This window comes from Anguilla rostrata, chromosome 2 (assembly GCF_018555375.3).
Source record: "Anguilla rostrata isolate EN2019 chromosome 2, ASM1855537v3, whole genome shotgun sequence".
Taxonomy (NCBI): Eukaryota; Metazoa; Chordata; class Actinopteri; order Anguilliformes; family Anguillidae; genus Anguilla; species Anguilla rostrata.
In genome coordinates this window covers 36,437,738-36,560,057 of record NC_057934.1, presented here as the reverse complement: position 1 = coordinate 36,560,057, position 122,320 = coordinate 36,437,738, and the positions used below count along the sequence as shown (strand labels likewise).

The window sequence follows — 122,320 nt, the reverse complement described above, 5'->3', positions numbered from 1 at the left end:
CCCCTGTGTATGTTGGTGTGTGGTGCGTTTCAGCTCAGACTGTGTTTTTTCTTAATATATGTGCATCTTCTTTGCTCTGTGTGTCATTACAACATGTTAACACATTGTGAATAGTAGAAACATTAGTATGCATATTGTCCTTGGGAATCAATGCAGTCTAGAACACATTATCATGGCTGTTTTTTTACCTGTTATAATTTAGCATAGTTGTAATATTGTTTTAGCCTTCCCCTCCATCTTGATTACCTCTCTCTTCGTTTTTCCTTTTTTACACTTATTTTTCTATCTAAGAGTCTATTAAAATATTAGGTTAACAAGCTGGACCTAGAGAGAAACCATAATCGAAAAGCACCGATTTTCTTGCTTCCCACTATGTCAAAGTAACAGATGTCTTCAATTGTCAAAACTGCTGTGACTGTAAATGGCATGTCTTCATCAGGGATATCTGATACACCGATGCACACATCTCCGCTTGAACCACTTTGCTACTGTCTTATATTACATTACATTCCATTTATTTGGCAGACACTTTTATCCAAAGCAACGTACAATAAGTGCATACCGAAGGTCATTGGAACAACTACAAGACACAGGTCCGATAAGACACAATGCTCATTTTAGGTGGAAGTAGCAATGGAGTACTTACTAACTCTCTGAACACACTGTCTGGTAGGCATTTGACACATAATATAGCAAATTCCACTCTCAACTGAGCAAAATAATGAGCTAAATCTCAGAACAGAAAGCACATTTTGGAATACTGAAGTACCTGAGTGATTGATGCGTTTACAGAGCGATCTGTTTGAATATCATATGTGTTTAATAATCTTGATTATTGTCTATGATAACTGAGTAATTTACATGCCTGTAAAAGCATGCCTGTATAACTGTGAGCGTAGCCTTTAAGGCATATCCTGTGTGTGTGTGTGTGTGTGTGCTCAGTGTACAGAGCGATCTGTTTGAATATCATATGTGTTTAATAATCTTGATTATTGTCTATGATAACTGAGTATTTATGCTGTTAAGCATGCTGTATAATGTGAGCGTAGCCTTTAAGGCATATCCTGTGTGTGTGTGTGTGTGTGTGTGTGTGTGTGTGTGTGTGTGTGTTTGTGTGTGCTCAGCTTACAGAGCGATCTGTTTGAATATCATACGTGTACAATAATCTTGATTATTGTCTATGATAACTGACTAATTTTCATGCCTGTAAAAGCATATCCTGTGTGTGTGTGTGTGTGTGTGTGTGTGCGTGTGTGCATGTGTGGGTGTGTGCGTGTGAGTGTGTGTATGCTTGTGTGCATGTGTGTGTGATTTATATGATTGTGAGTGCAGAGACAAGGCTGAGGTATGCGAGAGTAAAGGGTCACATTGTGATAGGTGTCTCTTCCCATTCTGTTAGCACGTCCATTTGTTTGATTCACTGTTGGCAGTGGCTGTGTTCAGTTGGCAGTGGCTTATTCGCCTTTGGTCATGTGATTTGTTGTGAATTATCTCTATTATTGTCATCACTGTCACTATTGTTATTGCCACAAATTGCTGTGAAATCGTGGTGCATGGATAAAATGTCATGGCTCCATAGAAAAATGGGCGACCGGGACGGAGAGAGAGTGAGAGAGAAAGACAGAGAGGCTCCTTCCATTGGCATCTGTTTCCTTCCCCCTCCCCCTGTCTGATGCCAATTTGAGAGCCCAGATGCTACATTGATGCCAACCTTGCAGAGGAGAGGGGGGGGAAAAACAATGTCAGCTTCTCTTGTGACATTAACAGTTCAACCCTTTCTATACCATTAAACAATAGATTCCCTGATCTTCCAATAAGATGAGTTAATACTAGGGTGTGCACTCATTTTTGGCCAATAGGAACAGAACACGGTTATGAGTTACAGCTACAACCGCACCAACGACCAGCTCTATGAGATTTGGGGAGGCTTGACACATCTCTGTCTCCCAGGAGTGCCACAGAGGTGCCAGCTGGAGCCTGGAGGGTAGCCAGGTCTTTGGCAGAGCAAGGGTTAAATTATTAACAGGGAGACAGGGGGACAAAGAGAGAGAGGGAGAGAGAGAAAGAGACAGCAGGACAACTAGTGAGAAAGAAAGACAGAAAAGCACCCATGCAGTACAGATGGGGAGCAGCTCAAAGAAATGGAGGGAGTGAATGATGGTGACAGTGAAAGAAGAGAAAAGAAAAAGTGGGAGAGAATGAGAGAGAAAAGTTGTGTAAAACAGAGTATGAATGAGAGAGAAGACGAGGAGAGACACAGAAAGGGTAAGAGATGAGAGAATGTGAGAGAGAGAGAGAGAGAGAGAGAGAGCTCGGGAAAGGAGAGACAGATTCTGTGGTCTTGGTTCGGCTCCAAACAGTTAATGTTGCGCACCGCTGATGGATAGGATGTCAGCGGTGAGCCTCCACACCCACGCAAGCTGAGCAGAGGAGCATCAGTCCCCCCCTTTCTCTCTCTCTCTCTCCTCTCTCTCTCACTCTCTCTCCTCTATCTCTCTCTCCCTCCCCCTCTCTCTCTCTCTCCAGCCTTGATCCCGAAATCCATCACTCGCCGGCATCGCACCCGCAAGCCCCATTACACTCTCCCACCTCCCTCAACCCTCTCCACTAACGCAAGGTACTCCGCGCTCAAAATCTGCCTCTTTCCCTCTGTCCTCCACCTCTACCTGTCTCTCCCTCTCTTTCCCTCTCTCCTCCACATCTCCCTGTCTCTCCCTCTCTTTCCCTCTCTCCTCCACATCTCCCTGTCTCTCCCTCCTTTCCCTCTGTCCTCCACATCTCCCTCTCTCCCTCTCTTTCCCTCTCTCCTCCACATCTCCCTGTCTCCCCCTCTCTTTCCCTCTCTCCTCCACATCTCCCTGTCTCTCCCTCTCTTTCTCTCTCTCCTCCACATCTCCCCGTCTCTCCCTCTCTTTCCCTCTCTCCTCCACATCTCCATGTCTCTCCCTCCCTTTCCCTCTCTCCTCCACATCTCCCTGTCTCTCCCTCTCTTTCCCTCTGTCCTCCACATCTCCCTCTCTCCCTCTCTTTCCCTCTCTCCTCCACATCTCCCTGTCTCCCCCTCTCTTTCTCCTCTCTCCTCCACATCTCCCGTCCTCCTCCCTTCCCTCTCCTCCTCTCCTCTCTCCCTCTCTTCTCTCCTCCACATCTCCATGTCTCCCCCTCTCTTTCCCTCTCTCCTCCACATCTCCCTGTCTCTCCCTCTCTCCCTCTCTCCTCCACATCTACCTGTCTCTGCCTCTCTTTCACGCTGCCTTCCCCGCATCTCTGTGTCTATAATTAATTCGGTTTATAAAGACGTGAGATGACAGGGTTCCTCCAGTGAAGGATGAGACTGCACGGCTCTCACATCCTTCCCTCTCTGCGAGTGTCGCATGCCCGAGAAGGAACAGGAAAATATGTGAAGCAAAAAACAAATTTAAATAAGTCTATAAACATTCAGCTTATGCATACATAACCTTTGACCGTTGTAACATGGTAGCATAACACAATGTGAGATAGCACGGCGTATGAATAGAACATAGTATCACATGAAAATGTTACATGTTGCTGTAATTACTGAATATGGATGAATGAAGACATCCATATTCAGTAATTCCCAGAGGCAACATATATATTATCCAAAAATTATTCAAACACTTGATAAAGATGAGCAAAGGTTAAAACTTGGTTAAAAAAAGTAATTAGCTATAGTATGTGCCCAAAAATGGGAAAATAATATTCTTTCATACAAATAAAATTGCTCATCGAAACATATTCTGTATAATTTTTTTTTTCAAAAAGAAATGTCACAATTATTCACACCCCAGTTTTCAGCACCCTCTCTTAACAAGGACATTCTTCTGTAATATTTTATGAGATAGATGGACACATCCTTGTCCATTCTTGCATACACAATCTTTCTAGATTTTCTACTGAAAATGTCCTCCTCAGTTCAAACCAGAAAATTTGGTTACATTCTGAAAACTTGAATATTGATCCAGAGACAAAAACAGCAAAACAGTAATTTTGTGGTAAATTAATCATTTATTGGTTGAGTTTGAAGAACGTGCGGGATCATTTTATTGTTGAAAGATACATTTGCGGTCAAGCTTTCCAGCATGAGGTCAAAATGGCTATACTGGAGTTCATGATCCCATTGACTTTTGCAAGAATCAGTCAATAAAAAATAAACCTATAACATCAAAGAGCAAATTTCACTATAGGTATGACGTTCCTATCAACACAAGAATCAATCTTCCTATGTCAAACGCACTGCTGGTGCGGATGGCCTAAAAGCTACATTTTTTATCTCATCTGAGCACAACACACAAAATTTCATCAGGAGGGCGGTCTACGAGGCCGGTTCACGGGATCTTGAATGATTCTTTATGAATGACTGATCAAGATCCCATCCCACCCAATAAGTTCACCAATTGTCATGTCCTTTACCTTATTATGTCTCCCAGCCGTCTTGTCCGTTTTTCTCAGAGCCGCGAGACTGATTTATTTCAACTGCACCACACCTGTGGTGACGGAACCAGGAGAAATTAAATGCGAAAGTAATACCAAGAACAGCGATTGCAAGGAATTTCCAGATATGTTCTAGGAGTTTTTTGTTTGTTTGTTTGTTTTCTTGCCTCTTTGTTGTGGCTGTGGAAAGTTGATTTTTGGTTTGTTATTTAGCTTATCGGAACAGGTAACGCAAAACGCCAGAGGCTCTGATTTGCCGTCTTCTTCGGAAGCTAATTGGATAGGTTAGCTTTCTAAATGAACATTAGAGGGAAGCATAAGCAAACTTGTTTTTGGATTTTTCTTACTTTATTTTCTCAGGTCTTCCTCCTGACACAGGTATGATTCTTTACCTCTTCGGCAAAAAAAGAAATTGCTTCTGGTAATTTGTCGAATCTGTAGTATTTACGCTGTACTGTGGCGTGTGCGATCTGTTATGTCAACCTGGTTATCCTAACACATGCTTCTTAAGTCGTGACACTAATCTAATAAATACATTTTTTTGAAAACCCGCTATATTATACATCTCCGTATAATTCTAAACCTTGAAAACAAAGATGTGAATATGTGTCGCTTCTGGGAAGTGTTTTTATAATTTGAAGATATTCTGGTCGCTTCCGTTGATTCTCAGTTAAATGTGTCTCTCATCTTATAATCACTCAGTAGTTGTATTTATCTTTATTGACCTTTATGAAGGGCGTAAATCATTTGAAGGTGCTGTGTATTTTTTGTGTGTAGCTAAATGCAATGCTGTATGTAAGTCATAAAGCCCAGAGGTCCACACACTCTGTCCCTGTGGACCCATGTGTATGATGGTTCTTGTGGTTTCCTTTGAATTGGCAGTCAGTCAAGGCCTTGGCGAGGTGTGTGGATTCTTTAGCCAATAAATGACTTCTCACCGCAATGCAGCCACTGAATTGTAATGCTCTCAATTCAGCATTTTGTCTTGATGTCTATTCTTCATTTTGCATGTCAGAAATGACTAATCCTGCTATTAATGAAGTCACATGTCCTTGGACTGACTGACTAATGCTTTATTTCCCTACAATGTGGCAAGTGATTCCTTTAAAGTACTCTTTAAAATGATGGACTAATTGGTAAAGTGACTCAGGCTGCTGAAAGTAACCCTGGAAGAACTTAAAACCTCTTTGAACTTCATTGATTCAGAAGCTATAACAGGAACCAATATATACAGGAGTGCCCCAGGAGTTTGAGAGCCCCTGATATAGCCTATACAAAATAGGTTGCATTGTCATTTTTGTACAGCCTGACATTTCCTAGATAGTAATTCAGGATAGGTACTTCACTCCAACAGACTAGCTGACATTGTCACTTACTTTTATACAGCCTCATATCTAATGTAATCTAGGTTAAGTACTTCACTCCAGGGTACAACAGCAGGGCTTTGTTTTTTTTATTCAAACCTGCAACCCTCTGATCGTTCCCTAAACTGCTCCTCATACTTAAGATGGCTGCTGCAGCGAATTAAATGTTTCAACGCTGTACTGAGAAATCGTCCGATGTGAAGGCCTCACATGAATCTGGAATCCCACATTTCTGCTCTGACAGGCATAAGAGAGGGAGATGAAACTGTGCAGGGCTCTCTGTGTGTGAGCTGCTGCAGATCTCAGCAGTGAGTGCTTAGCACTGATAGTCTGAGTGGAGGTTTGCAGCTTTCAGATGAAATCCAACAAAACGGCAGTTCTGTGGTCCTCCAGAGGAGGTGGGACAGATTTGGGTGGGGCTGGTGCAGATGCCTTTCCTGTCAGGGTAAAATAAATGAGCAATGCGGGACAATGCTGAAAACGGGTGTGAATAATTACAACACATTTTATTGAAAAAAATATATACAAATTGCTTGTTAAAATATTTTTTCTATGAGCAACTGTTTTGGTTTCAAAGTATATAATTTTGTGTAATTGTGTACAGTAAAACATTATATAACACAATTAAAATGTGTTAAGTTTTATATTTAAATGATAAGAATTAACATCTCTGAACATCTACAGTCAATTTAGGAGAATTTTGAAAATTTGATACAATCAGATTATCTGGATTTATTCACACACCCATACGCATGCATGGCAGCTGTGCGGTCCCCCTGGTGCAGGGGCCACTCTGCTTAGCCACTGGGCCACCATAGACGCAAGCTGCGGCTGCTTCCACGCATTTCAGAGAACAGGTGTGCTGACATGCAAAAAAACATAGATATAAAGAGGACTCAAATCTCAACAGGGATTTGCAGACGTTAAATGAACTACTGTGATGGCGGAGATATTTTTTGCGACACTTGCAGCACCAGCATCCACGATGGTCGCGGATTAATACAGTGTGGGCGTTAAATTCAAAGATCCATAGATACTAAGGTCCATGCCATTTAATTAACTGCATATTTTGAGATGTGCTACATATTGCATGTGGTGTGCAATTTTAGTAAATTTTGCCCTTTATTTTACATTCTTTTGTTATTAAATAAATGGCTTATATTTTAAGTAAAATTTCCATTTTTGGTGGAAGTTTTATTTAACTGTCAAATTCCACATGTTTTTTACAATGGCCTAGACCTGGGTCAAATGCATTAGTACATAACAAAATTGTCAGATGCATTGCCCCAAACAATTTGTGTTGGAAACCTTTAAAATAGCTTATATTAAAAAAATATTGAACATACATTTCAAATACAATTTTTTAATACATTTGAATTATCTTAACCAAACACAATGCTCAAGACTGTTGGTCAGTGAGTATGAAGAAAGGATTGCATACAAGTTTATCGATAAATTAATCATATTGTTAGATTACATATGTTTATGAATGAACATTTTACCTTTAAATAGTTTAATTCTGTAAACATATTGTAAGATATGAATTGGATAAATGTTTATGTATTTAGTATCAAATCTGAAGTGCAACATTCACATTCACTGCTTCTTGCCCTGTTGAATGATTCAAATGTAGATGAAGGTAAATTGTGTGCAGTGCTATGAAAAAGTATTTGCCCCCTTCCTGATTTTCTTATTATTATTTAATATTTGTCACATTGAGTGGTTTTAGATCTTGAAATGAAATATTAGACAAAGGGAAACTGAGTAAACACAAAACAATTATTTAAAAATTATTATTTCATTTATTTAATGAGAAAAGTTATCAAACACTCATAATACCAATGTGAAAAAGTAGTTGACTCTTAGTTACTCAATCAACCAATTAACCTAATTTAATTGATAATTACATTCAGCTTATTGAACACAGCCAGGTTTGATTGCAGCCAGCCCTGTTGAATATACACCTCACTCATACTACACCATATCATCAGAAAGAAGTAATCACCACAAAGTTTCTGCAAACACACTATATCACGATCGAAGGAGGACACTGAACAGTGGTAAATCGTCCCAGGAGTGAACAGCCTGCCAGACTTTCCTCAATGGTGTAGCACAGCTCATCCAGGAAGGATGAGCTGGGCTGCAAATGGCAAAAGTGTATGATGATCCCCAAGCCTTTTGGGATAATATTCTATGGTCAAATGAGTCAAAAGTGGAACTTTTTTGGATGACACAGGTCCCAATTATGCCTGGCGTAAACCAAATGCAGAATTTCACAGTAAGAACATCATACCAAGAGTCGAACATGGTGATGGTAGTGTGACGGCATGGGGATTCTTTGCTGCCTCAGGACCTGGGCGACTTGCCATCATTGAAGGAACCATGAATTCTGCTCTGTACCTGAAAATTCTTAAGGCAAATGTCTGGTCATCTGTCTGTCTGAAGAGCAATTTGGTTATACAGCAAGACAATGATCCAAAACACAGAAGCAAGTCCATATCTGAATGGCTGAAAAGAAACATAAAAGTTTTGGAGTGACCTACTCAAAGTCCTGACTTGAACCCAAAAGCGGGAGAACCTGAAACAAACAGTTCATGCTTGAAACCTACCAATGTATCTGAATTAAAGCAGTTCTACAAAGAAGAGCAGGCTAAAATTCCTCCACAGTGATGTCAAAGATTACAGGAAGCGTTTGGTTGCAGTTATTGTTGCTAAAGGTGGTGCATGAGTTATTAAGTTGAAAGGGGAAGTAACTTTTTTACATAGGTGCGGTGGGTGTTTAATAACTTTTTTCATTAAATACATCCATCCATCCATCCATTATCTATGCCCACTCATCCTCGTCCGGGTCGTGGGGGGCCCCGGCATCCCAATTAGCCTAACTGCATGTCTTTGCACTTTGGGAGGGAACCAGAGTACCTGGAGGAAACCCATGTGGACACGGGGAGATCATGCAAACTCCACACAGGCCCAGGCTGGGATCTGAACCCAGGACCTTCTTGCTGTGTGGTGACAGTGCTACCCTCTGCACCATCATGCCACCCCCATTAAATACATGAAATAATCATTTAAAAATGTGTTTTGTGTTTACTCATGTTCCCTGTGTGTAATATTACATTTTGTCTAAAGATCTGAAACCATTCAGTGTGACAAATATATAATAATAGAGAAAATCAGGAAATACTTTTTATCTGCATTGTATACTACCATGAGTGCATATGAATTTGAACATGAATTATGGCCAATGATATGTCATTGCCTGTATTTTTGCAAAAAGGTACTGAGTACATGAGTATTTTCAAACAAATCAAAGAAATTATACAGTTAACAGTTTATATTGATCAATGACTTAAGATATATTTAATTAAAAACAACTTTCAAATTTAAATTAATATTAAAATCATTTTTTATATTCAAAATGTTTCCAAATCATTTTGAATATTCAAATAAATTGTGTTTGCAAGTATTGTATTTTATGCTTTAATGCAAGAGTATTTTAAAGCAATCGAAGCACTTGAAACTAGCTTTTTTGCTTTTTTACTCAGGTCTGGTTTGGCTGCGGAATGAAAGGCCGAAGATGGATGGAAGCAGCTCCTCTGAAGCGGAGCGTGTTTGCTACAGAACGCTCGCTCCAGCCTCGCCCTCCGCGGGCAGGTGTGGGCTGTCTGGGGCTCCGTGACAGACAAACACAAATTGACTGCGTAAGAGGAAAACGGAATGAAAGCGCAGTGGGCGCTGGCTCCGAGGCGGATGGCGATATTGAAGTTGTGACGGGGGTGTCTGCCCGCAGAGCGAGGCAATTTAATCTGACCCCCGCTGCGGTGCCCCTTCCAGTCACACGCGCGCAAACGCGCGCGCGCGCGCGCACGAACGCACGCACGCACGCGCGCTGCACAGACACACACGCGCGCACACATATTTTGGGTTTGTGTGCGTGTGTGTGTGTGTGAGCCTGCACGCGTGTGCACGCGCGTGTGTGTCATTGAAAGAAAGAGAGGAAGAGAGGCCGACAGCTGCGGTACGCTGGTATTCCGACCTGCGCGCTGTTTTGCGAAGTGGCGGCTCTCTACTGCGCGTAGATTGAAGGTTAATGGTCAATTAAAATTACACCGCAGCTTACTGCGGCTCGGAGCTCCCGCCGCACGGCAACGCCGGTACGCCCGTTCAGTCGCGATCAGAAGCCGATTCGAACTGCCATGTTGCCAGGTGTAAACACTGAGATGAACACAGGCGCAGTGCGACTTTCCTGGTGTGAACGTGTATCTGAATGGATGTCCGCGCGATTCTCGCTATTGTGCGCGCGAGAGCCCGTATGTGACCGCATTGTGTGCTTATGTTTCCCTTTTTTACTCTCCCTCTATCCTGCCCTCCCTTCCTCTCACCCCTTCCCCCCCCCCCCCCCCCCCCACCCCTCCATGTCTGGCGGGGGTATCGGGGGTGAAGTGATCCGCGCGAAAGCCTCCTGTTTGGTGCGGCGCGGAGCTGAGGGAGAGGTGGCTTGTGGGTAGCTATCTGCGGAGAGGCGGCGGAGTCGGGGAGGGCGGCAGCAGATGGCGTGCCACACTGTGAGGGCTGTCGGCTGGCATTCGGGCGGAGGTTCGGGAGGGGGGGGGGGGATTGGGGGGTGCGTGGGGAACGGGGGGGGGGGGGGAACGGGGGGGCCCTGCTCCCAAAGTGCCAGCAGGCATCAGGAGAGAGTGGGGACAGAGAGAGAGAGAGAGAGAAAGAGAGAGAGAGGGAGAGAATGCACTAATGCCCCAGTCCCTCATTGTGGGAGAGGTGAAGCTTGACTGACCTCATAATGCCGTGCCCGTTTTCTGGATTCCACAGCTAACTGCTCCACTTGGAAGAGCGACCGTAGAGAGCGTTTTTTATTTTTTTTTTTAACATTTTTTTTTTTTTGTTGCTGTGGTCAGTATCAGAAAAGATAGACCAATTTGGACAGATGGCCAGAAGAGCAATGCTTTTACGGAAATTAACAGCGAATTAAGGAATTTGTCACCACCATATTCACATGTCACGAAAACACATTTTCTAAATATCCCAGATGTCCTCGCATTTGATTCGAGTCCCCCAACCCCCCCCCCCGGCTCCGCTTTCCCGCCGCCGAGTGCGACAAAGCCCTTTTAGAACCCCCCCCCCCCGTTATCGAATTTTCTACCGGAACGTTCTCTGATCGGGAGCGCCCGGCGCTGCAGGAGCGTCCAGCGGCGTCTGATCCCCTTCTCCCTCCGCCCGAAAGACGGGCGGGGTGACAGATGTCCCCCGTCCTGCGGAGCCCTTGGTCCCCGGCATGAAGGACGCGCGCCGATATTCGCGCGCGCACCTCATTTGCTCGGTGGGGCATCGCCCGTCTCCTCCCACACAGTCTGTGAGGATGCGGCGCCGGGGTGTTTGATCTCAGGCGAGCTTCAATCTCACATTCGCAAGGTGTGCGGACATTTTGTATTTTGTGGACTGTCTGCTCCTTTAAAATACTTACATTTAACCCAAGAAAGGTGTACCAATAGTAGTAAGGGCCATCAGCTTGGTGCATGGTGCGAATATCAAAATCAAATATTTTCTCTCGTGCTAAATTTCTCCCCAGAAAGATTAATGTAATTCAATGCTTCGGCCAGATGTATAAATGTTTTTATATATGGTCGCAAGAAACTGAGTAATTTTCTCAGAACTATACTGCATGCTCTTCAATGGTGTTCAGCAGGGAGTGTGCGTGTTAAAGTGAAATCGTTTGCAGGTTAGTTTGAGTCAAGAGTAAGACAATATTGGTCTTCCGTGGCCATAAGTGACACTAACACCTGACACTTGCAGCTCCGTGTGACTGACGAATGATGGCTAGCTTCTTCTCAGCTCAAAGTTAAGCTTAAGTGTTCTGAAGGCCAGTTGTGGTCTGGGAGGCCCAGGGTGGGAGGGGTTCGAGACAGCGCTCATCCTCAGTGCCCGTGTGCAAAGAACCGAAACCTGCCGCTCCTCGTCAGGCCACGCTCGATGCGAATCGCGCGGGGGGGCGCGCCGAGGCAGCGCGCCGTTCGGAAGCGCGCCGCCGGCGAGCCGAGGGTCCCGCCGACGCTGCGGAAGACAAAGGGAAAGAGACGTGCCGGGAACCTGGAAGAGCCACGCGCGGTCCCTGGCAGCTGCTTTGCGAGAGCAGAAGACCCCGGCGCATCTAAATATTTCATCGGCGGGTCCCTGCCAGCGGCTCGCGCGCACGCGCCCCTCCACACAGACGCGCTCCGCGTGACCGATCGACCGGCGAGCGCGCGCGCGCGAAAACCCGCGCCACACAGGGCGGTCAGAACCTTCCGGAAGACGCGGTAATTCGGAGGCAGATTCGGGCGATCTCTGGAGCCCATCCTGGCACGGGCGGGGGCTCAGGGGGGAGTCCACGTTCGAGGCGAAGGGCGTCCCAGCCGCACCTCTCTCGTCTAAAGGCCGTTTTTGGAGAGGGCTATCTCTGTGCACCGCGGTTTTAGAGAAGGGGCCATTGGAGTACCTGAGTTATTGTTGAAAATTAGTCTCAATCTCTCCCTAATTAAAGTGCCTGCAACAACCGGCTTCCACTGTGACGTGCTGCTGAACAGATGTTGTGGAATTTAAGATGCAAACTCGGCTCCTCTCCCCCTCCCCATCTTTCAAACCCCCCTCCAACCCAATACACACACACACACACACACACACACACACATATGCACGCACACACACGCACAGACACACGCATGCATGCACAAACACATGCACACACAGACTCTCGCATGCATGCACAAACACACATACTCTCGCTCTCACACACACACACATTCTCTCTCTCACACATGCACACACACGCTCTCTCTCACACACACATACACACACTCACGCACACACACTCTCTCTCACACACACTCTCTCTCTCTCTCACACACACACACACACACACACACTCTCTCTCTCTCTCACACACACTCACACACACACACACACATCTCTCTCTCTCAACACACACACACACACACATTCTCTCTCTCTCACACACATACACACACTCACACACACTCTCTCTCTCTCACACACACACACACACACATTCTCTCTCTCACACACACACACACACTCTCTCTCTCTCTCACACACACTCACACACACACACACACACACACACGCTCACCTCCCCCCGGCTGGCCCCGCGCAGGGGCACCATGTGGCACTCCAGTCCCCCTGGCACAGCGCTCCGACGGTGCCAGCTTCTCATTGTCTTCCTCTGCCGACTGGAAACCCAGACTTCTGAAGCTTCCCCCCTTCTCTCTTTCCAACCGCACATCGTCTCCGCTCCCCAATAAGCAAAACGCCATGGCAAAACCGAACCTAACTGCACGTAAAAAACGAGGCACAGTGTTGCGTTCGGTAAGTGGCTTTTTCATAGAAGGTGGAATTGTTTGTCGCTGTTTTTGTTGTTCAGGAATATGAAGAGCAACCACCACTTTTTTGCGAAGCGCAGAACATGATTCCATTAACACACTCAGAACCACTGTACAATGCTAATGATATCAATAGCAGTTCCTACAAAAGATTAAATGCTTTCTCGTTCCTTTAATGATTAGTATTTAGCGATAGCACAGTGAACTCTATATGGCAGTATGCCACATAACACATAACCATCTTGTGATATGAATGAGCAAAATGAAAGGCCTCACATATGTCAGTATTTCATTGATGTTTGATTTATGAAAGCCTCAACACACCAGGTAATGCACCTGTTAATGTGCTGTATATCTCACATACACAACTAAGCCCCTGCAATGCGGTATCTGTTCTGTCTTAGTGTTCAGCAAGCCCATACTAAACATTCCATAGACACATGTCTTGTATGTTTGTGTTTGATTCATCCAAAGAAATTTTTTTTCTTATTGTTTCCAGTATTCTTAGATGTTTACACTTTTACATTTACTCTAAATCTTTTCATTTTTCTTCAGTGCCTGAGGCAATATTTTTTTATGTAAAGTTGGCATTGCCAAGAGCCAATGCATCTTACATTTTTCATTTGTGCATTTGTCCAACCACTAGTGCAATACTGCACACTGGCAATACGTACCACTGCAGAATCTGGGAATCAAACCTGCAACCATCTGGTTACATACCCTGTTCCTTAATTATTCCTCAGCTCTGCTATTTTAAACTGATGCTAGACACAAACATATCAGTCTTGGTGTTAACAATACAAATATAAAATAAAAGAAAGTAAAGAAACAAACTTAAATGAGAAGGTTTAACTGTGTTCATTTGATGACAAATTGTAAAAATTGAATTTTGGCCAGTATGTTCATGTATTTATGTTATACTATGGCTGTGATTTATTTTGATTCACATTTCATTCTAATATTCATAATACAGTATATAATATACATAATACAGATTTAGCAAGAAACAGAGATTAAATTTGAATACAATAATGGAACACAGCACCCAAAATGAAGAAGAAGAAGAAGAAGGAGAAAAAAAAGATTTTCAAATAATCTAAATATGAACAGATTCAAATAACAAAATTAAAATTTCAAATCACTTTGAAATTAAAAACACCACTTGAAGTGGCACTTGATTAAAATAAACAACTCTGAATAGGCGAATCCCACAATATTTTCGGAGACTGTGACACACTTGAGTGTTGTGGTGAGAGACCACCTTATAGAGAATGCGGTGAGAGAATTAGCGCAGTGACTGGCTGCTACATTAGCCATAGTGTAAAGTCTTTGTGTTTTGGCTGCAGAATGCCCTGCAAGACAGCTCAATAGTGCCGGGAAAGGACGGCGGGCAGATAACAATCGACTGTATGTAAGAACTGCGTCCAGTGCCATCGAGTCTGATCTTATGATAGTCATTCATATTCTTAGCACCCAATCAGTGAACATCCTCTCTGAACAAACTCTGCCTGGGAAATGTTTTATAGCTGAAGTCAAAATGAAAAGGATGGAAATATTATATAATTAAGTATTCTACCACAGTGGAATGAAACAGCATTTTAGAGGGTACGTGCATTGGGTTCATCAAATTTAGTATTGGCTACTTGGAATCAGCTGTCATGATCTTGCTGGCCATTGGTCAGGCATCGTGTCTGTGTGTGTTTTTGTTTGTGCGTGCATCACTCACTGTGTGTGAGTGTGTGTCTGTGGTTGCTAAGACACTTGGGAAAAATGCAGAATCTGTGTTGCCATGGCAATGCCCAGAACACAGTTATATATATATATATATATATATATATATATATATATTTGAATTCCAACCAAAATCTAAACTTGACAGAGATTTATTCACACGATTCAGCTTATTAATTTATCGTGGTAGAATATGTATGCACTAATTTATTTATCTGCAGTGATGAGGACCAGCAAACTGAACATGGATAGCTAACGACCAACAAACATGACACTCTGAAGCAGACATTTTCTCTCTATCCTGGGTTTGTCTGGTTTGATTTTAACATACATTTTAAGCTAATATGTATATATACTGTATATACATTGACCTATTTTTCAATTGAGGGTTTTCCTTATATCTATCCATTCATATATTTTATTATTTTATGTCTCCTTCACATATTTTAAAGGTGATAACCGTGTAGAGTCCAGATGACTATACTTTTACCGGTCTATGCTGACAAACCGTTCACACCCGAATCAAAATGGCTGCCGTCTGAGACAGGTAGAGAGGCTCTTGGCTCTTCCCCCCCGAGCTGCGGGCTGCTGCCTGCCAGTGGTATGAAGTGAAGGGCCCTGCGCAGGCCTAATCTGGGCCAGAATTAACTGTATTTACCGCGCGCTCTCGGGTTGTAATCCCTTAAGCTTCGCGCGCGGGGCGAGCGAGGCCCGGGACTCCTGTGCAAACTCTCCCTCTCCTCCCGGCGAGGCGACCCCATGGCGGGATCCACTCAGCGGTGTTTGCTCTTCTCCTCGGCTTGTCTGAAAGAGCAGCGTCTGTGGGGCGCTCGGGTATTAGCGCGCATCTGAGAGCGCACCTGCCACAGGCAGAGACCCGCTGGAGGATACGGCCTCCGCTAGCACGCGCGCGCTAGGCCTCGGCCGCGGACGAGCGCGCGCGGACAACCGGGTCCTGCCTTCACCGCCGTCTCATTAATGCGGGGAGGGACAATGGGGGTCAGTGAGAGCTTGTTACATTAGGAAGAGCAGAGCTTACTACAGCCACCCTGTATTAGAAAAGACCTAAGAGTCCCACCGCGACGTTAGCGCCGCTCCCCTTTAGCGTAGCACTCCGCACGCACGTCTTCATTTGCCTAATTCCTTAATTACACATAAACAGCGATGCCCCTCAAGAACGCGCCATGTTGTCCTCGGGCGAAACGTGTTGCGTTTAAGGGCCTGCAGTAAATCATATTCCAAAATGATACGTTTGACAAATGGGACGCCGACACGCTCCAATAAATTATTGGAGCCAAAGAATTTTATGAAGACAAGCAGACCCGTGTTTCGCAGCTGCTCTTACAATATTAGAGATGTTTATATTGACTGAACGGAATTTATAGGAGCGTAACAAGAGCCCAGGATGCTGCTCTGACCAGCGGAGTTTTATAAGTGCAGCTGGCTCGGAGCGCACTAGTGTGTACCAGAGCAATGCAAAACAGGAACTCTGTAATAGAAACAGAATGGTAGAGATACTAAAATAAAGTGAACTGCAATTTATGCATCTTCAGCCATGCCTCTCGGTTTCTCATGAAAAAAGCCAGAATAATTTGGCAATCAAATCCAAAGCTTTCTAATTATCACTGATGAAATCAATTCAAACTATTAAATTCTGATCAAATTACTTAAATTAGTTTAACTGTATGGTAGTGGCATCCTTTTATGGATCTCCCTCATTCTCTCTCTCTCTCTCTGTCTCTCTCCCTATCTCTATCTCTCTCCTTATTTTTCTTTCTTTTCTCTCTCTCTCTCTCTCTCGGCCCTGTTAGGTCTGCAGTCAGACACAGTCGACATATTGAGCGCCTGCAGCGAGATTCTTCCCCATGAGTGACATTCCGGAGCAGGGAGTCCCAGGGGAGGGGGGACTGGAGAGCGGGGAGGGGTGGGGCACAATGGTGGGCGTGTGCGGAGTGCAGACCCTCAGAAAGCGTGGGCGGACGTAGGGACAGCAGGTTGTCTTTGTCGACCCCCGAGAACACTTCCTGCACGCTACACTCCGGCCAGACTCCAGCTTCCTGCGTGGGCACAGTTAAGAAGCCCAGATTTTTATACACTGAAGCGAAGGACTCTGATCTGCGGCGTCAGGACGTCGCTCCGTGATATTCCCGAAACCGGAACCGATTGCAGCCGCGTGTGTCCGGGGTTCTGATCGGGTTCCTGTCTTAACTGTTCAGCTGCCTAACAGCCGCACTGCGAAATGATCTGGAATTTACAGGAACGCGCTCAGAACTTTCTGGGAAGGCGGGCCACTCACTGAGAGTGCCCTGAGCGGGAGACCCACTTTGTTGTGTCACTCATGCCGACCCACGGGGGCCAGAGAGGGCGGAGGCTGCATCCATCACAGTGTTGGGTAATTGAATGCCATTGGCTGTCGATCAAAGGAAAAAAAACGCTGAGGTGGTTAAAACACCGGGCTCTTAACTCGATGAAATAGACATTTTTTTATATATGTGCGCTAAGCCTGCTTTTGCTGTGCCAGGATTTTTCTTTTCTTTTTTTTTTTAGCTGTGATTAAGCAGCCCTTCAAATGGTGATGTTCCTCACTTACTTAATCACTCAAGCACCCAGTCAGTTTGGCACTGTCATTCATTCATTCATTCATTCACTCACTCACTCACTCGCCCGCTCAAAGTTATGCCCATAATTTGGTCACCAGGTGGCAAAAGGTTCAAATAAAGAGATTCCCCAAGTATACCGAATAGCGAACAATACCTGATCTTGCAGGTATGCCTAACCAAAAATTTTTCTCATTTATATTCAATACCAATATTTTTTCTGCATTCTACTCAGTACGGATGCATGTGTGTATGCATTTATGTGCGGGTGTGCGTGTGTGTATGCATTTATGTGTGTGTTTGTGTGTGTGTGTGTGTGTTTGCAAATACAGTTCCCCGCAATTCCCAATCCAGATATCATTATCAAGCTTGCAAACATTTTTTTTCTGTTTGATTCATGCATTAGTTCATTTATTAATCCCTTCCGTTCTCCCCCACAATTTGTGCCTTTTTTCTCTTTCTTTCTCTTAATCCCCGTCTTTTGTTCTGTCTTTCTCCCGCTTTAAATATTTCATTTGATGTTGAGTGGAGAGAGGACTGGTACATTAACCAGTTGTGCCAGTTTGGCTCTCTGGTTGTGGCTGGCTGTATAAAAATAAACACACTCCAGTTGTAATGAACAGATGTCGCTGAATTTAAACGCACACTCACCCCCTCCCTCTCCATTCTCCATCCCCATACACACATGCACATGAGTACACTGCACACGCATATAACATATACCAACATATACAAACAGACAGATGCACTTGAACAATCGCACAAGCTTACAAACTTGAACACCACACCACCACATACTACCACACACACACATACAACACACACAACATGCATCACACTACAGCACACACACAGCACACACACACATGCATCACACACTACAACACATGCACACACAGCACACACACACACACACACATACACACACTGCACATCACACACACCTCACACACACACCCACTCCACACACACACAGCACACACCGCACATACACACACACACACACATGCACATACACACACACATGCACACTCACACACACACACATCCACACACACACACACACACACACCACACACACACACACACCACCACACATACACACACACCCACACACCCCCACACCCACACACACACACACACAGCACAGCCGCACATACACACGCGTACCCTCACGCCCACACGCGCCCGCTCCTCGGCGCCCCTCCGCCTGGCACAGGAGCGCTTCGGCCGCTGCCAGCTCTCTCCCCCCCGGTCCCTGGGCGGCCGTGCGTAACACGCCGCATTTAGACCCCTCGTTACTGCGGCCCCGCGCCCTTTCATTTATTTAGCGCTCTCCGCGGCGGGGCCAGCCCGGATCCCGCGCGGCGGGAGGGCGTCGCCGCGGCTCTCTCCCGGTGTTTTCCCGCTGAAGCCGTGCCAGCTCCCCCTGTTTCCTGGCCGAGAACTCTCACCGCTGCCGGGAAGATAGAGGGGAAAGAGAGAGAGAGGGGAAGAGAGAGAGAGGGAGAGGGAGAGAGAGTGAGAGAGAGAGAGGGAGAGAGAGAGAGAGACCTCCTCGCTCTTGACACCAAGACCGGGAGAGCAGTGTAACCAGGACTCTGCATGTAGACCTGTACGCCCAACACCCCCCCCCCCCTAAACATAAGCAAATAAAACACAAACTTCCCCCAGTCCTACCACATGACCCATCTATGTGCCGTACACAGGCAATCCATCTCCCCTCTTTGGCCTGTTGATAACGTACCCCGCGCCCGTGGATCATACATGTGCGTTTTTACACGCGTGTTCAAGGCTCTGCTGTGCGGCTGGTTTTTCGCCGCGCTGGAGTCGCCTTAGTTATAATTCCACATGTGTTATTAATTGGATAATATATGAGGGTGTTTTTGGATCTCAGATCAGATAAAGCGAGAACAGAGAGGCTTGTGTCTGGAGGCTTTATCATTAATTCAAGACCTTTCAGATGCCAGATTTGCAGGGGGGAGGGCTTGATGAGTGTTTTGTTATTCAGCGGTGTTTGTGTTTTTCCACAAACAAGCGCAGGGACTGAATGGCGATTTAAAGAGCCAATGGCGAGGGACGTCTCCCGGGGGTCGACCTTAGCCTGACCGCGTCTGGTAGCCCCATCCATTACCCTCACCTGCGCTCCTCCCTCTGGGCACCAGTAAGCCTGCACTAGGCTGTGCGCGGTGTCGTTATCGCATTGCTGTGATGTTGTAGCAGCACCATGATTTTTTTTTTTTGCCACAGTGGTGAACTGCTACTGATAATCAAATACAGGTATTAGTACATTTCAAGCTGTGTTAGGGTCTCGTCGTTTTTGGACACTTCAACGGAAAAGCTCAATCTGCCTTTTTTGTCACAGCGCCCCTAGTGGTTGAACCTCCCTGTACACGGGACCAGCTTCAGGAAACGCAACAACAGCCTGGGCCCTCTGAAGTACAGAGGTAGGTGTCTCGTAGGGAATTTTCTACACGTGTGTTCTTCGCTCCAAGCATTTCCATGGTTTCTTTAGGCACATTCGCACCGTAGATTTAGCCGCATATTCGGTCTCGCCAAGATTCACGCTGTCCTTGACCTTGAGCGATGTGTTTATGCAAGCCGAAACTTTTTGAAATCCTTACTACTTTTTCTGTTGCGTTTGGCAGCAACCTTGCAGTGCTGCGAAAGTAACGCTCGGTTAAACGCGTTACCCAGAGTTAGTGACGAAGCGCTTTGTGGATAAGAGGAACACAGGGCCAGTGTCTGCAAAAGTGTGCTAAAAAATTTAACGTGGCGTTTTGTCTGTTTTCTTCCTTGCGTTGTAGAACAGGACTTCCTGTCATCTGATCTCGATCTCCATTGACCGAGAAAAAAATGGACAATGAAGCATGTGCTTTGTTCCGGTAAGAAAGTAAATTTAGACAAAATAACGAACCGATGATGTGAAACAAAACAGACCGTGGATAGTGACAATTTGGTGCATGGTCAGTTTCAATGATTTCAGCATAAAAGAATTTGAACTTGCTCAAAAACAAATTCATAGGGCAATGTTGACTAGCTTGGAAGCCAGTTATCTAACCTGACTGACATTAGTTTACTGTGTATCCCATTCCTGGCTGCTGTTTAATTAATACGTAATTAAGCTAACATGCACTGTGCTACCTGAATTGACAAATAATAATATTTGTTATCCAATCATTTCAATTCCATCTCCTTAAACTTACACACAGTGATATGAGGCAATAGGCTAACTCCAGAGCGATAACTGTAATGTTGCTGCAGAGCCATATTCTGTTGATTTTAAAAATAGTTGTGTGCTACAAAATTCAAACAGTGCAGTAATAAATGTATATTTGAATCAAATTATTGCTTCCAGTCTGTTGCCATTTTATTTTATAACTCCCCATGAATACATGAGTTGAAACAAATCATTTTCTTGACCTAGTATGGTTGTGGTTTGAATTTACTGTTGACCACTTCCTGCTTTTATATTCCACATTAAGGTCTACAGAAATATGGAGAGTCAGAGAAAAGCAGAAGTTTTAAGGCGGTTCCCTTATTCTGTTCAGAGTGATTCGAGTGCCTTGCGCACATTTTTCAGGCCTGAACCGTCCCTGATCATTCGTAAGGCTATTGAAACCAAGCTAACTCTTGATACTATCAAAATCAATCTATAAATATGCTAGCAGGGCTATAATTACCATCAGTTTGCTGCAATATTTTGAGAGTCGTATGTGTGAAGCCAGCATTGGTACAGTGACCATGGGTGTCTTGAGAACTCTAGCCTTCCTTAAGAATGATAGACATTAGAGGGAGAGACCGGATTCACCACAACATTCTAAATGAAGAGTCAGAGATGGTCATTACAGGTCCCCGTTCACTTCCTCGTGCTGATAGTTAGTCAGCGATATGAACTGGTCAGAGTTGCCCCTTACGGGGATGACACCTTCACGGAGGACAACATGAGAGCACGGGATGAATAATAAGTAATGTTGTCGTTTATTTTATTCTTCGTCCCCTTTTCTGCATCCCCCATGCTCTGGGGTGATCCCACGTTACTGTCCCGGATTCCTAAGGGATGAAGTTCCCCCTGCATTATCATTGCTGAAGCCATCCAGTGGCTTCTTAAGCTTCAGGAACCTTGAAGGCTTCATACCATTTCCAGGAAGTTGGTGGGTTGGTTGTTTGGTCGGTTGGTTGATTCTTGATTGATAGATTGATGGATAGATTAGGTGGTTCATTGATTGATTGATTGACTGACTGATTAATTGATTCATTATATGGTTGATCAAGCTGCTTGCACAAAGTGTAAAAGAAAGAGAAGTGTGACAGTGTTAAATATGCATTCAGTCCAGATCAATGTCAGGCACATGGAGTGCGCCTTTCCTTGTTCCCTTTAAAAGAACATATAAGAGCAATGAGACAGAAGTACTGTAATAACATTACCAATGATGTGCCCTTTGCTGCATGTTGTGCCATATGTAATTGCGCTGGGACATCTGCTTTGTCCAGTACCAGTGGAATGGGAATGAAGTGGGAGATGTGCTAAGGCCATTTTCAGATATTCAGCGAAATGGACGGTGTGTCTGTTATGAATGTAATGAGTTTGCTCTTGGGGTGGGGGGGGGGGCAGGGGATGTCTGGTGACGGACAGCGGTCTTTTCTGCACGTGCTGGGTGATGCGGATTCTGGGAGGGTGTCTTTCCTGTCATGGGAGTCTAACGGGACATGGGAGTGGTTCTGCATTTACATTACATTACATTAATTTAGCAAATGCTTTTATCCAAAGCGACGTACAATAAGTGCATGCCAAAGGTCATTGGAACAACTACGAAACACAGGTCCGATAAGGTACAATACTCATTAAGTAACAGTCACTCATAGCCATGAACACATTAAGTCCAGTTCACACAGTCAACATTATTCTGACCTAACCCATGCAAGTCAAACTAGGAGGCATGACAAGCTACAACATCAAGATAATGATACCAAGTACAATAAGCGCTGGATGGAATGGCATTTGGGATCAATGTATTATAAGAATGGCCTGCGTTGCAACAGGTATCAGTATGGTTGTTCAGCACAGGGGACTTTCAGTCACTTTCAAAGTAACTGAAGAATGACTAAAATACATGAATGTATATACAGGGTATGTGGGAAGTCATAGGCTTGTATTTAAAAGGTTTCTATAGTCAAAATCGCTGTCCTCACAGAAGTAGTGTATATAAAGTACTCTCTATGCAGCATGCAGAACACATGAAGGGAGAGAGAGAGACATAGAGAAACAAAGGGAGAGAGAGAGTGACAGCGATTGAGAATGGAGAGAGATAGAATGGAGGGGTTGCAGACGTGGGAGAGGGAGAGAGGATGAAAGAGTTGAGGGTGGGCAGTGAGCTGGACACGATGCCATCTGACAGGTCCAGCTGGGAGTTGGCCTGCCCCGTAGCAGTGCAAACTGGTCAATATGGGGGCCAATTACTGCTGCCCATGTGACCACGGCATCATCTCAACCCCCACCCCCCCACCCCCACCCCCGATTCAAACGCACCATCTGTGCAGACCAGCAACAGCTTCCATTGCCTCCCCTGCACACGCACGCACACTCGCGCACACACACTCACACACACGTGCGCGCACTTAACCTCATAACAGGGTCCTGTCACAAGGCTGGAAGTGCGGTAGGCTACTAATAGCGAGCGAATACCCCTACTGTTTAGTCAGGAAAGTTTTGTGACGGAGAACTGTTATTCGCAAGCACTAAAATAACACCAGACACGAGCTCAGTTCCGTTCAGAATTAGTGTACCCTCAGACCAAATTTATGCTGATATATGAAGACTGTATATTTTGCACAAAAAACAATGTATTTCAGTGACAGAGGAGCATTGTATAACCGTTCCTCCCTCCACGGTACTCCTAGCAAGAGCCAACGAGAGATATTCTGACAAATGCTTCTGATGTTTTTTCCAGCCTTCCAAAAACAAAAATGTTGGGCATGACAGAAAATGGTTGTACCAGCCATTTCAATTCTGACCTGATCCTGTAGTGTGAAGGACAAACCAGTGGGGCAGTAAGTTTCCAACTGCAAAAATAATGAAATGCTTCATGAGTTCCGCGGCAGGTTTTTTGCAATATGTCCCTGAATAGAATCTTAGCATTGTGGTCTATAGTACAGGAAATACACTTATATAACCATTACCTACTACATATTATACACATACTACATATCAGTATGTAGAAAATTATATATGCACAGAAATTATATATTCATTGTACAATCTTGAAAGAGTGATTTGAAAGCCCAGTAACTTAGATGCACAAATATTGTTTACACAGGCAACACAACAGAAAATACATTGTAAAATCAACTATTATAGAATATTCAGAGCATATATTTTCCCGTTCTACTGGAAAAATTTTGAGGTGAATATTTGAAAAATAATTCTGATTATCTCTGATGTTAGGGATGTAATAAAGTACAAAGAATGTATTTATTTGATTATCTCTAATGTCAGGGTGTGTTTCAATAGAGTGTAAGTATTTATTCTGATTATCTGTTATGTGAGGGTGTGTTTCAGTACAGAGTGTATGTATTGATTCTGATTATCTGTAATGTGAGGGTGTGTTTCAGTACAGAGTGTAAGTATCGATTCTGATTATCCCTGATGTTAGTGGTGTTGCATTTGGGTTGAGAGCACAGATCTGTGTGATTATCTCTATTCTACATGCACAGTGTTAGTGAAGGTGATCAACCCTATAGTGAGGGCTCTGGTTCAGCAGTGAAGAATGTGCGTAGAGCAGTGGTCTCCAACCCTGGTCCTGGAGAGCTACAGGGTCTGCTGGTTTTTGTTTTCACCTTAAAATCAGCACCCAGTTGAGACCCAAGACAGCAGGTGAGTTGAGTTAACTGTGTAATCAACTGCTCTAATTGATTCATGAAGTGCAGAGTCACTATGGAAATCAGCAGACCCTGCAGCTCTCCAGGACCAGGGTTGGAGACCACTGGCATAGAGTCTACAGTGAGGAGCGAGGGTGCCCCAGCGAACCTGTCACACTACTTGCGACCATGCTGCGTTTAGATGGAGTAAGCCGAACCACGCCTGCCGGCGGCGTAGCCTAGCGGCGTCGGCCGCGGCCTCCATCTTAGCTGCCTCGTCTCCCGTCGCCACGCGGAGCCATTGTGCGATGGTGAACAGATGTTGCGGAATTTCGAGCGAACTGCCAGTCGGCGCCAGCTCTGCCCCTCGCTTGGCGTCGGGCGCGGCGTACAGTCTGGCACGGGGCCTGGGATGGGGCGGAGGGGGGGGTGGAGGATTCTGAAGGAGAAAGCCAGGGCCGGCTGTGGAAGGAGTCCGAAAACAGCCCCTCGTCTCCCTCTCTCCCTCTCCCTCCCGCCATTCGCGAGGGGAGGCCACGCGCCCGGCACGGACCGTCCCCCTGACCGTCGGCAGCACCAGCGCCCGTCGGAGGGCAGCGGTCAAGTCCCTGTTGCGGTTCCACAGCAAAACCGCCACCCCTGGATACTCACGAACACAGATCCTCCCTTCCCTTGTATGTCATTCCAACTGTCACTTATGCTATTGAAGGAAATTAAAATGCCTCTGTTATCCCCCGTTTTTAAATGTTTCAACTTGTGGTTAATAGATTTGTGGTTAAGGAAGGTGAACTAGGTCACTGGGGCAGTAACTAGTGCTGACCCAATACCTTCCTGCAGTCTAAATAGCAGTACCAGTCCCAGTGTTTCCCCTTAATTTTATGGCGTCAGAGTAGATACTCTCATAACACGGGAATGCAGTGCTTCGTTGCTATACTTTGATGCCTAGTAACCAGCAGAGGCGTTTGGTGTATGAATCGTATGAGCAATAACAGAAGCGTCGTGATGACCGGCAGGATTGCGATAAAAACCAGTCGTGAGACCTGAGGTGGGTCCAGCCCCCACGGGAGCTGTGATGCGGCCCGACCTACCACTTCACAGATGATCATTTTAAAAGATGTCTCTCATCTTTTAATATTTAAATTCGAATTTTAAAATATTTATCCAATCTTCAAACAGCCGTGACCTGGTGGGGCATTTAGTGTTTGGATTTTTTTCTGTTTGACTCTGTCGCGCGCGTGTATGTGTTTGTGGGATTATTTTCGTCTTGTGTATGCATTTATGTGAAGTACTACAAGACTGGTTCAGAACTGTTAGTGCTGATGCAGAAGCCGGGCCAATATAATTAATTGTCAGAGACGATTTAGTATTCTCTATCAGATTATAGTCCATGCTATTCTAGCACAGCGTTATAGGATTTCGTTATATATACACATATTGTAAAAACTAAATTAAATAATAAGTATGGCCGAAATTATGGAAATTAATCTGAGGAATTATCGGCATGACGCTTTTATTATCGGGTAAACTAAATCAATAACAGCTGTCGCAGACTCAGGCTTGTGACATGTGACTGTCGAATTAAAAAATGCATTTTATATATAGGCTATGCAGTACGTAGATCTTATTCTTTAGAGTAGCCATAAGCTTCACTACACGCGGTCTCGTTTATCGACCCCAATATTTTCTATCATAAATCAGTGTATTTAACCCCGATATCGGAATTTGAATTTACAGTGGATCAGTAAATCATAAGCAGAATCGAGAAACTTCATACATCGTATACGATCGATCAATAAAAATGACACGCATATCATTTCAACCGTGGCAAACTTTTATTCTATACCTAACAATTACAAGGTTAAATTGTATTATTTATTTATTGTTGTTGTTTTTTGTAGTAGAATTAGTGGTAACAGTCGTAGTCTGGTATTAACAGCGACTAGATTTGTAGCCTGGATATATCTACTAAATGAATCTATGTAATGGCAATATTTTTGTAGCTGAAGTAACTGAATACTTTTTGTATTTTAATGCGCGCACTTTGGTAAATAACTTCATAAACGGAAGTGAAACTCGTTAATTTGACATCACAATGAAATTATGAACCAAGAAATTAGTCACAAGTTCCAGCTTGTGCAAAGTCTGCCAAACCTTTATTCCACTGCTCTCTTCAATTCCAGAGTGTAGTCAATTAATCTTATACCTCGGCTAATTGCAAATTGTTTGATTTGCATTTAACACCAGCCAACTGGTAAAATACTTATTTGTGATAATGTTATCAATCACACATCCTAACTGTTACCTCATACAAATGTTTAACTTTGCTATTCTCTTTTGTTTTTTCAACTCCTTAAGTGAGAATGGTGTGGGCGCGGTACGCTAATTTAAACACTGAGATTCATTCACCAATTTGCGGTTATCACTTTTTTCCCTTCAAACACGAGAAAGGAGTGTGGTCTCTTGCAGGGAGAAGTGAAGTTGGCTTTCTATGGAAAGCGTTGTTGTTCATTTGGAACAGTTGTGGAGCATGAAGGCAAGGCAAGGGAATGAAAACTACTGCCAATGAATTAAGATACGGAAAAGTTATAGCCTATTAAAAACATGTAACTGTTATTTTAACTCTTCCGAAACAAATTAGACATATGTGCTGTAACTGTAATTCGCGTCGGCTAGAAAGAGCTTTAAATGTTTCGCATCACCTGTTGGCCTCAGAATAAACGATATCTCAACGAACTAAGAAGACGAAAAAGAATGTTTATCATCTTTTATATCTTAGTTCCGTAATTTCACTGATCAGCAGGCGGATAGAGAAAGAAGGATGTCAGGAAAGGAATGTAGAAATCAATGTCAAATGTAGACCTATATTAGCCTATTTTATTATGGAATGTATGCATAATGGACTGTTTTATGATGTTCTTCAGACATCTTAAAATAAAAAAGCAGTCTCCTTTCTACAGATCAGTCACGACGTCAGTGGAATTATTCGGAAATTCTGAAAGTAGGATGCGGCTCGGGTATTCTTATAATTTCCAGCTTTGCCCTTGCCAGTTTTTCTATTGGATACCTTGGATACTGATACCAGTAGGCCATAAAATTGGTTACTGCTACATTCAAGTTCAAATAACTGAAGCCTCTCTTCGAACTATTGTAGTTGCTGCATTCTGAGGTAGGCTAGCAAGGCTGAAACGCCGTAGCCTACTTTACGGTTTTAACCCAGTGATATATGTAACAACCTCTTTCGAGCGAATGTTGCACTTCCTTTATTTAATTCAGAAACGCAAACTGGAATATATAACTTCTGCCTCTCCTCTGTTCGCGAACACATCACAATCTTAAATCTAATTTTGACTACATATATAGGCTAGGCGTTACGAATTATGATATTGTGATATCTGTGATATTCACAAGATAATATAAATGGTTTTGCTAGCAAGAATGGTTAGTTTCCAATCAAATACTTTCTAGAATACTTGATGTTTCATTCAATTTATGGATAGACAATAGCCTGTATCTGACTTTTTCCACGAGGTGCCTGATCGTTTGTCATTCCAGTTCACAGAGAATGTGTGGAACATTTCAATTGCTTCTATGCCACATGCTGCGTGAAGTGCTGTGTAATTCCATTTGTTATGAATGAAAACGTGATTGATTGATATATTGATTAATTGAAATGCGAACGTTAATCGCCTTCACCAACTGTCAGTTTTGAGAATCATCTTTAAGGTTCAGATACCACCGACACATGAAGTTTAGACCCCTGTAAATCAGATATAGTTTTGCCTTGATTGTAGAACTGTCCACGGTGCTGAAACTCAAAACCCCGTGCCCCATAAAACAGACTATGTTAAAGATAGATTTAATTACAGTAAAGGTAATCTGTATCTAATGTAACCTGAAACTCCAGCCCTCTTTCCGATTCGTGTGCAGGCTGAGGTAATTTGGGGAACGAGATGCGTTCCCTTGCAGAAGGGTGTGACGTGAGTCTGGTAAACACAGTCGCTTTGAACAGCGCATAGAAAATAACATTACCTTCAATATTGCTGCACTTTCATACAGTTCTGTCGTAACTTAACAGGTTTGCCTAAACACTGATAAAACATCAATGGAATACTCCCTTGTAAAAGGATGTTCTGAACTGTATGGTTTGCCTGGTCACACTAGACAGTTCGCCCAAATACTATCATTCATTTATTGAACTTATGTGCGTTCCCCTGGCACGAGAGGCTTTTAGAGGGCGCACACGAGCTTTACTTTAAATCTGGAGGATAATGAACAGATGCCGCTGAATTAGGAAAGAAATACAGGCTCCTCCCAGCCGCGCCACTTTGGCTGGGCTAGCTGGCACGCGGTACAGCTGGCAGCGCTGTTGCTGCTCTAGAGCCCGTATTTACTGGTGCAGAGACATTAAGCAACTTGGCACCGTTCGCCACCCCGAGCTGCCAGCTTGAGCCTCTGGAAACCGCGCATCTCGATCCGGACGGGGGAATATTTTGATAGATGCGCCCTCCCCTTTTCTACTGGATTTGACTTGCCCCCCGACCGCCCTTCATATCGCTGCCGCTGTGTCAAACTTTTTTTCTGATACATGATATAGAAGTTGTTAGAAGACAGGACGCTGTAATGCAGTGTTTCACAAAGGCTATTGTCACGTGCCATTTATCCTCAATTCAGTGCCCTAAAAACCTAGAGTAATTGTTCTATGAGCTCCTGAAACAATTCGTTTGGTCTTCATTGCCAGCGACAGAAAGTCACTTTTTGGTCAGGCTAATGATGCTGCAAAAATGAGCTTCACAGAAAATTCAAATTCTGACCAGGTCACAATAAAGATCACTGCTAAAAGTTAAGGCCTTTTTGCGGGAGTCTTGAAGCATGCAAGCCCGAGAACCTCAGCACAGCCAGCTGTCTGGCGGTCTGTATTCACATCTTTTCTCTGCAGTGAACATATATTTCACTGAGGAATTTTAACATATTCAAATATCATGGGGTTAAAAATTACACATTTGACTAGTATAAGAACATTAAAACAAACAATAAGAACACGGCAAACTTATTGTCACATATTATTAAGGCTATACGTGCAGTTCAGTCCATTATAATGTAAACGTTCAGTCAAGATGACGGCGTTCTGGAGGCTTTCAATATGAAATTGGCTGTTATTGTCGTAGGCCATGGTCTCAAACATCGTTGTAAGAATGCATGAATATAAAGAAATATAGAATGTTTTCTAAAATGTACTAAAGCCTAAAGACGTATTTTATGAACTAAAACCGGTGCAATTGTGCATGGTCCATTATCGTATTCTGAATTTACTTTGGACATTTTGCAATTCAGTAAATGTTATAAATAAGATATAAAACTTTCTTTAGCCCAATTTACTACCATGAAAGCATATTTTATTATATTTATTTAAAAAATATAGTAAAATATGCTTTCATGGTAGTAAATTGGGCTAAAATATTTATAAAAATTTACTATGAGGCTATATTTTTAGCCTACTCTTCACTTAAAATGTTACATATTTATTTATTCATCAAAATTTGTTTTCTGATACAAAAACCTTTTTTAAAAATAAATAAGGTTTATTGACCATGTGCCAATTTTGATTCAATCGAGGAATTTGACCATATATATCAAACTTTCAGTTTGTAGGGCCTACTGAATGCAGTTAATTGGCTAATGGCTAGCTTATAAAATAAATATTTGTTACTTTTTTCTGTTTGAATGGTGCCGAACAATACAGACTCCTTGTGTGCTGTTGGACTCTCCGCTGTGCCTTGTGCTCTCTTGTGCGCGCACTGCCCGCCGCTAATAGCACCCTGGACAGTTTGCAGAACATATGGGTCCCGGGGCAGAGCTCCAAACCTAGCCGAGGTGGCAGTGGTTCATCCGAGCTCTGGGGACGCGCGCGAGGGCAACTGCTGCCCATCGTACTGTAAGGCTCCCTGGGCCTCTCTCTCTCTCTCTCTGGCTGGATAGCGTGTGTGTGTGTGTGTGTGTATGTGTGTGTATGTGTGTGTGTGGTCAAATTTTCCGTGTTGTATATTGTAGGCAAGTTTTTTTTTTTTTTTTTTTTTTTTTTTAATAAATCAACGCAACAGTAATAATTACTCTAAAATTATTTTAACATAGCCAAATAATTTAATTGCATGCTGTAGATAAAATGTTGGTCCCAACAAAATTTAAAATAATCTCTGAACAATTAAAAAGTTTTCAACATAATATTTTTTGCATATTTTATTTCAATGTAATGTCTCTTACATTACATTGGGGTACCCGTGGACTCGCTTTTTAGTCTGACCAGCCATGATCAGTTGCATATTATCAATGCAGCATCTAATTTAAATAACTGAGATTCGTGAAAGAATCACGCGTAAAATATTGTCCATTTTTTATTTCCTTTTTTGCACCGTCGGATACTGGTGCTAATCCACAGCTACTTCAAGGTCTTTTTTTCTGAAAAAAATTCAGAACGTGTTTTAAGTATTCCTCTTTTTCAGTTGCAGTATTTCGTTTTCCAAATGTAATATATAGAAATGGATATGGAGATATGGAAATGTTGACTGTTCATAAAATGAAATGTATTAATGTGGTAACTTACTGGCTAAAATTATTTTCATTTACTTAAATATGGCGTTTAATACCTAACTATCATATGGCGGGCAAATCGATAGCAACGCGGGTGTACTTGTTCCCCATGAATTATATTAATTGGCTAAACCAAGATATATGTGGACGTCTGATATGTGCGAATGTTTATAATGTTAAGATTCCATGTCAAAACATTTTTTATACCATATATACATTTAAACCAGGTTCAAGATATGATTTCCCGCCAACAAAACACGTTATATGAAGAGGATCACGCTTGTACCCAGACTTATATGTAACTTCAGGTGTTAAATCTGTTGTAGGCCTATAGCGAGAATAAGAAATTGCGTTTTCAAAAATTATTTTTTGTTTAAAAAGACAATATGCTGTTTGTTCGTTTGGCATTTAGAAGTTCAAGAAACTCATAAAATCCTGAAATGGTCCATGGAGCCAGTTTCCCAACCTGTACCACAGTCAAACAATTATTTAACTTCTAATGCCTTCTGGAGAATCGCCATGTTAAGTGACTAAGGTGTCTGGCAAATAATAAAATACGGTAAGATACAGTCATCTGTATAAATATCCAATCTCCACCCACAATTCATTAACAGAGACTCGGAATTTTCAAAATGGTAGGCCCTAACAGACCTACTGGATGAGGCTGGTTAGCATTACGAAATGTTCATGTTACTTTTCTCTCGCTCTCTCTCTCTCTCTCTCTATATATATATATATATATATATATATATATATATATGTATACACGCACACATACACACACGTGTAGGTTTTATATATATGAGCTATACACGTGTGTGTGCGTGTGTGTAGTATATGTATGTATGTGTGTGTGTGTGTGTGTGTGTGTGTATATATATATATATATATATAGAGAGAGAGAGAGAGAGGTGGGGGCGGGTGTCACATTATTGCATTGTCCGTATCTGTGTATTGGTAGCAGTAGTAATGACAAATGCACTAGTATTACATGAAATAAGTTTAATATATATTTTTAAAAACAATATTCAGAATTCAGAAGCACAGTGTTTCTGACCAACACGCAATAGATCATTTTAGTTGGGAGAGTAAATTAAAAGAATATCGGATCAATTAAAATGTGGAAAATTGCATTCATCACAGTCAAACAGAGCACAAACACTTAAAATCAAACGTTTACAATAATGATAAAGAAACATGAAACACAGCGTGAAAGTTCTGTCCACTTCTTAGTGTCGTAGTTAAACATTTTTCACAGGTAACAAAGATGCAGTGGAAACCAGTTTGCATTAGCTGTATTCGCGGGTCACGAAGAATGTGTTTGATTCTGTTTCAACGTTAAAATAACGTTAAAAAGAAACTTTTGCATGGATAAGGGTGAATGAAATAGAGTTGGCTATTATAGGCAATTCTGCCAGTAATTTGATTAAGTGTTGGGAATAGTTTTGTTTAAAGTCTTTAAAAACATCAAATATATTAAAATAAGTAAATAGAGCTACACTCCATTCCTGGTCTAGCTTCCTGTTTTACAATAATGAAAGTTATTGTACTTAGAACACTATACTGTGCGTGAAGTGTTCCATAAAAAGTGATGTTTTTAAGTATGTTTTGATATTAGATGCATTTTTACATTTTTTGTGGCCTGTTTTTTAGGGTTTTATTTGTGGAGTGAAAAAACATGAAATGTTAAATGTAAACTAGTACAAAAAGTACAAAATGTGTCATGTGCGCTGAACAATAATAATTAATAATAATAATAATAATAATAATAATAATAATTCAAAGTAATTGTAAGAAATGATCTGAACATTATTGTGAACTACATCGATGAGTAATTATTTAAGGTGAACAGTAGCTCGCACAGAAGACAGAGATCTGTTTTATGACTTGCGAGTAACTTGTAACATCCCTTCCTTCACAGCGTTAAAATGAAATTAATCCTGATAGTGCTTAAACGTTGTCATTCATCTGCCAGTTATCTCTGTTATTTTCAATTCTAACATCTAAGTTACTGTACTGTGAGTGATGATACCTCTGTCAAATTCGAGGATTTCTCTTTTCTTTGTGTCACTTTTGGGGAATATTCGGAATATCAGTCAAACAGTGGATGTTGGATCTTTTTGTTGCTCGTTTCAAATGCAACATGTTGCCTATTTACAACGCCCGTTTACACCCTTGTTCTGCATGAAGACCCTCACATTTCTTTGATACCAGTCCGCCTACGAAGACAAAATATGATTCACGTGCTCAAACCACACAGAAAGCGTGCTGCCCTCACAATGACAAATGACAACATATTCTGGCAGTGGTTAAAAAAAGTCTTCGCTCAATTTGTCACTGAATAAATACATCTAAAAAAAGAATATGTTTTTTTATGTAGCCTATTCCACGTAGCTGCTTGCATCGCTTTTTTCGAAGTATATTCATGAAGAGCGCACAGTTCTCAAATTGACTTGTTGATCCGAACTCTAACAATTCAACATAGCCCTTTTTACTGAACCACTGATCCTTCCCATGGACTCTGGTAAGTGCCCCTTTAGAATCATTCCCCAAAGTCCCTGCACATCCCTGCTTATAGTGGCGGGACAATTTCGTTATCCGATGTTTTATTGGTTGGCTTTTGCAACGACTCTATTGGATGTCCTCAGAAAGAAAACAGCGGGGAAATAACCCACGGTTCTTCAATCGAGTTGTCATTTATTATGGGGCCCCCTATCCTATGGATACCTTTCAGTCATCTCAGTTTGGTGCCTCGCCATATCAACACGGGTTGCCATATCAACCCGTGTTGATATGGCACAGAGAAGGTATATAGCTTATAGGCTATGGTTATACTTCTGTTTCTGCTTGCTCCCCAGTCTTCCAGTTATCTCCCTCTGCAAGTATTATCCGCCGATACTTTTAAAGACATTGCACCATCCTCCAAATGACATATTAGCAAGACATGATTGTCGATTAATAATAATAATAATAATAATAATAATAACATTACTAGTCAGAAAAAAGTCGCTTAATACCCATTATAAACTTTGTTTTCCCTTTGCCTTGCTAATACTTTACTGCATTTAATGATTGTTTTGAGCTCTGGAACATTATCCAAATGCTTTTATAAAGCCCTGATATTTGTCTTTGGGTGGGGGGCGGGGAAATTTTTAAAAATAAGCTTTATGTTTTATATTACTGTTGTGCCATTATAATTTACGCGTTGAACAACGTAGAATGTCTCTTCTTACTGGCTCGCTCCTCAGGGGTGAGGGTGTAGTCATACAATTTCACGTAGGGACCATAAGTGTCGACTGAATTTTATACCACGAGGCTATACCGTACAGCCATTTGGTGAAATTAATTTGAAATTGCCTACATAACTGCATGAGCTGAATGAATCATTTGTAAATATAAAGGCTACCGTAGGCTACTTTTCATTATAAACTGTACCGCATAACTGCGTGTTGTTGTAAAAATAATAATAATAATAATAATAATAATAATAATAATAATAATTCGAGTGCTATCACTCTGCACATGGGATAATGCCAGTTCAGTTTTTCCAAAAGATGTTTTTAAAATAGCCTTTTTTTCCTCTTTTTTAAAAATAAACCTTCTCAAAGTCCTTCTGCACAATTCTGTCCAGCATGTTTTATCATATGGTGTGAGTTTGTTCAACTGTATCTACGGTTCTGTAAGTGATCGTAGACAATTTAGTAACTTTATGAAGCAAAAGAAATGCTATAAAACTCGAATAACTTTAAAAACATGTTTCCTGATACTGGAACAAAAGCCACACTAAAGCCACACAATTAAACAGCGGTAAATTAAAATGAAATAGCATTGTATGTAGTTCAATATTTAGCGTGAAAAAAATGAACGGTAGTTGAAAAAAATGGCTGAATAGTTTCACATCTGCATTTTCCTCCTTGCGCCAAATGTACGAGAAAATTCACATGTAAAAATGGGGGGAAATAATAGCCTAAGTATAGCCTAATTTGAGAGATGCAACTAACTAAAACAAAATGAATCTGGCGCCTGCATGACACGACGGCAGTAATTACCATACAACTGGTCAGAATTATGTGTTTTGATTTGTGCAACTTAGTCGAGCTTTGCTGGCAAAGTGAGCGAGCGTGCGCACGCGTGTGTGACGTGGGAGTGTGTGTTGGAGGTGGGGTGGAAAGATTTAAAAACGTGGTCTTTATGTTGTTTTCTGAGTGTTTCCTCCTTACATACGCTCTTGCATAGATTTATCTAGTTTGTTTTTCCTTTATTGCTTTAATTGTTGTCAAGGCGATTTTACAATTCCCGGTGATGCTGTCATATCTCCCCATGCTGACATCATCTCACAATACGTGTCAGCTACTTTTTATATGATAACGGTTTCCAATTAACAACATTTTCAGATCAACAACATAGTATCAATACAATATCTGCTCTTCTATAGCCTATTACCGTGTTCTTGTGACAGTGATAATTGTATTGTATATATATATATATTATGACCATTACACTATCAATCTGTACACTGGGAAACATTTGAGCCACCAGAATAGTTTTAACACATGTATATGCTTTCCAACGTGACAACTCGGGATTGGCACTATTAAAAACAAAATAAAGGAAAAACCGTGAGTTATCTCTGTCTTCCATCCCTTATTCATTCCCCACCCTACAGTTCCAGTGTCCAGTGTATAAAGTTACAGTGGGCCGAACATTTCAGTACTCTTACTTCAGATAAATGTCAGGGGTTAGTTGTTGAGAAGAAGAGTGATACGGGACATGGGGTCAGCTACTCAGTTGTGGAAAAAAGCGTTAAGCTCCTCATACACGGGCGCCCTTTCATGATGCAAGTGCATGTCGTGGTAAGGCAGTACGTTTTCAGAGTGGACACCGCCGCGTACTCCTGACGAGCCGAACACAAGATTGTGGGCGCCGGCAGAACGGGAGCTGGGCAGGGCGGGGTAGTGCATAGAATAATGGTAGCTCTTTTCAGCGACTGGCGAGACGGATTCTTGTTGTTTGAGAGAAAAATTCCCATTGATACATACGGGCGGGCTGAGCGGTCCTTCATACTCTGGGCTGTTGTACTCCGGCGAGCCGCCTCCAGTGTAGACGGAGTCATAGGCTGAGCAGTACGCGTGGTTCCTTATGGAGTGTGAGTTTGAACCGGACTGGCATTGGGAACTAGATAAGCGGGAGCACTGGTATGGGTATGGGTGCATGGAGAAGGAGGGGTTGGGCCCGTTGAAACGACCTCCTTCCTGGCACTGCTCTGTTAAGAAGTTCCGAGAGTTAAGCTGCAGACAGCCGGCCACGAGGTTGGTAGTGGGCTGAGAAAGGCCTTTGCACAGAGTTTGCACGTAAGACACCACGTCCGGTCTTTTCCCGTTGCGGAGGATCTCGGACAAAGCCCAGATATAGTTCTTGGCAAGCCTCAAAGTTTCTATTTTTGAGAGTTTTTGCGTTTTTGAATAACAGGGCACCACTTTACGGAGATTATCAAGTGCAGAGTTTAGGTCGTGCATACGGGTTCTTTCCCGCGCATTTGCTTTCTGACGGCGCACCTTGGACCGCTCCATACGCGCTTGTGTCATCTTTCGTTTCTTGGGTCCACGCTTTTTGGGCCTATCCCCTTCGACCTCGTCGCCTCCGTCATCTTCATCTATCTCGTCTTCCTCCTCATCTTCGCCTGCTATTTCGGAGTGAGCCCGGCTGCTTCCCCCTCTTAGGTCCCCGTCCTCCATGTCGTCATCAGCCAGGCGACAGTGTTCCTGATCATCGTCCTTAGTCTTTGAGTCCTCGCTTTCACTGTCATCCATCCAACCCGAATACTTCTGTACCTCGGGCAGCAGAGATGGGTCACTGAATAATCTCGTCAACATGGTGGCACTGAAATAATAAAATATATTCAGTCTTTAAATATGTGTTTAAAACAGCAGCAACTGCAATACAGTTAATTCACATTTGAAGTTATGCCATATAGATATATATTAAATGATGGCACAAAAATAATTTTGAGTTAGAAAAGATTCGCATAACAGTTGATACTTCTGTGTTCAAAATATTTTTGAAGTGTCATAAATCCTTATACATACAGAAGGTGGAGTGGGGTTGATCACATTATTGCATTCTCCGGGTAGTGGTTGCAACAATAATGACAAAATGACGAATTCACATGTATGGCATGATACTATATATATTATATATATATATATATATATATATATATATATATATATATATATATATATATATATATGAAAAAAGAGAAATGTGACCAGAAAAATTTCAAGAAGAAATTGCGCTACACGACAACTATGGGGATGTCATTCTTTAAAAAATTACGTTAAAAAGAAACTTTTGAGAAGAACAATAACTGTACAGATACTGACATAGCAAAAATTGTCCCCCTCCTTAGCTCCATAGCTTCATAGCTCCTCCACGTGCCCACCAGTGCCCTCTCACAGCAGGTCTCTGCGGCTCGGGCCCCATAACAGATCCCGTGGGGCGCAATGTTAAGCGAATCCCCCCCCCCGCCCCCCACCCCCACCCCACCGCGACACACGCACACACACACACACACACACACACACACACACACACATGAACACTCTTTTTCAGCCTTCTCTTTTCCTGGCGGCGTTCCAGGAGAGCTCACTAAAAACGTTACCCTCGATCACTTTGTCTTTTGCTTCGTTTTTAAAAAAAAATTTTTTTCAAAAGCACATTTCGTCATGAACGTTTTCCATTAGACTGGAATTTTTAAAAATCCCACTCGTATTCCCAAAATAACGCAGAATGAGTAACACTGGGAAATTACGCGTGTAAAATAATTTGAGCCCCCTCAGCTGATAGAGCCTTGGGCCCCACAAGTTCACAGTTCTTTTCTTCTTGAAAGTTCGTAGCTGCTACAGCTTGCTTAGCGATTTACCGATGATAATGGTACACGTCCCTCATCTGAACAATATCAGTCAGGCTAAACAAAATTTATTTATTTATTTATTTATTTATTTATTTATTTATTTATTTATTTATTTATTTACTTACTTACTTACTTACTTACTTACTTACTTACTTGCTTATTTATTTATTTCAGGTCCACCTTGCAAAAGAGATTTCCCAATGGTGTATTCCTGGTTAAATAAAGGTTCAAGAAAAATGTAAAACATTTATTTATTTATTTATTTACTTATTTATTTACTTACTTACTTATTTATTGGAAGCGTTTTACTCAGCCATGCTTCCAGTGCGCACATGACAAGCCTGTTTTGAACCATTAAAATAGAATAAGGTGTGGGTAGTACAAGCAACTGGTTTATTATATATTATATATTCTTTCAGCTTGTTTAAAAAAATCCGAACGACAGCAACAGAATACCTGTCCTTCTACCAATTGTTATGAGAAAAAAACGAATAAATTAATATTAATAATCAATATTCAATATTTTGTCAGCTAGGCTATATTTTGTATGTGACTGTTGTTCACAATAACAAGCTCACTAAATGATGCATTTTACTATGTTAAATGTTTTATGTGATATTTATAAAACTGTCATCTTTTTAACGTTTGATATGTGTCCAGGCAGTGTACCCTAGGGAATTGCTCTTGGCGTCATTATATGCCATTATAAAACACAGAAGGCAACACGTTCCGTTTGATATGCGTCAAAATGAAAATTAATGATAATATAAATGTTAACTTAATGTAATTTACTTATTTTTGTGCCTAGAGTTTACAGCGTGTACTCACTGTACTGAAATGAATCAATAATTAATATATACCATATCAGAATATAATCACATGAAATAATACGGGGATAGAATAACATTTCAGAAGATTGGTGGCTTATAATGAATGTAAAAATCTCGTCTCGAAACACACCTTTATTGGTGCCTTCATCTGAATTTTCTTTCAAAAATAATTAGTCATAGCCTCACAAACGTCAATGCAACCCTTAGACTGGACTCAAATTAACAATCATACACAACATGACTAAAAAAATAAATAATCAAAGGCCTGTACACATAAGCACGGACTTAGGAAAAAGCAATATATGGTAACATAACATGACGTGATAATGAATAGTTCGAAAGTTATGGCTAAATATATGAAAATACGGTTTTGTTATTTTATAAATAAAACCATATTTAATTTTTTAAAATTATGTATTATGTATTTACTCATCTGCATACAGCCTACCTCTTGCAACACAAGGACAGCGGTGCGCGTTGTTTATTTTCTAAATCTGTGCTGAGTAAAGAACTAAACGCTACGTGACCAGGGGGTATGCCACGGGCAAAATCCAGATTTTATTTTAAGGCACAAGTGATTTGCAAAATTAAACAGGAACTGAGAGAAGAAGAAAAAAAAACAACAACTTTTATTTCGGAGCCATTTACTTGACATGAAATGGGTTTCAGAATCTGTTCTGCACGACTTGGTAATTGAAAAAAAAAGCTTTTAGTAATCGCGCAATGAAGTACTTAGACTGTATCGTCTTCCTTGGTAAGCGTATCTGTTCTGTGAAGTGATTAGAGTAGAGAATGAGAATGGAATATATTTTAGCATGTCATCTAAACACGAAAAACGTTAAAACCGTTCATAAAATAAATAAACATACCAGTCTGTAATCAGTAGCCGTTTTGAAATTGCACAACCCCTCTATGATTACTGTCCACTTCTTTCGAATTGGCCCCCTCCCCCACCTCCTTGTTTTCCGGGATGTACACCCAGATAAAATTGTCAATAAATCTTCCCTCTCAACGACAGACAAGGCGCGCTGGGGAAATGAGCGACGGTAAAAGTGAAAAACGCCTTTCTCTCTCTCCCCCTTCTTTCTTCCCCGCGCACCGAATGATTCCCTTGTCCTTTTAATCAAATAATCTCTGATGGTGTAATGCTAGTTATCTGTGCTGAGCAAAAGGGGGGAAAAAACGCAAAATAAAACGGTAAAACGTATACATCCATATTTCCGCTCATCCCTTGGCATCGGTCGGTTTGCCAGTGCAGGGAGCTCAGTTTCCAAAGCCAAGTAAGCATGAAATATTGGATTGTACGCCTGTTAAGAAGGGCTGTGCGGGGCATGCAGAACGAAGCTTTTCAGCGGCTAACTTGAAATGCAGATCGGAAATAACAGAACTACAGGAACAATCGAACGTGAAATAAATCCAAAGCAGAAAGGATTAATTGGATGCATAAATGCAGGATTCATAAAGTAATTCAGTGCACGCCTAGGCAAGAATGAGTAAGGACAATTAGTCCAAAACCACTTATGCATTATTTATGTATTTTAATTAATTTATTTAGTTGCCATTTGTTCGTTCATTCGTAGATTTGTTGAAATTGTTCTCCAACTTACCTCCGCGGGAGCTCTTTAGGGGTGAGAGCGCATGTGTTTACACCATCTTCGGGGACCACGAGCGAACGCTCCTATAGGTGCGGCTGTCTGCTTCGGAGTGCTATCCGCGCGCGCAGAGACAGTGTGGCATAGCTACCAGGCAGGGTTACATACCAGCTATGATGCCAGGCCATATGGTTGGCACGTCACTGGGAAGAGCCATCACATGAGAGCCGGTGATTGACATGCGCCTGCATTCGGAGAGATTGCCTTCCCGAGGGAAGAGGGCCTCGCCATCTGTCACTTCGCTCGCGCTCACACAGCCAGAAAGAGAGGCAGAGAAAGACTACTAGAGAGAAGGAAACAGAAACAGAGAAGATTTCTCGTATTCCACCAAAGCAAGAAAGAAGTAAACTTATACAGCCTTCTGATTACATATTAGCATGTATTATTCTGAAGCAGGGCCATGATAGCAGGGAGATAAAGACAGAGGAAATTGAGACAGTGGGATAGAAAATTGCTTCTATAGCTCTAAGGCTTAAGAACAGAAGGGAAGTTATTTATTTATTTATTTATTTATTTGTTCATTTATTTATTTAATTCAATAAAGCATACAGAGTAGCTGTGTCTCGTGTAGAAGAAAGACAAGAAAATACCGCACAGATGGGACGCTATGAAATCCGTTACACCTCTGAGATCTGACCGATGGCGAAATAAACATATAGAATGCTAGGTGATCAAAAACCAAAAAAGGCATGTGTACGTTTGTACTGATCAGTCAGATAAGATGGATGAGGCGCTCAGGCGCTGGTGTTCTGCGCGCGCGATGCTGGAGCGCCTGCGGGGGACATCGGGCTGCCGGCACAGCAAGCGCGAGGGACCCAGGTGTGTCGTGCTGCGGGTTCTGGCTGACATGCGAGGACACAGGGGGACGGCGTGAGCTGGCAGCGGTGCCAAGACTAGTAGCGTGAGTTAGTCAGGGGCGGTGGAGACGCAAACAAAACAGTGTCACGAGCGAATACTTAACAGTCCTCTTTATCTGCATATCTCTCAAGAGTGAACATGCTTTTCCTTTCATTGGTTTTTTAGGGAGTGAGGGGGTATGAAACAGCAAACAGTGGCAATATATCTGCCCAAAAGAACACAGAAAAACAAAATGGCTAATGACGGCGTAGGCCTACAGGCAGTGCACGCACTGACAAAAAATGCCCGGCTCGCGCTTTCATTTCTCCGATCCTCACCGTGACTCTACCTACAGCAGCAATCCCATGCCAGCTGGGGCAGCAGCACAGCCCCCACCGCCTGCCACCAGGTTTATTATGGCGGCTGGGCTTGAAGTACACGAGGTGCCACATCGCGGGGTACGGTAATTCCCGGTCCCCAGTGACGGGGGAAGCTCTTTTTCCCATCCCCCTGCATTAAGGACCTGCTAGGCTCAAATGTTCTGATTTGTTACCGGCCAAATCTGGTGTGTGCACCATGCATCGGCTGCGCTGTCGGGTGGGGGTGGTGGGTTTTCAACAAGTCGTGGTCATTGTGGTGTCGCCGCCAATGTAAAAACTCAAAAAGACAGTCGGGTAAACTGGGGACAGACCTGTGCGAAATGGCTCCTTCCTCGCTTGAATGGACCGTTCTACTGTACAGGGAAGAGAGTCAATCTGCTGTCTCACTGTGGTATGAATGACTGCCTAATGCCTCTATTGGATCTGTAGCTTTGGCTCTTTCTGAGTGAAATGCTGCTACAGCCATGACCGGCTGTCTGCGAATACACCTGACCGTTTGTGCTTGTCAGTATCTCTCTCTCCCCAGCTGTTAACAAGGGTGATACGCTCCTTTACGGCAACTTTAAGAAAAGCACCCTCTAGTGCGTCAATCGGTAGTGCATCCTGAGCGAACTTGCACGAAGTTGAAGAGATCAGAACTTCTTGGTTATCAAGGCTTGCATCATCCTTTTTCTTGAAGGTGCTAAAAATAAATAAATGTAACATTTGCTTTAAGAGGCCGCCGTGTGTATGAACGTCACATGAGGTATTATATAAACCAATCAGTGGCCAGCTCACAGAAAAAGTGCTGATTAATGTCACAGCTCTAGATAGCGCAGGACAGATGCGAGTTTGGGGAACCCTGTTACGGGCTAATGAGGTGAGCCTTCAGAAGACGACAGAAGGTGGAACAATAGGTACTTCCTGCCAGTAACACCCAAACATCCAGGGGACAGGACTGACCTCAACCAGAGCCCTCTGTCCACTGCGTCCCGTTCTACAAAGGGGACAAAAGCCCCCCCCAGCGTCTAATGGTATGCCTTCACCTTGACCGTCCACTCTGACCACCCCCCCTCTTCCGTCTGCACGCCATTTTTTGCCCTCCCTCCTCAGTCGCCCAGTACCCAGCTGCACCGACTACACTCGGTTGTCCTAATTGCACATGCACATATGCAAATTCCTATTAATTAATTACTTGACTAATTAGTGCAGTGGTATTTGTGAGCGATAAATCAAGTGAAGGTGGGTACGAGGAAGCGGGGAACCGGCGTGGCCGTGCGCAGCATGGGAAATGAATCCGGGCCGCGAGCGGCTCTGGTCCGACGCGCTTTGTCTGAGCGCGTGCCTGCGTTCACGCGAGCGCGCCCGGAAGCCTGTCTGGGGCGTGTGCGTTTGAGTGTGTGACGTGAATGCAGCCGCGTGTCACTGGTTCTTCCATAGCCCTGTTCCTGGAGATCTACCATCCGGGGTTTCGTTTCAACCCTTAATTCGACACACCTGGTTCTTCTAATTAGCAGTTCGATGAGATCTGTAGCTGTTGAATGAGGTGTGGCTTTGTTAGGGTTGGAATGAAAACCTCCTGGATGGTACACCACCAGGATCAGGATTGGGAACCACTGTCGTAAGTTATTTCGAATGCTACATGTCTACATGCTGCATGTCTTCAGATTGGCAAACGTGTCAGGGTGAAATAATGCGTCTGACATTTAAATACTGCCTCTGTAACTCCGTAATACTGAGCAGTAACTTCACTTGACTGTGAATTAATGACCTGGTCGTTTGTGTAGCGTGTAGCACGATTTTGCTCTTTCTCTATGACACACACACGGGGCGACACTGTGCAGCCGTGTTTCTGCATACTCCTGCATTACTATGCGTCTGCGATATTGAGGGGATACTGATGGATGTGGAACTACAGTACGTCCAGCAACGGAAGATGTACAAACCTCCATTTATTTATTTTAGTTAGTTAAAGATAGGTGTAATATGCTAATAATAATATTTGTAGCTGAGAGGCGTATTGGCGGCACTGTTGGAAGCTAGGCTGAGTGTGAGCTTGTAGGTGTGCCAGGCCCCTATCATAGGTGTCTGCGGAGATCTCCGGTCTGAAATATTCATCTCTTGTTTTCAGGGACATAGAGTCTTAATTGTAGCTTCAGGTGACTCCACCTCTCTGTGCTACTTCAGCAACTGATGGCATGAGAAGTGCCACTGGCTGAAATTTGTGTTTGGTGTATGTGTGTATGTGAGTGTGTGTGTGTGTGTGCGTGTGTGTTTGTTGCGTGTATGTGTGCGTGTGTACATATGTGTGTGTGTTTGTTGCGTATGCGTGCATGTGTGTGTGCACATGTGTTTGTTGCGTGTGTACTGTATGTGTGCACGTGTGTGGGCTACTGTATGAAAAACACACACACACGGACACACAGACACCATCCGGGATGTGGGGAGAGAGTGGCATTATTGTATGAGTGAAAATGTGCAAATCGTTTGTGTGCACTACACGTTTTGGGTTCTCCTGTGAAAATTTGTGTTTGTTGGGTCTATGTGCTGTTGTTGGATCGTAAAAATGTCTCACAGGCGACGGCCCAATCTGAACAGAAAAAGAAGGGTGTAGAAAATGAAATAACGGTTGAACGCAACCAGCTCTTTTGCGGTTGCTCACAGTTTCTCTAGCTTCCAGAGTCAGTGCTTTCCTGAATACAGTAACAATCCTCTTCTATAGTAATGCAACAGCAAGACAGCACCTACTATGAGAATCAGGCCACAGGAGGCCTTCACTTAAGTCTGTCTGTCTGTCCGTCCGTCCGTCCGGCTATCCACAACAGTGTCTGGCCATTGGATTTCATCAGTTCCTGTGCCAGCGATGCCCATCCAAGCTGAACTATCTTGTGGGATTTTGGGCTTTTAATTATGGTAACGGTGGATTAATTATGGGGGTAGAAACAAGGGGCCATGCATTATTGATGAACAAGGGTGAGTAAGGGGCTGGTAATTAAATCACAGCTCAATCTGTTCGACCCCCCTCCCGTATACTCAGTGGTGCCTTCCGTGGGGTGTAGGCGGAGTTAGGGGAGTGTGCCCGTGTGTGTGGTTGTTGTTTTTTTTTTCTGGGGGGGGGTGTAAGGCTTATTGTACTTAAAGGTTCCCTCGGTGTCTTTGTGTGTTGCTTGCTAGTACCGGATGCCCTCTGTCACACGTGTGCCTGGTACCCGGCCTCTCTGGAACACGCCTCTTGTATTTTATTCATGAGTCTGACATTGTGTCTGCCTCTGACTGATAGATGAAACGGAATGTGATTTCCTTCGACCCCATCCTTGCTTGTTTCATAGTGACCTAATGCACGTACACATGTGACTCTTGATGAGACAAACAACAAGCTCACTTACTGCCATTTAGCAGAATGACTTATGGATTTGTCCTTTTTTTTAAAAACATAGTATCCGGTTATACAGCTGGGTATATGCTGAAACAATTCGTGGTTAAGTGCCTTGCTGAGGGGTACAATGGCAGCGCCCTACCTGGGCATCAAGCCTGCAACCTTTGGATTACCGATTCAATTCCTTACCCATTATGTCACAAAGCCGCCCCAGAATTTGACCAGATCGTTCTGGCTGGATGTTCATTTGTCCATTTTACACCGTGTGACGTATTTACTGTGCGGCCTGTTTTCACATTTATTGTTGGTCACTTCACAGTGTTACCCATCTGGTCTCATGGCAGGCCACTGACCATATGCTGGGAGGATAAGTCTAAATCGTTCAATCATCACAATGTTAATAATGTCGATTAGTTGCATTTATATAGTGCCTTTCAAGTATCCCAGAGCAAGGTGACTCGTTTCAACCAGCACCAATGTGAAGCACTCCCCTGGGTGACTGTGTCAAGAGACCCTTTGGGTCATGCTGTCCAACACCCTTGAGATACTTAGAGCTGATTCTTGGATAACATATAAGTCAATAGTGACATCTGCTGGTGGAAAGTGACAATGCAGCTCTGACTCTGACACCTGGCCTTTTCAGTCCAGTTTCCATGACGACATGAAAAAAAGACAAAGAATATCTTGTGTAAAGTTACAAGTATATCATTATTTAAAGGTTGGTAACTGAATACTGTTGCGTGTGTTCAGTCTCAAAGTTTCAATGCCTACTCAAAAAATCCTTACACGTGACAGGGAGTCAGGTGGCAACTAACTTAGAGACTCTTTGTGAAGCATGACCTTTTCAACAATACTGTTTTGTGTGTAATGCTATATATGTTCATAATCTTTCCACCAGGCCTGGGATAGATATAGTTTTAAATATTCTTTGTGAGGTAACAATATTTCAAAATAATTTAATAAATATATAAAATGTAACTAACTTCAGCTGACCCATTCCAGAAAATGAGTAATGATTTAATACTACTTAAATATCAATATTTAACTATTCATATAGCAGTTACTGCACCACTATTGACTTAATTTTGCTTAATTTTAATAAAGAATTGAAAACAGGTTTAATTGTCAACATTGCTGCTCCTCAAGTGGAATGTTCCTCATCTCTCATGTAGTAATTGCACTGATTCACCATTGGGAAATCACTAATAGAATTTCAGCTTTTAAAATTATTTTTAAATTTTAATTTCTTTATTTAAGGTAATATTTATTTATTTATTTATTTATTTGTCTGATCGATGTTTAAATATGAAAACAAATATTTGCTTTAATTTAACTGAATTCACATATAAATTTTCATGACCATGAATGCCCCATACCTGCAATGCCCCGCATCCAAATTATTCTTCATCGCGCATAAAACCTGGCCAATCGAAAACAAACACTAAAACTGAAACTATAAATGAAAAAACCCAGAAAGTGAACCATCACAAAATGGACTGAAAACACCTGGATGAACACTAGGGGGCGACCAAGACAAAGATAAGCTGTTCTTGAAGTGTGAGTGAACAGAATTACAATGTCTTTCAGCAGCTGGCTCATGTTCAGGATCAAAAAGAGTAATTCCCTTGGGAGATATCCACTCACAATTTTACCAACCAGAAATTACTTGCAGTCTGGGAAAATATACCTGTCAAGCGTTGCAAGAGAATGAATGCACAATACAGGGACAGTGTCTGTGCACTACAGAACTTGACAAAAAAAAATGAAATGTTAATTACGACAAATATTGCCTTCAAATCTCCTTATAGTCTGCTTCCATTTGGGATTAAATTTCACTAATTTTAACCAATCAAAGCGATTTTGCGTGGTTGAACCACTCGGACGTTAATAAATAATCTACGCAAGGTTGATACTTCACTAAGCTCTGGTTTAACAGGCAACAGAGATGGCAGGGATGTGTGTGTATATGTGTGAACTCAATCAAGGTCGGGTGTCCTATAACCTGACTGATATAAAGAACGACAAGGAGACTTAGTGGTAACCTGGTGAGCAATTTATGCATTTAATCTTTTATCCTTTACTATTCATCCATCTATTTGTTTCCCCACAAAAAAAATCAGCTTTCTCTCTGACTTCCTGCAATGTGTCCTGCATGTCACTGCTTGCACAGACTTACCCTCCCCTCTTATTCCTCTTTACTGAATCCTGCTGTCCTTCCAACCTCCACTACCCCCCTCTCAGTTCAGTTCATTTCTGTTCAATTCAAAACAAATCAAGCTACTGGCGTAACAAATAACATTGTGTTGCCAAAGAATAAAAAAATAATAAATAAAAAAGTTGATAAAATATTATATATACCCATGTGTATACACATATACTGTGCATCTAAACATACATATGCAAACATTATGTATATTAGTTCATTTTTGTATTTTTTTTTCTTTTTCAAATGAAGATCTATTGTTTTAAATATATTTTCCAGTAGTTTTGATTTGTGATTTGGTTCAGAGTCTCATTGATTTCAATGTTGCTTTATTCAATGAGCTTCAGTTGGTCACCCCCCACCTCTCCCTCTCTCTCTCTCTCTGGCTCTCTCTTTGGCATATAGGATAATCCCCTCAGCTGTGCCTCCGCAGGTCTGACATATTTTAGGCCGAGGAGCATAATGATAATAGCCATAATGACTGTGATGATATCTGCTCCTGTTGGCAGTAATCCTTTGACCTGTGAAAGCCATCAGTATCCCTAGTGTGCCTGTGGTGACATTCCATTAACGAAACAGTCCAGTCACCCACCTAACCTCATGAGCACCGCCCCACCCCCAACCCAACCCCCATCACCCATTCCACCCCAGCCTGTCAAGGGCATGAGGACCCACCAGATGACATCGCACTTGCTGAGGGGCTCGCAGAAAGCAGTTTTGAGCATTTCGACTCCGTGCGAAAATCTCTAAGATCTACACTGACCTTGCGGTAGAACATGACAGCTGGCTGAATCCAGCAGAACATGACAGCACAAGGTCGCACGGATACGATGTTTATGCATAGCTAATGGCGGAACCGAAGCGCAACGCGCGCATTTCTAATGAGTGTAGAAAGTACGCGCTGAGGTCCCAAATCCCACCTGTTAGCATCTGTACTGCTGACTCTCACCTGTACTCCTTCGCAGTGCATCTCGGAAGCAGGAGGCCAACATTAACATACTTTAACATGCATTCGCTTTTGTTTTTGTTTTTTTACGTTCAGCCAGTTTATTTTTCTAAAGCTTTTATTGCCAGTGCGGCATTCTCTGGGATGCCGTCCCTGGACAGAACTGTGCGCATCTGCATCTTTCGCCGTGATTTATTTACCCTCGCACGCGGAAGCGTCCTGCTGATGTGGGCTGTTTTTTTCCCCTGCGGGAGCGCGCTGCAAATCCAGCGCAAAAGCTGTGTGTTAATCAGGGTGAACGTGTGCGCAGTTAGCAAAGCATGAAGAAAACTGTGGCGTCGAACCGTCAACATATGAACTTGCGGTAGTTCAGCAGACTAACGTGGCTTGCTGGGTTGCCCAGCCATCTTGAACCCCTCATATCCCTAAGATTGGATACCAGACCGTGGGCCAGTCCATGCATTCAAACAGTGCCCTAACGAGATGAGCCACCCAGCGGCGGAAAAATGTTTTATATAATAAATTAAGTTAACCATTTTGTAATAAGAAGCAATATGAATTGCTGCACACTCTTGAGCTTTCCAAAATACCAGCATAACTTAAAAAAAATGCAGGCATGGCTAAATATGGCATGGCTTCAGTAATAGCTGGGAAGTAATGACAGATTTGGCTGTAAAATGAAAACCTGCCATTTCCAATTATCCTAATTTGGTGTGCTGCGTTTATATTCAAACTGATTCAGGCCAAGGTTAAAAACTCTTCTGGAGTCTGTCAGTGTGCCGGCTATAAACAATCTGAAGAGCTCCTTTTGGGTCTGTCTCACGTGTCCCGTCCGTTAAGGAGAGCTTTCAGAGGCAGTAAAATATATTTTTATGAATGTCTTCAAAACTTTAGTTGCAGACCTGATTTGGCACGAATTTGGCGTCCAGTCCGGGGAAGGCGGGCGGGTGGGCGGGGGGTTGGGGGGGATGGGTTCATTCCAGCCGGCTCCTTGGTTACCCTCTTCTGTGCCTAAGTCTCTGGTGTGTCAACGCGGCCGCTGTCCTGTCCAAAGTGGCTGCGCACGCGAGACCTGGCGCCCCCTTTAGGCGGGGATCGGTGGTGATAAATGCGAGAGCAGCGAGCCGCGCCGGTGCATCGCCCCCAAGCCAAGATGAATTCAGCGCCTGGCAACACCGTTTCTGTGCCGTGCCATCACACTGCGCATACGTTACGAGATTCCAGCTCCCGACGTTCCTGCGGTTGTAAAAATTGGGGACTGCTTGAACAACTGCCAGCACCTCCCCCCGACACTGCTTTTTAAAAACAACCTTGCTCTTCGCACACGTGGCTCCGTGGGAAAGAAGTGGCGCCCCCCAGCTGGTATGGCACGGCAGGGCTCACCTCCCTTGCGCGGAGCGACGTGCGTCTCAAGTGGCTGCAATTCGCCGGTCAAGGAACCGGGACTGTCAGACTCAGTCTGGAGCGCTGCCGCCGTACCCTTGAATAATACTCCCCAAAATGTTTCGGTCGACATCCAGCCGTGTGAACGGATGAGACCAGAAAGCCGTCTCGCAAGCCGCACAACCCGGGATGGATAGCGGCCGCGAGCCGGGCATGTAAATAAAGGTAACGGAACGTACCGGCCCCGGGGGGGGGGGGTCCGTGTGTGACAGCTGTGCGATTGTGACATCACAAAGGCAGAGGCCGCAGACAGCTGTTTGTGTTTACGTGCCCGTTGGATTCCTGCTCTGGGCCGCGTGCTCTGCGCTGCCCCGACTCTGACCGAGAAACGGGAGATTTGTGTTGTTGTTGTCGCTCGCCCCCCCAGTGCCGAATGCATCCTTGGAGGAATGACAATGTTGATTCCTAAACAGTATATAGAACTCTAATGCGGCTGGCTGTCTATGCATTTGGTTTATGCAAGGTAGGTAGCTTTTTTTTTTAGGAGTAATATATGAATATACTATGGATTACTATAACCAGATATAATGAAACTTTTAAAATAAAGCTTTAATTTTTACTTTGGCTTTGCATACACGGTATCTGTTATCTACAGTTTACTGTATGTTTCAGTGAAAGAAGAACAAACTACATAAAACTGGGAAACCACTGCCCCTGGAGGTCACCAAAAACCCATGTTACGTTCAAAAAAGTCGAAGTTATACAGCACACAATGACATTAACCACAGTTTCAATGTCAAGCTCATATACAGTATTAGTCAAAGAGTTTCAGAATCAGAGCACTGGTAATATTCCATGATATTTGTTCACTGTTATCTCAGTCATGTTTGGCAAAAACAATTTCAGGCTCTAATTTCATGTGGGTCACTATACTGGATCAAATCCAACTTATCCCAGGTAAACACAGGAGTGATCACTGGCTTTAGTTTTGAATTTGCCATTGGTACAAATTTATTATAACGCATTTAATAAATATGTTGCTTCCATCTAAGCTTTTATTTCATCAAGTGCATTTAGGTCATTGAGGTTCGTCTGGAAAATTCTATGAAGCTGTGTGTTTGTTGTGAGTCCTTTGTGTCTCTCTCCCTCGTTGACCTCATCTGTCCCACTTATGTGCTCCCATGGCCAATTCACCTATTCTAATTCCGTTCTCTCGCCCTCTCTCCGGCGCTCTCGAACGCACACGAGCATGCTCGCGCACACGCATGCACACAGACCGCGTAAATCTCTCATTCACACAAAGAGGCCAAAAGAGGCTCAGCTGAAGGGACAAGATTATCTTTTTTTCCGATTGCAAATCAACTCCAGCTTAACATACTCTCCCTCTCACACACACACACACATGCACATACACATGCACACGTGTGCGCACACACAACCTCATTCTTTCCCTCCCTGTCTGAACACTCACTCCCTCTCCATCCCTCCCTCCCTTCCTCCCTCCTCTTGTTCTAAGGACATCCCTCTTCCCCTCCTGCTGCACAGGTTATGGGCAAACAAGCGAGGGGGGGGAGGGAAGAGTGAGAGAGAGAGAGGGGGGGAGAGAGAACAGCAGAGAGAGAGAGGAGAGAGAGCAACGGAGAGAGAGAGTGAGAGGGAGGAGAGATAAGCTCATACCACTCGTACAGAGGCAAACAGAGTAGACAGGCTTAGCACATACACAGACAGTGTGTGAGAGTCATCGGGAGAGAGAGAGAGAAAGAGCAATAAAAAGGAGAAGGGAGAAAGAATCCAGTCACCTGAAGAGCAAAAGAAAAGAGTTACAGGGGTAAAGAGGGGAAGGCAGGTTTTCAAACTCTGTGAACGAAGTCACAGCCCGGGGCACGGAGCAGTGGGGAAGTTGGAATCCGCGCGCTGTCTTGTGGGGGAATTTCAATCAGGGGAACGTAAAGCCTGCCGATTCCAGGCAGACAGACACAGGCATGGATCCACTGTCATCATCTGAAGTCGGGGACGAGACAAAGGAGAGGAAAAAGATCCATTTCTCAGTCCCGACCACCGTGCCCACTCAGCTGGACCCGCGGCAAGTAGAGATGGTGAGTAAGGACGTCCGGAAGTGTGTGTGTGTGTGTGTGTGTTTGTGAGTGTGTATGCATGTCTGTGTGTGTGTGTGTGTGTGTTTTTGTTTGTGAGTGTGTGTACACATGTCCATGTGTGTGTTTGTATTTGCATTTGCGCGTGTGAGTGGGTATGTGTGTGTGTGTGTGTGTATGCATGTTGTCTATGTGCTCTGTGTAAGGTGTCTTGCTGTACTTGATGTATTCCTGTAAATGCACATTGCAGATGGTGGATCCTGAGTGGGTCAATCTTGTATTGACTCTGTGTTCTGTAGGCACTATTTTGAGCTGACACACAAATCTATATGCATAGAGAGCGGAACTAATTAAGGTTAACACAAGTGCTAAATTTCAGCTCAGTGCCACTAAAATTCCACCATGACTGGTAGAACTATTAGAAAACCACTGCCAGATATAGTTAATGATTGTTAAGAATAACAATTTCACCCCCCTTTTGCCTTTCTCTCTCTCACACAAACATCTTTCCTTCTTGATTTAAGAGTTAGTCTTACTGTTCTCTTCATCAGTAATCTAATCGGCCAATCAGGTGGTCTGCTTCAAAAGACTGAAGGGACACCCTGATCCCTCTTATTTAGTTCATGCTGGAATGGTGAATCCAGGCCAGTCCCTGTGCTGAAGGGTTGAGGGAGAACGGAGGGATGAGGGAAAGGGCTGGTTGGTTGGTTTCTTATGATGTCAGGGCAGAGCAGTGGCGTAGCAGTTAGCGCAACAGGCTGCGCTCATCATATTCTGGGTTGTGGTTCCCGAGAGACGTACCTTCGCTCAAAGCTCCAACCCCGTAGATGCCTGCTCATGATATATTATGCGCATGATATATTATGCCATGCTTCCAATGTCTGAGATCAGTGCATGCTCAGCCAATCAAAAGGGAGATGTCTTCCTGCTCAGTGTTCTCAGTTCTGAGTCGACGTAGCACTGTTTGGGCAGTAGGATCACTGTCTGAGGGCTGCAGGTTCCGATGTCAGACAGACAGAGCGCTGTTATTGGAACCTTAGCCATGGCCCTGAAACCTGATTGGTCAGTGAGTAAGTTTTGCATGCTACTGTGGTAATCTCTGCCCTAATTTAAGGGTATAACACCCAAATCCCCCCCCCCCCCCCCACCTCCCTGGGATTAATAAAGTGTTATCTTATCTTATAAGAGAATATAGTACAAAATAATGTAAGGACTGGACGTATAATAACTTGCCACTGCTACTCAGCTGTTTCCTCTGGCTCTTCTCGCATTAGCAGGCTCCCAGCCTCCCCAATCCCAGTTCATTAGCCCGGCGGTTGTTCCCGGTTGTTGAGCTTGTTTATTAGGCGCCCTCCCGCTGGTTAGCCGCGACGCCGCGGAAGGCGAGAGCCGCGTTAGCGCATGAATGGAGCTCTGTGACGGCGTCGGAGGGGGGTCCCTGGCGGAGAAGCGGGCGGCGAGGCGACCGAACGGGCTGACAGTGGCGCGTTGTGTCCGCTGACCTCGGCGGGAGGGAGGGGCGGGGGTCACGTGGGTTTTAATTGGAGGGCCGGGTGCCGCCGCGGATGGGTCACGCGGGCGGCTGCGGTGCGTGCCGGGCTGACTTCCTGAAAGAGGAAAAGGTGAACCCGATGTACAGCAAGTTAACGTCATTACAGTTCACATGGACTGGGGAATGGAGGGGGCGAAGGGGGGGATGGGGGGATTGGGGATTGGGGGGGCGGAGGCACTGTGAGGAGAGTAGTGTAGGGTGGCACTGTAGTGTAATGGGAGAGAAGCTGGTCTTGTAACCAAAAGGTTGCAGGTTCGATTCCCGGGTAAGGCACTGCTGTTGTACCCTTCTTGAACAAGGTACTTAACCCGCATTGCTTCAGTACATATCCAGCTTTATGAATGGATGCAATGTAAATGCTGTGTAATTAGATCGTTCCCTAAATTCCTGTAATGTAATGAATGTAATTCATTATGTAATGAATGTCCAAGTGGGAAAGAAACATCTTAGCATTGGGAAAAAAGAGATAGCACAGATGGGGGGTGGGGGGAGTGAAGGAGGAAGAACGTTGGCGGGGAGGGCGAGGAGGGGAGCGTGCGGAGATGAGAGCTGAGGAGCGTTATTCATGAGGCCCGAGAGGTCAGGCCTCGGACGACCTCTTACCTCTACTGGGAATGCAAGCCGGATGACGTCAGTCAGCAGCGGGACAAAGTCCGCCATCCGACCCGCCTCCTGTCACCTTCGGACTGGCGCAGCGGCCTCGGTGACGTCACCGAGCCATCGATCGCGACCCATCGGAGCGCACCGAGTCGTTCACACGAAACCCCCCTGCTTTCGCCATTAAACGCAGTAGATTAAGGTTGGGAAGAGGAGTAACTGCCTAAAGTGTACATGCGGCAACAGTGCTGCCCCAGATAGCAGCACACCATTCTTAAAATAGCCAGGGAGCTTATGTGTTCCTACTTGAGAACATTGTTTGCAACAATAGCAATGTCAGACCATTAAAAGTTCCCTTGATTGTAGTTCTGTTATTGAACTGAACTACACTACCAATGAAGCACTGTTTCTTTCTTTGCTACTGTATTAACAGTGCACTGCTAGCATACTCTCAGGAAGGGTTAGCTTTCTGTCTGATTTGCGTCAATGCGATTACTGCGCGCATCGACTGTATAGGCTGGAACTGGGAGCCGTATTCATTCACATTCCTCCAACCGCCGCAGCTGTTGCCAGAGTTGAGTCGTATGAAAGCCACCCACTGGTCGCCATGTTTAATCCCCTCAGCCCACAGAAGCAAACAAACACAGGGGCAGCCCTACGGAATCACTTATTTAATCGCCGCAGACTTCTGTGCCCTTTCGGCCGCTCTGCTTCCTGTTTTCTTCATTGCGGGCGGGGCGTCCGCTAAGCTATGCAAATCCGTCCCATCGAAATGAGAAGCTAAGCGGGCGGTATTACTGCAGGTACCGGAGTTTGTACGTACCGCGCTTGTTTGTTCTGTGTCAGCACTAGCCGGACCGTGACTAAAAATTTTCATGCCCACAGCTGGTGCTGATAAACCGTGTTATCAAAACAAGTCGTCGTTTACTCCAAGCCAGGAAAGAGGAGCGCGGTTTTCTGCGCGGGGCGCTTCTCCTGCGTCTGGGCCCCGCCGCGCTTCGGAGTGCGACGGGACGCGACCTTTGGCGCGGTCTGTGTTTGTGGGTAAACACGGCAAGTCCGTAGGACTGCAAACACACGCCCCCGTCGGCTGGGAAATCTCAGGAGGGACGCCGGGCGTGCCGGGAAGGTGACGCTGAGCTCTCGATGAAAAGGCGAGTCTGCGCACCGAGGCGTTCGCTCAGCACCTTGGCGGTAATGAGCGTTTCGTCCGCCCCGGGGCTGTGCTCAATTCGGAATTCACGTCGCGGAAACAAAGTTGCTCTGACTCTGCTCCTTTACCTTGGAGAGCCCGCTCACACTCGATGAATCCCAGAACATCTCCTCCACCATCTTACAGCCAATTCTTGGTCTTCTGGCACACTTCTGGACTCATTTCTCATCAAGCCAACATAAGCTCAATGCTGTATTCCCTCTTTATAGCAGGGGATTGCTGTAAGCAGGGAATAAACTAGGATTGTGTCTTTAGAAAGAAATAGTCAGCAATTCCTAACAATATGAACTTCAATGATATGGTGTGCTATACTCATTACCATCCCCTCTGTAAGAGTTCGACCTGTCAGAGATGAGTGGCCAGAATGTTAACGCAGTTTACTGGGCTGTGTCTCCCTCCTTTCAGTACTTTGCCATACCAGTATGTTTTTCATGAGTGAGAGAGAGAGAGAGAGACAGAGAATCAGAGAGAGAGAGAGAGAGAGAGAGATGTAAAGATGTAGTTATTTATTCACTCTTTAATTGGTTTCTTTGATCTGTCTTGCTGTGCGTCTGTGAGGTCATGTTCATGGAGGATACTGCGCTGACTGGAGCCCCTCTCCTCCTCTCAGCTCCCAGCTGTTTCAGCTGAAAGCCCTCCTCTGCAGACTGTACACTGGTACAAGGCAGAAGGCACATAGACCCTCCATCTTGAAATGCACCACAGCCAGTATACAATGATTAAGTGCATGGTTTCAATTAGGCTCTGGCTCAGTAGGGGAAGGATACTGGACATCTGGACAGTGCTGTGTGTGTATGAGTGTGTGCAGTGAGTGTGTGTGCCTGATGACAGAGTGACACCAACTGTCACTCAATCAGGGACTGCACCCTTCAAGCACAGTTCCACCAAAAACAATTACCTTGTGACCTCTTGTTTTTTTGGAATACCTGAACCGATATTGAAATTTAAAAAGCCTTCCAGACTACAGCCTCTACGAAAGGCTCATTCTATACTTAACAAGCTGTGGACATAGAATCACATAACATTTACTTATGTTGACTTATATCATTTGCATTTCCATCAGTCGATATTATAACATTTTACACTCTACATTACGCAGGTGCTAATGTGCATGTTTCTGCTTGCACCTATATGTGAAAATATGTGTATCTGCAGGTTTACAGCATGCACAGTGTATAAAGCTCCCACAATGGACAGTGCTACTAATTAGACAGCTACAGTAGATGAGCTTGATCTCTTAGGTGAATCTCTTAGGTAGCTCTCTGACCTATTTTATAAACAGGAGGGAACAAGTGGAAAAGATCTTTCTGGTAAATGGACTGCAATTATATAGCGCTTTTATCCAAAGCGCTTTACAATTGATGCCTCTTATTCACCCATTCACACACACACTCACACACCAATGGTGAAAGGCTGCCATGCAAGGTACCAATCAGCTCGTCGGGAGCAATTAGGGGTTAGGTGTCTTGCTCAGGGCGGGGGATCGAACCGGCAACCCTCCGACTGCCAGTCAACCGCTCTTACCTCCTGAGCTATGTCGCCCCTCCTGTTGCTCTGTGGGGACCAGGTAGCAGGTTAACCTCGAGTGTAGCTGCCCTTAGCAGCGCCGAACTGCTGCGCGACCCAAAGGTTGTGCCCGTTCCCCCGTGACACCCAAACACTCTCCGGGAGGTTCCGCGTCCGCGCTCCGAGAGCCTTCACCGCCCGCTTGAGGCTCCGCTAACGCTAACGCTAACGAATGAACGGTCCATCCGTCCGGTTCCGGCGGAGCGGGGGGGTGACACTTGTTTACCGTTTCCCCAGCATTCCGGCAGGTCGACGGGCAGAGTGAACGCGTGTGCCGTGAAACGGCGCCAATCCAACCAGGGCCATATGCTCGCCCGGCCGCCACCCCCCTCCCGAACCTCTGCCTTTGATCTCTCGGGCAGGGTGAGAGATATGCGCTCCACCTAAAAATTCCCCCCATAAATCTGCCAGCTGTCCTTGCCAAACTCCAGTCTGGCTTTTTCTCGACCTCCTCGGCCCAGTGCTCTGACTGGCTGTTTACTGACTGCCCTGAAACCTTGAGGGGAAAGGAGGCAAAGTGGTACAAACGGACGGGCTTCACGTTCTCTGGTTAAGGGCTTGCGAAGCCTTGATTAAAAAGTGCCACAAAAATCCGTTTGAGTGGCAGCTCCTGCTGTCCGTCAGCAGTGAGATTAAATCTGTGTTTCAGTGAGGTTAGACTGGAAGACAGACAGTGTCCTGTCCTGGAGTGGGGGCAGCATTAGGTCCTCTTTACCCTGCCCCTAGGGGGGCCTGTCAGTCACGGACTACCATTATATAAGGCAATATAGCTTCGTGTCATAAACCATAAACTGTTATATCCAGGAGAAACCTGCTCAAGAGATCTCAGTGCTACCAATGAGCAAAGCAAGCGGCTCGATGGCACCCAGGGGGATGAGGAGGAGCCAGTCAATTTCTTGTTACTTTCACTCTACTGGGGTCACGGAAGTGAAAGGTCACTGTTAGGTCATTTTCAGAGTAAACGAAATCTCCAGACCGCAACTAAATATCCTGTTTTATTTCAGTCCACGAGGTTTAACTGGACCCGGCGATGAGTCAGACGTGAAAGCTGTCTAATCATTCAACATAATTTACAGTGGTCCAAATTAATATAACACCAGCCTACTCAGTAGATCACAACATTTCAGCAAAAACATGAAAAATAAAATGTATTCAGTAACGAGGACTGATTGGCGTTTACGCGCGTGCAGTTTACCTGGCAGCGTCAATGGATCTGCTCAGCTGCGAGGTTCCCTTCTCCTGACTAGGCCCAGAGCTGCACCGTGACTACACCCACACAGCCTCAGAATCTGGCAGCCATTTTAGGAAGAGGTCAGAGGTCACCCTGAAGCCCACTCGAATGCGGCGGTCATTCGTGCGCCTCTTTGTTCTGCGGTGGGCTGTGATGTAACAGAGAGAAAGAGAAGAACACATCAGGTTACTGCGCTTCCACTCATTCCATCCGCATCCATATTATTCATTCCATCATCATCATTTGCTACCTTAACTCTCTCTCTTGTTTCTGTCGCAGTGCGTGTCATTAAATCCCTCTTGACTGAGGTGTTTTCCGACAGTCACTTTTTCTGATCGTTTTAATCAGTTATCCATACTTTTCATTAATTCTTTTGTGTGCTCAAATTTAATCTCTTTTTTATCATTGTTTCCTTATCACAATGGGAACTCTCCATCTCAATGAGCTCATTTGCATTTGAATTTTAGCATAAAAGCGAGTTGGCGAAAGACACCATAGCTAAATATAAATCTCGTTGTACGGTGACCCGTCGTTTATTTTATCACAGCGGTGCATGGGCGACGCGTATGGTTGCCATGCCAGTGTTGCAGGACGTGAATTTTAATTTCGATCTGAGTGATGGACGGACTCCAGTACGGTTCAGATTGTTCAGGTAAATGAGATTCACATCCTGTAGAATAGAAGCGCCATTGTTCTGTACATTATTAGGGACATGCGTGTGTAGAGATGTATAATACCTGACTGTGCACAAGCACAAGATACCTTAGGGCTTTCACATATCTGATTGCACAGGTGTATCGTCTGACGCTTTGCTGGTCACATGATACCTGACTGCGGTCTGGTTGGTGATTATAGCTGACCTGCGTACTGGGTGACGACATGATATGTAACTGAATATGGTGTGGGAGATATGTTGTTGTGCACTGTCCGTATAATGAATGTGCTGATTGTGTACCTGTTTGACTGGGAGTACGTTGGTGTGTGATACGGGACCAGCACAAAAATGTGACTTCACTGTGTTTCTCAGAAAGGTAGTTCCACGCCCTGAAGATGCACATAGCAAATCATGCAGCTCATGCAATTTGCTCGTACACGTAGCGTTGTGCATGTCATGCAGTAATGGTGGAAACAGACAGCATGGGATTTTGCTGTGTTTATGGTTGCAGATGCGCACTCTAAAAAGAGATGAGCTGTCAGATAAACTGGGGTCCGAGAGAGAGGGCAGAGAGAAAATACAGATTACACACTAAAGAAATAGGGACAGGGAGGAACGGGGAGAAAGAGAGAGGAGGGGGAGTGTGTGTGTGTGCGCGCTTGTGTGCGTTTGTGTGTGTGTGTGTGTGTGTGTGTGTGTGTGAGCAAGAGAGAGATAGAGAGAGAGAAGGGACCCAGATTGGAAGAGGGATTGGAGACACCGTGTTGACCTGCTTCCGAGCGAGAGTGACAGAGACAGTGAGGGTAATTTAATAATGTTTTTTTTTCTGACAGCGAACAGACTGAAGAATGACAGGTGCGTGCGCTCGCAGGAGTGCGTGGGTCGACGTTCGATCTGCATCCTCGAATAAACCAAAGAGCGTATGCTTTTGGGTCTCTATTAAAATGTAGCGACGGCGCCCGACGTTCGCAGCGCTATTTTCAAACGAGAGCCGTGCCGCACAATGACGGCCGCGCTCAGAAAGTGCTGGAACGTTGCAGAGGAGGTGCGTCCCACGAATGCTGGGCATCTGCGCTCTCATTGTCTCCAGTGTGGGCGGAAGCTCTCTCCTCCGTGCGTCCCCTGGGCCCTCAGATCTAGTTTAAGCTGTCCTGGTGCTTCTTTTTATAGGCTGGGGGCGGTGGATCCGCGGGGGCCCGTCCCCTGTGTGGAGGCCCACATCGGTCTGTGCTCGTTCTGGTTCGGGCTCGCGCTCGTTCGCTCCAGACGCAGCCCGAGGTCTCTCTGTGCCCCCGTTCGGCGGCGCGGGTACCTGTGCGCGTGTGAGACCCTCCGCATCGTGAATTCTCACACGTCACTTTCCGAGTTAAACCTACACGAGGAATGATGCTGAAAGAGAGAGAGAGAGAGAGAAAGAGAGAGGGAGAAAGAGTGAGTGAGAGAGGGTGGGAGAGATGAGGGGAAGAAAGAGCAGTCAACAAGTGGTTGAGATTTTTTTTTTTAAATAAGTGTAGAAATTGCCTGAAAGAGGAGTTTGATTCTTAAATGTAACACATGTACTCATAATTTTCTGCCCTAAAGAATAGATTACTCAACCTCCTTTGAGAGGAGCAAGAATGCATTACTACATTGTAGCTGCCTGCCAGGCTGAGCTACTATTGATGATATTATTGGTATAGCTATGTAAGGATAGCTCATCTGTATAGTGTCACTTTATTTTGTAACAGTACAAATTGTTGTTTGTAAGGTTAGCATTACACCTTGTGATTATAAATGGGCCTCTTCTTGATGAAACTGCATTTTTGTATTCCTGGGAGAAACATGTATGTTCTCCACTACTGTACATCACTCTGGATAACAGCATCTGCTAAATGATTGTTTCATAATGTAAAGTAATACAATGTAAAAATGACACAAGATCACGTTCATACCTCAAACGCCTCAAACCTTGAAGACAATATTTCCTTTTAATCTTAAACATCTAATTTAATTTGTATTTTCTGAGCAATCGTTTAAGTAGTTATTTTATTTTCATTATCGCTTTAACACCTGGTAATGGAGTGAATTGAATAGGACTGACGTGAAAGAGCAAACGAAAGCAAGGGGCCAAGGAAGAAAGAGGAGGGGGGAAAAAAAGGGAAGAGAAGAAAGAAGGGCCAGGTACATTTCACACAGTAAATCAGGGGACTTTGTTGTGCTTTAAGGGCCACTCTCGGGCTCTGTCTCCATGCCAGCGATGTGAGCACAAAGGCTTCCTTCCAGCAAGAATGCTTCTCACTCCGGGCGAATGGACGCTGCGTTAGCATCTCCGTCCATTAATCGCTCATCTCGAGCACGACAAGACCGCGCAGCTCGCGAGCAGAAGCGCCAGGGGGAAGACATTTCTTGAGGGGACACCGGGGAGGCGGGGGGGGGGGTTTTATTAAAGCAGAATGCCGTCCTTAGGCCGTCCTTGACATTACCGAGACGCGCCGGGTTTTTAAGTCTCCTGTGCCAGTCTGCGTTTCGGGAGTCCTGAGGGGGGAGGGAGAGGGTCGCGGCGGTCACAGCGATTCAATTAGCGCCCCTCTCTCTCCGGCGAGCCCGCAGGGGCCGCTGAAACGCCGAAGGCTTGCTCTCAGCCCAGTTACGGCTGGCATCGAGAGGGACCTGCTGGCCCTTCCGTTCAGACGCACCGGGGGGGGTATACCCACTCGGAAAAGAGCTGCAGAGTTTCATAACCGGGGTCAGAGAGTACGGCTATACTTACATAATAACACACAGTTATGCTTACAGGTTAAAATCTAGGGGGAGAAAACACTGCCCAGCAAATGCAAATGCAGCTGTGGTAAAGAGTGAACCACACTGATAATTTAACTGAAAAATTGAATTTTTAAAGCAGGTTAATTAATAGCACATTTTCTGTCAGTTTTCTTTTTCGGTCGATATATTTTGACAGGTCAAGATTCGTCTTTCCCAAAACGAGTACCGAAATGCGAGCGGACCACCTAAATTGCTGTTGACCCGTGGCGATAGCGATACTGTATAAGCCTGGTAAATATCGTTCGTAAAGAGGATTTTAAAAGTGCCGAAAGTATGCCCGTGCAGACGAAAGCCGCGGGGATTAGACGCCAGCGCGACGTCACATGATTACGCGCAGATATGCCCGGAGAAAGGAAACAGGAAAAAACGTAATCTGGCTATCTGTGTTCCGGTGTTCCCGCGAATGAGAAATTTACCGGCTGGATTTACGCGACCGGCGGAGGAGCGATTCGGACGTGGAAAATTACCGGCGGCCGCTATGTCACCCGTTTCCTCTCTGCCGCCGACACGGGCCACCGTCGCCCTGACAGCGGTCACGTGTGTGGCTCTGCGTGTGGTGCGGGCGCGGTGCCACACGCGCTCTTAGCTCCTAAGCGGTAAACGGACTGCATTTATATAGTGCTTTTATCCAAAGCGCTTTACAATTGATGCCTCTCATTCGCCAGAGCAGTTAGGGGTTAGGGGTTAGGGGTTAGGTGTAACACATGTACCCGTTAGGTGTCGTGCTCAAGGACACTTCGACATGCCCAGGGCGGGGTTTGAACCGGCAACCCTCCGACTGCCAGACAATCGGTCTTACCTCCTGAGCTATGTTGCCCTGCTTCCAGGTAAAATTCCGTCCGTGTTCATATACGCATTTGATATATGAAATGACTGCTGGAAGGTAACATGGAGATCGTGGAAGCAATTAAAGCCGTTGACGCAGTCATCTACCTACTAAACCCCTTTCCCTGCCCATCACGCACTGGAGAGAAACAGGAGTTGTGATTCAGGGAGGGCTGTGTCATGGACGATTGTTGCGTGACAAAAGAAATACGACAGGCACATATGTGTGTGTGTGTGTGTGTGTGTGTGCATTCAGTGCACTCTGCATACTCTCTGCTGTATTGGAACATGTTTGAGGAACAGTCACCCGCCAGGAGGTCAAGCTCACGTCCCTGATGAGCCACCGCCAACACACAGGCCTGCCCGGGACGCCTCTGAGCTCCGGCGGGACGCCGTCCGACCGGACGGAATCTTCCCTGGATTCTTCCGAGCGCGCCACCCCGTGGTTTTTTTTATCCCCCACCCCCGGCGTTTTCCCCGGGAGCCGAGGTGTCACCGGGAGCGTCCCGTTAGAGGGGGGGGGGGGGTTAGGCGGAGACCTGCTGATGTCACCCGGGGCGAGCGGGGGGGGTATTGTCAGCTGTGCGCCGTGACGAGATCACGGCGGGGGAACTTCCCGCCGCAAAGGGGGGCGGGGACGGGGGGGGGGAAGACAGCGGGAAGAGGGCGGAGACTGTGAAAGACAGGGATGGAAAAGGGAGACCGAACGGAATAAAAACGGGGCTGGAGGAGAGAGAGAGAGAAAGAGAGAGAGAGAGAGGGGGGACAGAAGGGATTTCGGCAGACAGGGAGAGAGGCGGGCAGCAGCGGCGCGATTGCGATTCGCTGGGCGTCGCGTTTAATTGGCGTGCTGAAACGCCGCGATCGTCGCTGGCACGTCGCGCCGTGTTCTGCGACTGGGGGGGCGGTGGGGGGGTTGCCGTGCCAACGCCGCGCTCGCTGCCAGCGCGAGGAGTGCCCGCCTTGATTAGAAGAGCGAGCGGCGGCGGCGTCGGGTGCCAGCGGTCTCTGAGACGGCTCTTCGCCCGGCGGCCCGAGACGCTCGCGTCGGGGCGGCACGTGCGAGTCTGACGCAGTCTGGAGCCGCGGCTGGCTGCCGGGGCCTGACCCCGAGGAGCGTAGCTACCAGCGCCTTGTCTTTCTCTGACGTCAAACCCCGGTCACCAGACCTGGGTCAAATTGCATTTGTTTTGGATTCAAATACTTTTCCATGCTCTATTGATCTTGCCTGGTGTAATTGAGCCTGCTAATATGACCAGAAGGCGGGGTTTGCACTTTTTGAGAGTATTTCATTGGCTCCAATACGCCAGACAAGATCAGTAGAGCGTAGAAAAGTATTTAAATCAAAACCAAAAACGTATTTGACCCAGGTCTGCTGGTCACATCGGAGGACAAAGCTTGCACATTGTCTTTAGTTTAGTTGATCTGAGGGCCCTGCCGGACACACACACACACACACACACACATTGCTTTGCTAGATGATTGCTGCACTGAGAAGGTAAGGTGGAACAGGGCAGGTTCCTGCTGTTTCGGATGATGTGTCTTAATTTGGCCAGTTAGCGCAGAGATTTTTAGAGTAAGCGGGTAACAGATGGAACGCGAGTCTCTGGTGTTGGGACCGCAGAGCGCCGTCAATGCAGACGGCAGGATCCTGGCGGGTCTGTGAAAATAGCATTATCACTTCCTGCCCGCGAGAGCGCGGCTAGCGATGGAAGTGTGAAGTTCTACGAGCCGCGGGCTTGGGCCGATGGGCGGGGCTTCGCAGAGCTGTCCGTCACAGGTTTTCTTTAATTTTTAATCCAAAGATCGCCATTTTCTCTCCGCAGCAGTGACTGGTACACGTTTAGTGATAATGTGATGCAGTGACGTGTGAAGACTCATTCTCTCGTTCCCGGTGCTCAGTGAGAGATGGGACAGTGCGTCCCGGCTACCTGCTGTCCGTACTGGGGCATTGTGTTTGAGGGACAGGGAGCGAGAGGTAGGGGCTCGGCTGACCCAGATATGTCCAGAGGCTAGATTACTTCTATTTCTGCTCTCTTTGCGGGTGACCATAATTGTTGGGAGACACAGAAGCAGGAGACACATAAGCTTTGGTTCCTTGCAATGCATGCACATACAGAACATCTATACTCGATGTACACAAATTTCCATACCATACCAACAGTTATGGTAGTCATGCATCATTTTGAGAGACCCTCCAGATTTCCCAGAAATGAATGTCAGTTTTATATTTGTGTGGATCCTAAATATCGATGTGGGGGCAGCCGGGTGGCTGATCCTGTTACAGCACAGTGCCAGTGTATGGGCGGATTTTTATTAATCCCTAGACTGAACCATTACCCGTCCTAAAGAAATAAAACCATGCCTGAAACTGCATTTAAGTGAACTGTGACCCCCTTCCCCCAATGGCCATCATGGTACAGGCCTGTACACAATAGCTCCGCCTCCATAGTTTACAGAATATTTAACCAAGAAGTGCTTGACTAATTATAGCGGGGGGTGTGGGGATTGTGGCTGGCGAATGTGATTGGGCAATCTAAATTGGGGGAATATTTCATGCTTACTGACACTGGCTCCTTTGGTGTATCTCTAGATTCGTCGTCGGAGGCCCACTCCTGCCACACTCTTCAGAGTGTCAGAAAATCCATCCCCTGAGGAGGAGACTGCTACTCACCAGGTCAGACAGCGCCCTCGCAGGCTAGGAGGAGTAAATGCAGCTGAATCCTTAACTGTTTAACCCTTCAGAGGAGGGCAATGAGGGAAGAATCTGTTTCTCATTTTCATGCCAAATTCTGGCCTTAATTACATAATCAGCCCAAACATTTACGCCATCTGGCATTTTAGCTACATTTGATAAGTGCATGAGTGACAGCCAAAGACTGTTCTTGTGTCCCCATATGAAACATTTTGCTGTGATCTAATCTCAGAGTGAACCAGTGTCGGTGCATACGGCCAGTTGGCTCATTTAGCCGAGATAATTGGTGGGAACGAAAACCTGCATACACACTGGCCCTCCAGGACCGAAATTGCCCACCCCCGCTTTAAGGTGTAGGGTCACAAAAATGAGATTAGCTGAACATTCTCATGCTGATGTAGCAATCACTACAGTTCAATGAAAGCAATGGAGTTCTAGAACACTGATTTAGAATTTTTTTTTAAAACATTCCAAAATAACTGTTCTATAAAGTGTTAAAAAAAACAGTATGATATGTAGTAAAATGACCCTAAGGTATCGTGTTATCAAATGTAACTCAAAGCGAATTTAATTTATGCTAATGCTTTTGGTTTTTTTGTTGTTTTTGTAAAATCATGGTACACTAGCGTAATTAGATGCTTCATTTTATTGTTTTCTGGTCTTTTCTTGGTGGTTTCAGTGGGTTGTGGGGGAGAATGGAATCCTCAAGCCGAAGCGTGTCAACCCAAGCGTATACCAGCCTCCATCGCTGAAAGGTAGGTGTGCTTATGAGAGCTGCGCTGGCCGTGTGTGAGTCACTTGAAACTATGCGAAAGAGACTATACAGAAATTATGCAAGAATATTTCGATGCGAGGCTCAAATTAGAACTGGGAACATTTGGAGCCCCGCAAGCTTCAAAAATAGGCTTTGAGGGAATGTGAACGTTACGTTTGGCCAAAACCCGTTCGGTAGAGCACCGAAGCAAATCAATCATTTATGGTTAGGTTACATTACATTACATTTATTTAGCAGACGCTTTTATCCAAAGCGACGTACAAAAGTGTATATCATGGTCATTGGACAACTACAAAACACAGGTTCGGTAAGGTACAATACTCATTTTGTACAGCTATTTATAGCCAAGAACACAGTTCAGTTCACGCAGTGAACGTAATTCTGACCTAACTTATGCCAAGGTTGTTGTAAGGTTTAAGTATGAACGTGATCGAGCGTTGGTTTTAAAGTATGGGGATATTATGTAGCATAATGGTTAGGGGAGCAGGCTTGTAACACCAATGCAGTTGAAGGTAGCTGAACTGTTTCAGTAAAAAAATATCAAGCTGTACGGATGGTGTATTAAAAATGCGTGGGTTGTTCTGGATAAGACCAGATGTTGAAATGAAAGGTAATGATCTCGCATGCCAAAAAGATGGCACAAATTAATGAATATGTGTTTGTGTATGGGTGTGTGTCTTTCAAGTGCTTGTTTTTATCACATTGTGTTCCACCGTGCTTTTGGTGTTCTGTCTCTCTATTGGACTCAGTCTGTTTTATATTATGTTCAGTTTCGTTAAATTTAGTTCATTTTATTTGTGCTTTTTAGAGAGAGACTGTGACAAAGAGCCTCTATAGAAACAGGAAATGTGAAAAAAATTAGGCACGACCAAGCCTGAATCCCCAAATATCCAGCAATTCATGTGTACATGTTTGTAGCACCAGCCTGGACAGCCAAAAGGTGCTGTCACAAGTGTGGTGACCCTTCTCCATTTTACCAACAGAGGGAGCCATCTCCCCAGAGCAGCCAAAATTCTCTTTATTAAGAAAATTATTTGGGACCAGCCATCATGATGATGAGCTGCTGTGTAGACCAGCCGCTAGTTCGTAGGCTGTGGTTTTGTTCTTTAAATTCATTGGCTAGACTGTTTTGTTTATTTCGTTGTGGGAAAGTGTTTTGCCATTCCTTTATTATGGGCAGTAGTAACCAAACCTGTTCCTGGAGATCTACCATCCTGTAGGTCCCACCCTAACAAAGTACACCCCATTCAATGGCTACAGATTTTGTTCAGCTGCTAATTAGTAGAGTCAGGTGTTCCAAATTAGGGCTGAAATGAAAACTAAAAGGATGGTAGATCTCCAGGAACAGGGTTGATTACCACTGAATTAGAGATTGATTAGGAGGCCATTTTGTTAATGGAAGGAGAGAAACCCAGTGCAGAGAAGCTGCAGTACTCTTTTAATTCTCACAGTTAAGGAACTGGTTTGGGTTTTTTTTTTTTTAAACGCCTGTGTGGGAACTTTGAGGAAGTTTGGCATCGGTCTAGTTGGCTGGAACACTGCTCACCATGGCAATAATGTACCCTGTTCTTGCACCAAGATGTGGTCCATAGTGTCATTCATGCAGCCCACACCTAGAACCTGCTAGTAATTCACAGTATAAGAATCAGTGCCTGGATTCTGAAGTTAACAGCAAAGGTGTGAAATCTCACCTAATTTTGTTCAGGAGCACGGTTATGAAACAGACTTTTGATTCTAAAGCAGTCCATGGGTTTGGAAATGCATTGCTATCTTTATGCAAAAGTAAACACAACAAATTGCTAAATCTGATCCAGCCAAAAAATCTGATGTGGTGCCAGTTCCTTGTATGTTCTGGTAATGGTCACTGCTACACTAAATAATGTAATCATATCATACACAATCTGTGCATTGCTCTAAGCCCATGTCCTCATTATGATTAGGGCCACCAGTTTGTCTCCACCATGTGACCTGCAGCGATTTAAACTTGCACTTCAATGGTTAATTTTAAGGGGTCAAACCACCTGATGAACTGATCCTCGTAAGCCAAGGCGAAGACTTCAATACTTGCACTGCTAATGCAGGAAAGACGGAACAGGAAAATATCAAATTAAAAAGGCCATATATATAAAAATATATGTACATAATATACATTTCAAATGTGAAATATGATGTGCATCACATGTCTTAGTGGGAGAAAACATAATGTGTACAACTATATTATATAATATAAATTATATAAAGGTGTGTATGGAGCAGTTCAGTGTGCAGGCTTCCTTCCTTTCATTTACTCTTCTCAACCCAGCACCTTATTTACTGGATGTGTGTATGACACGCTGTCTCTGTCCTCAAAGTGTCCCCATATGCACTCCAACAGCACAGTTAAGTGATTATTTAAACAATTGAGTTTCTAATTGAGACATTTATAAACAATTAGTTGGTCTAATATGGGGAGAATCAGGAAGGAGAGTGAACGTGGATGAAAGTTTAGATCAGTGGTGTCAAACTCGTGCCATGGAGGGCCGTGTGTATGCAGGTTTTCATTCCAGACTCAGATCTTGATTATATAATTAGTTAAATTATTTGCTGAATTAGGGATGCAGGTTTGTGCACAATGGTGACCCGACGTCTATGGTGACCCGCATTGTCTAAATAAAAATTTTCTTATATTCTGTGCTTCAATGCAGTTAAACGCATATGGCTGAATGAGTAATTGGACTCAATTAAGGCAGCATTAATTGGTTGGAATGAAAACCTGCATACGCACGGCCCTCCATGGCAACGAGTTTGACACCACTGGTTTAGATGCTATGGAAAGCGTTTCTTTGGGCTAGTGGTCCTCACTCCTGGTCCTGGAGAGCTGCAGGGTCTGCTGGCTTCCGTTGTTACTCAGCATTTGAGCAGCACAGCAGTTTATCAGTTAAGGCAGTCGATGGTGCAATTAACAGTTGCTCGCTGATCTCAAGGACAAAACAAAAAACTGAATTCAGGACTCTTGGCTCTCCAGGACCAGGATTGAGTATTACTGTAGTAAAAAGAAAAATGCATCCATATAAAGTAGGAGTGTCCAATCTTATCCAAAACAGACCAGTGGGGTGCTGGTTTTTGTTTTGGCCCAGCACTAAGATACCTGTTTCCACTGAAGGTTTTGATTGAAGACTGTGATCAGTTAATTAGTTGAATCATGAATTCATTTTTTTATTGAACTTTTTTGCACAAGTTAAATGTATTATAACTCTCAGTTTTTATGTGGGCATTTCCCACAGAAATCATGTCCCTGTACAACATTAAAATACTGCAGCATGTCCACAGTAGTAATCAAACTGAATTTAGCACGCAATTGTTTCTTATAAACATCTCTGTCAATCATTATCTGTTCTTAATTAGTGGAAATTACTTAATCAACTCAAATTGTTGAGGTGGCGCAACTGGGGTGATTGTTTGAGAAGTGGCTTGACGAAGAGGCTATTGCGACCTCTAGCTGGCGGAGGACTGAAGTGCAATGCAAGAAAACAAGGGGAGACAAACTGGTGGCCCTATTTATGATGGAAAACTAAAGACTTGCTCAAGGAGTCTAATATTTCTGAACAGTGTACATAGTCAGGAATTCAAATGGAGGCCCCTTCTTATCAGTCAAAGCTGCTTTATGCATGTTGTGTTTACTGAACCATGGTTGGTGTTCACTTACCACAGAACTCAATAAAGTTCTCCCACTTCTATTCATATTTATGGTGCAACTCTTTATATGAAGACAGCTTCACTGTTTATAAGCCAGTGTGACTGTTTGTGGCTGTATATATTATTTCTAAAAACACTTTTGTGCATGCAGACTTATCAAGCATTATCACATAGTTTCAGTCACCTCTGTTCTTCACTCTCTCTTACTCTATTCCTCATGACTGTGTTTGTCCAAGTTTGTATGCTGAGTTTTATTAATGCACTGTAACATTTTTTGTGAACTAGACTTAAGATGTATTGTCCTGTGACTACCTGTACAATACTACACTTCTACTTTTCCCAAACATAAATTTGCTGTATGAGGCTGCCTCTGTGTCGGTCTGTTGCATTCCATGTTATCTTTTCAGCTTTGCTGGCATGACTCTGTGTGATTCATAGTGCAGGCGTATTACTTAGTCAGTGTATCAGCTCGGCCTGTTTGGGCTAGTGCGCACGCGCGTGCATGTGTGTACGTGATGGGATTAGGGATGGGGACAGCTGTGCAGCGAGTGTGAGTCTGAGCTACTCTGGATCATCCAGGATTACAGCACAGTGCACACAGCTGGATCCACACAAACACACAATCTCACACACACACATGAACACACACACACACATGAACACACACACACACATGCAAACACATGCATACACACACACACACACACAATCACACACACGGACACACACAAACACACGTGCACTCACTCACATACACACACACACGGACATACACACACACACACACAAACACATGTGCGCACACACTTGCATGCACAAGCACACACACACACACATACACACATGCACACACACACAATCACAAGCACACCCACAAACCCACATACTTTCTTTCTTTCTCTCTCACACACACACACAAACACACACTTTCTCTCTGTCTCTGTCTCTCTCAGACACACAAACGCCCACACTCACAATCAGACAGACAGTCACCATTCTCTCATAAATCACGCAAACACACAGACATGAATGAACACATCTCCATCTCTCACACAGTCACACCTCTCATGCACACAATCTCACGTGCAAATGAGCAGACACGGAGGCTGTATGAACAAATTTAGACAATGGTCCCACTGGACTGTGTCTGCTGGTTGGCCTGTCTGTCTGTCTGTCTGTGTCTGTGTCTGTCATTTGTTCCTTTAAAATGACTTTCCTTCTGTCTGATTGCACAAGTCGAGTAACGCAGAGTGATGCCCATGCCGAAGCTTGGAAATAGTACATTTGTTCTGAAACACAACCTATCCCTTTATCCCTCTGTGTGTCTGTGTGTCTGTGTGTCTGCGCGTCTGTGCGTCCGTCCCTCCGTCGGTCTGTGCGCGGGTCCAGCCGTGCAGCGGATGGCTCAGGCTCACATGCAGACCCTCGGCGCCTGCCCCACTGTGGAGGACCGCCCCGAGGGGGTGGAGAGCGAGGAGTGCCCCTCCTCTGGAGAGGACAGTGAGGAGAGTGAGGACAGTGAGGAGAGCGAGGAGAGCTCTTCCTCCAGTGCTGGTGAGAGGGGAACTCTGGGACCAGGGTACCCCCCTGGCTCACTGACTCTGGCTCTGTCTCGCTGACGCCAACGCTGACCAATGCTAACTCTGACTCTGTGCCACTGGCACTGACTGCCTGATGCTAATATTAATGTTGACTAACTGACAGTAGTACATAGGCTGTAAATCACAGGCACTAAAATCGACTTGCATGCACCGTTGCTGTTTGACATCGTCACTGATACCCGCATTAAACCGACCAATGCGACAATCCCATTTGCATGAGAATCTCACATGCAGACTGACTGAGGCGCTGACTCTTATGGAACAAAATAAGGTTCAAAAAGATTTGAATTAATTAATACATTTGACTTCAAAACTATGATATTCTACATAAATCAATTCAAATGTCTCGATTTCACGCTTATGAAATTCAAATTCGTTAATCTTAAATTAAAATATTTTTTAGCCTTATTTTCTTCCATAGACTCCGTAGGTATTGTGGCAGTGTGATCCACTCCTCTGATGTCACTTCCTGCTTCCCCAGATTCTCAGGCGGAGGTGGGCACCGTGGACAGCCAAACGGAGCGGCTGCCGAGGTCAGAGGCCGCCGGCCTCGGAAGACCCGCCTTCCAGCGCAATCAAAGAGACACGGAGAGGGATGAGGACGACGAAGACGATGACGAGGATGATGATGATGACGATGACGACGAAGGAGAGGGGAGGAGCAGATGGGAGTGATTGACAGAGGGAGCGTGATAGGAGCAGGAGAGGGGGAGATGTGTCTTATGTAGAAAATGGAGCTGAGAAAAAAAATGAAGTATGAGAGAATCGTAAGCTCAGTAGCACAGAGGGAACAGAACAGAGCATTTGTGTGTGAGCTTTGTGTCAGCGTGTGTGCGAATGTGTGTGTGTGTGTGTGTATGAGAGAGAGAGAGAGAGAGAGAGAGGAGACAGAGAAAAAGTGAGAGAGAATGAATGTCAGTGTGTGTTCAGCATACCCATATGAGCAGGTGTAGAAGGCTCTAGTAAGTAACAGTATACTTCACATAGAACGGTTTGCCTACTGTCAGTTTGGAGCTTATGAGCTTGAAGAATGTGCTCCTGAAGTCAGGTGGAGGGTCATATTTACTTTTCACTGAAACACGATTACTTTCTCTCATTCCATTATTGAATGCCTCTTCATTTATTCAGACAAGTGACCCTTTGTAACAGATAGTCCATTAGCAGATGGGACACTAACAATTAACATTTTTTACACATTACATATTATTTTTTTAAAAACAATTTTATGCACACAAACAAGCCCGCACAGACACATATCCGCACGCATACACACACACACACACACGCAAACACACACATGCAGACACACAAACACACACACACACATCCAATGTATAGCAATTAGTTGTTTTGCGTTTGTGGTTAAGATGTAGGCTTTAATGATGTCACACCCAAAACCATAACCCCACATTAAAATTTCATTTCAGAATGACCCCTCTTCTTCATCACATTTCACTTAAGGTTCAATTATTTCAAATATAGGTTGTGTGAGTATGATTAATTAAAGACACTATATTTGTTATTTGTCATATAAAAGAATATTTACTATGTCTTGTTATTTCAACATTCACTTTTCATACTATGGAATTTAAGGCTGACATTTGCTCCACTAAAACATTCTTATCTATTGCTTTCAGTGATTAGGTAGTCCACTGATCAGTCTATAGCTCTGTGTCAGCTGTAATGATACAATGACCTGGATTGTGTGAATGTCCCAGATTACTTGTTCTATGCTCTAGATTGTGTCATTGAGTGGTTGCTACCCAGAACTGTGCTGGAGACCTCAGGTGGATTAGATAATAGTAAGAATGACAGACATTTCACATTGCAATGCTGACCCAGCATCCGCATGAAAGATTTAGACGGAGTCGCTCTATGTATACGCCCTGCATGGTGGGACCCAGTGTTTGTGTGTGTGTGTGTGTGTGTGTGTGTGTGTGCGTGTGCATGTGTGTGTGTGTGTGTGTTTCCTGACAGTCAGATCACAGGAACAGGATGGTAGAGGCATCTGGAACAGCCGCAGGGGGGGCCAGCTCCTTCTCCCCCCCCCCTTTGGTGTCTCTAATGGGGTCCTCGCACTCATTATTCTGGCTTTAATTAGATGCGCTCCCTCTCGTCTTTGACCGAGTTGGAGTCGGTTCTAGTTTACCTTTACCAAATTCTGGCTGCAACAAAGGTATGGAGCAACTGGAAGTGATATAAGCCATCTTAGCTTTAGCTTCCTTCTTTCCTCTCCCCAATATTGAACTGTTCGACACACTAAAGACCCCTACCAGAGCTTTATAAATCCAGAGAATAAATACAAGCATGCTTTTTACCCCTCCAATCATCTCTTTTACAAGATCTTGATAAGATTAAAAAAAACAACTAAGCCAGTAATCCAATAGAGTGAAATACTTGGGGTTTTAGCAGTGACCACAGGACTGAGAGAGAGATAAGTACGCTCTCTGTACTCTCTTTGCCTGTATTCTGCTGATGGTACAGAATACAGGCAAAGCGGAGGTAGGGCATCAGCCCTGGAATGGTGGGGTGGGTCTATTTTTCTTATGGATGTTATTAAATAATAGATGAATATTAAATCGAGTCCTAAAGTTTTTACTGTTATTGGTAATACATCTAGCTTTGTTTCAGGGTTTCCTTCTGAGAAATGTGTTCAGGTTAGAGACTGTACATTTTAAGAAGGTCTGTTTTGTACCATTATCAGGATACCATACCAGACCTAAGGTCAGTTACTGAATGTTATAAATATAGGAATTGTTACAGTCAGAATTGCAGTTTGCTATAACCATGCTCAATATGCTGTAGTGATTACTGTCATTGATTACAGTTATATTGACATGTAATAAACTGAATATTAAAACTCCTATGAAGCTGTGGAATTGTATATGTAACACCCAGCAGTACATAAATAAACATCACCAATCAGTCAGTTACACACATTGACATTAATGAAACTGACTTCAGAAAGTCAATCACCAACAAACAGTGAGGTGGATTACTTGTTAAACTGTATATTGAAAAGTTACCATTAGCACTAGTACAAAGCAGCATGCATCACAAATAACACTGAAACACTATGCTGAAAGCCCTGGTGTGTGTTTGCACTGCACAGACGAGGGTGGGGCGTTGATGACTGTTTTCTCCATGCTGACACATCCCCTGGGGAAGTGAGGCCAACTCTGCCATTTTGTCACCAGATCCAGAGACTTTTAGAGCTCCAGATATGTTAGCAGCCATAGCTTGCAAGATTTGATTTTAAAACGATTAAAATACTGACATGCATTTTATTTTTTTTAGCATACCAGGGTGCCAAAAATGATGGGGAAAAAACAGCTATATTCCCTCTGGATTAACTATAACCCAAGACAAATTACTTTTGAAGAGCAACCGGGTGAATTATTTGATTGAAGAGCAGATAACACAGGCCCACTGCCCGTGGCACTCTCACACAGTCAATCTATCGCTCACTGGAGGTTCAGTAGGCCAACTCTGCCCCAGAAACTCGCAACTTTTAACTCATTTTCTTTTTTTTCCCTTTGCTTTTTTGGGTTTCTTTTCTTAAGGTGTCAAGGTGTAGTTCATTAAATCTGAGCAACTATAACACCTGGTTTACGCTCTTTATTTGTAATCCTGTTGGGCTGTAATCGTGTAATTGTGCGCGCCTGTGCGTGAGAGCGCGTGCATGTGCATGTGTATGTATTGGGGGCATGACGTGAGAGCTATCGTAACAAATGATAGCTCTTTCTTCAGGATTAAATTCAGCGTTTTTGTTGTTTGTCCGTCTTTAATTTAGCATGGTAAATACCATTCCCCTGGAACAGGAGGTACATTTTTAGAAACAGAAATTCTAAGTAGTGATGATAGATCTGGAGGTCTATTTTTATACTTGAGCCAAATGGTGCATGTGAGCAGGAATGAAAGTCATGCGCATCTGCCGAGAATTACGTTTTAGAGTATTCGGATTTCTGCCGCACGAGGGCGTACTGAAGCATAAAATAGAGCTACTGGGGGAGATTTCGCTTGGGATACTGGAAGGTGAAGTATTTCGTTTTGAAACCGATGTTTCAGAACAGTTCCGTTATCAATCAACATTAACTATCGTCTTCGTTTTGCTACAGAGACTATTTCTACTGGATGAACAAAAGAACAGTTTTTAAATTTTACATTTGTCATATATCTGTCTGTTTGGATATGTGTTCTATTTAGCTAGAAACTAACATTTGAGCCAGAAATGCCGATACACTGATTCGTCTGCCCACTGTCCGGCACCCCTAATTTTTTTATTGTATGCATGAATTGTTCCACCTCCCAGATCGCTCACTGTCTGACGGTATCTCATGTCCTCTGATTGATCAAGACACCACATCTGACACATTTAAGCGAACCATGTCTGCCTAAGTTGAATACATTGAGAAAAGCAACACATGTTTGTGATTAATAATGTCAACCAATCAGCGGTCTCGACGAAAGCGTCATTAGTTTCCTGTTTTGTTCCCGGAAGTAGCTGTGATTGTGATGCGGTGATCAGGTGAGTTTCGAAATATTTTGTAGAAATATAATGTCGAAATAACAACACACGACGCTCTTTTCCAGCTAATAACGCATGTTACGGCGGCTCGGTCGATTTTGTTTGAGAAATTAGCCAGCCAGCAGTCTCGAAAAGTTGTCAGATGTGTTTTTTGAGCTGAGTAAAACTTGACCGCTGGGAGTCACCGACTTGTCAACAGCTAGCTGGCCAAGGCACTCACACAACTACTACAGTGAGTGTAAACCTGGCTAATAATAGTAGAGCTGTGTAAATTAGGCAGTGAACAACGTTAGCTGCTGTCGTTAGCTATGCGCCGTTTTGTTAAAATAGCGTGGATCCCCGTTGCATTTAGTGTTGCAAGACTGATGGCTAACTTGCTAACTACTTAACTTACCCATGGCATTATACGTTTTTGCATTATACGGATATCTAATGTTTTAAACAAAATCTAAACCATCCCCGCTCACAAATCGTTGGCTAAGGTCCGCAGTTAATTAAGTTATAAGGTCGGTCGCTAGCTAACTAAAGTATAAGTAAGGAAGACTGGCGTTAGCAATACTAGACTACATTCGGGCAATTAGTCCCGCATTTGCCGATTGAACAAATTGTGTTGTTCGCTTGAATGTGTGGTCAATACCGTGGGCTCAGTTTGATGGTAAACTCGAGTGCTGGAATGCAGGCTGTTGTAGGTAAGCATTGGTTATTCGCTGGTGCGTGCTATCGCTTGATGGATCAGTGTCGGCGCTGGCTTTCCGTGTTAATTTGGATTGAATGTAAAGTAAATATCATTTTAAGAGATGAAGTGGACACAGGCCGCCGTAATTTGAGTTGGCACAGTACAATTTGTCCTAATACTGTAGCTTATTCTTCTGCCTAGTTGGCTTTGCAGAGGTTAGGTCAGAATAGTGTTCACTGTGTGAACTGTGTTCTTGGCTAGAAATAGCTGTACAAAATAAGTATTGTACCTTACTGAACCTGTGTTTAGCAGTTGTCTATGACCATGAAAGGCACTTTTTGTACGTCGCTTTGGATAAAAGCGTCTGCCAAATGAATGTAATGTAATGTAATGTAATCTTCCACGTAGTAATTTCCTCATACCTGCCATGTTTGCTTTACTTTTGTCCGAAATAGCGTTCTCAAGGTTGTTGAGTTGTGCTAATCCACGGAGTTGTTTACTGGAGACTCTACCCCCCACTGCTCTTTTATTATCTGATGAGCTTATATCTGAATGTTAATAATTTGAATATACAATGATAGGAATATCTGAGTGTGTTTATTTTAGATGAAGATTCACACTTCATTTCAAGATGATTGAATCTCTGTTGTGCCTGATCTAAGCTGATTATCATGATCCTCTTAATTGTAACTCCTGACCAGTAAAGGGGGGGTGGGGAGGTTGGGTGGCAGAATGCTTGGTGTGAAGTTCTGGAGTGCTTTGTAAACGAGATTGCAAATGTTTGAAGGAGACTGCTCATTCAGACTCTCTTCTTTGGGCTCACTACATGCGGTGATCACTGGCAGTTGCATTTCTGCTGTTTTTTAAATTCAACGTTTTAACGTTGGACTCTTCTCTGTCTCCCTGCCTGTCCCTCCGCTTCTCCTGGGCTGTCCCGGTCCAGGTGGAACCCCCCCCCCCATCTCTTTGTGTAGGAATGCCGAGCGGGGTGGAGTACGCCGAGTTCGGGGGGAGCCTCCCGGCCATCGCCTCCCTCAACGCCTCCTACTCGCAGGCCTCCCTGTCCCTCCCGTCGCCCTACTCTGTCTGCGCCCCCGGGGAGCGCAAGGCCATCTCCGACGTGCGCCGCACCTTCTGCCTCTTCGTCACCTTCGACCTGCTCTTCATCTCCCTGCTGTGGATCATCGAGCTCAACGTCAGTCCGCCATTTTTTTTTGGGTTTCCCCCGGTCCCTGTCTGTGGGGTTTCCATCGCTTCCCTCTCTCCGCTAGTCCGTTCCTCAGCCGTCCCTTTTCCCGCCCTTTCGCCCTTCATAAGCCGTGATTTCGGCAGTATAGCGCAATATAATAAATGATAAATTTTACAGGTTGGGAGTTTTTCAAAGAAAATCTCAGTGATAAATCTTTAAGCAGTTAGTCATCTTTGTTGTTTGAGCACAAGACTGCTTTTTTTGGGGGGGGTTTTTCTTCTTGTGCCCAAGGCGCGTAGACTGCCCGTTTCGTTATTATGGATGTGTCATGTGTTCTGCGGGTATTTCTGCGTTTCTGTCGCGTTTGAGAACCTCGCAGCGGAATGGGCAGGGCTGCAGCCAGCTTCTTTCTCGTTACGGTCTGTGCGTTTTGAGGAAGAACGCGGGCTTGAGAAGAGAAGTCCCCACTGGGAAGTGGGTTCGACCGCTGCTTCCCCCCCCCCCATTTCTCGCGCACGTCCTCTTCCCTCCTCCGCCGAGCCGGTCCGCTGCGGTCGCTCTCTTTTCGGCTTTTCGGCGGGTCACATCCTCCCTCGTTCCCTCTCTCTCTCCCTTGCAGATCTCCAGTTCCATCTGGCAGAACCTGCAGAAGGAGGTGGTCCAGTACAAATTCGAGTCGTCCTTCTTCGACATCTTCGTGAGTGGACGCGCCTTCGTGAGGTTTCTCTCGCTGCCCGAATGCCGAGAACCCGTGTCGGGAAAAGTTAAATGGGGAACAAAGAAACCAATTGTGGTCTCCTCTCAGAGAAGCATTATTTTTAATGTGGTGCTTGGAGACGTGAACTCGAGTTGCGTAAGTGCATATTCTGAGTAAGAATCAAGGTCAAGTAAGAATAAAGACACGAGTGGAAAAATTGTGCTGTTTCACCCAATAGTGTGGGAAGAAACATGACTAAACAGAATAGTTTTGTCCCATCTTTGCCAATTTGGACACAATTGATTATAACAGAAATAATCATGAAACAAGATTATTGCTATTATAATTGCTTCATGGATTAAGTTCAAAGCAAAATTAGAGAAACTGAAAAAAGCACTCAAAGGCCTAGATTGAGCACAAACGTGGAATTCAATAATAACTGAATATTTAATGACCTTTCGCTTAAGTGTGAGTTGAAAGTGTTTGGGTGTGTAATGAACTGAAAGTGGCGTTGTGTCTCAGCTCCTGGCGGCGTTCCGCTTCCTGTGCCTGCAGCTGGGCTACGCGGCTTTCCGCCTGAGGCACTGGTGGGTCATCGCGGTAAGGACACGCTCGCTCGCCCGCGCGCGGGATCACATGCTCCCGTTATCGCCTTTCCCGGAGGTTACTGGTGTTAACTGCTCCATCTTGCTCTCTCTCTCTCTGTTTTGCTTTCTCTCCGTTTTCTCTCCCTCCCAGATCACGACTCTGGTGACCAGTGCCTTCCTTGTCGCAAAAGTCATCATCTCCAACGTGAGTGAGCTGCTGCAGGATTCTTGCATTTGCTTTGTTTTCCACTGCCACACACAGTCATCTGTGCTTTGCACATGAGGTTACTCGGGCATGCAGTAACTCCCATACTCTCACATGCAGTTACTCACGTGTGCGGTTACTCAAATGTGCGGTTTCTCAAATGTGTGGTTACTCACATGTGCAGTTACTCACGCAATGCAGTAAGTCCCATACTCTCGCATGCAGTTACTCACGCGTGCAGTTCCTCAAATTTGTGGCTACTCACGCGTGCGGTTACTCAATTGTGCGGTTACTCACGCGTGCAGTTACTCAAATGTGCGGTTGCTCAGATATGCGGTTACTCTCAGATGCAGTTACTCACGCGTGCAGTTACTCAAATGTGCGGTTACTCACGTGTGCGGTTACTCACCCGTTTGGTTACTCTAATGTGTGGTTACTCACGCGTGTGTTAAATGTGCAGTACTACATTCATACGCTACATTCCCAAAGGTATGTGGACACCGAAACATCACACCCATATGTACTTGTTGAACATCTTGTTACAAAACCATAGGCATTAACATGGAGTTGGTCCCCCCTTTGCTGCTATAAGAAGGGGAGGCTTTCCACGGTAGATTTTGGAACATGGCTGTGGGGATTCGCTTCCATTCAGCCACAAGAGAAGTGGTGAGGTTGGGCACTGATGTTGGGCATAAGGCCTGGTCCACAGTCTGCTACCCAATTCATCTTAAATGTGTTTGATGGGGTAGAGGCCAGGGCTCTGTGCAGGCCTGTCAAGTTCTTCTCCACCAAACTCCGCGAACCCTTCCTTTATGGACATTGCTTTGTGCGTGAGGGCATTGTCATGCTGAAACAGGAAAGAGCCTTCCCCAAAACGGTTGTCACGAAACCACACTGTTCCCGAATACCATTTATGCTGTAGCATTAAGATTTCCCTTCACTGGAACAAAGGTACTATGCGTTTCACCAAACTCAGATTTGTCTGTCAGGGAGCCAGATAGTGAAAGCTGATTCATCACTCCAATCACGCTCTTGATAAACAGTTCTTGTGCTGATGCTGTTTCCAGAGGTAGTTTGGAACTCTGTAGTGAGTGTTGCAACCGAGGACAGATGATTTTTATCTTTATTTACACGCTTCAGCGCTCAGCGATCCCGTTCTGTGATCCTGTGTGGTCTACCGCTTTGCGGCTGAGCTGCTGCTGCTCCTGTACATTTCCACTTCACAATAACAGCGCTTACAGTTGCTCAGGGCGCTCTAGCAGGGTAGAAATTTGACAAACTGACTTGTTGAAAAGGTGGCATCCTGTGGCAGTGCCACGTTGAAAGTCGCTGAGCTCTTCAGTACGACCCGCTCTGCCAGTATTTGTCAATGGAGATTGCGTGGCTGTGTGCTTGATTTTGCTGAATAGCCAAAACCACTAAATAAAAGGGGTGTCCACGTACTTTTGGAAATGTAGTGTGCCATGCTTATACCCTCCTCCCAGTGATGAGGATTCTCTCACAGTCCATGAGCTGAAATGTTTTTCTCCAAATGGGGGAAGGGGAATAGTTTGTCATCGCCTCTAGACTTCCTTTTACTGCTCACACTTGCCCGTTTGCGCACACATCCCTCCCCCTCCCTCCTCCCTCTTTCCCTACCCTTTCTGACACGCTGCCGTCCTCCCACCGCAGCTCCTCTCCCAGAATGCCTTTGGCTACGTGCTGCCCATCACCTCCTTCGTGGTGGCCTGGCTGGAGACCTGGTTCCTGGACTTCAAAGTGCTCACCCAGGAGGCGGAGGATGAGAGGGGTGAGGGAGGAGGGGTCTGAACCCAGGGGGTGAAGGGGGGGGAGGAGGGGTTGAACCCAGGGGTGAAGGGGGTGGGGAAGAGGGGTTTGAACCCAGGTACAGTGGGGAGGAGCGGAGGGGCTGTGGGGAAGGGAGGGGGAAGGCAGGGGTGATAGATAAAGGAGAAGGGCAGGGGGATGGATAGATGGATGAAGGAGAAAAGCAGGGCAATGGATTGATGGATAAAGGGGAAAGGCAGAGGGATGGATAGATGGATAAAGCAGAAAGGCAGAGGGATGATAGATGGATAAAGAGAAGGGCAGAGGGATGGATAAAGCAGAAAGGCTGGGGGATGGATAAAGAGAAAGGTAGAGGGATGGATAGATGGATAAAGCAGAAAGGCAGAGGGATGGATAGATGGATAAAGCAGAAAGGCAGAGGGATGGATAGATGGATAAAGAGAAAGGCAGAGGGATGGATAGATGGATAAAGCAGAAATGCAGAGTGATGGATAGATGGAAAAAGCAGAAATGCAGAGTGATGGATGGATAGATAAAGAGAAGGGCAGAGGGACAGTAAGGAGGGGCGGGTGCTGAGCGGTGTGTTGTCTCCCCAGCGTACCTGGCAGCCCTGTGCGTGTCGAGTGGGCGAGGGCCCCTGCTGTACCCGCGCGCTGTGTCTGACGGACAGTTCTACTCCCCACCCGAGTCCCTGGCTGGTACTGCCACCTCTCAAACAGACACACGCACACACAAACACTCTCACCCAGACACGCACTGTCTCTCACTCACTCTCTCTTACTGTGCCTACACGCGCGCTCGTACATACACACACGCGCGCACTCACGCAGATACGCACACATTTGCATACAGGCACACACGCACACACACACGCGCACACACACACACATACACAAAAATACATACGCTCACTCACATACACACACATTCGCACACAGGCACTCACGCACACGCACGCACACACACACACATACACACAGACGCGCACTCACGCACATACACACACGCGCACACACACACACACAAAAATACATACGCTCACGCATACATATTCACACACACACACACACACACTCAGGCACACAGACACTCACACCAAACAAACAACCAACCAACCAACCAACCGCACTCACCACCGTCCAATACGCTAACTGACATGTTGCGGTTTGCATTTGCCAATGAATTTTACCGACAGTAGATGTTCTCGGGGCAACTATTGTTTGGCTGCCTATGTGAACTAGCATCTTCTAATGCGCCGCAGCTGCCCCTGTTTAATGCAGCTTTAGATGAAGCCCTTATGACCGCTCCCCTGTCCGCGCACCGGCTGGTCAGTTGTTGGCGGGTGATACGTGGGCTCTGTCGCCGACAGGTTCAGACGAGGAGCTGGACGAGGAAGGACTGGGCCGCAGAGCCGTCACCGCTCAGGTGAGTCGCAGCCTGCGCCGCGCGCCCATTGGAGCTCGCGCCTGGCCCGTTAACCTCGTCCAATCGGACGGCGAGACCGCTCCGCGGGCGAACGGGCGTTCGTACCGGCACTTCGTCGCGGCGAGCTGCGAGCGTGTGTAGCTGATAGTGCAGCGAGACGGTGGACACCGAGAGTGTGCGTTTGCCGCTCGGTGCGTTTGCATGTCAGCTGGCTCAAGCATCTCAGGCGCGCGTGAAAGAAATGTGCGCTGAAGAAGCGCTGGCATTATCACGCTTGTGATCTCCAGGGACGCTGCTGCGCCTGTTGCATCACAAGACCTCGTGATGTTATTGCTAGGTCATCGGCTTATTCAGCAGACCCTCGAATGCTGTTCTTCAGTTTTTTTTTTCGTTTTTTTTTTCCTTCGACGAAAGAAAATAAATTTCTCAGCCAGGCGTCGAAGGCGACACATTCCAGTAGTTTGTTTAGGTTCTGTGGACCTTTTGAAAGCCGAGTGCTTTCCTTTAGAGTGTAAATGTGTAGCTTGTGGTAACAGGGTGTTCAGTGAAGTCCTCCTCCCTCCCTTAACCCACTGCCCCCCCTCCCCCCCCCCAGGAAAAAGAGTATGTGCGTCAGGGCCGGGAGGCCATGGCTGTGGTGGAACAGATACTGGCTCAGGAGGAGAACTGGAAGTTTGAGAAGAACAATGTGAGTGTGCTGTTGGGCAGCGAGTGCCGTCACATGTTTAACGCCCTCAAAGCGAGGCTTACTACTTTGTGAAATAGAAGTGTGCTCAAATCTTTTTGCTCACGTACTTGTGAAATGTTCTTATTTCCATGGGAATGTGTATGACGGCTGTCGCATTCGTGGACAGGAGCTGGGTGATTCCGTGTACACCCTTGAGATCCCTTTCCATGGCAAGACCTTCATCCTGAAGGTACTATATCCTGTTGTATCACGGGACATGTAGTTCTCTTATTTCTGTCCACTCTCTGTATTTCTGCCTATGAGAGCACTTTTGAGCTGGATGTGTTTCCTGACTGACATGTGTATGTCTCCCAGGCCTTCATGCAGTGCCCAGCTGAGCTTGTGTACCAAGAGGTCATTCTGCAGCCTGAGAAGATGGTCCAATGGAACAGAACCATCTCGGGTTGCCAGGTGTGTTTGCGCTCTACATACTTCCATCCCCCTCTCCTTAGCAGTGTAGTTTAGAGCTGCGTCTTTATTTTTAATCATTGCGATATGAATTTCCACAATAAAGGGCTGCGATATCAGAATTTAGCATATTGGTACAAGCCATGTTAATCTCAATCCGCAATGCGCTCTTCTTTTTCTTGGCAATGCAATCCGTACAGCCTAATTTATACAAAACTGATGCATTGTCAACTGAAAACGTGTCGACCGAAACTTGTCGTGCACCTCTAGAAGTTTAAAAACGATCAGGATAAAAACGAAAGTACAGTATGTGCGATGCTGGGATGGATGCACTTATGCAAGTCACTCAACTGGTTGGCCGACATCGTAAAATATTTGAAATGTGTGAACGTCTTCATCCCATCCAGCTTTTCATGCGTCTGCTTAACCAGAACATATTTGCCCTGACTTCCGCTCGTTTGCTTTATGGGACAGACGCACAACCTTTTTTTAACAAAAGTAGAATTAAAACTTATTCCTCCTCTAAAATTTCAGTCATTTCACTGGGAGCCTGCATTTTTTCCACAAATGTAAACGAATGTCAGGAGTTTGGGGCCTCGTTACCATAGAGATAACCAAACCGACCCTGCAGGCATTTGCTGAAGTGTACACACTACGTGGCCGAGGGCGGCAGTGTAGTATAATGGACAAGAAACTGGTCTTGTAACCTAAAGGTTGTAGGTTTCGTTCCCGGATAGGACACTGCTATACCCTTGGGCAAGGTACTTAGCCTGCATTGCTTCAACATATATCCAACTGTATAAATGGATGCAGTGTAAATGATATGTGAAAATATTGAGTAAGTCGCTTTGGATAAGAGCGTCTGCTAAATGCCTATAATGTGATGTACTTGGCCAAGGATATGGTGCCAATTTATACTGTTGGCAAAGAAGGCTTTGTGAGCCTTTTATAGAAGTTACTGTACATAAAGTTGCACTCCCTGAAATGTATGATTAATCCCAGAGATTGCATAAAATTGAACCTGAATTGAATTCTTTTGCTTCTATGACGGATCTTTGTAGTAGTTTGTTTAAAGAGAGATTATTATTATTATTATTGCGATAAGAACCAAAAGAAGGTTGCACTCAAAGTGGCAGTCAAATACATATATATGTAATTCTATACTCCTGGGCCAATGCGATTTGTAGTTCAGCTCTACTCGATCACTGAACCAGTCTCCGCAGGTCCAAGCATAGCACGGACCATCATCAGGGTTCGTACGGTCATGAAAAACCTGGAAAAGTCATTGAAATTTAAAATGCAATTTCCAGGCCCTGGAAAAGTTATGGAAAATAATATTTTTTGAAAAGTAATGGAAACACAGGTAAAGTTGCATCAAATATAATTACTAATTAATCCAATCATAAAAATAGTATGTATAGTAATAAAACGTAAATTGGCACGTAACCTTCGCGGTATTTTGGTGGTGTGAGAAGTTAATTCGGTCTGGCTCAGTCTGTTTACAGGCACGCCCAACAGGCGCGCTTCTGCTAATGTAACAGTTAGTTAACGTAGGCCCTACTGTGCCGACAATATGCCAGGGAAGTGCAGCTTCAATAATATATCAGGGCTCGAAATTAACTTTTTTACTTCGTAGCACTGGTGCTCCCAACTTCAAAAAGTTAGGAGCACCCACCAAAATGTAAGGAGCACCAACAATATATGCAATAGATTTTTTTAACGACAATATAACAGTACGGTTTACAAGTAACAGCTAAACTGTCAGCCCTAGAATGTGTCGACTCTTCAAGGAATTGCGTGTTATGCATTCAAACGACAAAGCGCTTCTCGTCACATTAATACCGCTAATTAAATCAACCGCTACTAAACTGCATCGGAGAAATTACCTGTTTCAACCGGGTCGCTACACAAAACACTGCGTTAACGTTTCAAAAAAATGCCGTAATTCGCTTCAACTTTTCAGCTTTCGATAATGCTATTAAATGGAACATAAACTTTTGTCTTCAGGTAACATTCGTTAACGCGTTAAGCTCTCTGTGTCGCGTGACAGTGGAGTGCAGCGAAAGGAAGTGATTGAAGGCTAATATTAACCAATTTAAAATCAGCATTAAAGGTAAGAATGTCAAGCTCACGATTGGTTACAAGGGTCACCGTCAGCTCACAAGGGACATACTGAGTGTACTAACTAGCGAATGTACAGAGAAAGACGTTCGACTGGAAAAAGAAAAAAAAAAGGTCGCACCAGAACAATTATTTGCACTCGCACAAATGCTCCCAATTATATTTCGAGGTCGCACAGATTAAATTTCGGGAGCATATGCGACCAAAATGGTCGCAATTTCGAGCCCTGTTTGAGACATTGACAAAAATGTTAAACTATTCGAATTAAAATATGAGAGAATGTATCTAAGTGTGTCTGTCTGGTGTTTATTTGTTTTAGAGAGGCACCATATGTTTCAGACACAGACCTAATTTTACTTAGTGTTACAATAAATAATTTTAAATCTTCCTGCTGAGATAAAGTCATTTGTTTTGGTCATGGAAATTCAGTTAAAGGTTGTGGAGAAGTCATGGAAAAGTCATTAAAAATCATTGGTAAAAAAAAAGTGCATGAACCCTGATCATGCACCGAGTCCTTCGTACAGGATCGCTCTGCGGGTTTGCGTTTCTCCAGATTCGGCTGATTTCTCTGTGTAAAGCCCTTTCCCTCCGCCCCTCAGATCCTGCAGCGGGTGGATGACAACACGCTGGTGTCGTACGACGTCTCCTCGGGCGCTGCGGGCGGCGTGGTTTCGCCCAGGTAACCTCTCGTCCGGGCCGGGTCAGACGTCGAATTTCCGCTAGGTGCATTCCGGCGACGTCGAGAGTCAGTAGCTCCTCTCTCCCCTCATAAAGTGCACACTAGTGTCCTGACAGGGCTGTGCAAGCAAGTATAAACCATCACTCGCACGCTACTTGGTTAGTGAGGAAGATTGCTGAAAACTTCGATTGGTTTTAAGCACTGAATTGATTATCAGACCTGCGATTCTTCTTATCGGTGTGCGATAAAGGCCCGATTTGTGACCATCACAATCGCACCCTGAAGAAGGCCACCCAGTTGAAACTTGTTTGAGGGACCTGTTTAACCGGTTCCTTTATAAAAAACAAAAACAATGTGTAATTATGTGATGTGAAACTTGGCCTTTGTCTTGTTGATTAATGGGAGTGGCAACTATTCTCCACTTACCTTTCACTTTAAAATTCCTTTTGCATACAGTGCTATTGCGCGTATTGCCCTGTTATTATGCGTGTATAATTCATTGCAATGGATGGTACGTAATGTTTTAGGGAATCGAGGATGTATTATGCTGTACTTTGCTACATTTATACATTGATCTCAATGCTCCGCCATTGTGGAGTATTCCAGCTGGCTGTACGTCTTTACTTCAGCTGATCTGTCTGCACGATCCAGAGCGACGTTTGTTTTGAAAACCACTTAAATTGGCACTTCCGCATGTCAAAGTGTCACTGGTGACAAAGCTGAGAATTCCCTTGCAGCGAGGGAAATGTAATTCATTACTCTGGAGTAATGAAAAGCAGCAAATATGGAATCCTTTTTCCAGTACATTTGTCCTGCTTTCAAGTTTTTTGGGGCAGCACAGTACAAAAAAGATTTTTGCTGGAGTTAGCAGTTAGTTGGTAGTTAGTAGGTAGTTAGTTGATGGCTAATTCCCCAAACTCAAGCGAGCTTGCCTGCTTCCACACAACTCGTCTTGGTTACATGGGGGTAGCGGTACATTACATCACATTTATTTGGCGGGCGCTTTTATCCAAAGCGACGTACAGTAAGTGCAGACCGAAGGTCACTGCAAGAACTACGAAACACAGGTTCGATAAGGTATAATGCTCATTATGTAACAGTTATTCATTGCCATGTACGCAGTAAGTCCAGTTCTCACAGTTAGCACAGGCTAGGTCAGAGAGTAATGTTAGTCAAACTAGTAGACATGACAGGGAGTTACAACATTAAGATATGTTGGGCAGCAGTGTAGTATAATGGGTGAGGGAGCTGGTCTTGTAACCTAAAGTTCTCTGATTCCAATCCCATTGCATTGCTTCAGCATATATCCAGCTGTATAAATGGATGCAGTGTAAATGCTGTGTAAGAAGTTGTGTAAGTTGCTCTGGATAAGAGCGTCTGCTAAATGACTGTAATGTAATGTAAAGATATCATATCAGAAAGATCGCTGATAGGGCCAGGGCCTACCCCGGGCCGTCGTATGCCTGGCGGTAGTGTGCGCGTGACAGAGAATCTGGCTACGCCGCGGCGTACGGTCATTCAGGTGAACATTCACAGGAACACCGCAATGCTAACGGACGGCTAGCACAAACACCTCTCTCCTCCCCCCACCCCCACTCCCGTCGTTCAGGGACTTTGTGAACGTGAGGCGGGTGGAGCGCCGGAGGGACTGCTACGTTTCCGCGGGGATGGCCACCTGCCACGAAGCCAAGCCCCCGCACAGCCGCTGCGTCAGGTGAGCCTCGCGCCGCGCGCCTCCGCCGGCGGGAAAGTGAATGCGGTCGCGCGGCTTCGGATCGAGCCTTCGTAAGTCATCTTGACGCGGAGGTATTGCGCAAATTTGAAGTATGCTAGTAGTGTGCTACGCGCGCTATATTTAGCCGCTGCAATTCAGGTTCTGCGTCTGTTTGGCTCAGTGAAGTGTTTTGTGCCAAGTTAAACCACCTCCAGACGTTTCACCTCGAGGATTCATTTATCTCACAGTTTAAACTCGTACTCTTGATTCAAACAGAAACAGTTTGATTGGTACTGATTAAAGTCAAACTGGGTTGTAGAAAGTATTAGGGGACTTAAAACTAGCTTAAAATTGACTTTATATTAACAGTTAATTCATGTTGATGTCAGTGTCCCTCTGTGACTCCACCTCCTCAACACCACAGAATGCCTCCATTTCCTAGCTTATCCATGACTGAAAAATGTCTGTAGAAGTGACTTAGTCTGTATCAAAGTTTTTCAGTTGTCATAGTGCAGATTTTTTAAATTAATGTAGATTGGCACAATAATACATTTAAAGAGCTATTCCCCCCAAAAATCAAAATTGATTGATAATTTTCTACGTCAAGTCTTCTTGATCCATCCAGATGTGTGTTTTTTGCATTACAATGAGAGCTGTTGGCCATACGGAATTCAATGGTCAAAAACGCTGCACAATCAAACTATGCAAAACTCACCATATAGGCTTCAGTCCAACCCATTTTGCTACGTAATACCATAATGATCATTTAATATGAAATAATAATAATTTAAAAGATGTTTTCCAAATGCAACCTTTTTTGTGACATAGCTGCTTTGTACAGTTCTGCAGTGATTTACTCTCTTTCCCAGAATGCACTCTGAGACCTTTCACATGCAGCTTTAACGTGCCGTTCACGGGCAGCCGATCGACCAGTGGGAGAGCTATGAAATGCAGACCCCTAATGGACTAAACCCTCCCATACCCCGGGCGACCCAATCGGCAATTGCGCATCGCCCTATGGAGCTATCGGCCACGGTCTGCACTGGCACAGGCCAGATTTGAATCGAGACCGTTTGGGGCTCGTCCGTGCACTGCAGCGTGGTGCCTTAACCGAAACTGCCACCCAGCAGCCCCTGCCAGAGGCACTCCAGAGGAACCGAAGCTCCACCGTGCTCACTGGCCATCTAAGACTAAACTGCATGCGGTGATTCTGTTCAGCTGAGAAATCTAAAGAGGTCCTGGTAGATAGGCATCCATCGGGGAAGCGAATGGTTTGATATCACGATATCGAGTGCAAAATAATCCGCTCCTTTGTAAGCTCCTGATCACGAAAGGGACAGTCAGTTCACACGTTCCCATGGAAACGAGGACACTTGAGTACACGAGCAACAAAAAAAAATTTTGGGCGCACTCATATTTCACAGAATAATAGCTCTCGCAGTGACAGGAAAAGTGCTGTGTCGTGTTATACGCACTCACGCACCACACTTGCGTTGTCCCTCTCAACCATCCAGTTTTCCTCTTCAGCCAGTATCTGTTCCACCACAGACATTGCCACCGAGCCCGGCCCTGATTCTGAAGTTCATTACTCACTGCATTACCTTCAAATTTTGCTAACATTGTCATTGGCAGTTCTGTCAAACAAGAGTAACTTCCAAAGACATTGCGTAGTCTATGAAGATTATTTGCATTTAGTCATTGATTTAAACATAGTTTTGAACTGCATTTTTGTTGCCCATTGGATTCCATGTTTTTTTTCTGATCTCAGGGCACATGTTGAATCTGTAGGAATGAATAAATAACACTCAATATAAGTATTCAATTATGAAGTGTTGATTTTTGGCTGGAATGTCACCTCAAGGTCTTGTATAATGTTCTTGTGGTCCATTCCGATCCAGAGGAGAGAACGGTCCCGGAGGCTTCGTGGTGCTCAAGTCCAACAGTAACCCGTCTGTGTGCACCTTCGTCTGGATCCTCAACACAGATCTCAAGGTAGAACAGTCTGCTTTTCTGAACTTGGCTCGATCTCACTGCTGTCCACACCTCTCTGCACATACACACATGTAGTTCATTATGTTCCTACCATGGGTGTTTCAATAAGTTTTATGAACACTGAGGTCAGTATTCACAAAGCCTGTTGAAGTGGGGAGTCCTGTTCTGGAGTCAGCGGCGGTCTGTTAATTTGAATGAGGTGACGAAGACGAGTGTTCCTGGTTACTGACCCCAGATCAGGGCTCCTGCTCTGGGAGAGTTTAGCGAATGTGGGTCTGAATTTTTTATTACACATTTTTTTTGCCGCAGCACCTTGTTCTTGGTTTGTCCATTCGATGACTCAACCGTTTTGGTGAGAAAACGAGTTTAATCCCTTTCTGTCCTCCGCTCTCTCTCCTCCGCCAGGGCCGACTACCGCGGTACCTCATCCACCAGAGCCTGGCGGCCACCATGTTTGAGTTCGTCTCCCACCTGCGCCAGAGGATCAGCGACCTGCGCCCGTCTCTGCGGTAGAGAGCGCGCGGTCCGCTCTGCTCACGGGCGCACAGCGCCCCTCCCTGGACGGGAGGAGAAACTACGACGCCCGGAACTTTTGGTGCGGTTATATAGAAAAGTGCTAGGGACCTTGAAGAAGTGCTAGGGACCTTAAACTTGAACTCGAACTCAACCTCACCTGCCCCCCCCAAACAGATTAAGCTGGACTTTTATCTGTCAGTCTACACATGAATAATTGAAATCTCAAAAGAAGGATGAAACTGAGGAGCTTTCCAGGGGCTCGTGCTCGAGCACACACATGGTTTCCCCGCAGCCTGTGCCATATTTTTTTCCCCCTCGCTGTCGACCCTTAATGTGGTGAGAAGGGCGGTCTTCTCCCCTCCGATACGAGCCTTTCTGTGCGTATGAATGTTACACACGCGGACGCTCGCTAGCCCTGGACCTGGACTCAGTAATGTTAGGAATGATGGCCGATACCGGCTCAGACTAGACTGAATGCCCAGTCGATTTGTTTATATCGCCGTGCGGCGAAACGCAACTAATGAAGACTTCGCCGGCGCCCGGCTTGCTCTAACCCTGCATGTTACCGAGCGACCGGCGGCCATTTTCTCTCGTCTTAACGCGGCCCTGCCTGCTCGTCCGACTGCTCGCCTCCATCGCTGACCGACGCTATGCATGAACAGTAGAGTACACTAATCCTTGCACATACGCCCCCCCCCCCCCCGCCCCCCCTCGACAGCTCACTGTGATGGAGGAGGCGGTCGACGCAGGTGGGGGTGGAGCCTTAATCTGTGAACCAACATTGCCTGACGGTAGCTTTTTTATTTCCTAATATCATTTTGCTTCTGTTTCTTTTTTTTTTTGTTGTTGCCAAAATCATGTGTTGCATTCATTGCTTAATTGTTTGTACATTTGTTCTATTTTTACAGTGATTTGAGTCACTTTGAATAATGCACATAGCTCACGTGGGGGTAATGGAGTGTAAGGCACATTTTGGTTTTTTTTGTTCTTCTTAGTTTTTTTGCATTGTTGTATTTTATTTGAGCCCATGCCAGCCCCATAAGGTTTTAAAGGGCCTAAAATGAAATGAATAATAAAAGTCTGTCAGATTACTATTTCACGTGACTGTCGTTTCTGTTGGCTCGGTTATGTAATAGGGCGATGTTTACCTCTTGGGTGCTGTGTTCATAAGCAGTTCCTGAAACTCTTCGATCGCTCTGCTGTCCCTGTTTTACAAACCTCCTAGTAATTTCAGCATTGGAAGAGCTAGTCTTCATTTCAAATGTCATCTAAGGATTTGGACATCCATTGTGGAGATTTAATCTAGTATGCGTTATCAATTGATAGTTTTTTCCACATAAATTTGCTTGATATAAAAGGACAAATTGGCATCTTTTGCATATTCAAGACATTATGCATTCTTGCAGTGGGTCGAATATAGGACAATGGAAACAATCAATTGAATGTTATTGGATCACAAATTTACACTCCAACCAATGTTCTGATGTTCACTCACTTTATTAGGTACACCTTGCTTGTACAGGGTTGGTCTTCTGCTGCTGTAGCCCATCTGCTTCAAGGTTCGATATGTTGTGCATTCAGAGATGCTCTTCTGCATACCTCGGTTGTAACGAGTGGTTATTTGAGTTACTGTTGCCTTTCTATCAGCTCGAACCAGTCTGGCCATTCTCCTCTGACCTCTGCCATAAACAAGGCATTTTCGCCCAGAGAACTGGATATTTTCTCTTTTTCGGACCATTCTCTGTAAACCCTAGGGATGGTTGTGTGTGAAAATCCCAGTAGATCAGCAGTTTCTGAAATACTCAAACCAGCCCGTCTAGCACCAACAACCATGCCACATTCAAAGTCACTTAAATCACCTTTCTTCCCCATTCTGATGCTTGGTTTGAACTTCAGCAGACCATCTTGATCATGTCTACATGCAGTTGAACAGGTGTACCTAATAAAGTGGCCAGTGAGTGTATAATGAGAAATATAGGATGATTCTGAATTGTTTTGTAGTTTTGTACTACTCTAATACTTTAACAGTTCATATCCTTCAGTCAACTCAGTTTATCACCATGGGTTGTATCTCTTTTGTGAAGTCTATGCGTAATACATGTGAAGTTTCACACAGACTGCGACAGGGGTGTTGCCAGTCTCTTCAGCGATATGTAAAAATCTGTTCAGTCCTGTTTACATCTTACAGGAGCAAGAAGAGCTTTCAATTGCTGATATTATGCGAATGAATTTCGATGTAACCAACCGCCACCGGTTTTGTTCCTTCGAGCTGAGCTTTGGAATATGCAGGGAGCCCTGCCAGATATCTCTGCTTTCTTCATTGCAACACCCTCTAACGGTGATGAGTAATAAGTTATCTCCTTGGTTACGTTGTGTAGTCCACGCCTTCGGTTGTAGCCTAATTGCTATCAGTGACTTCTGACTCAAACACCCCTCCCCCCCCCAAAATAAAAAATATATATTAGGAGGCCAACCAGAGAACCCCCAATGACACCCTTGTTTTTTAAGCACACCCTCCCACCCTCACTCCTGATGATAGTGCTGCTGCTGTAAGTGTTAATGGGGCTTTGAGTGCTGAAGGCCTTGGGGTTAGGTTCCTCTCGTCTTGTGATTGCACAGGGTGGCCACACAATAAGAGCTACCCTTTCTGCAAGTCTCCCAGATAATTACTGTATTCTTCGCATTTTCTTTTTTTAGTCTCTCTCTCTCTCTGTCTGTCTCTCTTGCTCTCTCTCTCCCTCAAACTTGTGTGACAGACTGACTTCGTCCTCTTTCCCTGAGTCAGTCTGAAAATATGAACTCCGATGGTATTATAAAAAGGCTGTTAACCGGCTGTTTCATAATTTAAAGCTCTTTAAAAAAAAAAAAAACTTTTCTCCTTTGATATTTATATTTATCTTGGGAACACTCTTCCCCTCTCAGTGGTTGCTGTTTTCTGTTTGGGGAAGAGAAGGAGTAAGAGAAGGGACTCCATGGCTGCAGGGAGTTAGAGGACTGTGCTGTTCACATGACTGTACTGTGACCCACTCACCAGGCCTGGATGTGTGTGTGTGTGTGTGTGTGTGTGTGCATGCATGTGTGAGAGAGATCAAGTAGTAATACCTCCTTTATCTTCTGCACCAGAGTGAAGCACCAACTCCTATTCACTCTCTCGCTCTCCCTCGTCTGAATGTTCAGGAGAACGTCGCTCGGTTCTGGGATTGTCAGCTCGGTGAGAAAGACCCAACACCACCGCTGTCCTCAGGTCGGTCCAGTCCAAGGCTTTACAGATCATTTTTCATAAGAACCAGGACCAAGACTGTCAAGGGGCAGAACCAAAGACCAGAGAAAAATCTTTCATTGACTTCCCTTGGACTGCATCTTTAACCTGGAATCACTAGTACTGGATTAGAATAGTTCTTTTCCCCCACTTTCTTTTGACAAATCTGTGTCTCCAAAAGGTGCCCAACTGAACTTTGGTTCTGTCCTGCCAGGTTCTGAACCGCAGAGGAGGAGCCACAGGACATCTGCACCGTTGAGGACCGGTAAACCTGCACCGCTCCATTGTTTGGACTTCAGTACCACCGCCCCAGTTTATGGGGACTGTTTGGGACTGGGCATAACCGTAGGCTGTTCATGCGGGCCTTTGGAAACGCGTCACCGAAGACTAGAGGCTGACCAGGAGCATCTCCAAAAAGCCCTGTTCATAAAGTTAACTGGTGATCGGCAGGCCAGGTGACTAGGGCTCAGAGCGACAGTAGGTTCAGCGCAAGACCTTGAAATTCTGTATGCTGTACAGTTTCAGCATGTTTATACATATCTGTCTAATGCTGCCATTGTCCCAGCTCCTCGTGTACGGACAGAGACTGTTCTATAATGGTCCTTGGGTTCGAAAGGGTCCACTGAATCTCAATATAGTGCGCAAAGCAGGAAAATACTTTTATTTTCTTGCTAACTAATGTGCGCCTGGTAAAAACTGGCCTTTGTGCCAGTAGGTTTTTCAAACTGAGAACCTGGTTCTCTCAGGCTCATGGCAGAATTGGGTTTAGACGTAACAATATGGCCTGTCAGTTTCCTCCTGAAGCATCATATAGGCTGGATTAATACTGCTTCTTCAGAGCCTTTTGACTCTGGATTAAGAGATCTATGACTAAAGATGTGCATGTTTATTTTTGTAACTTGCAAATTCTAGAACAAAACTATTTTTAAATGTCAGTAAATATTTTCAATGTGTGTCATGAGCTGAAGGTTTGTGGCAATATAATCACAATAACTATCCCAGGGTCTCCACAGTGTAACGAATATGTGAATGCATGTGCATATACGCACATCAATGGAATGTTTAAACAATCGTAAATTGCTTGAAGGTAGTAGTCAGTAGGTAAAATTTTTTCAATATTCTGCCTATATTGACATATATGTAATACAAATATTTTTCAAGTATCCCATACCTTTTCATTTTTGAATTCTAAACTTAAACATAACTTTTTCACACAGGATTGTAATCTATTGTTTGCTCTGCTGTCTGTGTGGTTTCCTGTTATTTAAGCTCAAGCTCTCTGTCACTCACTCTTCCCCTCCCTCTGCCCTTTCTCAGCGATGGGGGCTGCATTCAGGCGTTTCTGTGCTTCGTTCTGCTGCTGCTGTTGCTGTGAGGAAGAGGAGCCAGAAGAGAAGGCACCCTTGCTGAAGTATACACTAATGCCTAAACGCTGCTGCCTGAACACTGACTCCACTGTTACCACCAATATGTGAACACTGACACTACTAGTAACCCTGATATCTGAACACTGACACCACTAGTAACTCTGATATCAGAACACTGACACCACTAGTAACTCTGATATCAGAACACTGACACCACTAGTAACTCTGATATCTGAACACTGACACCACTAGTAACTCTGATATCTGAACAATGACACCACTAGTAACTCTGATATCAGAACACTGACACCACTAGTAACTCTGATATCTGAACACTGACACCACTAGTAACTCTGATATCTGAACACTGACACCACTAGTAACTCTGATATCTGAACACTGACACCACTAGTAACTCTGATATCTGAACACTGACACCACTAGTAATGCTGATATCTGAAAAACTGACACCACTTGTAATTCTGATATCTGAAAAACTGACACCACTTGTAATTCTGATATCTGAGCAGTGACACCACTTGTAATTCTGATATCTGAACACTGACACCACTAGAAATGCTGATATCTGAACACTGCACACTGTAATGTGAATCTGAACACTGAGACCTTGTATTTGATATCTGAACATGCACCACGTAGAACTCTGATATCTGAACACTGACACCACAGTACTCAGATATTGAACACTGCGACACTACAACTGCTGAAATGAACAGACCACTAGTCCAGTCTGAATGAAACTGGCGCATGATGAGATAACCATCATTTTTACCTGTCAGGATCTACACTGTACACACTATTGACTTTGGTTGATCGACCTGTATTCATGAGCAAGTTTTAGTTACGAGGCTTTTGTGGTGGTGTGTGGTGTGTGTAACCAGCGAGACTCTGCTGTACTTTGACCGCGAGGCGAAGAAAAGGCGGGACCAGGAGACGAACCTGTGGAGCGAGCCGGGGGACCCCAGTCACTCAGAGAGGGATGACGACCGCGAGCTCTACAACCTGCTGCAGAAGAGGGCCAAGACCCGCCGAGGCTCCCAGGTCAGAGAGAGAGAGAGCGGGAGATACCCACCGCAGGTCACACGCACCGCACGCTTGGACGTGTTTTAAATTATTACATTTGACTTCATATTGCGTGTTCTGGCCAAAGAAAACAAGCTCAGTGTCATGACAATATGGCACACACAATAATTTCCTTTGTGATGCATCCACTGAAATTTCAGGGCGGTTTATGTAATTGAGCTCATGGAGCGGAACAAAATCCAGTATATCTAGAGCTGTTTGGTGCTTTGGCCTTTGCTGCCATTCCGCCACTAGATGGCGCACAAGGTTAACAACTTAAAAACTTTCAAGGCATTCGGCGGATTCCTTAGAATCACGAGGCGCAGTTAAGGCGCGTTTTAAGATTGAATGTAAAGAGTAAGTCAGAGTGTTTCTGACCCTAACGCTCCCTGTCTGTCTCGCTCAGGGGTACCGGCGCCTCAGTGTGGACATCTACGCGGTGAGACAAGTGCGCCACGGCGTGAAGGAGAAGTGGAAGATGATTCTGGAGAACCTAGGTGAGCGGGAGAGAGGGGAAAAATGTGGGGGAAAAACAGAAATGTTTTGGAGATATAAATGGGGTTAGCCATGCTGGTGACAGCACATGTCATGTATCTGTCGATATTATTTTGAGGATATTTGTCATGATTGGTTATGTTACCGTGCCTTCAGTTAGTTTAAGGTGTTAAAAGGCACTCTACTGCATGTGACAACCAGACCTGGGTCAAATATGTATTTGTTTTGGATTCACATACTTTTCTACGCTTTACTGATCTTGTCTGGTGTGTTGGAACCAACCAAATACTCTCAAAGAGTGCAAAACCCGCCTTCTGGTCATATTGGCAGGCTCAATGACACCAGGCAAGATCAATAGAGCACAGAAAAGTATTTGAATCCAAACCAAATACGTATTTGACACAGGTCTGGTGACAACCACTTGCCTCTAATGAACTGTGTTAATATGCAGATCACTGCGTGCGCTGTTAAAGAGGCGATTGTGAACCCCTCCCGTCCCCGTAGGGTTCATGGAAGAGGCGGAGTCTCTCCTGACGGTGTCGTCCACCGACTCGTATGACCGCATGCGGAACGCGCCGGCGGCCCGGTCCCTGCTGCAAACCCTGTACTCTGAGACCTCCATCTTTAGAAGCAAGGAGCCGCCGCCCGAGAGATACATGTTCATCCTGGTGAGGAAAGACGCTCCATCTCACACTCTGAAGACTGTAGAGAGGGATCATATATATATATATATATATATACATATATATATCAGACCTAGGTCATACATAATCGTTTTGAAATCAAATACTTTTCTATGCTTTACTGATCTTGTCTGGTGTATTGGAGCCAATGAAATATTATCAAAAACTACAAACCCCGCCTTCTGGTGATATTGGCAGGCTCAATTACACCAGCCAAGATCACTAGAGCGCAGAAAAGTATTTGTATCCGAAACAAATACGTATTTGACCCAGGTCTGATATATATGTGTGTGTGTGTGTGTGTCAGGAACCCCTCAGATACCCCAAACAGTGCTTCGAGGTCATCAACTGTAAGAAACCAAAACTTGTCACGTCAAGGTCACCAACTGTAAGAAAGCCCTCCGCAAAACAAACATCGGAAGTATCTGAGTGACAAAGGAACATGTGTAGTCTTACCCAGTGCTACCGGAACGGGATTCATTTTATGTTATCTGGATTATCTGAATCCAAAAATAGCGTTTTAACCTTTCCTCTGTGCTAACAGTGATGCATAGACGGAGGAGACCGCTTTTCGCCGGTAGTGTGGCTCTACATGGATCGCTATCTATCTTAGTAGTTGTGGGCGTGTCTTTGACGCAGCCTGCATAAATACAATTGCTACAACACTTGTGTATAGACGAGTGACTACAGGGTGCAGATATATTGAGTTCTGTGGTGTATGTTAGGACCTTAAAACTACTAGGTGTGTAGTGGTAAGAGTCAAAGAGGTACGCCAGGTTAAAGTGAATGCAATTTATTGTACAGTATGTTAATAATGACAATATACAATGGTGCCAAAGTGTGTCGAGTTGAATGGCTGTACGCATATGCGTAGGCGATTATGTTGACGGGTTTCCCTGAACCATTCCACGTTTCCCCTTATATACCCACAATATAAAAGCAAAACAGCAAGTCATCATATAAAGACACAATCACGACAAGACAGTGCAGATCAATGATCCTGCTTGCACTGTCTCTATAAGCATATCACACCAGGTCAACCTTTGTATCTGGCTGGGTGCAGGGCATAGGTATCAATCTATAGTCAGCACCCCACCACCAGACATCAACTTGTTCCCCATGACATCGGCTTTCCAACAATACAAAACATGATCACGTTGTATAATGGAGAACCTAAGGTTCACATAATGCTGATCCAATAGGATGTTTTGCAACTGAGCACTGCCACATTATCACACCTACAGACTCTCTGTCAGCGCAGTAAACAGTCTAGTTTACTTTGGGGGTCTGATAAGAGGCAGACTTCTGTGAACTACCCCACATATTTATTTTATTTTATGTATTTTTTTGGGAGGGGTAAACACACTATCACTCAACTATAAATCTGGCTTATCCTGCAATGACCAAAGAGAATAAAGCTGACGGTTCAGAGTGTTCATGTACACCCTAAAAAGGACAGTACCAATACTAACCAGTTATTTTCTAGCTTAGACTCTTTGACAAAGTAATTTGCACAGTATGGGAGAGGTATGGGGTATGAGGTATGAGGTTCTCTCAATGTGGTAAAATTATGCTAAATGGTATAAGAGTCAAATGTTAACACTATGCCTAATTAAGCATTTCAGATAGTGCTTCTAAGGCAGAATTAGGCTGCATCCATTGTTAAAAACCGCTAACTGTTTGAATGGGTCCTGAATCTCACAGTGGTGGAATACAACAGAGGCGCGAGGAACTGAGAATCCTTCGGTCTCCCCTTGTTTCTCATCTTATTGTCGTGACTCATCCGCCATTCTCCTTCTATCCTGCTTAACTGCTTTTTGCTCTTCCTCTTCTATCTTTTCTCTTTTTCCCTATTCTCATTTCACACCTGTTTTCTGACCATTTGAGTCCTCCCTCTATCCTTTTCTCTCTCCTTCCCTTTCCCATCCCCATCTGTTTCCCTTCTCCTTGTGCTGGGGTCCTCCCTCGTTCTCTGGCCCCGTCCTCGCCTCCTCCTCCTTCGCAGGATCGTCTGATCTATCTGGACGCGGCGGACGACTTTGTCGCCAAGGCCCGGCGCTTTTATCCCAAAGGCGAGGAAGACGACGATGACGACGAGCCCGCCCCGAACCTGCCCCTCCTCGTGACTAGGGCCGGTCTGAACACCGCGGGGGACGAGGACGGGCTGGACGAGGAAGAGGCCAGCGGCGCTGATGCCGAAGACGACATCTTCGACGGCAAGTCCCTGGACTGACACGGTCCGGCAGTGCAGGCTGATGACCACTAGATGGCGATGTTGTTGTTGTTGTAGTGGGAACAGATGGAACGCACTGGAGGTGATGACACACACACCTCCAGTGAAGCAATGAAGCATTTTACATTATGGCTGTACTCGATAAGTGATCTGAGCCAATCAGAAAAGTGCTTTGATCGGTCGGCATCTGTTCATCATTAATTAGTTACCAGCTGAAAAAATATATATTTAATATTAACATTGGCAAGTTAATATTAACTTGCTGATGTGAATAAAATACATTAAATAAGAAATTCATTAAGATCTCACTGTACAAAAACACTCGAAGCAGATTTTCTTGCAATGCGTAGTATTAGCAAAATAGCTTGACAAATTAGTTTATTCAATGATTTTCTGGAAGGGAATCTCTGTCATGCCACATTTCCAGGCTCAAATTGTCTGCTCATTTATCTATTAGCATTTTCTCACCATTATGTAAGGATCTTCAAAATGATGGCTGACAAATTTATCATGTGTTCATAGAAACAGAGTGTTCTGCCCTGATTCTGAGACATGGCCGCATTCCAAATCCACCTATTTTCTGCTGCCTTCAACCAGTAAATAGCAAAGCAAGCAAATTGCTTCTCTGTGTATTGTACTGATTTGAGACCAGTAACTCCGCCAATTGCACTGAAGCTAAAGCTATCATTTTCCTCAGACGGCTGACATGCTTCACCAACTTCTCAACATGATCCTGTAACTAATGATAAGCAATATAAAGTGAGCTCCGTGATGTTTGGGATGAAGTCTGCACTCCAAAGCTTTAGATTTGTAATCAAGCAATTCTCATGTGGTTAAAATACCAATTCCTGGCTTTAATTAAAGGGTATTTTGATACATTCCGGTTTCACCATGTACCAGCACATTTTATACATAACCCCCCCCCCCACTTTTAACATAACCATAATGTTTGGTACATATTAATGTTTTGTAAATTGAAGTAGTCATGTTAAGTACTTTAGTGTCGCATATTCTTTGCATGCAATGACTGCTTGAAGTCTGTTACCCATAGACATCACCAGGTGCTGAGTGTCATCTCTGGTGATGATGCCAGGCCTGTACTGCAGCCTGTACTTGTTTCAGGGGCTAGTTGCCTTAAGTTTTCTCTTCAGCATATGAAATGCATGTTCAATTGGACTCCAATTGGGTGAATGACTAAGCCAAGTCAAGAAGGTTCCAGTTTTGGGCTTTGAAAACTCCTTTGTTGCTTTAGCAGTTTGTTTTGGATCATTGCTGTCTTGCTGTAGGATGAAGCGCCATCCAATGAGTTTGGAGGCATTTGCTTGAACATGAGCAGATTAGATGCTTCCCTATACTTCAGAATTCATTCTGCTACTGCTATCAGCTGTTGCATCATCAATGAAAACAAGTGAGCAGTACCTGTGGCAGCCATACATGCCCAAACCATAACACCCTCACCACCACATTTCACAGATGAAGGGGGTGCTTTGGTATTTCGGGAAGTTCCTCTTGGCCTCCGCCCTTTACTCTAGCCATCTCTCTTATACAAGTCAATCTTGATCTCATTTGTCCACAGCACCTTTTTCCAGAACTCCGCAGGCTATTTTAGGCACTTCTTAGCAAACTGTAACCTGGCCATCCTGTTTTTGCAGCTTGCAGCTGGTTTGCAACTTGCAGTGTGGCTTCTGCAGTTCACAGATCCACACCTGCCTCCTGAAAAGTGTTTCTGATTTCTGGGGGGTTTTTCATCTTTACGGTGAGAATTCTTTGGTCATCACCTGTAGAGGTCTTCCTTGGCCTACCAGGCCCTTTGCGATCACTGAGCTCATCGGTGCTCTCTTACTTCTTAATGATGCTCCAAACAGTTGATTTTGGTAAGCCTAAGGTATTTGTCAGCCTCACAGTGGCTTCCTTGACTTTTATTTGCACAACTCTGGTCCTCATGTTGACCAATGACAATAACAGACTCAAAAGGCAATCAGAAGCCTAGAATCAAAACTAGATACTAAAAGCTCTTTTATACCTGAACAAAGGAAGCAGTGGAACACATCTGACTAAGCCATTTGTTCCAAACATTTTGGTGCCCTGAAATTGGAGGGGTTATGAACAAAAAGTGCTGTAATTTCCGCATGGTGACATCTAAATATATATACAAACAAATAAAAAGAACAGAATTTTGAACTTCATATTTAAAAATTGTACGGAAATTCAAATTCCTCAAAATTCAAAAAGTACACAGCCAAGTCAAGAAAACAAATATGTTTTTGTCCCAAACATTATGGAGCTCATTGTGTGTGCAGAATGGATCATTTATAACCACAATTCACAATGATTTACTGCCGAAAGCAAAGTGTTCTGATTCTCATCAGTACTTAATAATTGCATCTTTAGAACACATTGTAAGTGGGCACGTTTTCTTTTGTGGAGTGCTGTGGAAATCTTCACACCATTCCAGGATGATTACACTCAATCAAACGGCTGTATTAGGGATTCATTAAAAGCCTTGCACAATCACTTTGTTCTTACATTCGTAGTGTTTATTTAGCCAGAATAAAGGTGTGCCCTTACTTTTTCCAAGTTACATTCCTGTCAACAGGGGAATAAAAATACAATTTCCTTTTGATGTAAGACATGGCTCTTTCAGACATGAGAGCTGGAGGTCTGATGTTTGGTCCATTTCACAACAGACACAATAGATATCCGCTTGAAGTTCACTTTTTTTGACAGCCCACTGAACAGGCATACCACTGATTGCTTTTTACAAAAGCAACATGGTCTCTGTAAAGACCAATACCAAATCTTCCTTCAGAGGGCGGTATGAACTTTAAGGATAAAACATCTCGTCTGCATAAGTTTAAAATATAATTTGTTTTTTTTTTTATTCCTTATTCCTTAAAACATGTTTATTTTATTGCGCAGGGTCTCTAAAGCACACAGATTAGATATGTCCTGACTGCCTATTTGAAAGTGTTCTTGTGGTTTAAGAATGTGCTGAAGAGCTTGGGTGAGTGCATTACTGCAGAAGAGTGGGGGAGTGTTTTACAGTGTGCGGTGAGCTCGCTCTGTAATTGGTCTGAGGGGAAATATGGAATTTTGTGCAAAACAGAGATTAAATAATGCAATATCAGCTCTGGTTTATGTGCAGTAAATTGAGAGAGAGTGAGTGAGAGAGAGCACGGGAGTCTCTCTGTGCGAGGGAGCGTCTTGTGCGCATTTGCTCTTTTGGCTTGTCGCTACGCGAAATTTAATGGGATAAATTATTGCCTTTTTGACCATCATAACCGTAATTCATTTTTAAATTTCTGGCCATCAGTGACAATGATGGGATTGAGGTTGTAAATCCGAACCTCAGACATCTGGGGACGTACTGCAGGGGTGTTTGTTGGTGTGTGTGCGCGCTCGTGAGAGTGTTTGTAAATACGGAGAATCTGCTCGGCGTTGATAGATGTACCCTTTCAGGGCAGCCAATTATATAATGATGAGACATCTGGGCACCACAACATCAACGTGCAGCCGCGGGGGAGGGTGGGGCCAGATCCGATCCGGGGGCTTTTTCCGTTGGACGGCGCGAGGCGGACAGGGGCGGGGCAGGGCGTCGAGGATGGATATGGACATCGTCTAAAGGGCTTGGTATGGTGACTGCTCATGTCCGGCGCATGTGACTGGGGTTTAGGGACATGCCTAAAACTCCAGAACCCGGGTCCAAGCTGGGATAAGTTTCCCTTTTTTCTTATTTGGTCTCTCTCACTCGTGCGTCTACCTCTAAATATAAGATTTTCCTACCCTGTTCCAAGTCTCTGCTTCTCTTTCTCTATCCCAGCTGCTTCACTGGCACCATCTTAGTATTCAAACATTACCAAATGAAGATTCTCTTTAACAACAGTAATATCCCTTATTATATATTAATTTTCCTATTACACTTAAATGTTATTATTATTATAGTATTGTTATTGTTATTTTACTTAAATGTATAGTATTTACCACATGCATACATATAATAAGGTACATTTGATTGCAACAATTACTACAACATATAAATGTTTATATAAAGAACATATTAAGGTTTTTGTATTCTAATAGGATGTTAATTATAGGTATCTGATATTCAGATATTCAGGCTCAGTGTCATGAGGAGGATGCTAGGACATGCATATCTCTCCTGGTTATTTGCAGATCTCAACAACTATACAGCACAGCTCTGACCATACAGCTGATCTCAGTAACTTACAGCTGATCTCAATTATTTTATTGTTGGTCACAGGTATTGTACAGCTGATCTCAGCTGATATAAATGTCTCAATGACTGCACAGCTGATCTCAATGATTTTACAGCTGATCTCAATGACTGCACACATGATCTCAATGACTGCACAGCTGATCTCAATGGCTGTTTTGCTGATCTCAATGGCTGCACAGCTGATCTCAATGACCATATTGCTGATCTCAATGCCTGCTCAGCTGATCTCAATGACTGCACAGCTGATCTCAATGACTGCACAGATGATCTCAGTGACTGCACAGCTGATCTCAATGACTGCACAGATGATCTCAATGACTGCACAGCTGATCTCAATGACTGCACAGATGATCTCAATGACTGGACAGATGATCTCAATGACTGCACAGCTGATCTCAAAGACTGTACAGCTGATCTCAATGACTGCACAGCTGATCTCAGTGACTGCACAGCTGATCTCAATGGCTGCACAGCTGATCTCAATGACTGTATTGCTGATCTCAATGCCTGCTCAGCTGATCTCAATGACTGTACAGCTGGTCTCAATGACTGCACAGCTGATCTCAGTGACTGCACAGATGATCTCAATGACTGCACAGCTGATCTCAATGACTGCACAGCTGATCTCAATGACTGTACAGCTGATCTCAATGACTGCACAGCTGATCTCAGTGACTGCACAGCTGATCTCAGTGACTGCACAGCTGATCTCAGTGACTGCACAGCTGATCTCAGTGACTGCACAGCTGATCTCAGTGACTGCACAGCTGAATGATTGTGCAGTTGCTTTGTGGCAGCCCAGGACCCTTTGTCCCTGCACTTCACTATAGCTAGAGGCTGTGGTCCCTGAATGTGTACTTTGTTAGATTTTGTCTTTTAGACTTTTTCTATCCTATCGCCTCCAGTACTGTGCACTCCCTCTACCCCTCCCCCTTTTCTGATGCTGGTAAACTGGTCCATTAGTGGTCTAACAGGATGTATTACATGACCAGCTGTGTGTGTGTCTTTGTGTTTGTTTGCTTGTTAGAAGGAGATAATAGGTGAGAGAAGCTGCACACCGAGCTGCACTATCTTTCTGATCCTCCGCTCGTTCTGTTCAGCATGTATCCATAGGCAGTCCACGGGGTTGCCAGCTCTCGAGCCGTATCCCCTGCGCGAGTGGGGATTTGATAGCCGCCATGGCACCCCCTCACCCGTGGCCCCTTCTCTATGCGCTACCCTCTCTGCTTTATACCTGTCTGAACAAATAAATAAATAAATACAAAAGGAAGGCAGGCCTGTCTGCTCTCTCTTCCTTTCCATGTACCTCATCCTCTCTCCCTTTCTGCTCTCCCTATCCCCCCTTTTTCTTTTCCCTCCTGTACATTAACTGACGTCTTATTTCGCCGTCTCCCCCCCCCTTATCGGCGGATCGGAGAAGCTGCCTGTCGGTCTGCGCCGTCTCTCCTCCGCTGCGCGGCTTTGAAGTTCTGTCACCGGGCAGCTCCCGTTACACGGTTACGCAACTGAGCAGGGCAGCCATGAAGACAGAGCGTTCTGTGCCTCCTTCCCTCCCAGAGACAGCCGGCCATTGCCTGCTTGGATTTAGAATTTTCCAATAAGCATCACGTCCTGGATATGATACTACAAAAAAGTGGAACTGTATACTTGTGCACTTATGAGGAATATTCCTAAATATACCAGTTAATACATAAATTATTATTATTATTATTATTATTATTATTATTATTATTGTTATTATTAATAATAATAATAATAACAATAACAATAATAATAATAATAATCATAATCATAATAATCATAATAATAATACTTGTGATAACAGAATAATGCACCTGAATGAGAATGATGCCGCCAGACCTTAATCTGGTGCCATCTTAATCAGGACAGTGAATCTGTGCGTGTATGTACATGTGTGTGTGTGCTTGTGTGTGTGTGTGTCCATGTACGCGCGCGTGTCTGTGTGTGTGTGTTGCATGTGTTTGAGATAGATAGATGGATGGATAGATTGATTGATAGATAGATAGATAGATAGATAGATAGATAGATAGATAGATAGATAGATAGATAGATAGATAGATAGATAGATAGATAGATAGATAGATAGATAGATAAATAGATTATTTATAGAGATTGTGAGAGAGCAATGGCAGGGGTGTGGTGACATCAGTGGCTGTAGAGGGAGAGTGAATCAGAGGCAGTAAATGATAGTATCGAGCAGTATGTCACAGAGCGAGCGGCACTGTATGTATGAGTCACCCCCGGGTGAGGTGAAACATGAGAGCTGAGTAAAGCAGTAGCAAGAGTTCCTCACTTCAGCAGGACAGTAAATTACCCGGCAGAGTGGCCGGGACAGTCCCGCCTCCCCTCTCCACTAAAAAACGCCCCTCAGCTACCTATTAGGAAGAGTAACGATTACTCACCGTTATAACTCAAACGGAGGAGGCGGAGTCCCCGTCGCTGTGTGTCCGTGACCGCGTGTCCATGCTTACGCGTGTGTTCCAGTCATGGAGACAGTGGTTCTACAGCCAGTAAGAAATGAATGGTGTAGGTTGCCGAGCTTACCGTTGTGTCATCGACCGCTTGGTAATGGAGGGATGTTGGTGTGTCTCGTGTTATTAGATTCCCAGGGGTCTGTGTGGTTTTACAGGACAGCACCTGTGGATACAGGGGGCCCCTATAGCTGGCTGGTGCCACACCTGGCCCTGTTGGATGGGGGATATCCTCCATATTGTGTGGAGTTGAGAGGGAGAACCCAGTATTGATCTAGACGTTTAAGAGATGCTCTTATCTAGAGCACAAATTGTGTTTTTACAAACAATCCACTTCTATAGCCAGATATTGATTGACGCAATAAAGGTTAAGTGCTATAAAGGCTACGAGTGCAGAACCCTGCCTGGGAATCGAACCCACAACCTTTGCGCTACTAGACCAGTTCCCTGACCATTACACTGCACTAACACCCCCTCAAAGGTCCGCTGTTGTGATTACAGCAGCACTTCCCATTATCAACACACCCAAATGTTCTTCCATATCAGAGGGGTCAGCTATTGTCTCCACTGTCACTTTTTCGGCACCACTGTCCTTAAAATTCCTCATGAAGAGGCCACCCATGCCGGAGTATCTGTCAGAGCAGAGTGAGTGTGGAGCACATGATTTCCTGTATGTGTGTGTTTTGTATTGGAATGATTACGTGTATCTGTGTGTGTGTGTGTTTTGTATTGGAATGATTACGAGGGGGCTTGGAATCGGGGTGGGGTGGGGGGGTCATTTGGCTGCTACAGAGGACCTTGCTTTCCCGTCAGCTGGCACCCTCGCCCCCTCGCCTTCTCTGCAGTGCCAGCTGAACGCCTGGTGTCGGGTGTCAGTGTACTTAGGGTGTGGAGTGATGCCATAACGCAAAAATAGCTGTGGAAAGCCTATATAAGCCGCAGAAAGACAACCACCCCAGCAGACAGTGGGATTCCACCTCCAGCAGACCAGAGACTCATCCGCAGCGACCCGGGCCAGGCAGACACACACGGACGTGCAGACAGACTCCTCGGGAGAAGCCATTCGGACAGACAGACAGACAGAGCAGACGGACGGACAGAGCGGACAGGATGCAGGGCAGAACCACACTGGTGAAGCGGGCAGGGGTGGTGACGGGGGCGGAGCTGGGCTGCAGCGTGCGGGAGGAGAACCAGGTGCAGAGAGAGAGCTACAGCGCAGACTGGCGCAGCGTCACCATCAACACCCAGCCTCAGGACAGGTGAGCCTCATCATCTACAGCACTCTACACACACTGTACACCCACTGCATCATATATACTACACACACGCACACAGACACACACACTCACACACTGTACACTCACTTTATTATATATACTACACACACACAGACAAACACACTCACACACTGTACACTCACTTTATCATATATACTACACACACACAGACAAACACACTCACACACTGTACACTCACTTTATCATATATACTACACACACACAGACAAACACACTCACACACTGTACACTCATTTTATCATATATACTACGCACACACACAGACAAACACACTCACACACTGTACACTCATTTTATCACATATACTACACCAGCACACAGACACAAACACACACACACACACACATACACAAACACACACTGTACACTGACTTTATCATATATACTACACACACACACACACACACGCACACTGTACACTCACTTTATTATATATACTACACCTGCACACACACATACTGTAGACTTACTCTATCACATATGCTACACATGCCCACACAGGAAGCTTTTTGTTGCTAAGTGTATGACAGCAAACACTACCATATTGTGATCAGCACAATACATAATTAATCAAATGTTTCTGATGTACAAATGCTATGAATGCTTCTCTTGCTAGAAGACTGGATGTATTGTACTCTTCAGTTTGTTCCATAGTATGCCTCACATTTAATAATATATTATTAAATATATTTGATCACATCTTCTCCAATAGGATGTGTATAGTACTCAGCTACTCATTTGGGCTCAGCTTTACTTATTTATGTAGAATTTGGTACAACCGTGGTGCAGCTGCGTGACTGTCACTCAGTGATTGGGTGGCACTGGAATGGACTCTCACCTCCACTGTGCTCTATGTCGCCCCCTGCAGACAGACAGTGCAGGAGGCAGACGACAGTCGGCGAGAGACCTTCTCACGGCAGTGGGAGGCGAGGCGGCTGCTGCAGGCCTGCCCCTCCGGGGTGATTCGGCTGGGCACCCTGGAGCGGGGGGTGAGGGAGCACCAGCAGCTGCCCTACAGGAAAACCCTGCCCCTGCCCCTCTTCACCCCCACCGAGCTGGGCACCAGGCTGGGCCGGGGCGCGCCGCACACCCAGGAGGACCTCCGCCCCTTATCCGCCCTGGACGGCGCCTGCCCCGCCAAGAGAGACGTGGGTGACATCACCAAGGACCTGCCCCCGGTCAAGCCAATCAGGATGGAGTTTGCCAAAGCGCCCAAGTCCCTGGGAAGATCGATGTCACAGGAGGCCCAGAGGGGCTGAGAGAGGGAGAGACAGAGAGGGTGAGAGAGAGAAAGAGAGGGAGAGAAAGAGGGAGAGAGAGAGAGGGATGACAGAGAGAGAAAAGAGAGGGTGATAGTTAGAGTGAAGTGTAGAATATGTTGTCGTCAAGAGAAGGAATCAAGAAAAAGTTTGAAGGACACCGGGACATTCATCACCTCCCATTTGGAGAATACATACATTTGTGTATATATGTGTACTGCAATTGCTTTTTTTATTGCCTTATCATCACTTTGTTCTATATTCCCATCCATTCTGTAACTGTCTGAAAACATTGCATAGAGCACCACCACATAGTGTAGCCAGCAGACATAAACATAACAGGGTGCTTTCCTGGTAGACGGATAAGAATATATCCCAGGGGGCCGAGAATGATGGACGTTTGTGGACTATTGTTACAGCTGTGCAGTGAGCTTGGTACACTGCAGACTTGGTACACTGCTATAGCCTCACATTGCTATGTGAGTCAGGCTCTGCCTGCGCTCTTTGACAAGACCTAGATTTAACAAGCAGCTGGGAAGAAAACAGAAGCCATTGCAGGCAACTCGCAAAGAAAATAAAAAAAAGGGCCGGGTTGTAGACGTGCGACGGCAAGTGTGAAAGCACAGACCAGACTGGGTGCTGAATGAAAAGGGGAGAGCAAAGTTTTGTGCAGATTGTGAGGGCTTAGCATAACTCGGAGAGCTAGACCCAAGCAGACGTAGTCGCTGAAATAGATCCGGAACAGTCCGTGCCTCGGTCTTTGGGCCTCCATTGCCCAGACAAACGAAGGCCGGCCAGCCCTTCAAACGTCCTTCGCTGCGGCTGGAATGAGCTTTACGGCCCTGCGTGTAGCAGAGTCATGAAGGGGAGGTGAGTGACAGGAGGGCTGCTGGCTCCACTCCCAGCCTGACGAGTCATTGCCATGCTGTGTTGTTGAATGAGGTGGTGTCACACAACTGAATAGCCCACTGTATTAGAATGACGTTTTTAATGTTGTGATTAAAACACTTACAGTGGCTCTGGTTTAATTAACTATTTAACTTCATTTTCATTTGGTTTCTTGGTCTGTTTAGAATATCTAAAGAGAGGACTAGCCATGTAACTACTGATTTGTACTTGTTTTCACTGTATAGAACTGATGTGGTTTTAATGGAGAGTGATCTATTTATTTTTCTACAATAAAGTGTGCGTGCACACAGCTGACTGGTATGTTTTTTTGCGTTATGCCTGTCTGTGTCTGTAAGATCCCTACACGCAGCTAAAGGCTGGTCTATTGGCTTTATATGCAGTCCCTCAAATAGCAATGGAATTGCGCAAACACAAAACATTCACAAGCCTGGATTGAATCGAAACCCCACCCACCGATCAATATCTACCGGTCCAAACCCTAATAGCACAACCGGGTGAAAGTAATTAGAATCCAATCAAAATGTTGATTCCAGCAAGGGTGCGTTTGAGCTAGATGGGCTTAATTCTAGCCATAGTTTGGATGCTTGGGAATAATGAGGAAGATTGAGGGGAATTGTATCCATGTATACCAGACCTGGGTCAAATACGTATTTGTTTTGGATTCAAATACTTTTCTACACTTTACTGATCTTGTCTGGTGTATTGGAATCAATGAAATACTCTCAAAAAGTGCAAACCCCACCTTCTGGCCATATTGGCAGGCTCAAATACACCAGGCAAGATCAATAGAGCGCAGAAAAGTATTTTAATCCAAAACAAATACGTATTTGACCCAGGTCCGATGTATACGTAGATTCTGGTACACGGTATAGTGACCACAAGCACCCAAACACTCCCCCGGAGGGCATTTTACTAGTAACAACATAAATAAAATGAAATGCTCCAGGGCCTCATGAAGATTAAATGCTAAAAGCAGCCGCTGATTGAGACGTTGTTACTGTGTTGCCGTGGTATTTTTAGATGTCTGACTCAGGTTCCATCAGGTGCTATGATCTAGAAAGAGCTGATACAGCCGTGCGGGGGCGTTGCGTTGATGTTTCCATGGTCTCTCCTCGACGAGCGTCCACTTAATCCGTCAGGCCAGGCTCATTTGCTTCCATTGTTCTAGCATTAGGCTGCAGCTGACCAGACTCCCATTCCATTACACACCCAGGGCTCCTCCCATCCGAGCTGTGTGGGCACTGGGAACGCCCCCATTCCCAGCCACGGGAGTCATCTTTACCCTAAAGAACAGCTGAGCCATGGCGGTCTGAAAATGATTCCCCTTCACCACCTGTTGTATTATATAGCACAGTTGATTGAGACTTGGACTCAGTCCACACATATGGCGTTTTGTACCGAACCTTATGCATCCAATGTAAACACAATGAAGTAATTCCAAACTGAATCAAGAAACTTTCGATTAAGAAATCATTTTCATTTATGAACATTGCTTAACTTTATTGTTTTTGACACAACATTCCTGATTATTTCCTGTGACTATAAAGCTCACCATGTGCAAACGGTGGAGAAGTGACACTTGTTTCGATCTGTTGCTCAACATCAAAGATGGCCCCACGGGGTTATACGAAATCCGGGCCTGTTTCCCTACCCCCAGAGTGTACAGGTGGAAACTACTCAAGCGTGACGGGCTGCCTCTCTCCTCGCTCCCATTGGGAGAACAACAGCCGAGTTGGCCTTTGACCTCCAAGGGCTTAATTCAAAGCCAAGGAGAGAAAAACAATCTGCTGCACTGGAAATGTGGATTGGGTCTTCGGTTTTTTTATCTGGGAAGGAATGTAAAAATAAGTACATCTCTCATAATGCATCTTTCTCTCTCTCTCTCTCTCTCTCTCTCTCTCTCTGGTCCACACTATGGGACCCAAGCCTGGAATACTCTGATTCACTTCTCCTCCTCCTGAACAAACACACCCCGTGACTGCACTGAGGGTATTAATAGCATTGTTATTGCTCCAGAAGCAGCACTATCTGCCCCCATCTCTCTCTGTACCTTTGAGCCCATAATGCCCTCATCCCTTTCATCTGAGGCTGTGGCTCCAGAGCCTGTGCATTCAGCTTAAAATACCCCTGCCCCTGGCTGGACACAAAAACACTTGGATGACCACTTATTTGTGGTCGGGTCAGAATGTTCCAGCAGCACTCCTCCAGTTCCAGCTGCCCCATTACCGCGGGAGCTGTGGATGCAGACTCCATTGCACACAGTGTTCTCGACCCAATGCTAACTTGGCGATTCGAGGGAAGACTAGCCACCACTGAGGCTAACCACCACTGAGCAGACATCAGCCTCATAGTTTAAACAACTATGAGGCTGATGCTGACATTTTCAAGATTGAGGCTTCTTCACTATGAGTTTGTTTAACGATTGAAACCTTTTTAAAATGTCTTCTGTTTCACACATTCCGTTATTTATTTATTTATTATCCTTTATTTAACCAGGAAGGTCCCATTGAGATACAATATCTCTGCTGCCAGGGAGTCCTGGTCAAGATGGCAGTAGAAAAATAAAAGTTTCATATTAAAAACATACCAAAAAAAAAAAAAAACAGACATACAAGGATCAGGAGCTAAAAGGCACTTGTTGCTAAAAAGCAATAACATTGTTCAGTAAAAACTGATTTTAACATATTTTTAAACATGTCAAGAGAGGGTAAGGATTTCAGATTAAGAATGCCTTGTAACTCATTCCAGACATGCGGGGCATGAATGGAAAAGGTTGATTTACCCAGTTCTATTATAATTTCAGTCTACCTTACAACTCCTAAATGTCTCAAAAGCTGTGATTGATCAAGGCTAGGTGCACACCTGCTTGAGATTGTAAGTAACATGCATTAAAAAGCAGGTGTGTGAGAAGCAGAAAAGTGGCTATTTTGTAAGATGCAGAACTATTCTGCGGAAAACAAGCAGTTTCCCTTTGGGTTTTTTTTTTTCTTTCTCTTTTTTGTAATGCTCCTTCTCTCTCTCATCTCAGATGCTTTTTAAAAGTAATTATGTACAGCAAAGCATTAGGCAACTTTGTCACAGCCTTGTTTTTTTTTAATTAAGCATTTTAAAAATGTATGACATAAGCTTTAGAGTGCCGCCACCTTCTTTACCCGCTCTGGTCTAGGAGGACTAGTTACAGAGCACCCGGCATGTTTGCACTTTTGCAGGAAGTGCGCCTGCACCCGTTTACACCAACTTCATTTGGGGTTTTATTTGTTTTGTATTCTGGCTGTTTGAGCACGTCCCTGATGTTCAACCTCTGGCGATATCAGCAGGCCTGCATAGGGCTAGACCCCATCACTTTGAGTTTCAAACCCGGAGTCTCGCTACTGCTCCATGATGTGATGCTCAAACATTGACCTGTCAAGCGTCTACACCGGCGATGGGTAACTCCTGTCCTCGGGGGCTGTTGTGTAAGCGGGGTTTTGTTTCCACCAATTACCCTGGCCAAATTAGTTAATCGGCTGTATGCACCAACGGTGGTTCGCTCGGTAATTAGATCACGGTAAAACATTTCATATAGGGGCTCAAGATATCTTCGGCTGTCACTCATGTGCTTATCAAGAGATGTATCTAAAAATGTTTGGGCTGACTAAATAAAGACCAGAAGTCTGGAACAGATACCGCCCTCCTTGCCCACCTCTGATCTACACTGACATCCTCCTTTTACAAAAAGTAAAGTGCGCATCCATGGTTGAGCCTGCAGCAGGCACTCAATTTCTTTGGGGTGTTGTAAATCGAGCGCCCCAGTGCAGTGATGGAACTGATGAGCCCACTCCGCGCTGTCTGCCTTTGATTTGTTAACCCGAGGTCTCGACTCGCGGGGAATATTAAAGTTCCCGCGCCACTTATAGAAATTGCAGAAACATTAAGCTCCATTTCTTGGTCCACGTCCAAATCTGGCTCTCTCGTTCTGACAAGGTAATCACCCCCTTTACAGTCAATTGGCAGCTCTATCCCTCACTTATCCCACTCTCCTAGTGAGATCTCCACAGATCTTCCTCTTAATACAAGGCAAATTGCAAATAAAATCTCAATTTGCTGTTAACCCTCGAGCATTCAGAACCAGGTACTATTATTGAAATGCACGTAGTGGCTTGCATATTTTCTATACTGGTTTCATAAACTGGACCCATTTTTGGGACAGGAAAAAAAGCTGGCTGCTGAACCTACTCTTGTATCTCACTGGCTTCTTCTAATCCTTGTTTCGGTCAGATAATAAATAGCCTTCCTTTGGTGTCTGGAATTAGGGATCAATTTATTATTCTGGATTTTGGTGCCAGTGTAAACCAGTAGGAGAGGGTGTTTGGGGTCTTAATTGGATATATATGCAATCATCATTCTTACGTGTCCATTGCATTCTTTTTCCATTTTAGGAAATCTTGAAGAGAAACTATTTGGTTCACTCAGGAAATGCCTAACATGGATGATTGCAGACCAGCACAGAAAACCTTTGTAACACAAATTATTTGTTGACAGCTACCTTTCAGTTCCAGCTGTAACATAACTGTTTTTCAAACTGTAAAATTGGTGGATCTGGAAAGTGGACACACGCACACACACACACACACACACACACACACGGCACACATGATCATTCAGGCACAAATAGACACAAGCGCATGCACACGTTTGCACACCTAATACATGTACAGCATTTTTCAGTGGCAGCATTTCATGTTCTCATTGTAACATTATCTCACAACCAAGCAGGCACATACGAGAATATTCCTCAGTGTTCTGGAAACATGTGTTCGCTGTGATACACGTTACAGCACCGTACTTCCTGTTTTCGCTTGGATACGTGCGTATTATTTTGTGTAGTTTACACTACCGCACAGTGTCTGTTGATACCATATATAGAGAGCAAGCGTTTCCTCTCTGGATCCATTCTCCCCCCCTGGGGCTTATGTCAGGAGCGCTGTGGTAAAAACATGTCACAGAGTGGAAAGCACCGCATCAGATTTCATAATCCATGCTCTTCTGTCTCATTTCTCCAGTAATTCCTTTTTGTTTCCACTCCTCTTGGAAAGCTACCGTAAGCTCTCGCTGAGGTCCCCACCCCAAACCCCCCCCTCCCTTCTCTCATTCAGTTTCGCTGTCTAAACCTTCCTAAGCCCTGGCAGTTTGTTTTTGTCCCCTGTAGAAGACAAGAATCGGTTCTTAATCTCAAGAACTGTATATTCTACCGTGTTCAAATCTACACTACAAGGGTATATTCTACCGTGTTCAAATCTACACTAAATGGATAAATGGATAAATGGACTGCATTTATATAGCGCTTTTATCCAAAGCGCTTTACAATTGATGCCTCTCATTCACCAGAGCAGTTAGGGGTTAGGTGTCTTGCTCAGGGACACTTCGACATGCCCAGGGCGGGGATCGAACCGGCAACCCTCCGACTGCTAGACAACCGCTCTTACCTCCTGAGCTATGTCGCCCCAAAAAAATCAGATTCAGCCCGTTACCCACTGAAGCACTGGTACACTGCTCACAGCACTACAAGGGCCATTCAAAATAAAAATAAAATAAATAGTATTTTTGAGAATATTTGCATGTTGAATATTTTGTTTTTGTCATCCAAGACCCTTGTACCAGGCAAGAAAAAATTAAAATGCTTGAAAGTCTTTTCTCCCAGGTCTCAGGAGGTTATGGAGCCCTCCATCCGGACAGCTGGACACCGACCGAGCCAAATGCTAACATAGCAACAGAGACACAAACAGAGGCACGTGCCGTGACCAGTGAAGCATGACACATGGAGGGACACACGCGCAGGCACACGTGGAGGCGCAACGCGCAGGAAACGCTGCCGTGCCGCAGAACATTCGACCGGGCGCACCGCTGCGTATGTCAAACTGCCATTTTCTACGACTGTGTACTGTGGCATACGTTCGATAATATTCCTCATGTTGAGGTTTTCTTTCACTTTCACCTGTGTTGCTTTTGCAGAAGGGTTTGCAGTCAATCGCCTGGCTTTCTGGCTCAGCGCTGTCCGTGCTACTGGTTTTTATCGGTCAGTGAAACCAAAGAACCATTCAGTAGAGAAGAGGTGAAAACATGTCTTTCTTCCGCTCTTGGCAAAGTTTACAGGAGTCCGACAGGGGCCAAATATACTCTACTGAAGTTAAATGTACTCTCTCAGAGTTGATTTACATGGAACGTTTGGCTGTGAGCAGTGTACCAGTGCTTCAGTGGGTAACGGGCTGAATCTGATTTTTTGGGGGTCAGGTTGTCTGTCCATCTCCAGGGAAGAGTAACCAGGTATTGCAGTGTCTTGGGGGCTAATGTCCAGGCTGGACAGCGCTGGCAGGACTGGGAGTGTTTTTGAGTGGGAGAGATACTATCACAGGCCTCCACCACACACCACAGACAGAGAGGGTCAGAGAGGGAGGCAGGATTCAATTAGGTTTCCTCTTGAGGGCAGGTAGGTGCTAATTGTATCGTCAAACGTCTAAAGTTTCATCCGCACAGAGGAAAGGGGATGTGAGATGGGATTTCAAAGAGAGGAAACAAATACACAGACGCACACGCACACACATAATCGCGCACTCACATATTTCATATCTCTTTGTCCCGAGGTCTAAAATGCATTTTCCTTCAGAAATGATAATGGTAATGCAGCACTGCACATTGTCATTGAGTACACTTCCAGTCTTTGTGCCAGACCTTACTAACATCATGGTACTGTGATCTAGGGTCAGTCCTTGGCAGCAAAAAAAAAATCCACATTTCTGTCTGTGTCACTGACTGGTTCTCTTTGCTGATAAATTGTTGAACAACGTGTTATATATAATGCAATATATTATATGTGTATACGGTGTCCATAATGTTTGGGACATAATGTTTTGTTCTTGATTTGGCTCTCTGCTCCTTGTAATCAAACAATTCACGTGTGGTTAAAGTGCAGATTCTTGGTAAATTCTGAAGAATTCAGTTAATATATGCACATTTACTGAATAACAAAAACCAAAGTACAAACTTTTTTTTTTTCCAATTTCCACCTACAATAACACAAAAAGATGAGTTTTACTTAAAAATAATTGCAGACACAACTTTCTTCAAAATAGCTTCCTTTGGCTTTAATTACAATTAAACAAATTATTGGAAGTGTATCCAGTCATTTTGCAAAATGGGAGGTGGGGGTGGAAGGGAGGTGGAGGTATAGTTAAACTGACTGAAATGTTATTTACCTTAGTTTCTTCATATAACTTCTGGTAGCCTAATATCATTGGTCTGTAGTATAAGTAAAATAGGTGCTAAAACTGCAAAACATATGGCAAAGAAGAAGACATTAGTGTTAAATGTGTAGGACCGTGTTAACATATTGTGGCAAGGTTATTCCCCAGAAGAAATTGCAGAAGAAGCACCTTCCAGGGTCAGTGTTCAGTACACACTCAGAAGGGTCCTGCTGATGGACAGTAATGTCAACAGGAGAAGACCATGAAGATCAAGAGGCAGTAAACAAATATGGTGTGGTGTCTAGCAAAAGAAACCATTGTAAATTTGCACCACAACTACAGGAAGAACTCCATGGAACTAGAGAGAAACCGGTTCCTCTGATGACAGTGATATGATCTGGAGGATGTGCATCTGCCTTCCCTATATTTTTGGTCGTTGATGGTGCTTGGCCAACTGGAGAATTTTCTTCTTGATAACAGCACATAGCAAGTGCTCTTTTTGCACATACACATCCTTTTAGACCAACAGATCTTAGTTGCAGTCTCATTGAAGTTTCACTATAGTCAGGGTAGTCAGTCCCTTTACAAAAGCGCTTGGAACCTTCTCAAGCACACCTTTTTATGCATTCCCATCAGGGTATGTACTGCAGGGATACTCAGATTTGGCCCTTGAGGCCTGTAGTACTGCTGTTTTCCTTTCAAATTGATAGTTAACAGTTTTATTAATGTCACTGATTGGCCAGCAGTTTCTCTCTCCTGGTGTCCGAGGCCAGAATCCCAGTCCCTGATTGGACAGCAGAGGGCAAGCCTGAGACCCACCAGTAACGATGGCCCTAAAGGGCAGATCTGAGTATGTCTGCCACCGTGTACTTTTAATGGCGCCCCGGTGGTGTCCCCTGAAAATCTACAGGGTTCTGATCTAGTACTCTAGTGCCGCTCATATTAACTCAGTGGTGCAGCTGATTGGATGAGAACTTGGAGCACGCTCTGTTCCAGGTGTCAGCCAGCTCCTGCGTGAAACCTCCTCTCAGAGCACCAGCACGATGAGAAATGGCAGTCGAGAGAGCATGGTGATGGGGAGGCAGAGGGTGGGGTGCGGGTAGGTGGTGGGGCGGTGGGTGAGGTGGGGGTGGGGGGGGTGGCGAGACGTTGGCCGTGGCACCACCGGGACAATAAATCACCGAGTTACGTTTGAGAAAGAGGAGTGCGGAGCGATGGAGAGATAGAGGGATGGGAAGATGGGAGTCGGGGCCTGTAGCTGTGTCCATTAGTGGATGTCTAGGTTGAGGAAGCCTTCTGTCACAGATGGCATCAGAGCCCGGGGCTGGGGACGCGCTGGGCTCTGAGTGCTATCAGGTAGTCACACAGTCTGAAAGGGGATCGCTATCTCCGCTGATAAGCGGGGAAAAGGAGGGGAATCTGGAGCGAGACAGCCCACCCAAACACGCATACTCACGCGCGCAGGTATAAATGCTGAGCGCCGCACACCGACGCTCCCCTGCGCAATGACACGTTGACACGTGCCCTGAAGGGGTGACGGAGAGAGAGACCCACGCAGACGGCTCCTTCGCCAACTCGCTACGCTAGCAAAGCGGAGGGCCAGGCGGGAAGGTGAGCTGAAGTTCTGACCCAGGGAAAAAGAAAGAAGAGGCGGACAGAGAGAGAGAGAGATGGACAGGGGAAGAGGGGAGGACATGGATCAAAGCTCGAGGGACGGCGTGGCTGCCATGGCGCGCTGCTACCAGGACTTCAACCCCAAAGCGTACCTGCAGTACAACTACACGCCCCCGCGCGCGGACTTCACCCGCCCCGACAGCATCGTGCCCTGGAAGCTGGGCTGCCTGCACAGGGCTTTCACTGAAGGTGAGGCTTTCCTGTGTGTGTGTGTGTGTGTGTGTGTGCGCGCGCGTGTGTGTGTTTGCGTGCGTGCATTTGTGTGTGTGTATGTGTGTGTGTGTGTGGATGTGTGCATGTGTGTGTGTGTGTGCGCGTGTGTGTGTGTGCATGTGTGTTCGTGTGTGCGTGTGTGAGTGTGTATGTGTGTGTGTGTGTGAGAGAGTGTGTGCGTGTGTGTGTGTGTGTGTGTTCGTGTGTGCGTGTGTGAGTGTGTGCGTGTGTGCATATGCATGTGTGTGTGACAGACAGAGAGAGAGAGAGAGAAAGAGAGAGAGTGTGAGACAGCAATGGTTTTCATTCTGTGTTACTTTGTGACTGAGTTGCTTGGCCAGTTCCCAGCTCGTTTCCGTTGTGGCTAGTTTTATAAATACTCTCTTGTCCCGTTTTGAGAGCGTTTTCCTGTAAGCTTTGGCGAGCTGTTCTCCTCCCCCCCTCTCTCCCCAAGGCGACGTTGGCGGGGAGACTCTGGTGGACGTGGGGTCGGGTCCCACCCTGTACCAGGTCCTGAGCGGCTGCGAGCTCTTCGGTCGGGTGGTGCTGACCGACTTCCTGGAGGTGAACCGCAGGGAGCTGAGGCGCTGGCTCCGGGACGAGGAGGGCAGTTTCGACTGGACCCCCTACCTGAAGCACGTCTGCAAGCTGGAGGGACGCGGGTGAGGAATTCTGGGTACACTAAAATCGCGCAAATCCAGATATAGACACATTTATATATAGACACGGATGCGCATTCGCAGGGCCAGGCTACATTGCCTGGAAGTATCGCAATAGCAATGCAGCTATTCCCAATGTCTACTGATACTGATTGTTCTGTTCCATTCTATTCATCATTATGAGGTAATCGCCTGCTGCTTTTCAATATTAATCTTCAAATTGTCCATCCCAGCAAACTCCTTGCCCTTTTCTGTTCCTCTCAATCTCTTCCCACTGCTGTGAAACCCGAATACAAACGGTAAACAGTTACATAACCGGTCCAAAACAATATCAATCACGAGGCCCGATGCACAAAAAAATGCACACAAACATTATTCAGTTTGCATGAATCTTATATTACATTCGAGCAGTTATATTCTTAGGTTTCGTTAATAACCTCAGTGATGGATAGATGACATATAAGAAATGCTTCGCAAAAATATCATTACAACCCACTCAGACGGCAGCTCTCTCTCTCTTGTACTATTTCAGTGTTCATTGATGTATGTCGTTCTTAATGTGCGACTTCAGAGCGGAGATGTGAAATATCGGCGAGCAAATTTCCGTGCCCAGGAGACAATAACCCCCCCTTCCCCCTCCCCACCCGTGTTCCCCCCCCCAGTCCCGCGGCTTGGCGGGAGAAGGCTGCGCGGCTGCGCTCGGTGGTGACGGAGATCCTGCCCATCGACGTGCACCGGCCGTCCCCCCTGCCGCCCGGCTCCCTGCCGTCCCCCGGGGCCGACTGCCTGGTGTCCTCCTTCTGCCTGGAGAGCGTGAGCCCGGACCTGGCCTCCTTCCGCCGGGCCCTGGGCCACCTGTCGGCCCTGCTCAAGCCCGGGGGCCACCTCCTGCTCATCGGGGCCCTCGGGGAGAGCTACTACATGGCGGGGCCCGGGGTCCGCATACCCGTGGTGCCGCTGGACGAGGCGCAGGTGTGCTCCGGTCTCCGGGACAACGGCTACGCCCTGGTCCACCTCAGCACCTACACCCTGCCCCCGGACATGAGAGTGGGCGTGGACGACGTCAGCGGCATCTTCTTTGCCAAGGCCAAGAAAATGGTGTGACAAGGAGCGGGGGAGCAGGGCGAGGGAGGGGAGAGAGGGGTAGAGAGAGAGAGAGAGGGAGGGGGAAGAGAGTGAGAGAGAAAGCGAGAGAGCGGGAGAGTGAGAGAGATAAATTGAAAATTGAAACTGAGAGAGAGAGAGAGAGAGGAAGTGAGCGAGCGAGAGAGAGAGAGAGAGAGAGAGAGGGAGAGAAAGAGAGAGAGAGTGGAGCGTAGGAGAGAGAAAATGTGGGAAAATCTGAGATGTATCCTGTAATTAAATTTTCATCCAATATATAAATAACCTCTTCAATCAGTGTTCCAAAGCTTTGATTCTGTACTTTGTCTCAGTTTGTCCTGTCCCATAATACATGTGTTGCTGCCCCCTTTTGGACAATTAGTCTCGAATAGACCCATAGTGAAATGACAAAAGTGATTTACATGCACAACTTCAATTTAAAAAATATTATATTTTATCCTCACCATTATCCAGATCCAGGTGCTTAATATTTTTTAGTTATATAATTTAATGTTATGCACTTCTGTAAAAAATAGAACAGATATCAGGGGGTTGAATATTGGAAGCTGAATATTGGAAACATGGCATTAACCACCCCCAGTCGAAAAGTAGCACTGTGTGTACCATTTTATAGCAATCTCTAAATATATTTAGAGGTTTTTCTGGCGTATGTCAAATTACTTGCAATTTCATATGAATACATGTTTGCTATTTATTTCATTTATTTCATTAGTATGTTATGCAATATGTCAGTAAAACAGCCTAGGGTACCTGAATTATCCACAACTGAATTGCATGCTTCCTATTAAAATAAAAATCCATGAATGCTCTATAATTGGGTGTAAGCCACAATGTTCTTTTCATGTAAATAAGACACAGAAAATAACAATTAGGTAAAATGGCCTTAGATCCCATCTAGCGCCATCTCCATATGGCTTATCTCTAATAAAAGACGTTTCAAATGCCACGTGTGTGGCGTTCTGAACCCCACTGTATGTGTGCACTAAGCTCAGATGGGAGACAGGAACTCACACAGACTGTGACAGCCTATTATTCTCCCCCTCTGCTCTCGTACCTTCTTCATTGCTGGCTTGTGCGCTGCAATCCTTTAACGCCTACCTTTTCCATTTCATTCACACTAGGTTTACATTTATTTTTTAAAATACATTATTATTACTTTCTGCCCTGCTGGGGCTTATTGCTTTGGTTATTGTCGCAAAGTACACGCAGCCCGTCGAGTTAAAATGACAGCTACGTGCTAAAGCGGCCAAACCTTCAATGAAAATAAACCTGTTTTCTTGTGCATTGAGTGTTGCGTATGTGTATAAATTGGTCAATGGAATTATTCTAAAATGGCTTCCTCTGTCCTTTAATTACTCACTGTGGCACTGTCCATCTCTGAATCTAGAATTAGTTTTGAATTACTTCTGATAAAACTGATCAGTTTAAATCCAAATTATAGAAAAACAAAAATAGGGGAAACCACCCAACCCTGTCCCCTATGAACAAGTCAACGAAACCAGGGGATTTTGAGGCCTTTGAGGAAAGGCCTGAGAAGGTCTCCAAATAGCATATTGCTTAATCAGGTGTAGGAGTGTTCAGAGCAGGATAAGCCTCAGAGCGATCGTTAAAGTGCGAGCAGATAGATGTTTTCAGCCTTAAAGGAATCAGCTTTTCTAATAAAGTACCCACAACATTCTCCCAATGGTGCCCGAGGACTCCGGCGCGGTAATCTCATTACTGGAAGCAATAGGCAACGCTGAAATGTGCCTGCTTGTTAGCGTCCCTGGCTAGCGTGAAGTGAACTGAGCGCAGTCTGCGCACAGGCACCTGCAGGGCTAGAGGGGGTGGAGTGCTGAGAAAATAATTCCATTAAACCATTAAGCCATTCTTCGCTGGCATCATTCATGATGACCCCAAAGCAGTTTGTGGGCTAATTGTCATCAGCTCCGTTTTGGTCTTCCCACACACTGGTCCACATACAGACCCACACACAGACCCACACAGAACCACATATACACCCATATATAGACCCACACACTGGTCCACATACAGACCCACACACAGACCCACATATAGACCCACACACAGACCCACACAGACCCACACACTGGTCCACATACAGA

At 44.8% G+C, this 122,320-nt stretch overlaps 6 protein-coding genes and 1 long non-coding RNA gene across 12 annotated transcripts; 6 read left to right on the top strand and 1 right to left on the bottom strand.

The window, feature by feature from the left end:
- The first annotated feature begins 19,857 nt into the window (after positions 1-19,857).
- On the top strand, positions 19,858-25,341 carry LOC135247913 (uncharacterized). Of its 2 annotated transcripts, XR_010328326.1 has the most exons (5): positions 19,858-19,985; positions 20,346-20,423; positions 23,490-23,589; positions 24,253-24,412; positions 24,504-25,341. It is a non-coding gene; the product is annotated as an uncharacterized LOC135247913 (long non-coding RNA). The 2 variants fall into 2 exon arrangements; XR_010328325.1 differs by having other exon boundaries at positions 24,253-25,341.
- Positions 25,342-34,574: 9,233 nt separating this feature from the next.
- On the bottom strand, positions 34,575-40,466 carry neurod2 (neuronal differentiation 2). The gene is made up of 2 exons (XM_064321890.1): positions 40,332-40,466; positions 34,575-36,861 (listed from the first exon to the last, which is right to left on the bottom strand). The coding sequence occupies exon 2, from the start codon at positions 36,852-36,854 to the stop codon at positions 35,766-35,768; it is 1,089 nt and encodes a 362-aa protein (XP_064177960.1). The 5' UTR covers positions 36,855-36,861; positions 40,332-40,466; the 3' UTR covers positions 34,575-35,765.
- Positions 40,467-51,079: 10,613 nt separating this feature from the next.
- ppp1r1b (protein phosphatase 1, regulatory (inhibitor) subunit 1B) lies at positions 51,080-73,624 on the top strand. Its single transcript, XM_064321899.1, has 5 exons — positions 51,080-51,576; positions 64,608-64,691; positions 65,389-65,464; positions 70,549-70,713; positions 71,242-73,624. The coding sequence occupies exons 1-5, from the start codon at positions 51,463-51,465 to the stop codon at positions 71,433-71,435; spliced, it is 633 nt and encodes a 210-aa protein (XP_064177969.1). The 5' UTR covers positions 51,080-51,462; the 3' UTR covers positions 71,436-73,624.
- Positions 73,625-75,152: 1,528 nt separating this feature from the next.
- On the top strand, positions 75,153-91,106 carry stard3 (StAR related lipid transfer domain containing 3). Of its 4 annotated transcripts, none has more exons than XM_064321895.1 (15): positions 75,153-75,288; positions 76,908-77,159; positions 77,773-77,850; positions 78,373-78,450; positions 78,589-78,642; positions 80,314-80,431; positions 81,027-81,128; positions 81,800-81,855; positions 82,451-82,543; positions 82,710-82,772; positions 82,898-82,993; positions 85,711-85,790; positions 87,400-87,504; positions 89,403-89,496; positions 89,902-91,106. In XM_064321895.1, exons 2-15 carry the CDS (start codon positions 76,941-76,943, stop codon positions 90,007-90,009), a joined length of 1,344 nt encoding a protein of 447 aa, XP_064177965.1. In that variant the 5' UTR covers positions 75,153-75,288; positions 76,908-76,940; the 3' UTR covers positions 90,010-91,106. The 4 variants fall into 4 exon arrangements, with proteins under 4 accessions (XP_064177965.1, XP_064177964.1, XP_064177966.1 ...); XM_064321894.1 differs by having other exon boundaries at positions 75,184-75,292; XM_064321896.1 differs by lacking the exon at positions 75,153-75,288 and adding an exon at positions 75,316-75,520 and having other exon boundaries at positions 76,939-77,159.
- Positions 91,107-93,061: 1,955 nt separating this feature from the next.
- mreg (melanoregulin) lies at positions 93,062-101,645 on the top strand. Of its 2 annotated transcripts, none has more exons than XM_064321889.1 (6): positions 93,062-93,726; positions 94,589-94,682; positions 95,541-95,700; positions 96,128-96,218; positions 96,721-96,884; positions 98,905-101,645. In XM_064321889.1, the coding sequence occupies exons 2-6, from the start codon at positions 94,591-94,593 to the stop codon at positions 99,130-99,132; spliced, it is 735 nt and encodes a 244-aa protein (XP_064177959.1). In that variant the 5' UTR covers positions 93,062-93,726; positions 94,589-94,590; the 3' UTR covers positions 99,133-101,645. The 2 variants fall into 2 exon arrangements, with proteins under 2 accessions (XP_064177959.1, XP_064177958.1); XM_064321888.1 differs by having other exon boundaries at positions 93,062-93,748.
- Positions 101,646-106,801: 5,156 nt separating this feature from the next.
- On the top strand, positions 106,802-109,616 carry tcap (titin-cap (telethonin)). The gene is made up of 2 exons (XM_064321900.1): positions 106,802-107,120; positions 108,028-109,616. The coding sequence occupies exons 1-2, from the start codon at positions 106,972-106,974 to the stop codon at positions 108,416-108,418; spliced, it is 540 nt and encodes a 179-aa protein (XP_064177970.1). The 5' UTR covers positions 106,802-106,971; the 3' UTR covers positions 108,419-109,616.
- An 8,413-nt stretch (positions 109,617-118,029) lies between these two features.
- LOC135247909 (phenylethanolamine N-methyltransferase) lies at positions 118,030-121,497 on the top strand. Its single transcript, XM_064321887.1, has 3 exons — positions 118,030-118,410; positions 118,889-119,096; positions 119,756-121,497. The coding sequence occupies exons 1-3, from the start codon at positions 118,218-118,220 to the stop codon at positions 120,195-120,197; spliced, it is 843 nt and encodes a 280-aa protein (XP_064177957.1). The 5' UTR covers positions 118,030-118,217; the 3' UTR covers positions 120,198-121,497.
- Positions 121,498-122,320: the final 823 nt, after the last annotated feature.

Bases quoted from the DNA above. Each gene is read 5' to 3' on its own strand.
- LOC135247909 (XM_064321887.1), top strand. From the start codon at position 118,218: ATGGACAGGGGAAGAGGGGAGGACATGGATCAAAGCTCGAGGGACGGC. The intron at 118,411-118,888 runs GTGAGGCTTTCC...TCTCTCCCCAAG, and splicing joins GCACAGGGCTTTCACTGAAG to GCGACGTTGGCGGGGAGACT. The intron at 119,097-119,755 runs GTGAGGAATTCT...TCCCCCCCCCAG, and splicing joins TGCAAGCTGGAGGGACGCGG to TCCCGCGGCTTGGCGGGAGA.
- neurod2 (XM_064321890.1), bottom strand. From the start codon at position 36,854: ATGTTGACGAGATTATTCAGTGACCCATCTCTGCTGCCCGAGGTACAG.
- mreg (XM_064321889.1), top strand. From the start codon at position 94,591: ATGGGGGCTGCATTCAGGCGTTTCTGTGCTTCGTTCTGCTGCTGCTGT. The intron at 94,683-95,540 runs GTATACACTAAT...GTGTGTAACCAG, and splicing joins GAGAAGGCACCCTTGCTGAA to CGAGACTCTGCTGTACTTTG. The intron at 96,219-96,720 runs GTGAGCGGGAGA...CCGTCCCCGTAG, and splicing joins GATGATTCTGGAGAACCTAG to GGTTCATGGAAGAGGCGGAG.
- stard3 (XM_064321895.1), top strand. From the start codon at position 76,941: ATGCCGAGCGGGGTGGAGTACGCCGAGTTCGGGGGGAGCCTCCCGGCC. The intron at 80,432-81,026 runs GTGAGGGAGGAG...TTGTCTCCCCAG, and splicing joins GGAGGCGGAGGATGAGAGGG to CGTACCTGGCAGCCCTGTGC. The intron at 81,856-82,450 runs GTGAGTCGCAGC...CCCCCCCCCCAG, and splicing joins GCAGAGCCGTCACCGCTCAG to GAAAAAGAGTATGTGCGTCA.
- tcap (XM_064321900.1), top strand. From the start codon at position 106,972: ATGCAGGGCAGAACCACACTGGTGAAGCGGGCAGGGGTGGTGACGGGG. The intron at 107,121-108,027 runs GTGAGCCTCATC...CGCCCCCTGCAG, and splicing joins AACACCCAGCCTCAGGACAG to ACAGACAGTGCAGGAGGCAG.
- ppp1r1b (XM_064321899.1), top strand. From the start codon at position 51,463: ATGGATCCACTGTCATCATCTGAAGTCGGGGACGAGACAAAGGAGAGG. The intron at 51,577-64,607 runs GTGAGTAAGGAC...GTGTATCTCTAG, and splicing joins ACCCGCGGCAAGTAGAGATG to ATTCGTCGTCGGAGGCCCAC. The intron at 64,692-65,388 runs GTCAGACAGCGC...TGGTGGTTTCAG, and splicing joins AGGAGACTGCTACTCACCAG to TGGGTTGTGGGGGAGAATGG.